At 42.4% G+C, this 123,704-nt stretch overlaps 6 protein-coding genes across 6 annotated transcripts; 5 read left to right on the top strand and 1 right to left on the bottom strand.

Annotated features, from left to right (window-relative positions):
* Nucleotides 1-8,874: 8,874 nt before the first annotated feature.
* sar1b (secretion associated, Ras related GTPase 1B) lies at nt 8,875-19,336 on the bottom strand. Its single transcript, XM_080749810.1, has 7 exons — nt 19,171-19,336; nt 15,915-15,990; nt 12,872-12,991; nt 12,525-12,590; nt 12,240-12,343; nt 10,913-11,044; nt 8,875-9,816 (listed from the first exon to the last, which is right to left on the bottom strand). Exons 2-7 carry the CDS (start codon nt 15,970-15,972, stop codon nt 9,700-9,702), a joined length of 597 nt encoding a protein of 198 aa, XP_080605936.1. The 5' UTR covers nt 15,973-15,990; nt 19,171-19,336; the 3' UTR covers nt 8,875-9,699.
* A 1,724-nt stretch (nt 19,337-21,060) lies between these two features.
* On the top strand, nt 21,061-52,138 carry sec24a (SEC24 homolog A, COPII coat complex component). The gene is made up of 23 exons (XM_080749175.1): nt 21,061-21,490; nt 24,545-25,270; nt 29,192-29,356; nt 30,340-30,402; nt 30,699-30,847; nt 31,390-31,583; nt 32,371-32,473; nt 33,454-33,580; nt 34,163-34,272; nt 35,431-35,543; nt 36,467-36,585; nt 38,469-38,524; nt 39,442-39,648; nt 41,096-41,219; nt 41,757-41,915; nt 42,002-42,175; nt 42,537-42,647; nt 45,159-45,334; nt 47,980-48,117; nt 48,857-48,961; nt 49,755-49,847; nt 50,032-50,135; nt 50,830-52,138. Exons 1-23 carry the CDS (start codon nt 21,427-21,429, stop codon nt 50,942-50,944), a joined length of 3,495 nt encoding a protein of 1,164 aa, XP_080605301.1. The 5' UTR covers nt 21,061-21,426; the 3' UTR covers nt 50,945-52,138.
* Nucleotides 52,139-53,712: 1,574 nt separating this feature from the next.
* camlg (calcium modulating ligand) lies at nt 53,713-59,489 on the top strand. The gene is made up of 4 exons (XM_080749033.1): nt 53,713-53,990; nt 55,364-55,860; nt 56,180-56,245; nt 57,088-59,489. The coding sequence occupies exons 1-4, from the start codon at nt 53,828-53,830 to the stop codon at nt 57,277-57,279; spliced, it is 918 nt and encodes a 305-aa protein (XP_080605159.1). The 5' UTR covers nt 53,713-53,827; the 3' UTR covers nt 57,280-59,489.
* Nucleotides 59,490-60,182: 693 nt separating this feature from the next.
* Nucleotides 60,183-88,318, top strand: ddx46 (DEAD (Asp-Glu-Ala-Asp) box polypeptide 46). The gene is made up of 23 exons (XM_080749649.1): nt 60,183-60,317; nt 61,892-62,080; nt 63,318-63,434; nt 65,018-65,102; nt 65,586-65,757; nt 66,367-66,662; nt 68,510-68,620; nt 69,122-69,287; nt 70,266-70,386; nt 74,657-74,832; nt 75,471-75,592; nt 76,175-76,253; nt 78,147-78,229; nt 78,666-78,830; nt 79,264-79,426; nt 80,312-80,505; nt 80,675-80,812; nt 81,052-81,201; nt 81,593-81,820; nt 83,471-83,689; nt 84,129-84,273; nt 85,226-85,299; nt 87,436-88,318. Exons 1-23 carry the CDS (start codon nt 60,301-60,303, stop codon nt 87,481-87,483), a joined length of 3,258 nt encoding a protein of 1,085 aa, XP_080605775.1. The 5' UTR covers nt 60,183-60,300; the 3' UTR covers nt 87,484-88,318.
* Nucleotides 88,319-88,770: 452 nt separating this feature from the next.
* On the top strand, nt 88,771-90,854 carry cUnh5orf24 (chromosome Un C5orf24 homolog). The gene is made up of 2 exons (XM_080748570.1): nt 88,771-88,909; nt 89,927-90,854. The coding sequence occupies exon 2, from the start codon at nt 89,930-89,932 to the stop codon at nt 90,551-90,553; it is 624 nt and encodes a 207-aa protein (XP_080604696.1). The 5' UTR covers nt 88,771-88,909; nt 89,927-89,929; the 3' UTR covers nt 90,554-90,854.
* A 5,588-nt stretch (nt 90,855-96,442) lies between these two features.
* Nucleotides 96,443-101,628, top strand: txndc15 (thioredoxin domain containing 15). The gene is made up of 6 exons (XM_080748810.1): nt 96,443-96,606; nt 97,877-98,163; nt 98,786-98,938; nt 99,557-99,720; nt 100,143-100,273; nt 100,828-101,628. Exons 1-6 carry the CDS (start codon nt 96,507-96,509, stop codon nt 101,022-101,024), a joined length of 1,032 nt encoding a protein of 343 aa, XP_080604936.1. The 5' UTR covers nt 96,443-96,506; the 3' UTR covers nt 101,025-101,628.
* Nucleotides 101,629-123,704: the final 22,076 nt, after the last annotated feature.

The following is a 123,704-nucleotide window of genomic DNA, read 5'->3' as shown; positions in this document are numbered from 1 at the left end:
TGTTTGGAAGCTTGGAGAGCAGGCCAAGGAACATAAAGCAGAGATCTGGTAAAACAATCCTTTTCTTTCTTCCTTTTTATACCCGCTTGTAGTAAGGCTGGAAATGTCTGTTTGTTTGCCTGTCTGTCTGTCTGTCTGTCTGTCTGTCTGTCTGTCTGTCTGTCTGTCTGTCTGTCTGTCTGTCTGTCTGTCTGTCTGTCTGTCTGCCTGTCTGTCTGTCTGTCTGTCTGTCTGTCTGTCTGTATGTCTGTCTGTCTGTCTGTCTTACTGACTGACTGACTGACTGACTGACTGCCTGTCTGTCCATCACTTCGATCATCCCAAAAACATACACGGTTAATGTGTTAATCCAGTGAATATACAATATACAGTTAATACAGCAAAAGTAGCAGCACAATCATTTTAACCAGTATATCCATGTATATGTTGGATATTCAAAAATAGCATATCTACAAGCTAACAGCGTGTCACTTTGTGCCACGCTGCGAGCTTGTACATCTGCTATTTTTTGAAAATATTTGAAAAAATATCAGACATTTTTTATAAATCTTTTTTTTTTAACACAAATCTTCTCTTATGAGGATCCCTGGCACTACAGTAACACTTTTCATATGGTGGTCTGCGGTCAAATATATGATAATAATTTGGGGGTCCTTGGCATGAAAAGGTTTTGGGGTTCTCCTCCTCTTCCTCTCCCCTCCATGCACGACCACCTCCTTGCTGTCCAATTCGACTAGCCTTCCTCAACCAGTTTGTTCAGTTTGTTGGCACCCCTTGTGTTTAATGTTACAACTTAACTTTGTGTCATGTCAGGGATTGAATGTTCAACCTTTAGGCTATGTGTCTGCCTGCCTTCCGCAGATGTAGCAAATGTGGCAAACACAACAGCATTTTGGAGATGCTGGGGTGTTCGATCATTTTCTCAACTACCTCCCAGGTCACATACTAGGCCTATAGTACACATCTGTTGATAGTTATTTATAGTATACTGAGTCATGAAGTATTACTACGTAATCCAAAAATAGCATGATGACATACTGTCATAAAAGAAAGGTCATGCTATAATATGTAGTATAAAAAGGCAATTGCTTCCAACAAACACAAAGGTGTCAGTCATTGCATTTCCAATCCAGGATACAGTGCCATGGTAACCACAACAAACTGAAAAGTAAACGCTCCCACGGGTATCATCTGAAACTTTTAGACGACTTCCCGACCTGCATGTTTGCGTACACAAGCATGTGTGTGTCTTTGAGGGACAAAGAAAAAGGGGCACAAAAATGTACCGTACATAACCCGATATCATTCAGTTCTCATCATTCATGACAACTTCCTCAAACTCTGTGTGTGTGTGTGTGTGTGTGTGTGTGTGTGTGTGTGTGTGTGTGTGTGTGTGTGTGTGTGTGTGTGTGTGTGTGTGTGTGTGTGTGTGTGTGTGGTTAGAGAGAGGGAAACAAAGACAGTGAAACTCCACATTAACGTGTTAAACTATCAAACCATCACAATAGGTGACACCGTGATACAGTCATTGTAAAGCACAAAGCCATATCTGGGTCCGATGCCAACTCCAATTTTGGAGAGTCCTTGCCCACGACTTTTGTCAAAAAGTGCATTGTTTTCTAATAATTTGAAATACTTAGATTCTGTTAAGGTTTCTATTTGAGAGCATTTAACTTGTATTCATGAAAAATAAATCAAAACAAACACGATGAACTTTTTATTTGCTAAGAAATAGCCATAGAAAATGCTATTTTGGAACATGTTCTCATTATAATGTCATGCTCAAAATAGGGATGTGAGGTTCATAGTGTTTGAAAATCAGGACATTGATGTCAAAAAGCTAAATAATAAGTAGGCTACATATATCGGCTAGACTGATTATATATCGGTCAGGCTTTATATCATTAATTCCATGGCTAAGCTCCTGCGACCTTCTCATGCATCTATTCTTCAACATCAGATCTCACATTTCCCAAACTCATACCACAGCTTGAAATATGAATATGAATGTCTCATTGAACACATCAATCAAATCAGGCTTAAAGGTTGTGCACATGTTGTTGGTTTAAAAACCCTGGCCTGGCAGGGAGGCTGGCGTGCACAGTGAAGTTCTCTGTGTGGGCAGGGGGGAAATGTTTCACTTCATGCCACTTGTTGATGTGTGAACGATAGGGAAGGATTTGTTTCTAAATATGGAGCGAGTGTTCAAACAAATGGCTAATAATAAATGTTCGCTCTGCATATCTCTCCACGCATCGCATTTCATTGTGTCTATGTGTCTGAGAATGCTTGGCATCTGCATGTGAAACTCTTCAGAGAGATACCGCCGCGTCCTCAAAGAAAAGGTTGTTTCAATTGTTGAGCACAAAAAGAAATCTTGTAGGAATGTACTTAGATCGAACATGGATATGTGGATGTTTTGTATTGTATTCACTGGCACATCCCATCATATCTTCTCCTTATGTACAGTACCGGTATGTTGTCACTTATCTTCCGATCGCCAAATGAAGCCTGGGTTTCCGAGGCTAGGTAAGGTGTGTCTTGCATGCTGATTGAATGCCACCGGTAATGTATTGTCACCTCCCCTGTTTGTCCTCATGTACCTGTAAAGAAACACAGTCACTTGAACAAATGGAGCTCTGAGGAACGCACCTGAGACCTGAGACAAACGGTGATGTGAGGTAAGTGGGGGAGCAATACTATGTATTATTATTACTACCACAAGTTATGTTATATCATAAAGGCTGGACAATATATCGATACTTAATATGGTTATATGAGACAAGATATCGCCTGGGATTTTGGATATGTTAATATCATGAATGATATGGCATGAGTGCTTTAATCAGTTAAAGAAGCTCTATGACACTTTTTCTATGATTAAGATGTAATTTTGTCCGATCTGTATGGTAGAGTATAGGTTAATACAATATAACTTACGTTGTAATTTGTATTTTGCCAAAGGTCATGTCTCACCCATGTGTTACCTTAAATGTGAGTTTGACATCAGTGATTCCTATCTGAAATGTATTTAACCAAGACTTTTCTTGGTTGCTTGTGTTATTTGAAAACTGATGACTTTGTACACACTAAGCAATATAATCTCATATGCATTACAGTGGGTGGCTATAAAGATGTGTGAACATGTTTTTGTCTTTTGTGATTTGTAGTGAAGTGCTGTACATACACTTGATTGGGCCTCCATCTTCTCTTCAGATCAGAATCAACTTCCCAAAGCCTAACAATCAAAAAAGCAGAGATTTGGCTGTCACGTTGCTTTGCATGATGCCCAGCCAAGCTCCAGTGATACTGGGGACAGCAGGCCTGACCCACACCCACCTTGTCTGCCCTGGAGAACTCCACGCACCAACTCCAAGACAGGGAGCTCCGTTCCTGGGTACGGGAGAGACTGCCGCGTCAGACCAACCGGTACTTCTCCATCAGACAAGCAACGGTAACTTGCAGGTGTCGAGAGCCTCTTCCCAGACCCAGAGCTGTAGTCACCACCCAAGACCACCTCCTCCTCCTCCTCCTGAACCCCATGCTGCTCAGCCCAAACCTGGACCTCCGGTACTCACAGTGAGTGCAGGGTTGGAGGACAGGGTTACAGGAAGATCCGTGGGAGAAGGCACAGAAACAGCTACGGGCAAGAAGTGGCGGTGCGGGCCGTGTGGACACCTGACCGTAGCTGTGCTCCTGGTTCTCTGCTCGCCTCTGGTCGCTGTTGGGGTGTGCGTGGCTGACATTGTCAGCGGAGAGTGTTGCAAAGTGGAAGGGACAAACACACACTCCATTGAATGACCGAATACTGTATATAAGGAGGAGTGGACTACTAAAATTGTACATGCAGGGCAGTGGCCAGAGTTAAAGCTGAACTGTGTAAGGGTACGCATTTCAATGGGAATGGAGTGGCTCTTTTTGTGCAGAAATCCGCAGCAAACCACTCTATTCCCAATTTCCCTTTGAAATGCTTTGGCAGAATCCGCCCTCATAGGTAGAATAAAAGTGCGGTGTGACCGTGCCCTAACTCTCCCGTTCTAACCTGAAGTTGAAGCCGGGACTCCTGCTTAAGTGCTGAAATTTGTACCACTGAGCTAATAGTGGTATGCCTATACTGCTTTGTCTGTGGAGAAAATTCATGTCAAACCAGAAACAGGATTGTGTCAACGGTCATGTACAACCTAGACACAGGATCTAAGACCATAATACATATTGTATTCTATATTGAAATTGGCTAATGGGAGGGTGGGCCATGCCTACCTCAAGTCTGAGTCACTCTCCAATCTGTCTAGCCATCGTCAAGGAAAAGTCGCTCTTTTCACTTTTGCAGCAATGCAGAAGTCTCTAATCGAGAGACTTCTCTGACTCAGACATGGGGTAAAGCATGATACATATATATATATATATATATATATATATATATATATATATATATATATATATATATTATATATATGCTCTGCTTATCAAATCTGTTATCTTCAAGAGGTGGTGCCATAGTTTTGTTCTTTTTCTGGTTTGCATGTGTCTATGAGGTTGACAGTACTTAATTATAACCCATGGTGTGGTTGTTATGAGCAATTATGTATTCCCTTTGTATTTTGGATTTCTTCCTGGAGGCTGACACCCTGTGGGTCAAAAGTGCAGATCCAAAAACAGTGATTAAATGACATCATATAATCATCCTCTCCCCTTTTACCATTCACCCAACACTGTGGGTGTGGCTAACTTCAGCTGGGTCACCACCCACCTGAACAACCAGGCATACTTAATGAACTGGTGGGTGTGGCCTCATAAAAACCTAATTTTAACTCTCTCTGTACACTCTTTTGGAAAGAATCCTCCTCCTAGTATAATCATAATACCTGATAATCATGTTTTAGTGGGGAAATAAATCATGGCACTGCATCTTTAACATTGCGTAATGCGTACTACTAGAAACATTGCTTTCCTATGAGTCATATGGCACTGTGGTGGAAAGTAACTGTACATTTACTCAATTCCTGTACTAGAGTACAATTTTGGGGTACTTTTACTTTACTTGAGTATTTCCATTTTGTAATACTTTACACTTCTCCACTACATCTCAGAGGCAAATGTACTTTTTGACTCCACTACAACTATTTGAAAAATTCAGTTATTTACTTTGTAGATTTACATACTGTAGGTCTACATTAACCACCTAAACCCTATTTTATACTTTGTCTCTTTGAAAATAGCTGATCTCCGAGCTCCAACGTGTGTAGAAAAATGTTAGTGCTTTAACTTTTGTACTGTATGTATATGTTGATGCCAATATTTTTGTTCTTTTACTCACGTAAAGTAAAGTAAAGTAAAGTAAAGCATTTGAGTACTTCCTGCACCACATAAAGATGGAGCAAGGTGCTGGAAAGCCTACAAGTCACTCTTCTCCATGTCAAGGCTGCCCTCTAGAGGTCTACATTGCACACTGCACAGTGCTTTCTTCTATGACCAGGTTCACATTGAACCAATATACATTAAGCTCAAAGGGTAGTAAGTACAACAGACAGATAAGGGACAACTTCAGATATTTACATACTAATCCATACCTCTGCAATAATATCACTTGTTTAAAACAAATAATACTATGGAAATTACTTAAAAAATTGAAATGTTCTTCTTGATAACTGCTGAAGAAGCTGCTGTCCGAGTATAAAGGATCATGAAAGAGTGGAGTGTGTTGCTGAATGTATTGGCATAATGGCCTATAAATATGCCTTGTAAATGTCTCGCCGTCAACACCAGCTATATTTACAGAGCTCTGGAAGCCTCTCTACAGTTAACTGTGAAATTAAATATATTTTTATGATGTTTTTGTTTACAAGGACCTTGGCAAAGTTTACCATGGACTTCTTGCACTTCTTGCATCACAAAACCTTATTTACTGGATGACTTCTGAATATTAGATTTAGCTGTTCAACATTATGTATTGTTTATGAGAATGCCAAATTACCAAATGGACCCTTATAGATTGTTAACTCTTCAGTGTAAAATGAAACCAAATGGACCCTTACAGGTTAAATTAAATTATTGTGGTGTTAAATAATTATTGAACATCAGCATTACTACAGCATATTGTTAAACATCAGAATTACTTCATTTACAAGAAGTCTACACAATTAGAGTAGGCCCATAGAATTGTTCTTTTGATCAATTATCTGTCATCTCTCCTATGGTACCAACATCAAACAGCATGGAACTGTGGACAAAATGTTATCCAATGATAACAAAATATTCTGTTTTGGGTCCGAGAGGCTAAATCTCATCAGATGGTGGTCCGTGGCTCAAATGCCAATAGATAATGAAAAAAAACAAAAGAAACACTGAATTATAGGCTTATGCAGGGGCGTCACAAGGGGTGGGAAAGTCGGACTGAGTTACTAGGGTCCAAGGTAGAGGGGCCTTAGTTATTTTATACTTTTAACTATTGAGAAATAGCAGATCTACAAGCTCACAGCGCGGCACCGAAAAGTTGTGAAAAAGTGTGCAAATCTTTGAATATAGGCTACTGTATGTATTTTTTAAGCGAACATTTGTAACTCAAATTTTTCTTCTGGGTGGGTCCCTGGAACTAAATATTTTGAGATGGGGGTCTGTGGCCAAATACATATCCTTTTGGGAGTCCTTCATATGAAAAGGTTTGAGCACCACTGACATAGAAACATAGATTTTTCAAAAAACCTTAGAAGGATTTGAAATATTCAAAGACTTGGACAAATGTTCACGATTTAAAAAGAATAGCAGATGTACAATTTTTTTTATATCTGCTATTTTTCAATAGTTAAAGCACAAAATAATGTGTAATGATGCATTCCCGGTCTAAATGGGTTAAACCCCCTCCCCCCTAAATGAAGAAGATTCATGGGGGGCCCGCAGTGAATCCTTGTACCCAGGGCCCAGACCACTGTTATCAAGAGGCATTGCTTTCGTGATCGTGTCAAATATGACAACAAATGACATGACCAAAAATAAGTATTCATCAGGGACTACTGTTAAGCCTGTTATTCATTGCAAACATTTATTACAATTTATTTTTTATGATGCGAACAACAGCAAGGCCCTCGCTTGTCGGAACAGCTCGTTGAGGGAATAATGCCTAATTTATGTTCTGCCGTATGACGGTGTCCCGTGCAGAAAATAACCGACATACAAGCTTACAGCTTGTATACAGCTTCTATTATGTATTTTCACCGTGAGACACCATCGTACAATGAAGTATAAATAAGGCTTTAAGAGACACTATGGGACAGAAACAGAAAAAGTGTATTACACGCCATTCCATTGTTGATTCTTTTCTTTTCTTAAAAAAGGAAGAAAAAAAGAAAAAGACAGTCAGCTTTCCAATTCCGTAACATTGTAAGTTTTGGCATTTGAATCCCTCAATGTACTCTTGAGTAATGGTCATTAAAAGTCAAAAAGAACAAGGCATGCATAATAGTTTTTTTCAGTAATGCACATAGATCAAAGGGAACCTCTTATAAAAAAATCCATGTACGGTGTTCATGTACATTTCACACATATATATATGGTCCCTTTCTTATAGGTTTCTTGGAACTAGCGCAGCCCCGATACATGCCGTTGTGTGTGTGGGAGAGAAGGTCACATTAAACCGCTTGGTGCCTTGCTCACAGGCAGCTTTGGACTCAGTGGAACATTGGGGCCCCTCCTGCAGTTTGGCATATATCCAACCCATCAAGCAGCACTTGGCTCAATAAAATGTCATCTTTTAAAAGCGATTCACACAAGTCACCACCTTCTGCCAGTGTCTATATGGACGAACAAGCGCAAAGGGACAACTGGTTATCACATTATATATATATATGTATATATTTTTTTTTAAGTTGTGCTGCTTAGTGGACGGAGTGTAATCCAAAATAAACAATAGACCCTAATAATTCTAAAAAGTAAAGTTTCATTCTTTGAGGTAAAAGCTGTGCTACTTTCATTGTAGCCGATAATTGTGGTGAAAATCGTCTAAATTCAATATCTGGTCTAGAACAGTACAAATCTACACCCACTGCTTTGAAAACCAGTCATGACACCATCCCAATAACGAAGGACCGACGTTATGTCTTTCCATTGGTTCTGCAGTGCTGTTATTTCTGAAATGTCCTAATTCTGTTTCCACACAATTCTATCCCTTACGTTGAATATAATATCGAAGTCACTAGACTTATCAGCAGGTGGAGAACTCAAAGCATCAGACTACGCAAAACTATTGCTGTGCTAGTGAGCAAGGAAACAAACAGTGCGAGGTTTGACGTGACTTTCTGTCACAAAGACAGCGTATTGGACAGACATGTATTGGGACTAATGGTCCGACTCGGTTCCCGTTAAGGGACTATGTCCTCCAAAATCTACACTTGGTCACTAAACTCACCCTGTAAAAGGTTTGCTTTTAGGGAACACATCTGTAAGATGGACTTCTAACATTGACAGCTACCAGATGTCACAAAACGTGCCAACCCACTTGTTTTCATTTCCTCACCGCGGTCTCTTACTGCATGTTATCAAGCTAGTTTTACATCATCTCATTCAGTTAAATATCTGATCTTTACTATTCCTCTCTGATTTCTTGAATTCCTCGTGTTTTGTGCCATCTTAACAATTTCAAACTCCAACAAGAGCTGAGAAAGTTATAGCCAATATAATTTTGCATTACATGGTCTTTTCCTCACACCACTTTACTATGTAATTAAAAAAGGAAAACAGATCAAAGACTTCTTAGACCAATTCCAATTCTACAATGCCTGCCCACAAATAGAAAACTCACCCCTCCCCCCGCCCAAAAGAAATCAGAATACCCTAAGTTCAAATTGATGTGACAAAAAGAACTAAACAATCTCAAATGGATCCATTTCCAATGCATCAAGATGAATGCACAACTCCATTTTAATGGTCCAAACAGCCACACATGATTCCTTAATAGATGGGAGCTATATTTAGGTGGCCACACATGTTCTATGTTTATTCAAACCATGTAAAAAAAGAAGAAAAAAAAGAAAAGAAGGGTAGAATGTAAGAAGGGGAAGTAAGACAAAAAGAAAATGCCTTGATTAAATACTATGTCTGCATTTCTTTCTGGTTTAAAAAACAAACAAAAAACTATTGCAACATACGACTATTATGGCTCTCTTGCTGACCCAAAACGTGTCAACGAAGTGGTGTTGGTGGAGTGGAGCTATATCAATAATATCGTGTACAGATTTACAGTTAGAATGCATTCATCACACTCAACAGATGGCAAAATGGCGAGGAGAAGGCAGGAAAAAAAAGAAGAAGAATGGAAAACAATATAGAAAGGAAATCACCACTGTGATTTTGCACACTGCACTCTGCTGGAGAAATCAATGCTATATTATTCTCTTAGGAAAGGAATGACAGAGAAATGAAAGTGTGTGTGTGTGTGTGCGCGCGCTCGTGCATGTTTATATATGTATATGTATGTATGTTGGTACATTTGTTTGTGTGTCTGACCAAATGTTCGACCAATAAAAGTCTATTGGGTTCAACGTTTAAAATCGGTTGCGCTGATGGTGAAGGCAGACTTTTTCTAAACCAAACATGGGGCTGATGTATGGTGGTACTGGTGGCGGCAGCGGGTGGTCTGGATGGTCGGTTTTAGCGCCCCCTGATGGTGGTGGCGGTGGTGGTGGTGGTGCTGGGCGGGTGTTTTTTTTAGTCGATGTACTGGGAGAGCCAGCGGAAGCCCTCTCCGTAGCCTTGCCTCTTCAACACGCTGCACATGAACACCTCTAGTGGTCTCGTGTTCAGCTCCTTCATGGGAATGTTGCCCTGATGATGATGATGATGAGGGGGGAAAAACACATCTTCAGAACTGTGGTTCTCAAACATTTACGTTTTAATGACCACCTGTTTGGTATACAGTAGGCCAGTGGTTCTCAAGCTTTTCAGGCCGCGACCCCCTAAATAATCATATTTTAACTGGGGACCCTCCACCCTGACCAGAACTAAGAGTTGAGGCATTACATTTTGTATAACACGGTTCTATTGTGAAAATAGCAGATCTACATGCTCACAACGCCTCGTGACTATTTTCACAATTTCTGCCTCTAATATTTGACAATTTGGCCAATGTTTAATTTGCCATTTTTGAGGTATTAAAAAGTCCTTAAATTGTCACTTTAGAAATGTCTATAAACCCTCTATACACTTAAACTTTATGCTGGTTCGTTTACTGTTGAGTGAGAAAACAATATTGCACATAAAGTTAATCATCTGGGGAGTGGGGACCCCCGAAAATAATTTGGGTCCCCCCCCCTGGGGGTCTCGACCCACAGGTTGAGAACCACTGCAGTAGGCCACGCAAACCCCTCCACTGACAAGTGTACAAATGGAACCAAATGGACACGTAAGGGTAACATTTGCAAACTGTCAGAGTTACAAGCTGCAAGGGTCCATTTGGTTCCCATCCCAACTAGAAATCATTTTGCTAGGGACCCCCGGAACATGTGTCCACGCATTCCCAAGGCTCTAAGTTGTGAAAATGACCTGAAGTCACTTTATGTGCTTAAGATCTACAAGTATTAACGGTTACTTTTCCGCTTGATCAACTAATTGAGAAGTTCCTTTTATCATTATTAGTTTTATAATATATAGACTAATCAAAGTAAATGTTTTCTTAGTTGACTAGGGGTAAAACAGTCTTGCACAAACATAGCCAATCTACAAGCTCACAACACGCTGTAAACGTGTAGATCAGCTATTTTAACCATTTCAAAAAGATTTCAATGCAAAAAAGTGTTATTTCAATTTCTTGCAAAATAGATCATCTTTTAATGAAACCCACTATTGATGTTTTTTTAACTGATTACTTTGATTATTTACATCCCTAATGTGCTTATTCTCTGTGTTGTCATCTCCTCCTCACCTTGCCCGTCGTCTGTCCGTACAATCCAAAGATTTCTCTCAGCTTCTCCTCGCTGATGGCTTCTGGTCTGTCGATCTTGTTGCCCAGGATCAGTATAGGCACGTTTCCAATGGTCTCATCCGTCATAAGTGCCTGGTGATGGGAGGAGGATGAACACATTGTTACTGCCTGGCCTAAGGACCAGCCTGCCTGGAAGCTACGGTATTAGAGGTAACTAAACGAATACTAGATGTATGTATGTATTATTATTTTTATTTTTTTCAGTTAAACTTAAAGTGTTAGTTCACCTATTTTTGACATAAAGCTGTGTGAAATACTTGCCATTAAAATAGTGGTTACAAATGTATTAATTCATTACCAGAGTCCCGTGGTCAGAGTTCTGGTCAGTTTTAGATGAATATAAAGTAGTTCCGGTTATTTGGCAGGGGCTCATGGCCCCATCATTAAAAACAGATGAATCCACAAAACTAGCGTCATTTGTATTGTTGACCTATTTCTACCAAATAGACAAACTTTCGTTCAACTTTGACCCCTCTGTCACATGGTACTATTTTGTGTGTCCAGTATCACTACGCCGCTGCAACGTATTTCCCCAAAACAAGGTGCTTTGCAGTCAGCTGATCAGAACGAAACCTCGCTCTATATGGTAGAAATAGGCCAACAATACAAATGACGCTAGTTTTTATGGATTAATCTATTTTCAATGATTGGGCCATGCCAAATGGCCCCCACCCCAAAACTGACCAGAACTCTGACCACGGGACTCTGGTAATCAATTAATACATTTTTAACCACTGTTTTAATGGCAAGTATTTCACACAGCTTTATGTCAAAAATAGGTGAACTAACACTAACTATCTGAAATGGTATTGTGGTTGCTCAATTAAATAAAACAAACTAAAATCATGGAGAAAATGCATTTTTTTTGTCTTTGCCAATTTATTCCATACATAAGTCTAGTATTATCTTCCTTTTAGTTGTTGCTAAATGTATATGTTTTTCATTGGACAAAACATCTTTGTGAACCTCACCCTGACCAGTAACCCATATTACAATGAGAAACTAAAATTAATAAAACAACTATTCACAAAATAACTAAAATAAATTAGCAAACCCATTTAAAAAATAATGAAAAATGCAAAACCATTAAAAACCTTGGCTGGAAGTGTCAAATAATAAATGCATTATTATTCATCAGTTCATGACCTCACCTAAATCCTTTAATAAAGAACTATCATTATCATAAAACTTCAAGTGTTTTATGTTTAGCACGGATTCTGACTCAGATGTCCTTTCAAGTCTTATTAAACTCTTGTCAGATGCTTACATCGAGTTCTGTTTTGGACTCAGCCAATCTGGGGTGGTCCGCACAATCCACAAGGAAGACGATGCCATTGATGGCAGGGAGGTAGTTTTTCCACACTCTGCGCGCTGGGTGAATACAGAAAATCAAAATTCAACAACAGAGCAGGTGTATGGTTGCGTCACAAACATTCTCATACTCTACTAAAAAGGGCACAGGTGTAAAATATGGCTTAGGTAGTTAAAACACCATTTGCACGAAGGCTAAAATGCATATGCAAATCACAAAGACACACAGACAGTCACACACCTTGTGCATGGCCTCCAAGGTCGAATGTAGTGAAGGTCATGCCAGCGATCGTCAGCTCTTCCGAGGCTGGTAGCAAAAGCAGTATGGTTAGATCAAACACAAATATTCAATAGTACAGGAGTTGATCGGTTGGTATCAAGTCTGAGGGAAGGCATGAGTGAACTGAATCCAAGGAAATTGTCTTTTCCATTTCACCTCAAGTCAATTGTTGGTGATCATTAAACCATTGCAGGAAAAAAAGGTATCTAAGATTTAATGGCACAAATCTGACATGTTGTGTTGGCATGGATGCGAGTGAGAGTGAGCAAGTTGTGTGTAGTACAGGCATAAATTAAGCGCCAACTCACTGGGATGTAAAGTTGGCACATGTTGTCCCAATCTGTCATCTTTGAGCATGTGCAGTAGCGTCGTCTTGCCAGCATTGTCCAGTCCAAGAAATACTAATTTGCCTGATTTCTTGTACAGTCCTGAAAAATAAAATAATAATAACAACCAAGAAACATGTCAGAAATATAGCAAAATATCAAGCTGAATACAACACAACTTTGTCTGTGTAAACGTATTATACTATGGAACTCATTTACTGCCTCACCCCGATAATCGCGAGAAAAAGCCTATGTTCCTCTCCACCAGGTCCAATACACCTGAGAATTTAATATGCTTTACTCGCGATAAAACATTTAAAAGTATGATCGCTGTTTATCGCTAAGCACCCGCGAAACAGTGCTTCCGGACTCATTTCCGGTCTATCCGGTCGAAGGCAGGAACAGAGCGCAGCTAACGTTAGCTATCATGTAAACACTAGTAGACGCAGACGGAGCTCAGCGATGGAAGCGTCTTTTTCAATTCAGCTTTTGTTTGAAAGCTGTGATCGGGTGTACACACGCCTGGTGCATGATCCGTCACAGATCGTGCACGCACGCGCCCACGTTAAAAGGTAAGGATAACGTGGTAGACAACCCCGAAAGTCAATGTTTTTTAATAGCGGTAAATTTAAGTAATGGCAGGTATAGCTTTTTGGTTTGTTTTGCCTCCACATCACTTTCAATTTTGTTTTATTCTTTGGTCCAAGATGTTTCTGCTGCAGGTTTCAGTGACAAAAATGTCTCACTTAGAATACTTAATAATATAATGCATTAAACATCAAGGCTACACTATATTGGAATCTAAATGAAGATACACAGATCTGTTATACTGTACATCTGTTGACTATCAGGTGGTGTGATGCCGCACCTCTGGCAACATACACACAACATGCATATTAAGCATCCGATAAGGTCTCCTCTTTGGGTTTCTGTAGGACAGGGTTATGAAAAGGACCTTTTCATGGTGGTGTTTCCCATCAGTCAGCATAACGCTACCGCTGCCATCCAGCTGTGGGTGTCGAGAAGCTTCATACTTCATAGATACTAAGTACGTCATCATGGTTGCTCATCGGAGCACAGTGACAGAGCTACCCGTCTGACAGGGTGAGCCGGATCGACTGCTCTGCAGCACCTCCACATGCTCTGACACTCAAAGTAGAGCAGTGGACTCTGGGGGTGAGGGCTTGGTTGACACTACAGAATCACCGCCCAATTTTGCTCCACCCAGTTCATGCAGTACTACAAGAGTTTTCAAATCTTTAACGACTTGGAAATATGTTTACATAAGAAACTAAAGGAAAGTCTCATCTCACGTGAACAAATTGTGGAAACAGAAGATTGTAAATAACAGAGCCGGTTAAACGTGCAGTGGTAATGGTCCTGTCTGCCGTGTTGTTGCCACAAAACACACTGACAAGCCTCAGCCGTCCAATACACCACAGACTGTTTTGACTGGTCATCATGTCAGCGGTCCTCTCATTCACGTCTGTCTCCTTGTAGTAGTCTCTCGCACGCCACTTCTGCCATCCCAATCGGACAGTAATGATGCCAACATCCAGAATAAGTATCAAACATATTTGATAAATTATCAGGGTGGCCCCCCATCATCTGTGAGCAAATCGGGAGGCTTACGATTGAGTCTTTGAACCTCTCACACGGTCTACTAAAGGATACTCTTGCCAGATAATCGCTCATGTCCAGCCGTTCCTTTAGTCTGTCAGACAAATGTAAGAAGCCGGGGTGCTGTGGAAATCACGTTTTGCTGCTGTGTTTCTCAGAGGCTTATTTATTTATTTATTACATCATGTGTTATTTGGTGGGCACTGGGCAGTCTCATCCTAAGTGTTCTATAGTGCCATGCACTACTGCTCACACTTTTTCTGTGGGTAGCCCAAAGGAAAGCCAAACCTCAACCCATGGTAGTCTTACTATGTCAATGATCTCCAAAGAACGATTTATAGCTCTATAGTTCTCATCATTGCCAGCCCTGATTGTTTAGTCGGGGGAAGGGGTAGACAACCACATCTGGCGAGGGCCAGCTGCTTCTTTTCACCCGACGGTAAAAGGTTTCAATAGGAAAGCATAACGTGTAACGCAGAAGAACACACCATCCCTCTCAGTTCTGTTCCCTGTCGAACAGGTGCAACAACCTGTACAGGACCCCCTCCTCTCCTCTACCGGCTTATGACCCGCAAACAAGGCCAATTGTGTTTTTTAGAGCAGTGGTTCTCAAAGTGGCATCTGGGGACCCCCAGGCAAGGGTACTTCAGGCGGTGTAAATATAGCATCAGAATCAATTTAGCCAGTGTAATTGGCCGACCTACAAGCTCACAACGTGTCATGAACACTAAATCGATCTGTCTAGTTAAGTCTGACTGACCAGAATACTTGTAATACTTTGTTGTACAATGGTGTTGCACAAAAATAAATAAGATAGCCGATCTACAAGCTCTCATCGAGACGTGTTGTGAGCTTGTAGATAAATTATTTCCAGTATTTTGATTATTATTTGTAATCGATTAACTGTTCCACCCCTACTAAAATGGCGGCTTTCCCCATTTTCCTCCATTAAATCTGGCAGTGGTAATCAACCGTTATGGAGGTGATATGTGTCTGTCTGTGTTTTCAGATCAGTGGGACGTACGGTAAGCCAACACCTGCACAAACTCTACTTACTGCCACAAAGGGACCGACATGGGTCATGGGTCCCAAGGAACAAGGCCTACTATTGTGCATGATAACCATACCACTGGCTCACCTTTTCGCTGTATACCTGGGGACCAACCAGCATGTAAGGGAGACCAGTGGTTCTAACCATTTAAAGTAGCTCTTGTGTGATTATGAAAAGTTGTAATCAGGAAGGCACCAAGCCCTCTAGAATTACCACTGTGTCTCTGTTGTTGCATAATAAAGTGACACTACTTTGGTTAAATATTGGTTAAATATAGGGACTAGATATTACACTTGGCATTTGAATAGAAATACAATTTTGTTGGAACATTGGGATGATTGTTTAAAGACTCACCTAAAAACTGCAGTACGCTACTGAAACCACTATAAATCCAATCAAATATGAAGGACATATCCGGAGCTGTTGAATCCTGAAAAACAAACAGGGAGAAACATAGGTAAGGAGGAAAATATGCATACTGTAGTACTGTACACATATACACAAATAATGACAATAATAATGAGACAGAGATATCACACTTTCAAAGTGATGTGGTTTAATATGCAGCTCTGGGCTCACTATCTACAGTAAGTAAATGCGTTAACTGAAAATAAGACCAACTACCTGTCCTGATGAGAGGAAAACACTGAAAACGGCTCGTTGCTACTGCCTTTATATGCGTAGAAATATACTGTAAACTTGTGTTATCTTGTCTTATGCTCAGCCAAACCTGTTCTTCTGACTGTAAACTCACTCACTGAATGATAATTCTCTCTGCTTCAAAAGGCACACATTGTTCGGTGGCAGTCGGTTACTTGCCAGCTGCATTTCTCCACAAATTCCCCCAGAGACTAGAAAACAAAACGACAAGTTTCATTTTTTGTCATCAAAATGCAGATCACATAGGGACACCATCAATCACTGCCCCAATCAGGACTGGTCATCACGGACCTCATAAACATGCTTTAGTCACCAGTTTGGTGGAGAGGAGATCTGCTCAGCCTATCTGGAATACTGTAGCAACAGGTGATAAGAGAACTGACAGTTAGTGACTGTCTTTCTATGGCACATGATAATCTTGTTCCAGTAGGGATTCATCAGACTGTGGAACAGGCAGTTCAGAGCAATGTTCACTGTTCACAAACTGTGACCTTTTCCTAATACCTGAAGTGTATGTGCACACGTGATGATCTGTCCACACTATATAGCCATGGCATTGAAAATGCATTATGTTATTCAAGTCACAACTTCTTGTTGTGTGGTAAATGGACCTAACCAGCTGTTGCCCTTCACTTGTAACAACAATTATTACTGACTTACAGCCCATTTTACAAATTCACTTACAAATTCAATAATAGACTAGTGCAGGGGTCTTCAACAGGGGGTCCGGGACCCCACAGGGGGTCCTCAGAGTTACTACAGGGGGTCCTCCAAATCTTTGTGTGATAGAAACCTTTTTCTCCCTTTTTAGTAACCACTTTCCCAAACCTCTTTGCCAAAAATAGCCGATCTACAAGCTCACGAGTGAAAGGTCAAGTTTATTAAGTATTGACGGTTCAAGTGGTTAAATATCTGAAAACCAACTGACATGAAACAAAAATACACAGATGATCGTGCTGTAAAACAATATATATGGAATGAAAAGGCTGTGTTCTTCATCTCTCTCTCAACTAAGGGGTCCTTGGCCTGACCCCTGGACTAGTGTCTGCCCAGATGCAACACTGCATTACTGTTTGGGTGTTTTCACGTCATGCTTCTTCTTCCACTGTATGATCCACATGTGATCAAATCTCAGGCAGTAGTACTGCCCTCTCTCTTACCAATGGAAATAGGGAAATAAAGTCAGGGGCCACGGGGATAAAGCTAACGAAGCAGAAGCAATGTCCTGAAAGGGGTCAGTTGTCATTTTGACAGACACTCTGACACTCTCCCTTTCACCTTCTTCACCATCTGCTTCTTCTGTGACAGCTAGGGTGGCATCGTAACATTTCAGGCTAGGGACAACCTGTGTGCCTGGTTGCATAACGTGCAAACAGTTCCAGGGCTAAAGTATACGGCAGCCAAAGGTCAAGAACTACACGTCAGCAGCGGCTACGCTCTGGCTCAACTTGTTGCCTTCCTCGCTGTCTGCCCCGCTACAGCTGACTGAGTGCCGCTACGCTGTGGGCCAGCACCAGAGGCCAGGGTTCCCACAGTCGCGTGTTAGCTGTGGATGCCGGCCGGAAAGAGTTGACAAAAAGGGAAAAGAAACTACAACATTCATAGCCTACAATCACCACACACGTCTCACACAATGTCTGACCTCATAACATGCACTTTTATGGAGAAGATTAACTTCTCCAAATATGATTGTCTGACAATCTGTTGTTGTATCTTTTATAGCAAAGAACAGACCGGGTTAAATAAAATGCCATGGTGTAAATTCCATGTTGCAAAAAACATTCACTGGTTTTGAACGAGTTTAACAAAAATGCAAATGTATTGATTACCCAGCACTAACTGAAATTGCCCCAAAAAACAGATACAAAAACAATCAGTACATTATACTATCGAACTATACCAAATCCATCTGCCAGCCAAATTAATCATAGTTTTCATAAACATTGTCAGTGTCAACTTGACACCATTCAGAGGGTAGGATTCCAAACATTCACCTTGCTACAGTTTGTTATCATTAACATAACGTTACAGTATTACATTAAATCACTGCTGGTTGCCTCAGCACCCCCACTAGCAGCTTGATAATATTCAAGAGTCATGTTCTTGCCGTTTTGAGGTCAGGGATAATGAATCATGTTTAACTATGCATACCAACAACAGTACTAGTGGTTAATCAACTTGTGTGTGAAATCACCAGCTTAGTAGAACGATGGTTGCCAAAGATTGCAAGCATATAATATCTAACAATGATTTATTTAGCGTTTAGGTTACTAATCACTGATTATGGTTTGACTGACACGGCTGTCAAACTAAGGCAAGTTAATCCTAGTCTTTTAGATCCAGGCAGCTAGGTTTGTCTTTAACTTAAAGCTACCAACAATGCTCTGTATGATTATTACAAAGGATATACAAATCAAATCTGGGGACAATGGCTGACTTGATCTAATGTTACAGCTGTATTTACGTAATACCAGGGGGAAAAAACAACATATGACAACATTATCTAAAGAAGACAGGGTGAGGCTGGCTGGCTAACCAGTTAGCCCATCGTTAGCACGAAGCTAGCAGCTACGTGTCATATGTTGTCCAAGGCAAGAGAACAGACAGGCGACGTTGCATCAACAGGCTCCAGCGGCGATGCTAAGCTAACGTTAGCCAATTCCTAAACTTTATTTACTCCTCAGTACGACGATGTCGCTTGCCAAAAAAAAGAACACACCCACAGGTAAACAGCGCCTCGCATAGATCCGTTCTGTCTGGCATGCGACAGAGTATACATTTTTAAAGGCTTTTTTCTGCCTAGCCCTGCCGCTAGCCACGTTAGCTTAGCATCGTTAGCCGCTGCGTTTCCTAGCACACAGATGCCGATGTGTCTCAAACGCACTCCTTTCCTTTCCCTTCTTCTCACTTCTTCTTTTCAGGGGGTGATGGCGTTCACTGTCACACTTACCCGTTGATTACGTCTAGATAGATGAATTCAAATGGCGAGCTTTGTTCGTGTAAACCATGAAAAACGGGGTCCCTGGATCAAAAAGAGAGTCCGCAAATTGCAGTTCTTTTCTGGCTGCCGCTGACTGTGCCTCCGCTCGGTGTTTTGTTACTGAGCCACGACACTGCAATGGCTGGCCTGTCCCACCGTCCAACAAGCCCTTCCTGTTTATGTTTCACACTCAGCTTTCCGGGCAGGGTTACAAACCTGTTACAAACACCACATGGAAGAAAACAAAATAATAATATAACAAATATTATAATATTTATGTTATATAAATATTATAATTAATATTGTGTTAGATATTGTGTGTGCGTGTGTGTGTGTGTGTGTGTATATATAATACACACACATATATATCACACACACACACACACACACACACACACACACACACACAATATAATAATGTATATAAACTAGAAATGTAGTTCATGCAGAAACTGAGTGGGCTTCGCTGAACACGCACAAAGTTTCCACTGGGATTCCTTTTTTTATCTAAAAAAGTATAAAAATGTGTTAAGAGAAAAATACAAGCAATAATAACTGCGTAAAGCTGAGTTGAAGTTTGAACATTTACTATAAAAACCTCCAAATCCTGTGCGTGCGTCCATGTGTCAGTGTGTAACACCTCATCCCAGCTCAGCAGAAGGATATATAGCTGACCTGTTCTGACATCACAATGATGTTGCAAATGAATTTCCGTCCTTGTTCCTTTTATGCTCATTGGAGATCCCTGATGTCATCAATATCCCAGCTCAGCAGACTCTGACCTGTTCTGACATTACAATGATGTTGCAAATTAATTCCGTCCTTGTCGCTTTTATGCCCATATATGGAGATCCCTGATGTCATCAATATTAAGCCCATGTGCGTCACAGTGTGTGACAACTCATCTCAGCTCACCAACCGCAACGCGAGTCACACTTGCAAATTAATTCCGTCCTTGTTCCTTTTATGCCCATATATGGAGATCCCTGATGTCATCAATATTATTCCCATATCTGGGAATGCCCGTATATGGACATATTGTGTCAGTATGATGTCAGGCGTCAGTCATTTCCATATTTGGGAAGAGATGGCCACATTTTGTCCAACTTAAACAACAAACCAGGTCTGTGCATTTTTTTGGTCAAAGTTGGTCCCATGCCAAAACACCAACGCTCGCCCAGCAGTCTGCTGTCACCCAGGCGAATGCGTGCGCCCAAGCCACCGAGTTCAAATACGGGGTAGAAAAGGAAAATTAAATAGTACTGCTTTAATGTATATATAGCAAGAGCCAGTTTAAATGTATTACAGTACTGGGGGCTCTCAAGATTGAGGGAAGCCCCTCAAGCTTGCCTGCCTAGGGGTTGGCACTTGGCAGCCCTGGAGTCTATGGTACTGACCCACTATTATGGTTATAAGCAGTATTATTTGATATCTGCAAGAGCATTTTATTGATTAATCAATAAGCAAAGAACCAGTAAATGAGGGAAAATGCCAGACAGACAGCACGCAATCATGTCTTCATCCTTTCTGACTTGTTTCCAGTACACTGACATTCCTGGGAACACGCAGAGGAAGTGCCACGTGTACATACTGCGCATGCTTGAGGAGGATAGATTTTTTTTTGCATCCCTCCAAACTTTATTTGCGACAGTCAGACGACTGTACTATATTTGCATATAATATTACATATAAAGATATTAATTTAAAAAAATTAAAAATAAAAAAAATAGACGAAATACGAGGCATTAAAACACAGAAACTTTAACGGGACACTCCTAAAAAAAACATACAAATAAATAAATATTAACGACGTTGTTCCTGGGTGATCCCAACTTCCTGTGGAAGAAGAAGATGTAAAACTAGTAGAAGAAGAAGGAGAAGGAGGAGGAGGAGAACGAAGTGTGTCACATCTTGACGAGGAGGCCTGTTGGTTCCACCCGTCACTCACACACACAACAACACCGCAACGGAACCCGAACCCAACCGGGGCGGAATAATAATGGCGTCAGCCGCCACGGTGGTGGTCCTGTGATGTCTGCGACACCGATACCCGACAAATAGGAGCCGGTTCCCAGTGATACGTCGTTTCTGGTTTCATCATCATCAAGTTAGCAAGCTAGCTAGCTCCACTAGCTAACTTAACTAACTAAAGTAGAGAGACGCAGCCGCTAGGCTAGCCGCTGGCTGTGTTCAGGCTAAACCGACCAAACCAAGGGTTGTTTCGACATGTCAGCTCCGGGCTTCAACTCCCAGAACGGGGCAGGAGGAGGAGGACAGCCGTATGCGAACGGTAAGCAATGGAGGGGGGACTGACTGAGCTGCTGGAGCTAAACCAGCGGTGCTAGGCTAGCCTATTCTACGGTCGGTGCCGCTTGTCGAAAAGATCTAACAGATGTTCACAACGCGAAGATCTGTTACTGTTAGAATTAGATTCTGTTCGTTTTCGACAAGCGGCAGCACCACCGCTGCTGTGTTGGTGCTGCTGACTGGCGACCCACCCTCACCCAACAACCTGTTAGCAACCCGGCTAAGCTTAGCCGTCGTTCTATAGCCATTTAGTGCTGAGTAAAGAGGACAGTGGGTCAAGTCAGTGGGGAAGCTAACTTTAGCCACACGATAACCCGGGGCAGCTAATGTCGGCCAGCGACAACTTTCCCTTTTTGGTGATTGGTTGTATTTTTTGAACCAGACCCAGACCAGAGTGTAGCTTCACGCCACTGCTATGCCAACAGGGTAGGCTGGCACAACAACGCCCGACGTCGCTAAATGTCACTCTGTCACCCTCAATCTTAATTTAGTATACGTATACTCTGTCTACTCTTTTCGGCGAGCGACACGACACTGTACAACGTTGTATAGACGAAGCATATTTGACTCGTATACAGTATGTGTATTCTGATCACAGCAGATATTATAGATCTCGTTTGGTTTTGGTCCCGTGACAATTGTGACTCAATCTTTTTTTTTCTTCCTTCAAGTCTGAGGAAATCCCATAGCTATGATATGAGTGTAACTTAAATGACTTTATTGTTTTGCAATACTGATTTGCAGCATACTATATTGATATGCTATTAGCCCAGTGCGTTTTTGTTTTCTGCATTCTCTTTGTACATGTGGCATGTTGGGGAAGATCCAGATTTGTTGCCAGAGAACTTTTTTTTTTCATGATCCGCTAGTCAGTGACTTGGTTTAGTTTCAGAATGCTGACATGGCTGTTTTTAGGTTTCAAGAATATCGGGATAAAGTTAAGATCAACAACACAGTTTAATCACTGATTGCGTGGGTTCTTTTTCTTATCACGTGAAGATGAGACAGTTCTAACCGGTCTTTGTTTCAAGCACTGTAAGTACTGTAGTTTGTACTAACTATTGATAACTTGCGATTGATCTCGAATAGTTCATCACATTCACCTGTAATCTGTTATCTCATTGAAGCATAGGGCCATCTGCACCACCAACAGTGTCCTTTGAACTCTACTCTATCTGAAAGCAATATGCAAGAAAATAGTAAGATAATCTAGAATTAGTTACTCAATGGTAGAGTACAGGTCTGATGCCGCATTCTGCCTCAAAGTGGCTTCTGAAACTAAAACCTAGTAGACAAGTAGCCTAGACAGTGTTGAAAGTGTGTCAATCTAGCCCATACCCCTTAATCATTTTGGTGTTTTTTTCCCCCTCATATTTTGACCAGTTTCAATTAGTCTCCAGTACACAGTACATACCTACCTTGGTTACCACAAATTGTATTTTGACAAAATTCTTGGAATTCATAGAAATGTAGGCTTCATTTGCCTTCACCCCCCTTTTCAACCTGTCATCTCTATTTTCGGCATGGCATTATAGGTTCAAAGTGTTCATAGTCATTGTAAAATGTTCAATTATTTTTTGCTGATTTACAAGCCTACAACGCGTTAAATCATGACACGTTGTGAGCTTGTAGATGGGCTATTTTTGCTATAGAGCTTAAGTGGTTAATGAGCTGAATTGTGGTTGGCCGAGATAGTTCCTCAGCCCAGTCTGACTGGCATCTCATTGGATGACAGCTGGGGCTGACAATCATCCTTGCTCTTAGGAAGGATGAAGTCTTGGGAGGGATTATGTGTCCTCATCTTCGGTCATTGAGAAGAGTTGTCTTCTAATCCCACTTCACTCCACCTAAACTGTAATGTAGTGGACAGAAGCAAATCTGGTCTCATGTTGTGTACACTCAACTGGCAAATCTTCAGTGTCAATTTTACCCGGAGTGTACAAAATGTATTCGTGTTACATCCTCTGAATTACAAATGGATACATTAACAATCTGGATTTGGTGTTTTCTTTACTAGGCTACCAGCTCCTCCAATTTAAATCATAGTTCTGAATTCTGCATCATACTAGTAGGCGAAAATGGGTTTGGTGAAAATATCTACAAGTTCACCTTATAAGCTCATATAAATCAACCGACCGGGTCGCTAAATCGACCGACCGGGTCGCTTATCCACCGACCGGGTCGCTTATCCACCGACCGGGCTGCTAACCCTAACCCAAACCCAAACCCTAACCCTAACCCTAAATCACCGACCGGGTCGCTAAAGCTAAATCTACCGACCGGGTTGCTAAATCACCGACCGGGCCGCGAAATCACCGACCGGGTCACTAAATCTACCGACCGGGTCGCTAAATCTACCGACCGGGCCACTAAATCACCGACCGGGTCGCTAAATCTACCGACCGGGCCGCTAAATCACCGACCTGGCCCGGTCTGTGATTTTGCAGCCCGGTTGGTAGACTTAGCGACCTGGTCGGTAGATCGAGCGACCTGGTCCTACTGCTCTGAAGTGGTCCACCAGTCCAGCTGTGTGACATGTTATAAGTACGGTAATTGCTGTCACTTCAAAATGATGCTGACTGAGCTAACAATGATCGATTCCTCTGTCTTTGCCTCTCCTCCTCGCTTGGAGGCAAAGGCACGAGAAAACGATGTAAGTGGATGAGGATGGAAGTTTGAATTTTTTTATCTGCCTTGGGATTCAATTATTTTTATTCACATATCACACACTGCAGTCAGTACTAAAGCTCTGACATCTGCTGCTCAAAATCACTCTTTCTGACCTGTGCTTCAAACAGCATTTGAGAAATGTAGAAGTGTTAATTCAGAGAAGGTTTCTGAAGCTTTATGCATTTAGACAACAGCATGCCATTGGCAACATTTGTTATTGAACATTTGCGGGACAAAATATATGTGTAAAGAAGCACCATTCAGTAGAGGAGCTTGTACTGCTTTTTGTGCAGGTTGAAATGTTCACCTATAACAACATACTAACACATGCAAAAAAGTGGTTAACATGCGTTGTATATTTCTCCAGGTCCCTCACAGAACTCCATGGCACTGCAGCAGCCACCTGGGCCAGGATACACCATGACCCACCAGGCACCGTACAACCCAATGCAGGCTAAGGGTCCCATGCCCCCTGCCTCTGGACTCTATAACTCTGGACCCTACCAGCACTTTCCACCAGCCAGCAACTACCAACCCATGCCCCCAGCCAGTTCCTACCACGCGGGGCCCCCCACCAGTTCCTACCAGACTGGGCCCCCCGTCAGTTCCTACCAGGCCGCTCCTGGTCAGCCACTGTTAACCAGGCCTTTAATGGGAGGTCCACCGCCCCATACCCCTCCTCACTCTGCCAGCCCCAGCCCGGGGCCGCGGATGCCCCCTCCGCAGGCCACCCCTCCACCCCCTGCTCAGGCAACCCCTCCGCCCCCTGCCCAGGCCACCCCTCCGCCCCCTGCTGTGTCCGCTAATAGCTACTACCCAAACCCTCAGCAGCAGCCTCTGGCTCCTGCCTGGTCCTACGGGCCTGCCCCTCCAGCAATGGGGGCGCCCCCACCCATGAACGCGCCAGCCCCTGTCCCCATGGGTAATCACGTGAACCCGGCGTCGAGCTCTGCGTCAGCGCCGCCATCGTCGGCAGGGTACATCTCAGCACCAGCAGCTCCTGTACCACACAGCACCACACAGCCCCCAGGGCCAGGCCTGCCCCCAGGGCCAGGCCTGCCCCCGTCCACCCTCCACGGATACACCCAGCCAGGTAGGACACAAGCCAAAGACGCAACACAGCACAGCCAATGTGTCACTGTTTTATTGATTTAATTGTAAAGCTTTATTATCCCCAAGGGGCCAATTTGGTTTACAGCAGCAGTAAAACAATGGAACACCACCATACAATAATAGACATACATTAAGACAATTAACACCTCGTCATTGATGGCATTGTCAACAGGACTATCGGAGAGCTGTAGGGAAGCAAGAAATGAAATGGGAGGGAACTGTGTTGAATCTACAAATGATAACAGCCTCAAATTATTACGCTGTTGAGATAAAATACCCTATTATCTGTTGTTGAAACCTAGAGTAGCAAAACCTCCAGCCTAAAGGGATCAGATTAAACTTGCTTGTGTAAAGGGCGATGGAGGAGTCATACTGTATGATTATCTGAGCTTGTTTGGTACTTGGTTTCTCACCAGTGACCAATACGGCAGATCTTGACAATTCTACCCAATGTGTTCTCTCCCCCCCCCCCCCCATGAGATTACCAAACCAAAAGATCAAAAACTGACTTGTGCATGAAATATAAAACACTTTCAGCAGAGACTTGTCCAATGTTTAAACTTGTGAGCTTCCTTAAGACAATCAATCACACCCGTGTGAACTGAGCGGTGGAGTCTGTGCGCCCGTGTGTGTGTGTGCGTGCGTGCGTGCGTGCGTGCGTGTGTGTGAGTGTGAGTGTGCCTTGCCTGTTCTGGCCTGGCCTGAACAACAGCGCCCCTCCCTTAACATGTGTGGTCAGAAAAGGTACTACACCACAGGCTTGAGGCTACATACAGACCCACCCACATACATACAAACAAACATACATACCTACACACACGGCCACGCTATGGAGACGGTGTGACCACCGCTCAACAATCTTTGGTTTGCCTTTTTTCTTTTCCAAAATGAAATAAATTAGTGTTGTCTGTGAGTCACCAAATGGCTTTTCCAAGGACTATCTATCTAGTAAAGAAAGACTGTACTTAGAGAATCAATCATTTAATATTTACCAAGAAATGGCACATGGGAACAGAGGTAACACCTCCGTCGGATCCTTTTATAGCAGCATATATATTTTTGTTTGTCTCCTTGGCCTGCACACTGCCAATGCTGATCATGCCATATCCTTGCTTTTGCTTCCATGATGTGTTTGTTATAATCTCAGTCTGACGTTGGAGCTGGACATTGTCCCCTGTTTCCACATATTGACCAATGACCAGGTTGGATGTCCCTCCCAGTCCCAGGCTTTCTAGTTGTAGCCAACATGGACTGCAGGAATTTCACTGCTTTTCTGCTTTATGTTCACTGTTAAATCTCAGTGGTAATTTACAGACAAATACCAGCCTTTAGCATGTGGGTCCTTTGGCAGCGGCACTATGACTTTTATAGGATTGAATTCCTCGAAACACATTTTTGTGATTGTCATTGACGCTTGATGCCTCTCAAAACAGTTCTTAAACACCTGGAAATCACAGAAAATGTACAGCGCTTTGTCTGTTCTGATGTTTGTGTTCTCACCTAGATTTCATAGTTTAGGTCTGTTGTGCCCCTATGCTTATCGCCCCTCCCAGTCCCATGCTTATATGTACACTCATAGCCACTTTAATTAGGTACACCATTAACTTTCTGTACACCATACAGAAAGTGACGTGGCTGCAACTTGATATATATAAAGTATTTTATGCAGAAAGTGCCAAGAGGTTAGTTATAGTTCCACCTACATCAGAGTGAGCATTGGGCAGGTGACATGATGATCTAAGTGACTTTGAACATGGTTTGATTGTTAGTGCTAGACGGGGTGGTTCTGAACTTCCAGCATCTCTGAAAGAGCTACCCTCCTGTACAGCACTGGTTCCTCAATGTGGGGTGTGGAGACCCCCTGGTGTCCTAGAGAGAGAGGATTCCAGGGATTCCCTAGGTAAATGATTGATAGTTATGAACCAAGCCTGTATAACTACACCAGAGTGAAATTTAACGGGTTTGCACTGTTGATTTTATAAGACGTTTTTGTCCAGCAGTAGCAGTGTTAATTTGTGTGGTTTGATAGACTATCATGGCTTAACAAATACAGTGAGATGGCACTAAATTATAGTGATTGCAGAGAAAGAGAGAGCTCTCGACAGCGACTATCTATCTAGTCAAGTCAATTATATTGATGGCATTTGTAGAACTACTATCTACGATGTCATGAGGAGATACAGGATTCCGAGGTCTCCTTGTCCCCAGCTGGAATCGAACCGGGGGACATCATGATCATGTGTTCGACACACTTATCTGGGGGCCCCGGTCGATGAAGTATAGGTTATAAGTGGTTAAGCTTAGCTTATGTTGCTGAGCTGGTCAGCTCATATCTTGTAGGCAATTTTACCCTTGGGTCCAGTCATTGTAGTTCACACTGAAATTACATTTTAACATTTTAGTCGGTATAATGAGCTATAATACCTACATTGCCAACATTGCAGATACTTGGGTTGGCTGTAAGGTGCACAATCTGCATCCTCTAAAGCTTTGAAACACACTAGAAAATGTTTAATTTAAACTAAAGCTGTTGACAGTTGTTGCCAAGTACGCTCCAGTATAGACGCAAACAAACTCACAGACTACAGGATCATTTTCAGATTTATCCAGTCATGAAAAGACATGTTTCATATGATAATCGTGACTGCACTGACAGGGTATGAGGCTTGATCGAGATCCGACCTAAACCTCCACATACTGTCCATGGACAATTTGTGCAGATCTTGAATATCAGGAGTCTTCACCAAATCGGGTTATGATGATCAAGGTTTAAAATCTTCGTGTGTGTTAGGGCATAAGCCTTCCAGTTCATTGCCTGCTGGAGGCTCATCCATCAGTCAGTCTGGCTTGGTGTTTCTGGAAAAAAATGTTTCAAATTTCTTGACTGCAGTGCTGACATACACGTAAGCACGGAGACCTGAGTAGAGAGCCATTGGTTCTTCTGTCTTCCCTTTTTAAAAGACAGGCGTTCAATCATTTGCTGCCTTACTTCTATGTTTAGGCGCTCCCCCAGCAGCGGGCTCCACCACGCCAGATGAGGACAGGATTCTTATAAAGAACAGTTCAGTTCCAACCTGTCTGCTTGGTTGCAGTAAATAGTTGCTTCAATCCAAGGCAAACACTGAACTGCTGCCAAGTCCATGGTCTCACTAGTCACTACACACTGTGCACAATGCTCACCTTGACAGTGGGAAACATGTTAGTTCAGTAAGCTTAGTTGGCATGCTATTGTGTCCATGGTAAGAAAGAAAGAGCAAAACTGCTTCTCTATTTATCATTAATAACGTACATTTGTTATTGTTTGTACTGTATATATATATATATATATATATATATATATATATATATATATATATATATATATATATATATATATATATATATATATATATATATATATTTTTTTTTTTTTTTTTTTTGTTAATTGCCCAATCCCTAGTCCATAGAAGAAGGGAATAAAACAGTGCATTCCATCCATAGCAGCATAACTTGCTGGAGGACCTAATGACACTTGTTGCCGCGGGGTATAGTGTGACACATACTGTACTGTAAGTGGGCAGAGATGAGGGGTGATGGCAGCAAGTGATCAAACAGCGAGGCATGCATGTGGAGCTGGAGTTGAGAATACAGCAGCGCACCAACGCAACATGCAATGAGCTTGTGCCAACTATGAGAAGGTTTCATGAGAAATACTCTAAACGTAGACACGGTTATGTAGCAAAAACTATATTATTGAACTTATGATGACTGTCTTTTTTTGTAACAATGACTATGCTGATGGCCTTGACACAATAATGACATACATTGCTGGTGAACCCCTTTTACAGATCAGTCCTATGCCTAGTTTTAAGCTTTGATTGCACAAAATGTCATTGTAATGTTTTGTTTGGTAATTTCCTAGGCACCATTCCCCCACCGATGAATCCCATGGCCCCTCACACATACATGCCAGGCAGGCCTTCCTACGGACCCCCACCCACTGGGCCCCCACAAACCATGAGACCCACCCCACCGCCCACTGGACCCCCAATGGGCAATGCTACACCTCCGCCCCCCAAGGCAGATGGTAAGTATCTGAAAATGTGCCTTTTTTGCATGCATTTTCTTGCCGTGACTTTGGTGTTATGATTTGGAATGATGGAGGTACAAGGTGTGTGGATTTGTGCTGATGCTGATTTGTGCAGGGAAAAGGGAATATACTAACAATTGGGATCCTACCGATATTGTGTCAGTTTGGAGTCGGGTGGACAGTATGTCTGATCGTCTGACTTGTCCCCTCCCCTCCCATCTCTCCATGCTAGCTCAGTATGGGGGTGCTGCTAACAGCATTCAGTCCCCTGCTGAGCCCGAAACCCAGGAAGGGGATATTGAATGTCCAGGTGTGATCACGTCTATTACTAGCTACGTGTTGTGGTAGATGTTAGTTTGCTGTTGTCCTCCTTGTCTTGTGCTGTTTTTCCCTTGTTATATCCAAGGATGCACCGGCACCCATCTTTAAGCTTTTTTAATTCGGCCCTTGTGAATTTCTGATTGCATTTTACTCAACTAATCAAATAAAAATTACAAACCTGTTTTACCATGGTATTGCCTTGTCAGACTCGGGTGTTGGTGGCGGTGCATCCTAATACTTCTGTCTTACATTAGTTGTGACTAATCATTATTTGTTTAGTTTCAACACGTCATGTTATGCCGTATACTTTTATAGCAGTTAACAAACTTGATAGATTAGAATGAGATGTTGCCAAGATAAGCTGTTTCGCCATACAGGCAAGTTCCATCATTTGTCATCGTTGCTTTTTGGCCTTCTCCATCTTTTCCTGTCGTTGTTGTTGTTAGTGCATTTAATTGTAGCAGGTATTATCATCCAGCTCATCTCTTTACAGCCCTGTTTGTGTGCAATAGGCTACTAGTTCTCAGAAATGTTACACACATCTATTTTCTTTGCCTTTGATCTTGTGTACAAGAAGCTGCCGGAGGCAGTGTAACAGGTTGTGTCACTGACATTATTCACACTTACTAATACTAACTCTGATGTTTGCACTCAAACAGGACATGTGGCTGGCAATGGACCACAACCCCCAAATAGCTTCAATCACATGGACAACAAATTGGGTAGGTTTCGTTTTTATTTGTATTAACCACTTTAGCCTTATATTCAAAAATGTACACAAATGGCCGATCTGCAAGATTGCAACATGCAGAGCGTTGTGAGCTTGTAGATCTGCTGTTTTTGAAAATGTTTCTCCCTAAGATGACATGCCCAAAATAGGGATGCCAGGTTGAAAGTGGTTAATTTGACTGCTTTCATGCAAAGTATTATCCTAATATGTAAGGTTCGGTTTCTACCAAAACCACAAACAAACTGTCAGCCTGAACAAATTGTGTCTCTACCTTCCTCTGTTCTCCAGCCGGCTCACCCCAGCCGGGACCCCCCGGTCGACACCTGGGCCACTACCCGTCCCTTCCCCCCGGGTACCAGAACACCTCGATGCCCCCCAAAGCTTCCCCCATGCCACCTGCAGCACAGCCTTTCACACAGCCTCAGCAATACCAACAGGTGAGACGGATAATAGTAAATGGTGCATTTATATAGCGTTTTTAATCGAAAGCGCGTCTTCGAGTCTTGCTCAAGGACACTTCGACACCAACTCTGGGGGAGCCCGGGATCGAACTGGGAACCTCGCAGTTCCCAACCGGCCACTCTAACGGCCACTCTACCCCTGAGCCACTGCCACCCACAGATGGGGAGATGATGGGAATAGTTCGCTTGAAGCACTGACTACAGTGTTCTCTTTGCACTCTACTTATGTGACTGTTTACCCTGCCGTTTGTTGACTAGAGTTCATGCCATTTACTCTGATTTGTCAAGTCGCTCTGGATAAGTCTACTGTGTACTAAAGACCTAAATTGTCACGGTAAATCTCTGTCTATGTTATGCTAACCCTGTGTGTATTAGCTATTGGGGCAGGTGAACGGTTTCTATGTTGTTGTCAACTTGTCATTCCAGCCCAGCCTTCTTGGCCGACTGGGAGCTGCAGTTGACCCAGTGTGTTGTAACGTATTAGTCGTTCTCATGTTGTGTGGTCGTCTCTCCTTTAGACACCTGGCGGCCCTGGGCCTGGGCCAGCTCAGCTGAGCCCGTCCCTGGCTGCGCTGAGCCTCCAGTCCGGCACCCCAGAGTCCCTGAGAGTGGTCAACCTGCTCCAGGAGAGGAACCTGCTGCCCCTAGGCGATGTCCCTGCCCCTACGCCCTGCCTACCCCAAGACCTGCAGAAGATCAACTGCAACCCAGAGTACGTTTAAAACCCATTAAGACCTGAGGCCAACTCTACGAATGCCTTCTAAGTCAGCAGTCCTCAAACTCTTTCGTGCATACAAGATGTTTGAGTTCTTAACACATTCAATGTCCAAAAATGGTTGTTTTTGCCCCTACTTTAGAAAAATGGCAGAATATTCTCTTGTCACTGGTGCACACCAGTATGGCCCAGGTTCACCTAGAATAGCCGAGGACCCATCTAGCACCGAAAACGTGTCAACACGTCCTGTGCACAAAAAGTATTAACAAGGATTTCATTTCAGTTTTTGTATTGACGAAGCATAAAACATTTATTTACGCTGCAAACATCATGATTTTATTTACACATGCATTGTGTAAAAAATGCCCAAATTATAAGATTTTAGATCTGTCACTTTTTCAAAAATGTGTGTTAAAGTTTTGTCTCACAGAGACTAGTTGCCAGGTGCAACCACTGTACAGGACTTTGCCTCGGTGAGATTGATAGACTTTATTAGTCAGAAATGACATTTAGGCTAAAAGGATGACACAGAAAGTTCCTGGGGACTTTTTTCCATTCCATTGTGGTCCTATGTATTGAATTCATCAACTTAGCGTATTAACACATTAACACATGTCATCAACAAATACAAATAACTATGTGGCAGGGTAGTAGAAGAATGAGAATGTTCTGAATTTGGGGGATAACAGGTCAAGGTTACTTTCTCTGGTGTCAAAGATGGAGACAGATTGACAGCAGCAAGGTTTCGTGCATCACACTGACACTCTGCTCTGTGTCTCTCCAGGGTGTTTCGCTGCACGCTGACCAGCATACCTCAGACTCAGTCTCTGCTCAACAAAGCCAAGCTGCCCCTGGGCCTGCTGCTACACCCTTTCAAAGACCTCTCGGTAGGTTACACCACCATGCACACACTGTACTCCACCACACACACACTGTACTGCTGCTACACCCTTTCAAAGACCTCTCGGTAGGTTACACCACCATGCACACACTGTACTCCACCACACACACACTGTACTGCTGCTACACCCTTTCAAAGACCTCTCGGTAGGTTACACCACCATGCACACACTGTACTCCACCACACACACACTGTACTGCTGCTACACCCTTTCAAAGACCTCTCGGTAGGTTACACCACCATGCACACACTGTACTGCTGCTACACCCTTTCAAAGACCTCTCGGTAGGTTACACCACCATGCACACACTGTACTCCACCATGCACACACTGTATTGCTGCTACACCCTTTCAAAGACCTCTCGGTAGGTTACACCACACACTGTACTGCTGCTACACCCTTTCAAAGACCTCCAAGGACCACAACCCCTGCTGTGCTGTACAGTCCAGTGCACGCTAGCATAGTGGATACAACTATAGGCCTACTTCACCAGTGGTTTTCAAACTTTTTGTGTTCAAGACACCCCATAGGGAGAGTCAAGATCTCAAGGCACGCCTGTATTCATATCCGTGCAAAATGGACACCATATCTCTCAAAGAATAGCTGATCTACAAGCTCATATGTTACAATGTGATGTGTTGTGATCTTGTAGATTTTTGAGAATTTGTAAAAACACTTTAAATTTATAAAAAAGTGTACCTCGGCACGTGGTCTGAGAACCACTCTAGTACACCCTTTAGGATAGTCTCTTTGCTAAACATATACAGTACTTGACTAAGAATGTGCCTCAAGGAAAATTCCACTGTCAGAATGATGACTTATTCATTCCCGTGTCATTCGAGGATAGAGACAATGCACAACCAGTACGCCATTTTTGATGATTTGAGAGAAATTAAGTTTGTCCTCAGATTTATGCCCAAATGTCTACAATACAATTCTATGCTTCTTTTTCTTTGTCTGGGCAGCAACTTCCTGTGGTGACGTCCAGCACAATAGTCAGGTGTCGTTCCTGCAGAACCTACATCAACCCTTTTGTCACCTTCTTAGACCAGAGGAGGTGGAAATGTAACCTTTGCTTCCGGGTCAACGATGGTAATATCAAATGAATGTTGTGTTTCTAATGCAGGGGTTCTCAAACTTTGACATTTCAAGGTCTTCCCTTAATGCTGACATTATACAAATGGAACCAAATGGACCTGTTAGGTTCCATTTGGTTCCATTTGTATAATGTCAGAGTTAGACTTGTAACTGGGTCAATTTAGACCTGGTTTAGACCTCTAAAGGAACATAGAAAGTATTGGGAATCCACTTTGAGAACCACTTTTCTAATGCATTTTTACCAAACAGGTTAATCACAGTGGCCAAGAATTCAAATGATAAATAAAAGAGCAAGCATGTCACAAATCGGAATTTACTTATTCTAAAAGAAATTGTGCCAGTGTGAGTTTTATTAATATTTGTATGCTTCTTCCACATGTGCACATGCTTCCACAAGCTGGTTGGCTAGGCTAACGATGTTCTCTCAAGAATGGCTGTTGGCTCACACAGTTTTACCATTGTACCGTGCTGTACCCATGCATGATGCAGCATTCAACCTATGTAACATTTTACGACCGGAACATATATTACATAATTAATATAATACACATAATTTTTCTGTTTGTCTGGCTGCAGTACCCGAGGAGTTCATGTACAACCCAGTTAGTAGGCAATATGGAGAACCACACAAAAGACCAGAGGTCCTGAACGCCACCATCGAGTTCATCGCTCCCTCAGAATATATGGTAGGTTTTGCTTGCCTGTTCTTGTTGCATAGACATAAGAGTTATAGGGCTGTATTTTGATTGTCTTAAGTCTCCGACCACCGAACCTTTCGTTGGAAAGGTTCAACTACAAAATGACATCACTTGCATCTTCTGAAAAGCATTACTCCGAATTGGAGTTCGGAAAACTGCACGTCGGAAAGTTGGAACTCTCCCACGAAAAGTTTGGTGGTCGGACAGTACGGACAGTTAAGGCATAAGAGCTGGTACTTAAGACTATCAAAATAGAGCCCATATACTCTAGAGGTGCTGAACTGGGCTTGAGTGTTGATGTATTCATCATTGTTGAACCAAACAGTTTTTAGCTATGATTCATAAGACTAGCCCTTACCCGTTCAAAGATATGAGCTCCGAAATGATGTGCAGTGTGTGGGTTATGGGGTGTGCACTGTGCACACAGTATATGAGGGATGGAAAGTAACTTTAACTGGTGCTTGCATGATAATATGTAGGAGCATCAATGTAAGAAATACCTGTTTCGTTTAATGGCTACAGACATACTGTGTACCGATCTGCATGACTTTTGGACAACATCTGTAACAGCCCCCCCCCCCCCCCCCCCACCACCACCACCACCACACACACACACACACACACACACACAGAGCTGGTTAAACATGTTGCCTCATGCTAGATGCAGAATAGATATGCCTCATGCTAGATGCAGAATAGATAGTAGATACCATAAAAATGCTAATATACAGCATATGATTTGTGAAAGTGACAAACAGGCTTCACAGTTATGTCAGGTGTGTTCATATGCTAATGGTGATGCGATTTCAGATCAATTGCTCCAGCCACTGAGGAGAAACGCTGTGACAGACAGACAGACATTCGGAAAATTATATGTTTGATATCACATAATATTGTTTATTATGCAATTACATTATTTGTTTTTATAACATGGTTACATGGTGAGTGTGTGGTATATGTGGCATGGTGCATGATTGTGGTTTTCTAAAACACACACACACTCACACACCACACAGAAACCTCCACTGTAAGACATAAAGCGTTTTTTTGTTGTTGGTGCATGGAATAATACTGTCAAAACCACACAGGAAGTTCTCTCTTGGGTTTGCTTGCCTTGACGTAACTCTATGAATGTCTGTTCCACAGCTGCGACCGCCACAGCCTGCTGTTTACCTGTTTGTTCTCGACGTATCCCATAATGCAGTGGAGACGGGCTACCTGAACGTGGTCTGCCAGTCATTGCTGGACAACTTAAGCTCGTATGTCCATCCTCAGTATACATCTCACTTTGTTATAAAATGTGTTTGTTGAGAGTGAGACAGCTGTCATTGCCCTTTTTATCATAATGTTAAATCATCATGCATACAGATATACCGCTGTGTATGGGTCTGCATGTATTTATTGAAACTTTTGGTCTGTGAACATGAACAAAATATCTGCTGCCCAGAAGAAAATATCAGTTATTTTAGCCATGTCATCTGTGATGCAAATAACTGACTAATATACAGCTCGGTCTCAAAAAAATAGAATATTGTTTATTAATATTGTGCTAAAAAGCTATTTCACTGCATGTACAATGTACCGTAAATAGAATATGTTAAAGATTTGTTTTACAGAATTACGGAAAATAATGAACTTTTCCACAATATTCAATTTCTTTGAGACAAAGCAGTATGGAAATGCTGGTTTTCATCATTTCAAGCTCTTCAATCGAGAACATTTTCAAACACTGGTCACTGTTAACAAGCTATTGTAGAGGAAATACCGCTCTCGTTCTATCTGTAGTAATGTTCTCGTCATTCTAGTTTAGCTTACAATATTTAGCCTTATGTCAAAACATATTTACAAGCCGTTCAAATAGGCTTTTCAGCATCAGTGCAGAAGTGATCATCTGGATGATATACTGCTGTGTGGGACAGAGAGTTCTTTGATACAACAGAAAGTGGGTCAGCCTTGTTGTCTGTCCTCGAAAGAACTAAATATCCTCACAAGAATCAATGGAACGAACAGGGAGATCCTGGATTTTGCCGTTCAATTCTCAGCAAAGCGTTCCGTGAGGGGTTAGGTCGGGGCTGAATTTGTTGTTGTCTGTCCTGACATCTTGTGGTAACACAAAACGTATTTGTGTGTGCACAGTGCACACACCTCCTTTCATGTGTCTCGCTCTTCTCGTCTGCTCTAGGCTCCCCGGAGACTCGCGGACAAAGGTAGGCTTCATCACGTTTGACAGCACCATCCACTTCTACAACATCCAGGAGGGCCTGTCTCAACCACAGATGCTCATCGTGTCTGACATTGAAGGTGAGAGGCAGGTCGATGGCGAGCACGTGTGTCCTCATCATTAGGCTTGTGAACTCTGTGCTTTTAAAGATCCACCGCCCTGAATCATTTTTAGTAGGAGCACGCATCGATGTTAAACAACCCTTTAGTTCACACCTCAACAACTTTTACAAAAGATGTCACACCAGCGGCATTAACATAGGAACGAGCCTGCATGCATATCAATGGTCTGCTAACTCCAGTTAGTTTAGGTGTTAACCCTCTAAGGCCCGCATTAAGAAATACTTGAAATAAAAAATTGAAAAAAATCAGATGGTGTTGTAGGAGTCATATTAAGAGGAAAATGTAATGTTTTTTTCAAAAAAATGTTTTTGTAAGATTTTATAGCCATAAATCAAAAATCATAAATCATGCTCTAATTTACATATGGGGGATATTTTTCACAATAATGACATATGTACATGTTCTAGACATTCTAATGATCACCAAAAAAAATAGTACAGGCATTTTACTTATGTTTTTGTGAGGTATAGCTTCCATGAAAAAGTGAGATGTTGTTCGTCAAAACTCTGGAATTTCAGCGGGTGTGGCGGGTGTGAATGTCAGCCCCTGTGGGGGGTATTTATATGCAAATATTGTGGCCAATGGCATTGTAATACTAAACAATAGAATCCAATGGTGGTGTTTAGGTGGTAGGGGGAATTAAAATAAAATGATTTAAACCTTTTTTTGGATAAAATACAAACGTTGTAATATTACAACCGTGGGCCTTAGAGGGTTAAACGACGTGCGTGTGATGTCATTAAAATATCCTCCCCAAAACTGGGTATACCGCACAAATATGTACCTAATACAGTACCTATTCACATTGGATCCATTTTGGTACCCTGAGAGCAGGTAAAAATGACAACAAGTGTGCCCCGAAAAGAATGTACAAACAGACACAGCCATCCATGTTTTTTCCAGTTGGTCCGAGCGAATTCCGACTCGGCACCACACAGCCCCGGGTGTATGACTGATTGACCAAGTTTGAGATCAATCGGTCGTACATGTTATGCATGTTACGGGACAGTCATATACGCAGACACACACTATTTGTAAATTTATAGTAGGATACCAATTACGATAACAATTATTTTCATACAGATGTGTGACAACAAAAATGTTCTAAATAATAAATGTTCTAATGTTGAAATCGGGAAATGTGGTGAATGCGAACGTTACCCGACATCAAAGCTGTTTAACTCGAGCCACATGCTGATGTGCACTTCAAACACCTGGATACATCAGACAGTCAGAAAGTGGCCTACTTTCAGGCTTTCAATTAAAAGTTTCACAAATGGGAAATCTCCCAACACTGGTCAAAGTGAATTATTAAATATTGAGTACTAGTAGTGCCAGCAGTCAGTCTCTCCCCCCCTTCCGTCTCCACACTTGGTTACCTCTGAATTACTATTATCTTTGTCTCTAGCATAGTGGTTGTCAAACGTTTAAATTTCAAGGACCCCCAGTCCAGTGTGCATTAGGACCCCCCATAACTCTGAGACAACACCAGTGGAAACCAAGAGGACCCTTCTACATTCTCTGAGTTACAGACCCGTAAGGGTCCATTTAGTTCCGAACTGTCAATAACTGAGCTGGGGACCCCCTGGAACCCCCGCCCCTCCCAATGACACCAGGGGGTCCCTAGGCCCCACTTTGAAAACCAGTGCTCTAGCACATGTGACTTAATGTCAATAGCTTCGTTTTTTTTTTATATCCCATAAAAGTGGATGTATTTGTTTTGATTAATCTCCCGTAAATATGGATATATTTGTTTTGATTAATCTTCCATCCAGAGGTTCTCTATGCTGTAGTGTGACCAGATGATGTAGCCTGAATGGTCTTTTCTCCTTGCTCCACAGAAATATTTTTACCTACACCAGACAGCCTTCTAGTCAACCTCAATGAATGCAAAGAGGTGAGGAACCCGTCCGTTTGCCAGACCACTGTCTGCGTGGTAGTTGTGCTGTGGACTCTGCCTTCCACCTGAGTTTTAAAGAATATAGCTATTGTGCTTGGTGTGGATGGCCTTTAAATCAAGCTGTACTGTATACTGTAATTTTGCACAGTCATGTGCATGAGTGTGATCATGAGCCCTTTATATTACTTTGTTATAGCCAAACTAGAAGCTCACAACGTGTCGCGATGCCTTTCTTTTCTTTGTTTTTGTACATGTTAGATTTATTATGTTTTTTCCTCTAGCCTATAATGACAAGCCCAAAACAAAAAACGCTTGAAAGAAAGGTTGAAAGTGGTTCAAATGGATGCATCTGGGATGTGGTGTATTGCTCTGTGTACAGCTTATTCAAGACTGTTATTTGATTAATTAACAATGGTCGATGGCCTTCTGGTCTTCATTACAAATTGAATTTAGTATTACCCATATTTCCAGCCCAAGCCTTATAGATGGACCATTTGAGATAACAAGGTTTATGTTGTTCATAGAAAATGTTGAACGCAGGGTGTTTGGTTTGGTGTACAGTACCCTGTATAAAATGTAGGGGCATTTATAAACACTTGTGTGAGAGTGTTTAGTTTACCAGGCAGTGCAGCTGCAAATGTAAATTAGTTCAGCGATGCAACATAAACTAGTACATGTACAATTATTTCTCTCCACTGCCTTTGATTTCAGGAGCATTTTAAGATGTTGGGGGACCATTGTTACGAAATCATTAATCAATCGTGTCCCCCTGTACATTTCTAAGATACACTGCACAGTAATGTCCCAAGTGTTCATTTATCTCTGGGAGAAATTAAACCAAAAGGAGTCCTGAGCGAGAGAAGCTGACAGGAGGATCATTGATGGACTTTCCATCCCACTCTGTGTTTCTCCAGCTCGTGCAGGACCTGCTGAAGAGCCTGCCCCAAATATTTGAGAAAACCATGGAGACCCAGTCGGCGCTGGGTCCGGCCCTGCAGGCAGCCTTCAAGCTGGTGTCGCCCACAGGAGGTCGCATGTCCATCTTTCAGACGCAGCTGCCCAACCTCGGTGTGGGGGCCCTCAAGTCCAGGGAGGATCCTAACCAGCGGGCATCTGCCAAGGTAAGGAAGTGCCCCCCGGGTAGGATTGGGTACCGTAGTTATACTTTTGTCATTGATGGCTGCCATGGATTAATCTCAATTACAAGTAAGAAGAGAGCAACAAGGCTGAGGGTTCTTTTGCTTGAGTTTTACAACACCATATGCTTGGTTTTGATATGTATTGAAAAGTGGATGTTAAAACCAAAAAATGATGCTAAGACTCATAATGGCCGTTAATCCTCATGATTGCCACATGCACACTTTGGTAAGTGACAGGGAATTCAGTCAGTGATTAGATAAATATTCCAGTCTTCATAAGAGAGATTGCTTGTCAGTGTGAAATAATTGGTAATACATGTTGCTCTCTTGTTGTAGACAATAATTGCCGCTAGTTGCTAATTTCCTCTTGTTTTCTCATTACGCTCTCATTAAGCTCATTGTTATCCACTTTACTTTTAGCTTATTAGCGATCCATCTTCATTATGCCTCGTTTGGCTTGTTCTGATTCATTTAATGTGTACGTGTGTATGGGCATGTGTGTGAGAGAGAAAGATAGTATGAGTTGTAGTCCTATTTAATTAAGGTGGTGGCTTTCAAAATGTTAGATGCTCCACTCTGCAGGCTGCTTAATTAATTGTTCATTAGAAACCTCAGATAACCCTTTGACGTCTTGGTGCATTACTAGTGGAAAGGCTTGAGTTTAAACGGTTTGACAACACATACATGGCCTGCTACTCTGAAATCCCAAATGTTGTTGCTTAACATTAATCAGATGTCTTGACTGATTCTGTATCCTGGCTTTGACTGGATTTGGAAAGTGAAATGTGTTAGAGGCTGTGTGTTATTTAGTCAGACTATAAATTGTGTAAATGAATGAAGGCTCTATGTGGTGTACTTTTAAATTCTGCTTTATCTATGTGGCATCGTTCATTAACCCATTAGGCCTAGGATTATTGATTGCTTTAACTATTGAAAAATAGCAGATCTGCTATTTTTTTTAAATAGTGGAAATGTGTGCAAATCTTTCTATATATATTTTTCAAAGCAAACTTTTGTAACTCAAATCTCTGCTTCTGGGGGGGTCCCTGGAACAACATATTTTGAAATGGGGGTCCGTGGCCAAATAAAATGTAATTTTGGGGGTCCTTGACATGAAAATGTTTGAGAACCACTGATTTAGAGGAAGGGTTTAGAAGTCAGGTCAAAGATCGGGTCAAAGATATTCGAAGACTAGCACACATTTTCACGATTTTACAAAAAATAGCAGATCTACCAGCTCGCAGCGCGGCACTCGGTGCCGCGCTGTGAGCTTGTATATCTGCTATTTTTCAATAGTTAAAGCACAAAATAATGGTTAAAGTGGTTAAAGTCTTAACGCGACTCGGCACGTTTCAGCTATTTGAGGGTTAAAGTGCATTGTGCAGTGACTTGACCTCGTTTCCCTGTCTGTTGTGCGTTTTTCTTCCAGGACATCCAGCACTTGTCCCCGGCCACAGACTTCTATAAGAAGCTGGCCCTGGACTGCTCTGGCCAGCAGGTGGCCGTGGACCTGTTCCTGCTCAGCGCTCAGTACTGTGATCTGGCATCGCTAGGTGAGTCCTCATATGGACGAGGATGCAGGACTTCCCAAATAACATCTGCTCTTAGGCTGATTAATCATTTTTATGATCAGTTATGATGAGCAGGTGTGGATTCGCTTTTTTTTTATATCATATTTTTATTTTAAGATGGCATTCAGTCAACAACAAAAAAAGGAGAAAGACATAATTTATCTAAGTCTTTATATAGCATTCATAACTGGGACTAGAAATAGGCAAATGTAAAGGTCATGGTTTCATTCGTCAGGCCCTGAGCCCTGCCAACATGTCAGTCTTATGCCAAACCATTACATAGGCTTTGTCACTTTCTGTACATATGACCTTGAATACACTTTGATAAGTTTGTATGAAAACATATTCACCCAGTCTTTTGCACCTTGCCGTCACCTAACCGTGACAATAAACTTGAGTTGAAAGAGTCAAGGGGATAGGGGAGAAGTGGGGTATAGGGTGTACATCTATTTTTATCATTTGGAGAGAAACATAAGAAGGCGTCTTAATTCCTGTGTCGTCTGTTCTCCCTGTGTGAAGGTTGCATATCCAGATACTCTGCAGGAAGCGTGTACTACTACCCCTCCTACCACCACCAGCACACCCCCGCCCAGGTGGAGCGCTTCCAGAAGGATCTGAAGAGATACCTGACCAGGAAGATCGGCTTCGAGGCCGTCATGAGGATACGATGCACCAAAGGTCAGCCCTGGCGCCAAAGGTTAACTGGGTCTTTCCTTTTGTTTTGACCAAACTGTGAATATCTGACCTGCTCTCTCTCTGTGCAGGCCTGTCCATCCACACGTTCCACGGGAACTTCTTTGTGCGCTCCACGGACCTGCTGTCTCTGCCCAACGTGAATCCAGACGCAGGCTTCGCCGTTCAGATGTCCATCGAGGAGAACCTGTTGGACATGCAGATGGTCTCCTTCCAAGCAGCGCTGCTCTACACCTCCAGCAAAGGTACACACATTTTAATTTAGAATTATTGTGTATCTGGAAGTAGTACAGTAGCTGCGCTGTTGTTCTCTGACTTTCCTGTGTAATAATGGAATACATTTGACGTTCAAATTGTTGCTTCACCTTTCATTTCAGCTTGTCGTGTGTGTCCATTCAATGTTTTAGATAGAGAACTTGTAAATTGTCTTGTACATTGAGATCATAGAAATGTAAGGAAATGAGAATAATTGATTAAACTAGATTAGCTGTTGTATATTGATTCTATTCTGCATTGAGGTCTTTTGCAAGCCAGGTGTGAAAAGCCTGTATATGTTCTCTTCATCAATTGAATGCATCCTAACTTAGCTGTTTCCACATCCCCAAGGAGAGAGAAGGATCCGCGTTCACACCATGTGTCTGCCTGTTGTCAACTCCCTGTCGGACATCTTCGCTGGAGCTGACGTGCAAGCCATCACTGGGCTGCTTTCGAGCATGGGTATGTACCACACTTTATGCACTGCAAATAAAGTTTCTTCTAAGAGATGATGCTTGATAATATATCAATATAATAACTCCAAATAACCAACCAAATAGACTCATAAGTGAAGTTTACCTTGAGCACTAACTCAAATGATTAAAATTGTTGTTATTATTATAACTCATGCTATATTCAAGCAGAAAAAAAAGATGCTCATTCTGTTTTCAAACCATCAGTAGTTCTCAGACTGAATTAACACATTCATTAGTTGTTGAATTTGAGTTTTGTTCTAATATGGGACTACTGCTGTTCAACCACCCTATTTGGTCCATGGCCTATATTAACATTAACTCTCCTACTGCCAGATTATTTATTTATTTATTGGGTCTGGTGCCATCACACCAAGCGGCTTACCTTTGCGACGTTATAGTAGATAGACAGACATTTTTTTTTTTTTTATTGTGCAATAGTGCACTTTGGTCTGCCAGGCAGCAGAGGGCGGCGTCATGCGAGAATGAATGTGAATTTGCCTGTTATGTGTTGAAGAAGAAGAAGACCAGTCACTGGCCACAGAGCCTTACAGCCAGAGGAAATCAACAAGGAAGTGAATTGTTCTCCGTTGATGTTAACGCATAATGGATTTTTTACACCATCACCGCGGAAAATGTGTTTACAGTACACGGTCGCGCGACCCCTCATCAGCTTACAGTCATCAGACGAACGAACCGAACGAGCGCCGTATTGGCATCGAGGTTCTGTAAAAAATGGGGCGAACGTTAACGTTCAAAGCGTGGGGAGAGTTAACTTTATCCTGTAAAGGGCTTGTGATGTGAATGCCAATGTTAAGTGGTATACAAACATACAAAGTCAGGCTACGGTTAAATGGCGACAACCACAACCACAAACAATCCAAGTGTACACGTTTACAAACAAAGCCTTTTGAATTGTTGGGAACCTGATCAATCAAATGGAGGCCGCCCCCAGGTTTGACTTCTTCCCCCTTATAGTTAGTACAACATGTATTGTAACTAGAGGTTCACGGCGCTACGCGCCGCTCACATCTACGCCCCCTCGCCTCGTTGTTACGGTGAAAAGCTCATATGGCTAAAAAAAAAGTTTTTGAAAAAAATATTTTTTTGAAAAAAAAAAAAGTTTTTTGAAAAAAAAAAGTAAAAAAAAAAAAACAGTAGTGCTATTGACTATGCAAACGTGAGTACATCATTTGTTTAGCTAACTGTTAGCCTGGTGTTGACTCTACGTCAGCACGTATGGCGCTGGTGTGACGTGAGGACGTCGGCACGTGTGCCACGTGATCAGTCCTAGCCAATTGGACTGCTTTGGGTCGTCTGTATGTATGTATGTCGAATGCACCGTTCTGTCAGTTTCAAATTGTATATAGAGATTTCTTTCTGGATGGACTGTGAGGATGGCATTGTCATGGCAGGCTTTATGTCATCCACTCTTTATGAACACTGACAGATGATGGAGGTTGCCAGGTAACCAGCTCTGGAAATGTCTGACATTTCAACTTGATGAAGAGTTCTTAAAATAATACAAACCCTGTAGAACACATTCTTGTGCTGTATACCATTGGGGAGATAAGTCACTGCAGTTTGGGATTTAAAAACCATTGAAAAGAAAAGGAAATGCATATCATAGATTATCCAAATCAGAGTGTGAATGCTGTCCACCACCGTTCAAAAATATAGGATTTAGAATTTAGATAATTGACTCAAGAGACCACTGATGAATTGAATTCTCCAAGTTTCTCTTGCAATGCCTTCCTTCTGTTTTACTGGGCAACTGCATTTGTTTGTGTCATATGTGCTGCTGGCTGGCAGAGTACTTTAAGGCAACTGCAGGGAAATACGGTTCCGGGTCAGGTGACCGCTTGTAATGTTGAAAAATGTTATAAAATGAGTTCAAGGCACAAGTGGAACCAACACTAACTTCCATTAGATAAGCTCTGTGTTACGCTCTCCATAAACAAGCTCTTTATCGTCACTGAAACACATATTCCTGTGCACCTGTGTATTAGGGCTGCAACTATCCATTATTCTCTTAGCGATTATTCTGTCGATTACTTTTTCAATTGATCAAATTATTCACTAACCATGTTTCTTTAAATTATTTAATTTATTTATTATTTAATTGTTTTTATTTTATATATCAACGAATCTACTTGAGCATTATTTTATACTTCATTGCACAACCGTGTTTTGCTAAAATAATTGCCAATCTACAAGCTCAACTGTTTAGACCTGTTGCCACCTATAAGTTGTTATACCTTTCAAACCGGGTGCCTCCTTAGCATTAGCATTTGCTATATAGCAACATCATATATTTAAAAAATTTTGAATAAGAATTTGAAGGTTTTCAGAAACCTAGAATCGACCAGGTTTAATTGGGTCTTCTTTTAACTTAATACTTTAAGTATTAAGTATTTTTATAAAATACGTTATCATTTCATGTTCAATTAGTGGCACCCCTAACGTGTGTTTATTCCCTTCCTCCTCCTCTTCCTCTCAGCCGTGGACCGCTCGGTGTCGGCCAGCCTCAGCGATGCCAGAGATGCGATGACCAACGCGGCCATCGACTCGCTGACCTCCTACCGCACGTCTGTGCTGACCATCCAGCAGCCAGGCCTCCTGGCCCCAGCCTGCCTCAAGCTCTTCCCGCTCTACCTCCTGGCCATGCTCAAACAGGTACACGGCATGGACATGAACCACTTTAACAATGGTGTCTCTGTTTTGGGCACATACAGCGAAAACAGACGATCTACACTCACTCAACACGCGTTTGTGAGCTTGTAGATTTTCGCTATTCGTCAAGTATATATCCATCTAAAAAATAATACTGTTGCGTCAAAAGTTTCTTTTGTTATATAATTCAAAACTTTGGAACATTAAATTAGATACATTGCGCATGCAATGAAATATTTTGTTCATTTTGAATTTTTATGGCATACAGCTCATGAATATCAAAAATGTATATCTCAAAATATTATTGCGACCGAAGGTCGCATATACTCTGAAGAACCGTGTCGCTTGAGTGACCTTCCTTCCGTATCCTCGTGACCGTCCTTCCGTATCCTCTGTGATGTCAGTGTGATGTCAGCGAGTTGTGACATCACTTCCTGTACAGGGCGGCTACACGAAATGTGGATAAAACTATATATGGAGATAGTCCAGTCCATCATGTCATATGGGACTACCGTCATAGAAAGTAGCCATTGTTAGGCCGGAGTCATTGGCTGTCTAAACATGGAGATGTGGATAACACTATATATGGAGATAGTCTAGTCCAATATGTCATATGGGACTACCGTCATAGACAGTAGCCATTGTTAATCCGGAGTCAATGGCTGGCTGACTGTACAGGAAGTGATGTCACATGACATATTTTTTATGCCCATATATGAGTCCTAACGTGGAGATGTGGATAACACTATATATGGAGATAGTCTAGTCCAATATGTCATATGGAACTACCGTCATAGACAGTAGCCATTGTTAGGTCGGAGTCAATGGCTGTCTGTCTGACTGTCTGTACAGGAAGTGATGTCACATGACATACTTTTTATGCCCATATATGAGTCCTTCTGTACCACATCTCCATGTTTAGGCAAACTCCACACAGAAAGGCCCTATCGCCAACCCAACCTAGGGTGTGAGCGATAGGGCCTTTCTGTGTGGAGTTCGCATGTTCTCCCCGTGTCTCCTAGGGTTGATACCCTCACAAAAACATGAACAAACTCCCCCCAGAATGACAACAACTAAAATCGTCAGAGAAACGCTGTGGTTGGCCAGATGGTCAAGAATTGGCGCGACTAGGTCATTTGGACCTATACATGGAGAAATGGAGCAAACCTGTTTGGCCTAAACATGGAGATGTGGTACAGAATGACTCGTATATGGGCATAAAAAGTATGTCATGTGACATCACTTCCTGTACAGACAGTCAGACAGACAGCCATTGACTCCGGCCTAACAATGGCTACTGTCTATGACGGTAGTCCCATATGACATGATGGACTGGACTATCTCCATATATAGTGTTCTCCACATCTCCATGTTTAGGCCCTATCGCTCACACCCTAGGTGGGGTTGGCGATAGGGCCTTTCTGTGTGGAGTTTGCATGTTCTCCCCGTGTCTCCTAGGGTTGATACCCTCACAAAAACATGAACAAACTCCCCCCAGAATGATAACAACTAGAATCGTCAGAGAAACGCTGTGGTTGGCCAGATAGTCAAGAATTGGCGCGACCTCGCCCTTTAGGGCGAGGTCGCATGTCACCCTGAGGTCGCATTCCACCCTCAGGTGTCTTACTAGTAATATTACTCAAGTCCACTAAAAACAAGGATTTATGATGCAGAAAGGTCAATGTTGCTTGTGTGCCGTTTCCACAGTCAGTGATGATTAGGTGTGCTTTACACAATATTATTATTATTATTTTTTTTTAAGATGGATCTGTATGTAGGGCTTATGTGGTTAATGGAAGAGATGTGCATGTTCCCTAGTCTCTGCTGGGTTAAATGCGTAGCTTCCCAGTGCAACATGTCCCCATCGTTCAATTTATGCACCCTCCGCATGGCCACAATGTCACGGGTTCAGTTCCAGCTCAAGAACTTGAGTTATTTGTCATGGTTCCCTCCTGGATGCCCTCATTTCACTGTGCAGTCACAGTAAAACAGACATTTCAAAAGAAAGCGCGTACCTTCCCACGCAAAGATGCAAATTTGTTGTATTCCAAACTGTTCCCTTTTCTAAGCTAGGCACCTCGCACAGTTTCAGTTGACAATTTAAGCATTTTAGCAGATGCTCTCTTATCCAGAATGACATACACGTGCGAGATCAGACAAGTCAAGAAAGGACATGGTAAATGTCACATGAGTGCACATAAAATAGTGCTTCAAAGAAACTAGGATATCAAACGTAGCATTGGTCTAAACCACATATACACTCAAATGACATTTTTGGATTTTCTTTTTTTTTATAATTAAAATCTAAATAACAACATACATTATGGTATGGGAGTAAGGCCCAGTAGATCTGCATAGTACAACCTGCATAGTTCAACTTGCATCTCTTGCAAAAAAGGTGACAAGAAGGGATACAAGGAAAGGTGTTCTAGGGGTCAGGTGAGTTTTCAGACTGCGGCAAAACATGGGGAGTGATTCTGCAGTCCTGACTCTGTGTGTGTGTGTGTGTGTGTGTGTGTGTGTGTGTGTGTGTGTGTGTGTGTGTGTGTGTGTGTGTGTGTGTGTGTGTGTGTGTGTGTGTGTGTGTGTGTGTGTGTGTGTGTGTGTGTGTGTGTGTGTGTGTGTGTGTGTGTGTGTGTAACCTGCAGATCGCATTTAGGACAGGCACCAGCACCAGACTGGATGACAGAGTGTTTGCCATGTGTCAGCTCAAGTACCAGCCGCTGGCCTACGTCATGCCCATGATCCACCCCAACCTGTACCGCATCGATGACCTGACGGATGAGGTGAGAGGACATGGTTTACCCATACCAGTGTGTTTTTAAATCAAGGCTCACGTTTTTGTTTTGAATTATACTCTTAATCCTTCTAAGTTGGCCCACCAGTGATCCAAAATTGCATTATGAAACGAAATGCCAGACGCCATTTTATGATTATTATTTTTTTCTTTGTTTAATGTTTCATTTACTATTGTCAGCTGTTGGCAAAAAGGGTGAGCTTTCTCATTGCCAGGCTCCTGCTGCTTGCATTCAGTTCAAATGGCGTATCTCTGAATGCTCCAAAATAAATACATAAATGCTGTGAAATTGCTGAGGTGACTAGCCGCCACCTTGTGCAAATAGAGTGCGCAATGACAGACCTATCATGCAATTAAACACAAAACTGTTTTTAACATTTTAATTGATTTCCTTTGCAACCTCTCCGTTTGCTCACAACTGCCAGTGGCGTTGAGAGCAAGTGTGAAGTTGGCTGGCTTGTTGTTTTTTCGTCACGGTGAATTTGGCGTACGTTCTGTGGATTACCCAAATTCTGGAGGATTAAATGTATGCATAATTCATAGGATATGGAATACTAAATGAGGGCAAATATGGCACAAAGAAAGGGGTACTGTAAGGCTCCGTTTCATGGACATTTTTGGGTTATAAAATGTATTTATTTACATTTATTGAATGGATATTATTACTTTGAGGATTTAGATTAAACGTGTGAATGGGGTCTTTAATGACTGCTCTCTCCTCTCCACAGGGGGCCCTGAACATCAATGAGAAGACCATCCCTCAGCCCAGAGTGCAGCAGCTGTCTGTGGAGAAGCTCAGTAGGGAGGGTGCTTTTCTTATGGACTGTGGATCGGTGAGAAGGACTCAAACTGAAACTTGAATTATTATTTGTCGGTATGTTAAAGAGGCTCATGATTGAGCATCAAGAGTAACCACATGTGCCATAAACTCTGTAGCCATATAACAGTAAAGCTACAGATGTGGTTACAGGCAGGAGAATGGCTTGCTTAACCACTGTGTACACTTCATTAACCGTGGTCCCCCTCCTTTTCCCCCTCTACTAAGGCTGGGCAATATATCGAAAAATTATCAATGTTGAGGTATCAAAATGCAAAGTATACATATCGACGAAGACAGCTTGAAATTAGCTATTGGTGTATGTGTCAAATTAATTTATAGACACACTATGCATGCACGTAGCACATACAAAAAAGCAGTCCATCTGTGTGGTTATTTCAATAAAATCATTGTTGGGAAATGTAAATAAGGCATTTAATGAATGTATTCTATGTGTACTGTGCAGTGTGCATGCATGGATATGCTATTCATTATCTGGGTTAGGCAGGGAGTGGACCTAAAGCAGAAAAAAATTAAAAGGTTTTTACTAATATCGTGAGTAATATCGATATCGAGGTATTCAACAACATTATCGAATATCGAAGGTTTTCCTAATATCGCCCAGCCTTACCCTCTACACCAAATCTCTAGCAGAATATAGTCTATCTCCAAGATCACAGCGGCTCACAATGCGTTGTGAGCTTATACTGTAGATTTAGATCCCACAATAGGGATGCTAGTTTGATGTGGGTAGGTCTAATTGGATCATCCTGACTAGAACTTCTCCGCTTCTTCTATTCTCCTATCAGGTGATGTATCTGTGGCTTGGAAGAAACTGCAACGCCAACTTCCTGACGCAAGTCCTGGAGGTTCCAAACTACGCTGCTGTGCCTCAGGACATGGTAGGGGACTTGAACACACCTGTCCTGCTCTTGATCACTTAAGCTGTATTTTATGCTTCATCATACAAATGTGTCACACAGCGATAATAGCCCATCACATTGAGCTTGTAGATGGGCAATTTTACTCATTTTGAAATTTGCTAAACACGGAATTGTCCATTTGACTTTCTTCTCCGATCAATAGTACATCCTCCCAGAGCTGGACACTGCCGAGTCACAGAGAACCAGGGCTTTCATTGGCTGGCTGAGAGATCAGAGGCCTTTCTACCCCACCCTACACATCATCAAGTAAGCATCTACTCCCTAGAGGAAGAATGGAATCATGTGTTGTTTTTGTTGATTAAAACAATGCACAGAAATACAGCACATACTGTAGATAATTTGTCTTTGAGCTTTCACCATTTCTGGTGACGGACCCAGTGAACTATTGTGTGATGTCTCCCTCCATTAATTGCCGTCGGGTTGTGTTTGTAGTCCCTCAGAGGGATTATAGAAGTTTGTACCTGCTAACCTTCTTTTTTCAAAACTGACCATGGTTTGTCGCCGGCACATTAAATAAATAAAACAACATGAATCACACCTTGGAATTTCTGACCAATCACTTAAGATGTCAGGTAGAATATCTTGGAAGCAAAAGAACTACGGAAACAAACGTAAGGCAGTGCATTTTTGTTTTGTCTGCAATGACGTAATTTTGAACTTCGCTTCCGTGAGGAGAATGTTACATCTTCGAGACTGAGAATTAAAATAAAACTAAGACTAAAATGAGTATTGGAGTATTGTTAATAAACCTTTGTTTCACCAAGGGGAGTTTTCAAAGTGCTGTTGGGTATGGTTTGCTTCATGAGTCGGTGTACGATAGCTCCCTTCATATTTATTTTCACAATGGTGGCAAATCCATGGCTAATTCACCATCAGCTGGATCAGACAGCTTGTGTACCCTGTACTGATAACATGCTTCTCGTTTTTGTTTCATCTCCAGAGACGACAGCCAGGTTAAGGCCAGCTTTATGCAGAACATGATTGAGGACCGGACTGAGTCGGCCCTGTCCTACTACGAGTTTCTCCTTCACCTTCAGGCGCAAGTTACAAAGTAACCCTCCCATTCAGTGTGACCAAGGAGTGAAGACGACGCTGATCCCCCCCTCCCCCAAGTGTGTTTGTGTGTGCACGTGTGTCAACACTTTGCATCATCGTCTTGCACCATCTCCAGTTGTCGACACACCATTTCCTGCTGTCTCTCTCTCTCAAGCCATCGCTGACAATTCCCCCGAAAAAAGAACCCTCTGCTGAACAGAGCTGAATCGATGCAAACTGAACTGCCATTCAAACTAATGAAGCCACACACAGTGGACGTTGTGAGGACAGTGACACGAGGGAATCTCCATTCCGTTGCCGATTTGGCACTTTTCCTCCCCGGCTGGAGCAACTTGTTGAGGGTGTTTGGGGGGGAGGAGGACGTTGCTCATGTATGACAGTGATTGATTGAATTAATCAGTGTTTACTCTCATAGAACAATGCTGTCTAACCGAAGTATCGATCAGATACGGGACAGGCAATGGGTGTGTGAAGTCTTTTTGTTCCAAAAAGCACAGTTGTCTTTACTAATAAATAAAAAAAACAGTAATAACGTGTGTATGTAAGTATGCTTAACCACTTTCACCCTGGCCTCCCTATTTTGGGCAGGTCATGACCGATTTTCAAAAATGGCTGAAAATGACAGCTTGTAGTTGGTTATTTTCTGGATTTTTGTAATAAGGCTTAAGTGGTTAAGGCTTGGTGGATGAGAGAAGTGTTTCTTTTCTTTTGCCCATGCTCAGACTGTTATTTGTTGTCACCCCAAGCATTTATACATGGCATACCTGAGCTATAACAAATACTCTAGTGGTGGTGAAGGACGGAATTTGTGCTTTTGACTTTTTCCGCGTTATAATTGTGAGTCGAACAAAAAGAAATACGTTGACTTTGTTGTAAAAGGAAAAACAATCTTAGGAAGTTTTTAAGGCCCATTGATCTTGCTATTATCCACTGCCTTGAATGTGTTGAGTGGGTGTGTGTTGACTGTTGAATGGAAAGTCCCTTCGCCCGGTCTGAACTCCTCTGTCCTCTCATCCTGTCTCTCTCTCTCTGAAAACATGTCCTCTGTCATTCACTGTCGCTCTGTATCTCTGGACATTCAAAACACATTGGATGATGTTGCGTCTTATTTTGTTTTTTTCTTTCTTTCTTTTCTTTCTCCGTTTGTTTAATTTATGAGACTCCCAATCTGATTAAATTCTGTAATTGCCTTGTATGGGAACTCACTTTTTATTATTATTAAGCCTCTGTTTAAATACAGACTATATGAGATATTTTAATATAATAGGATATGGGAAATTCTTTAACACAGACATAACAAAGCCATTGTGATCTTTTAATCATACTTATTGATACTTGTATATTGAAAAGACTACATTATATAAAGGTAAAGAAATGCTGATGATTTTAGTATGAACATATTAAGGTGAAATGATGCTAATGAAAATAAAATGTTTGGGACTTTTTAAACACGCTTTGTTTTTGTGGTGGAACGAAATTCATGGTGAAATTTGGTTTGAATATCTGTACAAAAACAAACAAACACAGCCTGGGGTCTGGAGGACCTGATGCCTGAGTCTGGACCATGTTCCTGATGCACGTCACCAGTGCCAGCAGACCAGAGCTTCATTCAGGCTCACACTCACAGAATGACAAGAGTGGGGGCCATGATGCCAGTCCAGGGGTGCTGCAGAATACTTTGATAATATTTGGAATTTATCTTTCTTATTTATTTAACCACTTGGAGTAGACCCTCTGGAAACAGAGTCTCTCAGGTTTTCCATGTGACACTCATACATACTACAATGTATCTTAGGGGGGAACAGTTACATATTTGACAAATGTAAGGTGCTGTAAAGTAACAACAGCTTGTCAAAGAGTTGCCGAATGAGTTGACGCAACACTGCCTAGTAGTGACTACCTTCTTTACTTTGTTTCTTCCCAACTTACTTTCCTTTCCAAGTTACCACAGAGATTGCAGTTCAAAATACTGCCCGCAGGGGGCGTCAAGGACTATGTTGACTCTGCTCATAGATAATCCAGGAGGTACGTAATAGACACTTTACGGTCAATGAGTAGACATAAATGGTTATATCCCACTTAAAATGTGTTAATGTTCTGCTGGCGAGTTGCCTTTTTCTCTTTTCTTTTTGTTTAAACATACATGAAACAGATAATTAACAGATCATTTATCAATTAAAACGACACCTGCCAAGGTTTGTTGTGATGACGACATGAAATGACCATCTGAAATGACGTTTCCACTTTCCAGCAGTGGTGGAAAAAGTACTCAATTTTTAAGTAAAAAGTATCAACACTGCAATTTAGAAATACTCGAGTCGAGTCTATTGCATCTTTTACATCAAATAGTTTGAAAATAGCAGATCTTCAAGCTCACAAGTCTGACTCATTGTGACTCACAATTTGTTAGCTTGTAGATCAGCTATTTTATGTCAAGGGTTGAAGAAGTGTTTAATGTATGTTTTTAATATCAAAAACTACAAAGTAACTACTAAACTAGTAAAGTTTTCAAATAATTGTAGTGGAGCAAAATTAAAAAATGTTTGGATCCGAGATGTTGTGAAGTAGAAGTAAAAGTATTGGAAATTGGAAACGCTCCAGTAAAGTAAAAGTACCTCAAAAGTGTATTTAAGTACAGTACTTGAGTAAATGTACTTAGTTACTTACACCACTCGACCACTGCTTTCCAGAAATGAGATCATCACTGTGCGACTGCTGCGTTTCGCACGGCGCAGGAGATCTGATCCCATTCTGTTGTTCTTCTAGCTGTAGTAGAGTGTGTCAAAATGATCTGATCATTAGTGTTGTGTTGTTGCTTCTTCATCCACTGTGGATAAAATATTATAGGTGTTTACTGTTTTATTATATTTAATTGAACAACAATGGAGTCCTCGGCTGCAGAAGCAAACGGCCCTGAGGAGCGGAGCGCCGTGCAGTCTGCTGCGCAGCGGAGAGCTGAGATCAGGAGGCGAAAATTACTCATGAATTCCGAAGACAGAATGAACAGAATCGTGGGTTACGCTAAAAACGAATCTGAAAACATTGGTACGTTTTTTATAGTCTATATTAGGCTTTATCATAGAGTCTGCTAATGAGTGGAGTCTAGACCATCATCTCATATAATATGATTCATATAATATGATTGTCTTCTAGACCACATAATATGATTGTCTCTAGACTCCACTCCAGTCCAGACAGTCATTCTAGACTAGACTCTAGAGCAGTGGTTCTCAACCAGTGGTCCTTGAGGGTGTTGCAGCCTCCAGGTGGTCCCCAGCTAAGTAAATGATGGAGAGTTGAGTTGGTAACCAAATGGACCATAGATCTTTAACTCTTGTTGAGAATGTAAAATGAAAGCATGTGGTTTCATTTTACACTACAGACTTGAGTTAAATTATTGGTAAACACCTGCATTACTTAATTTACAAGAAGTCTACACAATTAGAGAATGTAGAAGAATTGTTATTTTGATCAACATTTGCCTGTAATCTATCCTATGATACCACATCAATACAGTAACTATGGACAAAATGAGTAACTATGGACAAAATGATAACAATCTACATTTTGGGTCTGAGAGGCTAAATGCCAAATCTCATCGTGGTCCATGTCTCAAATGCTGACTAAATAAGGTTGAAAACTGCTCTATTAGTCAACCTGAAACGGTAATATCCTGAATGAATGTAACTCTGACAGGGTGTACAAATTGAACCAGATGGCATCTGGTTTTCTTTGTTACACATGGGTTAAACGAACACTCAGGATTTTAAGTTTACTGTAGCCAAAGCTTCTTGTCATGTTTGCATGATCATAATGTAGCGGCAGCCGCAATAGATAGATCTTATGCCACCACAACAACTACTGGTTATGCACAGTCACTGAAGATAATGTTAGATGCTGGATAGAACATTGTGTGTGTGTGTGTGTGTGTGTGTGTGTGTGTGTGTGTGTGTGTGTGTGTGTGTGTGTGTGTGTGTGTGTGTGTGTGTGTGTGTGTGTGTGTGTGTGTTGTAATTGAATATCACATATCACACTTCCTTCAATCGGAGGGAGCCAGCAAGGATTTGACTGTAAAACAGGATTAGATGAAATGACAACCGAAACAGAGCATCTTTTCATGTAGGGCAACAACTGATCACCAGTCTTCCACAGTTGGCCTTCCTCCCAGGGGCGTTGCTCTCTTCCTTTTGTTCCTAGAAATGTTCTCTCCAGGCTCCAGCATCAAATAATGGAATAACAATACAAAATTAAACACATTTTAAATGTCATGTGAATCAAATTAGTTTTAGTTTTTTCTGAGGTTATATCTAATGCCTGAAAAACTAAAACCAAGACAAAACCCATTACTAAATTAAACTAAAACTACTACTTATGCACTTCTAAAACTAATGTATATTTCAAACCTGTGGTGTGAGCAGCATCCGGAGTCTCCCTGCGTCCGTCAGAGCCCCGCTTCCACCTGGACCTGGACCGGACGGACGGCTGGACGTCCTCCGCGTCCTCCGCTTCCCCCAGGCCGTCCCCCTTCCTGCCGGAGAGCCGATCCCGCAGCGCCACCCCAGAGAGGAGGGGGTCCCCGCTGCCCGACCTTGGCGAGCCGCTGCACGGCGGCGGTCTGGAGGACGAGGCGGGAGGAGGGGGTCTGGGAGGAGCGGCCGGACTCAGGGCTCAGAGGGCCAGAGGGGAGCGGACGGCAGACGCCGACCCCATCAGCGGCTCCCCGCGCCAGCGCGGCCTCCAGAAGTACCTGACCCGCTTCGACGACGCCATGAAGCTGCGGGGTCAGCTGGCCAACGAGAAGCCGGCCGAGGACGAAGGCTCGGACCCGGACGACTTGGACCCTTTCAGGATCTTCAGGCTGGTTGGCAGCGTGCTCCTCGCCATCTTTGTCAGGGTCTTTGTCTGCAAGTACCTGGTGAGATGCCCATCCATGGCTTCTACAGTGTCTAACGGTTGTTGGTTTGGACCCAATGACCTCAAACCACATGTGTTTTGTGCACAAGCTCTTGTTATTCTTTAGTTTGTAAAAATAACGTAAACTCAAGAATCAAAATGCTTGTTTTACCTCTGAATCTAGCTTTCATATGTTGAAGACATGTTAACTAACCGTGGCATTGAACAATATCCAACATGAGTAAATTGGTATAAGAGAATAATTACATAGTGTATGTTTTTTTATTCACTGAGATATCGGTTTTAGCTAAGTAACTTATCTCATATTCTTCTGTTTTTAGTCGATATTTGCTCCATTTCTCACCCTTGAACTGGCCTACATGGGGTTGTTCAAATACTTTCCAAAGGTGAGTTGATATTTGACATTTAGTTTGATTCTGTTATTGATGATAATGGGGTCACTGTTCACTTGAAAATAACTGAAACATACAAACACTTTTGCATCTGTGTGCTTCAGAACTTGTTACTATTTGCATTGGATTGTCCTATATATGAAAAGTAATTGCAAGCGATCATACAGTATCTGCTCTTCAGTCCAGTGGCATGAAAAGTCGTAAGGCATGCTAAATAAATCACAGAGGCGGGCTTACTGTATGACATTTTTGCCGTTGTCAGGCAGTATATGGGGGAACTATTCGTGTTTGTGTGGCTTCTAAAGGTTTTCTGTTTGCCGACATGCTCCTAATGAAGTACCTGTTTTCCACGATTCCATAAGTAGCTTTTAATAGTAAGCTGGTACTAAGCACATAGTGAACTTAGTAGTAAGCACACATTGTTTCATGCGTCATTCCCACTTTAATATAATAATGGTGCATATGGTCACACCTCCAACTGCATGTATCTTAACATTGTTTTGGAAGACCCTGAAAAAAAGAAGTAATTTGGCTCAGTCCTAGAAAACAGAAGAGAAATGCAAATAACTCACAAATGACATAAGATAATAGACATTCAATGTCCAATTACTTACACATAAGGGCGGTTACAGACAAATGGCCCGATTTTCACGAAGATAAAACCTAAACCTCTTAAACTTCTTTCCCTTTTTTTACTATTTTGAAAAAAAGGCAAAGAAGTTTAGGATTTAGCATGGTCGAAAATATGGCCCAAAATCTCTTCCAAAACACCATTGTCAAATCAAGAGGCCGGGCCCCTAACTTTAACATGTGATGTCCTCTCCACTCCACCTCAGGTTGACAAGAAGCCTAAGACCACCGTGTTGACGGCCGCCCTGCTGCTGTCGGGAATCCCCTCCGAGGTCATCAACCGCTCCATGGACACCTACAGGAGGATGGGCGACGTCTTTGCCGATCTCTGCGTCTACTTTTTCACTTTCATCCTCTCACACGAGATCATGCTACTCGTGGGCTCAGAGACTCCCTGATTGACAGGAAGGACCTTGGCAGCCCACCGCTTTCGTCCCTTTCCCCCCATTACAGCAAGGCACACTCATTTCCTTAGGCTGGCGCCAGTATGTGACAAGGGACAGGGAGGAGCGAAATCTCACTGCCTTGCTATCATGGTCACTCGTCGGCTATAATAGTGCTCATTTAGTACACAAAGATGAGGCTAATTGTGACGACAGCGTCCCCTGCTTCCCAAGGGCCTTCAGATTGTTTGAGGCAGCAAAAGGCTGGGATGGGAGTTGAGTAATAGACAGAGAATGATTGTGCACATGTAACTTTGTATAATTATGTGCAATTCTGTCTACTAATTTCTCAAGTTCCTGGCAACGTGTGTATGCACTTCCTCAGATATTGTCATGGGCAGCCACAAATAAATCTGTGTGTAGGGGAAACACCAGAGTTCTGCTACATCTTCCTTACCTCCAGCTATAATACATATGTTTGGGCTTTGTGTCATATTGTGTACTAATATACAACACTATTAATACATTTACCAGGCATGGTCAGTTGCCTCCAGGCCTTGTCTCAGTTGGTTGAGTTGGGGTCAATTCTCTTTCCTATTTAAAAGTTGCAAGTTGGTTAACTCAAAGTGATTGTTCAGGTCACATAATGACAGAGCTGTTACTCTCAACAATGTATTTATACATGGGTAAGAAAATCCTTTTTAAAGCGGAGGCATTGCTGTTTATGAATAATTTGCAGAATTGCTTGAACTGGAAGTGCTTTGTCCCCAATCCTGCTGTAATGTCTAATTTATACTATATCACATGATGAAACTGATCCTCAAGCTAACAATGTGTCTTTTTATCTCTTATAGCCTACAGAGGAAATCTATATTTGATTGCCAATTGGATTCTGTTCATTTCAAATCAAATTGCAGAGACTTGCTTAATCTGACACACTAAATGTCATTGTGTGGTTATTTCTTAGTCGGATTTGTTTGGGGATTTTAATACACTTTAAAGAGCAGATCGATTTGAAAAGTCGATCATGACTTATTAACTACACAATGATGTTTAGCCAACATTTAATAAAGTATTCAGGTAGGTTTGTTGAAAGTGCCACACTACGTCCCCAAGGCCTCACGTTAGCAGCGAAAAGCCAGGATGGGAGTTGAGTAACAGAATAACAGTAAAAATAAAACAGAAAAATTGTCTGTCTGTGTTCGATTAATGGCTGAAGCTGTGAGGAGACAATCACACGCATTGGCGCCATTACAGTCCTTTAAGCAAAATGCAGAGACTGTAGCTTTTTTGATGGATGCTTATTTAATGCAACAAGCTTTTGAACTATCTATTCTTTTAACCACTGGAACCCTATTCGCATCCCTATTCTTGAGTCAAATATTCTGCGAAAATAGCAGATCTACAATCTCACGATACGTTGTGAGCTTGTATGGTATTTTGGCCTATTTTCTGGCAAAGACACTTAGTGTTGAGACCCCGGTCAACTATAGGGTTCAAGTTGTTAAAAGGTGGATAGTGATGGCTTCATTTGTAGTGTACTAGATGTGATCCTGGCTTTCCATTGCATCTTTCATTGCGCTCTCCGTACAGCGTTCCGACGGGTCCACCACATCATTTACTTTGTGACTGATAGATTTTCTTTCTTTGGTGCATTTTCAATCATGGTGACATGAAAGTATGCATTAATATCCATCAGGTAACAAACAGTGATTGTTGAGTATTTAATTTTTGCACCATTCTATGCTTACAGTAAACTTCATCTATTCATTTATTGAGTGGGGAAATCTGCAAATACAAAATGTTGGATGTGGCTGGTACATTTGTCTCCATAATTAGCCACTATTATATGTAACTTATTTTATTTATGAGACACTGTGGCCTGTTTACAAAATATAAAATAAAAATACTATTACAAACGCTAATAGATAAAAGGGGATGTTTTGGGGGTTATTGAAAAGTGTATATTGCCACTGCTAATATAATGTGAGGCAGTAGCATCTTGGATGTGTGTACAGTTTTGCTGGGTAATTCTTATCAAATATCAAATATTGTTTGTCCCAAACTCAGTCATACTTATTGTGCTCTTTACATTCTGTGTCCATGCTCCTCATTTCACCCAAATGTATTTATTCAGATTTTTGTGACAGTTTAGTGTAACTGTATGATTTGCTATACTTGACAATTTACTTGGTTGCTCTTGATATTGTTTACAGAGTAATCGTGCTCGGTTATTCAGTTGTAATTGTTTTTGATCTTAAATAGCAATGTATAATTCAATATTCAGTCAATATAATGCAAGACTGCATAAATGTACCAGAACGAATAATGAAGTATAAAACCAAATAAACAGACTTGTGTAACATTTGACAGTTCTTGGATACTTACTTGCAGTTGACTCTTGTTGTGTTCAATGATGTCTTGTTAAGTAGCCTATAAAGCAGTGATGGACAGTGGCAACTAAAGTATATTTAATTTAGTACTGTACAAAAGTTTAACTATATATTGTTGAGTATCTGTACTTTTAGGTCTTTTTGTATACTGCTTATGACTTACTGTCTAAAAACATTTCAATAAATAAATAAAAAAGGTAATCTGTACATTTTAATGCGGTACTTAAAAGCAAGTACCCTACTTGATTTAAACACTCAGGTACTCCAGTACATTTTTGACATTTCTCTGGTAGTTAGTTGAGTAATATGTAATGGGTTTGAGTAATTCTTTCCACCACTCTCACAGACAGTAAACATAACCTTAAGTTGGTGGTAACAGCATGTAGTTATGATAAATAGGGTAACAGTAAGCGGATTATACACATGCAAGGCAGGTTGATGTATAAGTGTGTTGACGCCACCCCGCCACTAGAGGCACACATATATCACCATCACCATTATTTCAAAGCTTTGACCTGTGTCGTGTTTGGATGACGTTGCGGGTGCGCAGCAGCAGTCTCATGAAAACAACATTCGTGAGAGTTTAGTTTTTAATGGTTCAGTGTCGTGTTGTTGTCACTAGCACTGTGGAACTGATATAAACATGGGGAGAGAGTCAAGGTATTTAATAAAACTATGTTTTTAAATAATTTGACATGTTTCAATATGCGTTCAACTCATTCAGAGAGCCGCCTAGCTGTCTATTCATTTGTTATAGTAGCTAACCACGGTAGCAGGCTAACAACACGTTTCACAAATTCACATCACTGTATGGTATTTCAGTTAAACTTTTCATTTGACTTCATTAACCGATTTATTCTTATTTTCTCCGAAATTATATCCTCTTATTACTCTTTACTATTTTAAATTGTATTCAATCAAATGTCTATTTTATTAGGCATTTCTTTTCTAGTTTTCTTTTTGCTCCTGTATACCTTATTCATTGCCTTTACTACAGTTAGATTTTGCTCTTTTATACTTTGTTCTTTGCATCTGAATCTAAATCTGAATGTAATTCAAATGATTCAGCTCCGCCTCCTTTGGGGTAGGCTTTGTACCATGGCTTTGTACTCGACATTCCCTTGTGTGATCTTTTTGCATCCTGCTGCCCTGAAGGAGCACCGGCTCAGTGGCCTTGTGGTTAGAGTGTCCGCCCTAAGTGAGACTGGGAGGTCGGGGGTTCGATTCCCGGCCGAGTCATACCGCTGACTATAAACAATGGTACTCAGTCCCTCCCTGCTTGACACTCAGCGCCAAGGGTTGGATTGGGGGTAATAGATTATTATTATATCAGTAGTTTAGTCAGACAGGGACCCCCCCATAACTCACACATAACTGGTTCTCAAACTTTTTCATGTCAAGGACCCCCACATTAACACTTATTATTAGCCTGTGGACTCCCATTTGAAAGGATATGCCAGGGACCCCCATAAGAAAAGATTTTTACGGCTCTAGCAATGATTCTTCTCAACCATTTTAAATCCAAGGACCCCCAGTTTGACATGCAGTAGGCTGCGGACACCGATTTAATGACATTTCTATCTCTGAGAATCCAATTTCTATTGTAAAATCAATCTTAATTTAACTCTGAGAGTGTACACATTGATTTGGTTCTATTCACACTTTCTGAGTTACATACCTAAAATGGTCCATTTGGTTCCTAACTGTCATATAGCTGGGGAACTCCCTCAAGGACCCCTGGGGATCCCCAGACCGCACTTTGAGAACCAATGCTGTAAGGGTCCATTTTAACGTTCGTTGAATACATAGGACCACAACGTAAACAAGCAAGCCATCTGTAAATCTGGGCTTTTTGTGTTATCCTTTTGGCATTCTTGTATAACTGTGCCTCTGTAGTTGTGTAGCACACAATTAAACCATAACCGTATTACTGGAGTTACATTAACCATAGTCTCTCAATTACAGACTTCCGCATTGCTGCAAAAGTGAAAAGAACGACCAAACTTTTCCTTGACGATGGCTAGCCAGATTGCATTAACCATGACAATATTGTATATTGTCCCCATATACACTAGCCATAAATCATAACTGTTGGAGAGAAAATGTCCCAAAACAAAAGCACTCTACGAGAGTTATGATTTATGGCTACATATACACAGTATTCTACCATAGCAAACCTGTTACACATACTGATAATAAAGTATTCAATCCATCAACAATCACTCTCTCTCCAGACATTACAGAAAGCGCTCCTCATCCAGGGGTCGTTCTGGTAGCAGGTCCAAGAGCCGATCCCCGGACGGCAAGCGGTCCAAGAAAGACGACCGGGCTGCCAACCGGGACAGGGACCGAACCAGGAAGGAGAGGTCCCGCAGCCGCGACCGCCGGAGGTCCCGCTCCAGAGACAGGAAACGTCCCACCAGGTGTGTGTGTGTGTGTGTGTGTGTGTGTGTGTGTGTGTGTGTGTGTGTGTGTGTGTGTGTGTGTGTGTGTGTGTGTGTGTGTGTGTGTGTGTGTGTGTGTGTGTGTGTGTGTGTGTGTGTGTGTGTGTGTGTGTGTGTGTGTGTGTGTGTGTGTGTGTGTGTGTGTGTGTGGTTCCTAGATGTGTCCATGTCTGTTGACAGGCTGGTGTGGTGTGTGTTTGTTGGTAGGGCTGGGCTATTAACCGAAAATATATAGTAAAAGAAACCGAAAGTGGCCAGGTCGCGCCAATTCTTGGTCATCTCTGGCCAGTGATGTATATCGGACCAGTTACCCATATATGGAGACCCCTGGTACCCATACATGCTGTTAGAACCCAAACATGCTTACTCAGTTATTCGCTATGTGAAAGTCCTATGATGTCTATGACATCATACATACAATCCCTTTTATACCCATACATGGAGATCCCTATCTGTAGAACCAGCCACACAGATATGGCGGTCTTGGCCATTTGTCTTGGCCATATATGGATTCTGTTAGTGTGGTATGTGGCCGATATGGCCTCCATATACTGTATGGGCATTCCCATATGAAGTCCTGTTAGATATGGGCTTAATATTGATGACATCAAGGCATAAAAGGGATTCCGTTAATGTGACATCACAGTGAAGCCAGAGCGTGATGTCAGACAGGCAAACCCATTCTGTTAAGGCCCTATCATAGTACAGTCTGGGGTGATAAGCCATCACCGCGGTGTAGTCTTTTAAAGTCAGAAAACAGAAAACATTGCGTCATTCGCCACGGTGAAGGGCTATCACCACGAACCCCGACATCTCTCCTCTGTTTTTACCTTCAGACATCTCCCCATCACCCCGTTCACTGATTGGTCGATCTAGACCAATCAGTGTGCCTCTGAATCAGTGTGCACCCTGGTTTCAGAGGCACAGAGGCGTGGTGATAGGACTTCACCGTGAGTCCGTGACTATGATGGCCTCACCTAAAAGTTGAGGTGATAGCTCTTCACCTCGGGACTATGATAAAGCCTTTAGAGTGGTTCCCCTGACATCACAGTGATGTCAGATTATGATGTGAGAGTGACAAACCCATAGAAGCACAGTGTTAGGCGTTATAGACAGAGATACATACAGACAAGCTGTGACCGTTCAAAATACTAATCTGCGACCTACGGTCACAGTAATAATAATAATGATGATGATGTGTGTGGTTCTCCTCCAGGCGCTCCAGGAGCAGGGAGAGGAGGAGGTCCAGGAGTCGAGAGCGGAGGCGGTCCAGAAGCAGAGGTCGTAGGTCACGGTCCGGCAGCCCCAGCAAAGGCAGGCGACCTGATGAAAAGTGAGAATTCTGTTTCTATGTCAGCAATCTGGCTAGCCATCGTCAAAGAAAAGGTCCTTTTCACTTAAATGGAGCTCAGTTAGTCTGTTCTTGAGAGCCTACTATGTCAGTGGTTCTCATGTGAAGGACCCCCAAAATGATATGTATTTGGCCACGGACCCCCATCTCAAAATATTTAGTTCCAAGGACCACCCAGAAGCAAAATTTGAGTTACCAACGTTCGCTCTAAAAATACATATATTCAAAGATTTGCACACATTTTCACGACTTTTCCAAAATAGCAGATCTACAAGCTCGCAGCGCGGCACTCAGTGCCGCGCTGTGAGCTTGTATATCTGCTATTTTTCAACAGTTAAAGCAGTCAATAATTCTATTAACTCATATGCTGCCATTTAACAATACCTTCGTACTCTTTAACTGCCATTCGTCTCCATAGACTTCCATGTAATTCATAGTGCACGGATCATGCACACCCATGCCTAGATAATGCACCACGTGTGTCCACATTGCTCACAGCTTTCAAACAAAAAAATCCGAATGGAAATCCGTTCAGGCATTCATGAGATAGCAGCCATTATGTTTTACACTGTTGTGAGCTTGGAGGTCTGCTACCTGAGTTGTATGGGGGTTGTATGGGGGTTAAACAAGCAATTTCGCGATCGCTATCATGCCTACTAACGTTTTTGGGGTCCAAAAAAATTTAAAAAAAAAAAATATATATTTTTTATTTATTTACGGGATTCACGGGCGTGGCAGGGTGGTACAACGGGATTTTTAAGGGATTCACGTTTTTGGCAGTTAATGAGTTAAGATGCCTCTGATAACAGAAGACTGACCTTTCTACATCAATACAGCTCTGTCAGAGTACAGAAGAGTGTTTCAGTGTCATTGTGTTTATATGCACGTTTTTGGTTATTTATCTGTAGCTTATGGAGGTTTCAATTAGCACCTGCCACAACGAATAGATGTAGATACCTTTATTATCCCACAAGGGAAAATCAGTCGCCCAGAGGTGGCACAGCAGTTGAGGTTACAAAGTAGCAGGTAAAATAACTTTGTTACTTACTTGTCGTGTACCAAATAATGCTATAGTAAGAACAACCTTTCATGTTCACTTTATGGACTAGACCATTTACCAGTTAATGGCTTAATTTCTTTGCCTTTGTGGTTCTTTACATTTTGTTCAAAGTTATTAACCTCTTAAACCCTATATACTGTACTTAGCCCAGGGCTCTAGCCCAGGGTATCTACACCAAATCACTTGGCAGAAAATAGCCGATCTACAAGCTCTCAATGCATCACAGGTGCAACACGTTGTGAGCTTGCAGGTCTGCCATTTTTGTTGAATTTTCACCCCAGAATAGGAATGCTAGGGTTTTTTATTGCTATAAGTTACCACACGTACCTAAATAATTGAGTCAATGTTGACAAAATCTACATTTGAATCTGTAGTTTAAAATACATTAAAGCGCAACGATAACATAACTTTGACATAAAATAACCACACAGATATATTTAGGTCATTATGATCTGGTATAAAAAAGAGCTTTGGTGATTTTACAGCTGTTTCTCACACTTAACAGGTCTAAGAGCAAGGAGAGAGAGACCGATCCCACAGCAGAGAAAAAGAAGACAAAAGAAGAGGAAGAGAAGCAGATGCTAGAAGATGTACGTTTCCTAACTAAAAACATTATTGGAGTAACGTTAACTCTCTGTGTTTTCAATCTTTGTTACATTCCTTGGAGGAATCACTTCTTGTTGTTTGGATGATGTGTTTGTTCACAAGCACACGGTGCCACTGCAACATTAGTATTTGTATGCCTGGTGAAGGTATATGACTAATAATATAGACTTGTTTTGTTTTGACTTGATTTGTTTCTCTATAATACTACCACTACTATTATTTTTTATTTAATGGCAATTGGTTGTTAGAAAAAAAGAAATTCACCTACTCTTTTATATCTTGTTTCTTGTGATGTGACAAATACAGAGTGGAGTCCTGCACACTGTCTTCATCATGTGTTAATTTTAGTTTGATGCACTTTTTCGGAACGTGCAAAATGTTTATGTATTCTACCGCAATACTTTGGTATTCCCTGTAATAGAATATGACATGCATATGTGTATGTGTGCGTGTGCATGTGCGAGCAGCAAGCAGACTTTGACCAGAACAAGCTGGAAGAGGAGATGAGGAAGAGGAAGGAGCGTGTGGAGAAGTGGAGAGAAGAGCAGAGGCAGAAGGCCATCGTTAACATTGGAGAGATCAAGAGGGAGCTGGAGGAGATGAAGCAGGGCAAGAAATGGAGTCTGGAGGACGATGATGGTGAGATGGAAAGACATTGTGAATTTCCCCAGCGGGGTGTTGTTACCTTTTTAAATCACAGAACGACTGCCCAAAGTGTGGACAGTGGTGTTCCCTCAGCTACACAAACGTGTTAGCTTGTAGGTTAGTTCTGTCTTCTGTGTAGTGTAGTTCACTGTAGTTGTTCTCAACCTGTGGGTTGGGACCCCCAGGGGGGTCCCCAAATTATTTTGGGGGGTCCCCAGATGATTGCCGTAATGTGCAACATTGTTTTCTCACTCAACAGTAAACAAACCAACATAAAGTTTAAGTGTATATAGGGGGTATCTGCACATTTCCAAAGGGACACTTTAACGACTTTTTAATACCTCTAAAATGACAAATTAAACATTGGCCAAATTGTCAAATATTGTGCTATCTTCACAATAGAACCGTGTTATAGCTACCAAATGTAATGCCTCAACTCCTAGTGCTCGTAGGAGTTGAGGTATTAAAATATAATTATTTTGAGGGTCGCGGCCTGAAAAGGTCAGTGAACTACTGAACTACACCACTGGTGTAGTTCACTGTAGTGTACCACACAGAGTAAATGCGGATTTGCCTCACCACTCCACCCTCTCCGTCTTTCAGACGACGACGAGGAAGGGCCCGCCCTCATGGAGGGAGACGACGATGAGGACGAGCCGGAGCTCAGGCCGATGGAGATCAAGAAGGAGAAGGAGTTGGAAGAGGAGGAGGAGGCGATGGAGGAGGTGGTGAAGAAGAAGAAGAAAAAGAAGCCAGGTGAGGAGGAGGAGGAGAAGGAGACCCCCATGGTGGTGCAGGTGGAGGAGGAGGACGACGATGTGGACCCCCTGGACGCCTACATGGAGGGGGTGAAGGAGGAGGTGAAGAAGTTCAACATGGGCCCCCAGAAGGGAGACAAGGTGGGTCCTGCTGCTCAACGCAACGTCTGAAGTCACACCATCTTAACTCATTGGCTGCGCCGATCAAAAATCGTCTTTTCCGCTTCAATGCCATAGTTTTCGTACCTTTTATGCAGCGCGTGCGTGTAGATCGTGCATGCTGGTCCACGGATCTTGTATCAAGCGTGTGCATGGCATTCGCCGTTACAAAAAAGAAGCAAAGAAACGGAGCGAAATCCATTGAGCCGTCTTGGAGCTACGAGCGTCTATGTTTTCTCTGTAAACAAATGTAACCCGTCTGCAGTCGTTGAGGAACGCTCAACAACTGCCCTCCCGGATATGGTAATTGATCAGTTTCCGGTCCCAGACCGGAAGTGCTTTTTATAAGGTGAAATCGGAACCGCAGAGTGGCGATCAAAGTTGGATTGTTTGTTTTAGAGTTCATCCAATGAATTAAAACTCATCATATAGTGGATTGGATAGCCTCTAAAACTCGTCAAACTCGTCATATGGCAGTGGGTGAGTTAATATAAAGGTCTTATTTAATGAAATATAGGTTTCTGCTCGACCGTGATGATACGCTGTAGCAGTTTTTTTGTTTATGTAGTAGTCCAGTTGCCTGTCTGACATCGCTTGTTGCAGAGTTGTTGTTTTTTTATGTCAAGCTTCATCACAAACAAGTCTTGGGCTAGCCATTTATTTAGTACTAGAAGCTGGGCCGCCCTTCCAGCGTCTAGTCGGCGACCTGGCCAACTCGGAACAATGTAAATAGGGAATGAATGCCCCGCCCTTTAATGCAAACCCCATTATACCTGTTTTCATAGGACCCGTTTTGACCATCTGTCTGCCTGTGTCCATTTATGCCCATATATGGAGATATCTGTATCTGTCTGTCTGTCTGTCGGCGTCCATTTTATGTCCATATATGGAGATCACTGCAGTTATAGTTCTGGGTCCATTTTATGCCCATATATGGAGATATCTGTCTATCTGCGTCCATTTTATGCCCATATATGGAGTATCTGTCTGTGCCTCCAACTGTGTTGCAGACACAGTGCCGGTACCCCCTTTAATGCAAACCTCATTATACCTGTTGTCATAGGACCCGTTTTGAACATCTGTTTGCCTGTGTCCATTTATGCCCATATATGGAGATATCTATCTGTCTGTCTGCGTCCATTTTATGCCCATATATGGAGATCTTTGACCATCTGTTTGCCTCTGTCCATTTATGTCCATATATGGAGATATCTGTATCTGTCTGTCTGCAATCCATTTTATGCCCATATATGGGGGCATTCATTTTATGCCCATATATGGAGAACGCGCGTGCCCGTGGGACGAACGGTTCTCGAGATACGCGGATTACATACATACATACACACTCACAGAGATTTTTTGTTGACTCATGTGGCGTACGTGATGTCAGAGCCTTTTATGAAGTGATGTCACAATGAGTCAGAGCTTTCGCCGATTTCCTCCGGAACAGCCTGATGTCAACAATCAACCCCGCATAAGGAGATTCCGAACGTTTCGCGCCGGTTCGGGAAAACCGCGCGTCGGGTCGGGTCGAGACCCGGCACTGCACTCCGTGCCGCGGCGGGGAACGCGCGTGCCGAATCTGAAGCCGGTGGGACGAACCGTTCTCGAGATACGCGGATTACAGACACACAGACAGACAGACAGACACGCAGAGACTTCTCGCATTTATAGATAGATTATGTAAGGGCAAAATCTCTTTGAAAGAATTTGTTTTTTACTCTGTGCCATCATGGCTTCCTCTTCCATTCTGCTGTTTTGTTTGGTTATCAGTCCTCTGTGATGACAAATGATAAGTCTACAACTGTTTATATCTCCATGTGCAACAGAAAGGAGTGGTGACCGTAGCCAAAATGGTGACAGTCGTTAAAAGTACCAAGAAGGGTATTCTTGGTAAGAAGAAAGGGGAGCTGATGGAAAATGACCAGGACGCGATGGAGGTGAGAGCCTTGCATTCATCACTGTGGCAATGGAAGAAGTGGTCCTGTAGACTTACTAAGATGTTAGAAGAAGCACCGGGGGAACTTGTTCCCTACCAGAGTTTAGGGATAGTCGCTAAGATGTAAAGAGCACCTGGGAATATGTTCCCTAACGTCGTTGTCAGTATACTTGAGAAGAACTCCATGTACTGAATGTCTTTTACTCCCAGCCCTGTGGCACCATCAATCATCCACCCTGAACAAACAATAGAGCAACTTGTGCTGCCACCATTTTATTGTGAAAACACTATAAAAGGAACCTGCAAAATATACCACATATACAGTACTCACAATTACCCTCAGTAGAATAGTAACAGTAGCCCTAAAAAGTATTAATCTTGAGTCATAGCCATAGAATTCTTACCTGCAGAAAGTACATTTATTTAATGTTTTAAATAAAAAGTCTCTACCTTGCGACATTGGGCTAAAATCTCTGTTGTGTTTGTACAACGTGTGGTTCAGTACTCCTCCGAGGAGGAAGAGGTGGACCTGGCGACGGCTCTGACAGGCTACCAGACCAAGCAGAGGAAGGTCCTGGAGCCTGTGGACCACCAGAAGATTCAGTATGAGCCCTACCGTAAGAACTTCTACGTGGAGGTGCCAGAGCTGACCAAGATGACTCCTGAGGGTACGTGAACAAAACACTGAAGATAATCGTATAGATAAATGTTCCGTCCACACCACCATGAATTATGACCCAGTGACGAGTGGTAACTTTTGCTCGAGCATCCGCGTAGCGTAGGGGAAAGGTTCTTCTTAATCTTAACCCACCACTGCAGAAACTAGGGGTTTGAATCATCCGGGACATCCGGCTTGGCCAGACGTTCCAACGAGAACTGTGTCACTGCACTAGTAACTCTTACAGGTTAGTCAGGAGCGCCTGTTCAGCTGTGTGCTGAAACTGGGAAGGATAGCCTGTTCGTCCACATGCGTTATGACCTCTCAGTGCCAACCTCACTTACTGTAACTCTTTTAATGCCAAAGCTAAGAAAAGTGTCTTGTGAAAATCAGTACAAAGCAGAGAAAAGGCAGTGAGCGGCACGTGACGAGCGCTCGTCATAGGCAGTAAAAGAGTTAAAGGTGAAACCAAGCGGCTGGCCAGTTCATGTATATCAGAGGAGACACATGCCCTTCTACACTCTCCCAAATGACCAACTGTAGGGGGTTAGGAGTGACAGAGATGTGTGTGGGGAACATTTTGAATTGACTTAAAGGAGTAGTTCACCCAAAAATTACTTATTTTCTATCAATTACACATGCCATGAAGCCTTGAATTCATGGAGAGTTTTTCCTGAGCCAATAATTTGATGAACAAGTCATCGGTCTACCAGATAGACTTCGCGGTCATCAAAAAGATCTTGAGTTCATGGCTTCATAGTGTGTGTAATTGATAGAATGAACTAAACTTGGTGAAAAAGGAAGAGAAAAACAAACTAACAAGCAGTTGGTCTATAGTATAGACTCTATACCGAGCGTTATTACTGCAACACTGCTGGTGCTGTTGCTTGATTCCAGTGCCTAGGAGGGACAGTGGGAGCAGGAACGGTGAAATGAGAATTTCCCCTTGACTCATTTCGGCCCATTTGGCTGCTTTGTGTGTTTCCAGACGTGAACACATACAGGCTGGAGCTGGAGGGTATTGTAGTCAAAGGGAAAGGCTGCCCCAAACCCATCAAGACGTGGGTGCAGTGTGGTACATCCATGAAGATACTCAGCGCTCTGAAAAGGTGAGTAAAAGCTGATGATAATCCCCTCTCTTAAAGTGGTAGACTAGGTCAGTGATACTCAAACTCCGGCCCGCGGGCCACTTCCGGCCCGCGACGCATTTTTGACTGGCCCGCCGATCAATTAATCAATAATAATAATTATTATTAAAAAAAAAAAAAAACGAAAAAAAAACCGAAAAAAATTATAATAAAAACATTAAAACATATTATTTGTATCTTTATCATCATATCTTCTCTTTATATTACTATTACATGAATAATCATCCAGGTAGGCAAAACTGTGTCCACTCATTTAACGCAGCGGAACCATTGGTGCGGAACATCAAGTCACCTCGGACTCACCTCCTGCCCCCTATACCGGCCTGAACTGAACTCATTCATATCAAAACAGCAGCAGCAAAAATGAGCCTCAGCAAACGTCGAAAGGTTGACGCAGAGAACCGGCAATTTAACCCCAAATGGACGGATACTTTTGCTTTTATTTTACCACCGCATGCGAATTCAGTACCACTGTGTTTAATTTGCCAGAAGACAGTGGCAGTTGTTAAGCTCGCCAATGTAAAGCGCCACTACGAAGGTAAACATGCCGACTTCCACGCCGAGTTCCCCCTCGGTTGCACAGCCAGACAAGAAAAGATTTCTACATTGAAAAGGTCATACATCGCCTCCACAACTATATTAACAACAGCTACAACAGCAACGCAAAAGGCCACCGCGGCCTCACTACGTGTGACTTGGGATCTGGTTAAACAATGCAAGCCATTTATGGATGCTGAACTGGTGAAAAAATGCACGTTAAGCATTGTGGAGGAATTATATGCTGGGGAGAAACAGAAGGAGGAGATCGTCAACCGTGTGAAAACAGTCCAGCTATCTGACTCAACAGCGATGCGAAGGGTGGAAGTTTTGTATGAGAACAGCTTTTCATCTTTACTGTCACATCTGAAATCAGCGGAGTTGGAGTGTATGTCCATTGCAGTGGATGAATCAACGGATCAAACGGATACAGCTCAACTATCTGTGTTTGTAAGGTACTTTGATGGACATGAGTTCAAAGAGGAGTTACTGTGCCTTCTGCCCCTGAAAACTAACACGACTGGAGAGGTGATTTATGCATCTGTGAAGATTTTTTTTATTGAAAATTCATTAGACCTCGGCAAAATCAACCTTCTCGTTACTGACGGAGGGGCATCTATGATCGGAAAGGAGAAGGGCTTTGCATCGCGTGTAAGAGCAGAATATCCCACTGTCAACTCACTACATTGCATCATCCATCAGACTGTTTTGTGTGCGAAGCTGTCTGGCAAGATGAAAGAAACCATGGAGGTGGTGATTAAAACAGTGAACCATATCCGCTCAACGTCGAGTTTGCAGCACCGCCTTTTTAAAATGTTGCTTAAAGAGCAAGACGCAGACTACAATGATCTCCTCCAGCACAACGATGTCAGATGGCTCAGCAGGGGGCGTGTGCTGGAGAGATTCTTTGCCCTGCGTAAAGAAGTCAATGAGTTTCTCTCTGGTCAGAAGTCTGCCAAATCACAGGAGTTGTTGTCATTAATGCAAGATCCAGAGTTCATATCCCATCTCGCTTTTCTGTGTGATATCACAAGCCACCTTAACAAGCTTAATCTGCAGCTGCAGGGTGGAGGTGCGAGTGTAGGAGAGCTTCTCCACAAAGTGAATGCATTCCAAGCTGATCTAGATGTGTTCCTGTCCGATCTGCAGGGGAGAAAGTTACACTTCCCTACTCTGCGTGATGTCCCTGCAAACGCAGACTCGCTGTCAGCAATGAGAGAATTGCTGAAATGTTTGAGAGATAACTTTAAAACCCGTTTTGAGCATTTCAAAATCCCCAGTGAATTGCTCCGATTTCTGCGCGACCCGTTCAACGTGGCTGCCACCGGTACATGTCCAGCCGAGGCTAAGGCTCTGCTGCCCGGCATAGACGAGGGCGCATTCCAGCTGGAAATGACGCGACTACAGACAGACGACCTCCTGAAAGCCACGTTCAAGGAAAAAGAGCTGTGCGCGTTTTGGACGCACGCTGCACAGCAGTACAAGAACTGCAACAAACTTGCCATTTACCTTTTGACAATGTTTGGATCAACCTATGTTTGTGAGTCGGGGTTTTCAACTATGAATCTGATTAAAGATAAGAAGCGCAACAGGCTGACAGACGTGCACCTCAACCAGTGCATGCATATCGCCCTCACCTCTCACAAGCCAGTGTTCAGCAGCATTGCAATGGACAGGCTGCAATGCCACCCATCTCACTAAACTCAGACTGGGGAATACATTTTCAGGTCGATTTTATTTTATACTTCATTAATTTATTTTATCTGTTTTCCTTGCTTTTATGGAGAGAACGCTGTTTAATGTGGGCCCAGTCATAAATTACAAATTGTAGCTCTACTTAGCAACTGTATCAATGTTAGCTACACAGACAGAAGGCTTGGTAATCTATTTTCAGGTAGATTGTGTTTTCATTTATTTTATTTTCCTTAACCATAACTATTTATTTTCACAATTTTATTTTTTGGAAAAAAACAACAGAAAGCTGGCTAATCTATTTTGAGGTAGATTGCTTTTATTTTATTTTATTTTCATTGGCCATATAACTATTTATTTTCACAAGGTTATGTTTTTGTGTTAAATGTGGGCCATGGCATGAATGCCATTGGGAAGCAATTGAAAGAGATTTACTCAGCTATCTTTAATGTTGATGAATGACTGACTGACAGATAGCAGACACATGTACATTAGTTTGTTTTATGGAAACAGTTGTTTGTGTTGAATGTGCTCTTAGAATTATTATTGCACTGCCACAGAATTATTCAAAAGAGAGAAAATGTTACAACTTACTTTTATTACATATTGTGTCATTAACAGAATAGAAATGGAAAAAGAATGCACATTGCGTTTAGATATTTGCTCAGCTATCTTTAATGTTAACATACTTGATGACTGACTGCCTGACTGACTGCCTGACTGACTGCCTGACTGCCTGACTGACTGCCTGACTGCCTGACTGACTGCCTGACTGACTGACTGACTGACTGACTGACTGACTGACTGACTGACTGACTGCCTGCCTGCCTGCCTGACTGACTGACTGCCTGCCTGCCTGCCTGCCTGCCTGACTGCCTGCCTGCCTGCCTGACTGCCTGCCTGCCTGACTGACTGACTGCCTGACTGACTGACTGACTGACTGACTGACTGACTGCCTGCCTGCCTGCCTGACTGACTGACTGCCTGCCTGCCTGCCTGCCTGCCTGACTGCCTGCCTGCCTGCCTGACTGCCTGACTGCCTGCCTGCCTGACTGACTGACTGCCTGCCTGACTGACTGACTGACTGACTGACTGCCTGACTGACTGACTGCCTGCCTGCCTGACTGACTGCCTGCCTGCCTGACTGACTGCCTGCCTGACTGACTGACTGACTGACTGACTGACTGACTGACTGGCTGACTGACTGACAGATAGCAGACAAATGTACATTAGTTTGTTTTATGGAAACAGTTGTTACTTGCTTGTGTTGAATGTGCTCTTACATTATTGCACTACCAAAGAATTATTGAAAAGAGAGAAAATGTTAAAAAATACTTTGATTACAAATGTGTCATTAACAGAATAGAAATGGAAAAAGAATGCACATTGCGTTTGTCTTTTCATGTTAGTATATGGAAATAAAGAAAATGGATGGAGGAAGTAGCGTTAATGTCGTCATTTTATCAACTGGCCCACGGCCCCTTGCCATTTTTGTAAAGTGGCCCACTGGCTCAGAAGTTTGAGTATCCCTGGACTAGGTAACCTCTGGTTACACAGTAAAATCCTCAGTGTTCACTTAACTGAGAGTGTACGAAAGGGAATTTGAGAGCATACACAGTTTGGTTACTTTAGTACATTCTCTTCAGGTTTTTAAAGTATAAATGTTTCACACATTGGAGGCGTGACATACAATCTAAGAATATTCTGCATCAAACTATTATAGTTGATGCCTCATTCATACATTTTGATGCCGTAATTCATGATGAAAAATCAACCACGTTGCTAATACAAATTGCATTGCTTCATATTTTGGGAAAAAGATTTTGCACGATAACAACGCCCCAGGTGTGTAAGGATCTTATAAGTGATCCCAGCGATTGGAGATGATCTGTTTTTTCAGACTGACTGTCTGCACCAATATCTGTTCTAATGTGCTTGTTATATAACACTTGACATTATGCATACGCTCGTATAATGGTTTTCCTATTCCGCGCCGACCCAGGCATAGCTATGAGAAGCCCACGCCCATCCAGACCCAAGCTATTCCCGCCATCATGTCGGGCAGAGACCTCATTGGCATCGCCAAGACGGGCAGTGGTAAGACCATAGCCTTTCTGCTGCCCATGTTCAGACACATCATGGACCAGAGGCCCCTGGAGGAGGGAGAGGGACCCATCGGTAGGTTTAATGTTTTCCTTTCATATTATCTTTGTTTCTTTTTTTGTTGTTCAATGGAATAGCTGATTTATTTTTAGAGCTGGAGTTAAGAGATCTGGGGATTTGTCTTGGATGACAATCTGTTGACATAAGGGATGAATGTGAACCTTAAAACTGCAATCGTAAAACCTTTATGTCCTACCCGGGATTCAAACCTGGGTCCGTGCCGAAATGTCTTCTGTTCAGCCGTAACGGAAAGACTTGTTTAGGCAGAGGATAAATTGCTGTTTGAGCTTCATGCTCTGCTCTTCTCTATAGAAGAGCAGAGAGACCAACTATATACTTATAGTGTATGATTTTACTCTACCATACAACTTAGTCAAAATAGGGTTTTATTCACAAAATGGATTAACCCACTAAAGTAAGTAAAGTATAGTACAGTAGAAAACCCATCCAGATTTTGCTACTGACTCTGCTTCCACAAGTAGGTCAGATATACTCAGATTATAGTCGCTTCCCAAATTATTGCACCTGGCCATTGTATTGCCTGCACCATGTATTCTTCTACACTGTAAAATCCTGAGTTTGTACAGTGTCACATTTAAATGAACACTTAATCACAGTTGCTCAAACTGACTCTATGAACTCCATTTGTACAGCGGTAATCATGACCCCAACCAGAGAGCTGGCTCTACAGATCACCAAGGAGTGCAAGAAGTTCTCCAAATCTCTAGGACTCAACGTGGTGTGTGTGTACGGAGGAACTGGTATCAGTGAACAGGTATGTACTGTACACACGTTCACAAAACATTCTTTGGCCTTCGACTGCACACTCACAGCTACAGATACACACACACACACACACACAGACACACACACACACACACACACACACACACACACACACACACACACACACACACACACACACACACACACACACACACAAACACAGCTGGACCTGTCAAACTCAAGTACCTACATCCACGCATATTTCTCAGTCTGTATGTCCTGTAACTATTATATTGGAAGTCAATGGGGCTTGGATCAGGCTAAAACAATGATCAAATTGGGAATCGCATATAGTATGATTGCTATGTTATAGATGACTGACATCACTGGCTGGCTACCGAAGTCTAAGATACACATTGGAGCCACACTGTTTTCATGTGGATCCTGAGATCCACAGGTTGAATTTTTAGATAGATAGCAATAATTACAGTAACTCGAGAGGAAGAGCTATAACGTGAGATATTGGTGTGCTGTGGTCACAGTGCAGTAGATGTGCAGTCGTGCAATGAAGTATTGGAGGGCTTAAGTGGTTAAAATGTTATAAAATAAGAGTATTTTTGGTGTGGTCCAGATCGCTGAACTGAAGAGAGGAGCTGAGATCATTGTGTGCACGCCAGGAAGAATGATTGACATGTTAGGCGCTAACAGCGGTGAGTTCCCATCCCAACACCATGTCTCCTGTCTTCACAAGTCTTAATAACAAACCCCAGGCATATTATCCTTGTGCATGTGATTATACTGTATGACTCAGAACATAATGAACCAAGTCAGTACCACTTACTAAACTGTTGACATTGTTTGACCGCCTTGGGAATCAGTCACATCCACAAGACAGTGACGTGTTGTTCCCTGAAGATAATGGCAAGAACAGGTAGGTGGACTTGGTGCTCTCTCACTGGCTCCTGGTGCACCAGGCAAGAGCCAAAGTCCAACTGCTATAGATGTGTTGCCAAGGTAGAAGTAGGTCAGCCAACTTTGTACTTTGACAATTATTTGTCTTTGTTTTGGCATGAGAGAACATGCACCAACCAGTGTTCTACAGTGTTGTGATTAAAGTAGCAGGAAACTTTACAAAGCCAAAAAAAGAGGATTATGAAGCATAAAGTTCAAAGTTAGAATGATGATTCCTAAATTCCCTTCTAATGCTCCTTATTATTCATGTTTAGGAGAAAATATACTTTATATACTCTGCAAGAGAACAAATGTTACGTAAAGGCCTACTCATCTTTGAGTATTAAATAATATTTAAAATGTCTGCCCTTGAAATGTTTAGTATTTCTGACATTTTTGTTCTTCACATGATGTAAATCTTTAGTTGAACAGTTAAGCTAAGAAATACAGTATATATATTTTTGTTCCTTCCACACATGCGCGGTAATCTCTAATATGTTTCCCTTGTAGGTGAGAAGGCGCTTGGTCAGATAGTGCTTGATGTGGCTCCATCTCTTGTATTGTATCTAGAGGCTGTTTTCTGACTTTTACAGGGCCCTCATACCTCTGAGATGGTACGCAAGAGAAGAGAGAACAGAACCACAGTCTTGAATTGCAAAATAACCTGGCCACTTAACACTTATGCTGCCATAGCTTTACCATAACTAATGTAGATTAACTTCCATGGATCTTTCCTATTGTTTTTACCTGATTTTCGGTGGCGCCGTGCACGCGCGATTCCCGTTCATGGCCGTTCAAAGTCTTTTCTTTCATGCAGAGAAGAAAAAATACAGCCAGCGATGATCGGTGTGTAAGCTTTGGTCCATAGAAAACAGGCCATTTTGAGTCTGTGAAATACTATTTCTGCTAGGAATCATGGGAAATTGAGTCTTTTTGCCGCAGCGCGGGGGCTATTGGTAAACAGTTAAGATGTCTCTGGACGTGATAACGGGGACGTGTTATGAATCCCATGTGTTAAGAATCATTCCTCTGGCTTCTGGGTGGTGTAGGGGTAAAGTACCTGGCCGCCGCGGTGCGTCCGGCTTGGCCGGCAGCTCCAACAAACACTATTAGCTGTGTTTGTGGGTGGGAAGCTGGGCAGGGAGAGCGATCTCTGTTACTGCATTAGCGAGTCCTACAGGCTGGGCATTCACCTGTTAAGCAGGGAGCGGAACTGGGACGGATAGCGTGCCGTGTTCTTCCGCACACGTTGCGCCTTCCGGTCAAACTCCTCAACTCCCCTAGCAACTCTGTGTCTCGGAGGAGACACGTGGTTGCTGTCCCCCCAACACCAAACCGGAATAGTAGCGGAATAGTGGTTGGCGGTAACAAGAATGGGCAGTAACAAGAATGGGAGAGTATTGTCAATAACTAAATTGGGGACATAAAGAGGAAAAAGGATTAAACAATTGGTTAAAAAAGGTAGTCCTCAAACCAGTACAATAATCACATCAAGTATCACCGTCAGTATTATCTTGGGTTAGGCCGTTGGGGCATTTTACCGTTGTTCAGTTTAGTTAGTTGTTGTGTTTCTGAGTCAGTTGAATGTGCATGAATCCCCATCCCTTCTTGAGGTGAACTGTGTTCCCTGTGCTCCTCCCCTCGGTGTGTAGGTCGTGTCACCAACCTGCGCAGAGCAACATACGTGGTGGTGGACGAAGCAGACAGAATGTTTGACATGGGCTTTGAGCCACAGGTGGGTCTCCCCATCGGATCATAATAAGTTAATAACCCAGTAGATGAAACAGATTGTACAACCTCTGGTTTAACACTAGCAAACCCAAATGTTACCGGATAATCATACAAACCTGAATCCCTCAGCAAAGGAGAATACAGGAACTGTTGGTTTACAAGCATAGCATAAAACCGGATGCTGAATTTTACCAGGCATTTCGTTTTTAATCTATGTTAACTGTAGCGAGTACTTTTATATTTAGAATTGAATATTTATTTACCAAACACAAGGCTATCTGCTAAAGTTGTAAATGGGGGAGATTGATAAGATAAATATACCATTTCACAGGGTTATTTGGAGGTATTTGGCATGGAAAAGATAAGTTATAAAGCAAGATTATTTTTATGAATGTCATCTTTTGAGCTAAAAGCTGTGATGGGTTCATCCCATCCTCTAGGTGATGCGTATCGTGGACAACATACGTCCTGACAGGCAGACGGTCATGTTCTCGGCGACCTTCCCCAGAGCCATGGAGGCCCTGGCGCGCAGGATTCTAGCCAAGCCCATCGAGGTGCAGGTGGGAGGTCGCAGCGTGGTCTGCTCCGACGTAGAGCAACACGTGGTAAGAAATACGTCTCTGTATCGTATCGTCACTGTCAGGTATACACATGTTCAAAACCTTACGTTTTCATTGTTAATGGAAAAAGAGAAAAACACGTTTGAATGGATCTAATGGACTGCATTTATCTATAACAAAAAAGAAAAAGAGAGAAAAAAACACCTATATCCACCCGACCTCTAGACTCAAAATGGTGTAAAATGTACATCAACTATCCCATTGTCTGGTACAGTGGGTGGGTCCGTTCCTGGCCCTGAAGATGTCTATGTAGAATTTAACCATGTTCCATTTCCTTTTATGTTTGAACAATAATATATGTTTTTTTTAGTGGTCAGTGAGTAAAGTAATAAGCTTGAATGTTTTCTAAAATGTGAATGCATCGTATCACATCTCTGCTCCTCTCGCTCTCTCCTGCTCTTGCTCTCTCTCTGCCTAGCTCTTGATTGAGGAGGACAAGAAGTTCCTGAAGCTGTTGGAGATCCTGGGACACTACCAGGAGAAAGGCTCTGTCATCATCTTTGTGGACAAACAGGAGCATGCAGATGGTCTGCTGAAAGATCTGATGAAGGCGTCCTATCCCTGCATGTCTCTGCACGGAGGTACTGGAAATACGTTGTTTTAGTGTGAAAACTGAGTTGAATCTCATGGGTGGGATATTGCAGAATAACGATTTAACCACTTGAAACCCAGCATTGTGGGGAACATTCGTGCGTCGCCACGCATTGCGTAGACTGGCTAGAGATTTGCTGTAGATCGACAACAGAGTACCAAATACAGTAGAGCTCTTCACGGGTCTCAAAATGGGCCTGTCAAATTTGTTCAGATTCCGACCTGTTCCGAAACAATTATAAAAATGACAAAACCAAACCCGGGTAGCCCTTACCAATTTCTGCCGAATTTCGTACCGTTCCGACTTTCTTTCCATTTACCTTTAGTGAAATTTATCCCGAAATCCGATTATTTCCGAGATTCCAAGAGACCCAACCATTTTATGATTAAAGCTTTGCTATCACCTTGTTGAGGACAACACTGTCAGAGGAGTCCATGATTGTACGCCAGTGTTTTCTTATCAGCCTGGCAGCTGGCTTGCCCTGCAGTATGATACGCATGCATTGCGCAGCGTAGCTCAACTTTTGTTTTGTTGCGCTGCAGTAATGTGATCCTAAACCAGGCTAAAACACTGCACAAGTTAAACAGCACTTCATTGCGTTTTTCTCTCCTCATCAGTGCAGCGCGACACACAGTCACACAGTAGAACGGGTCTTCTCGGATCCACTCGGGTATTACACATAATGAAAGACAGACCCTAGTTCCGAGGCAATGTGACCGATTCCGACCCAGCCCAGAGTGATTTTGATAAAAACACCGATCAAACCCGTACGTGTCTCGGACCCTTTTGAGTATTTTTGGAAACGGGGGGCCCGTGAAGAGCTCTAAAGTACAGTGCAAGTCAGGTCGGCACTAACCACCCCTCCTTCTGGCAGGTATCGACCAATACGACAGAGACAGCATCATCAACGACTTTAAGAACGGAGCGTGTCGTCTGATGGTGGCCACATCAGTGGCGGCCAGAGGCCTGGATGTCAAGCACCTCATCCTGGTGGTCAACTACAACTGTCCCAACCACTACGAGGACTACGTCCACAGGGCTGGACGCACAGGCCGCGCCGGCAACAAGGTTCGGGACACCTCACTTGCAAAAAATAAATAAACGTTTGTCGTTTGTGTCCAGAAAACGGTGATTAGAACATTTGGAAAGATTAAGCAAAAGGACTGAAAAAACACTTTCTATCTGGTGTTTTATTGTACATTTAACAATAGATCTCCTCCCCATGTCTTCTCCCCAGGGATTTGCCTACACCTTCATAACCCCTGACCAGGTTCGCTACTGTGGGGAGATCATAAAGGCCCTGGAGCTCTCTGCCTCTCCTGTCCCCACTGAGCTGGAACAACTCTGGGCATCCTTCAAAGACCAGCAGAAAGCGGTATGATCACGAGAGCAGGAAGGTTCTATTGAAATGGATGTTTTTAGCCTATCCAGATTGAAATCTGATTTTTATCTAGTCTGAACAGCAAGTGTGATTCAGATTTCTAAAGATTCAGTTCAGTTTTATTAAAGTGTCAAATCACAGCAAGTTATCTCAAGACACTTTACATTGTGAAGATAAACACTGCCGTTTTCATTCTTTGTGTCTTTCTTTAACTGTTGTATCCACTCCCCCAGGAGGGCAAGACCATCAAGAGCAGCAGTGGTTTCTCAGGGAAGGGCTTTAAGTTTGACGAGACGGAACACCATCTGGCCAACGAGAGGAAGAAGCTTCAGAAAGCTGCTCTGGGACTGCAGGACTCCGACGATGAGGACGGAGCCCTGGATGTGAGTGACACATTGAATAAAATAAATATAAATGGTGTAAAAAATAAATAAGTACAGGATCTAGAAAATGACTCCATAGAAGAGCAAATACAACAATTGTATACAAATTTGATAATCAACAATTTAATAAGTGATCAATAATCTCTATTAATCTTAAAATGTTGCGATTGTGAGGCGTTGTGAGCTGGTAGATCGGCTATTGTTGCTATTTTTGCACAACACACTATAATACCGCTTAATCGATTCGTGGTTGTGTATATAAATAAGAAAATGGGTTATTCGATTAATCAAAAAATGAATAATTAGAATGATCGCTAAGAAGATAAATAATAAATGGACAGTCGCAGCACCGATATAATCTCCACCCCCGCCTCTCTCTCCCGTCCTCTAGATCGACGAGCAGATCGAGAGCATGTTCAACTCCAAGAAGAGGGTGAAGGACCTGTCTGCTCCCGGCGCGGCCGCAGGCCAGGCGGGAGCCATGGCTGCGGCGGTGGCTGCTGCCGGTGGGCTGGCCAACCTGGGCAACCAGTCCGCCGGAAACATCCAGAAGCTGGAGATGGCAAAGAGGCTGGCGCTCCGCATCAACGCACAGAAGAACCTGGGTGCTGAGGCTCAGGTGGGCTGACATCACATTACACACTTTGACACAGACAATTTTATAGCTTTAGTCATATTTTAGTCATCTAAAAAGTGTTAGTCTCTCCAGCTCAGAAAGATCTATTAATTATTTCCAAACATTTTCTTTTTCATTGGATGTATTATATTTGTACTTTAGCCAAGCTGGCGGCAGAGGGCAGCCTTATGCAAGGAATGAAGGGTTAGGTCCGCTTGCCATCCATTCAGAGCACAGAAATGCATTTCTAGATCAGATCCACAGAAAACAGCCAGGAAGTGATTTGGGACTCCATTATTGTTTACGTACAGTGGATTTTTGAGAGCAGTGTTACGGGAGGTGTTTTTACTGTACACGGCGGCGCCAGTTAACCAGTTATCAGCTTACAGTCATCAAACAAGGTAAAAAGAACGAGCCGTATTGGCAGCACGCTTGGGTCAAAATTGGGGCGAACGGGAAGGTCCGAAGCAGTAAAAGAGTTAAAGAGCTACTGTACCTACTGAGAAGAGAACCTTTATCAGCTTACATTTGACAGTGTTCCACCAATTTAGTCATTTTAGTTTATTCTCTATCCTGTATGAGCTGTCTCTCTTGTTATTGGATGCAATTCACCGTTTGTCAGCCTTCTGATTGGTCCCTGAGACTCCCTGACTGGCCAACCAGAAAAAAACATTCACTTTTTGCTATCGGGGGTGGAGTTTGTGCAGTGGAGAATATTGAATGTGGCTTTCAAGAACTGTCCGCAGTCCGCACTGCGCGACACGGAGTTCGCCCGGTACGGCCGCGGGAGGTGATAGCGACGGCAAGCGATCTCGCTCATCATAACGAATAAGCTTCAACAAACTAGTTCACATGGACCTTATCAATGGTCTAAGAGTCACGATTGGGTACATATAATTTAAATGGGCAGAATTACGAAAAGCCAGCCTATTAATGTGAGGAGAACTATAATCAGCCTGTCCTCTTCCTACCCAAGATGCAATGCGCTTTCTTTTTCTATTTCTATACTCTCTCTGATCCAGAGGATTAAACTAATTAAAACATATATTTTCGGGGGGAAATTACTGTTTTGCTATGTAATTACTGTACCTTTTTCTTCCCTTTTTATTAATATCACGTAGATGTGTTTTTTTTGGTACTTTATATAGCTGTAATGAGGCTATGAAGGAAAAAAAAATCCCATCCACTTCCACTATAAAAGAATCTGCAATAGTGATTCTGTCCCACTGGGATTAAACAAATTAAAACATATATTTTCAGGGAAACCCCCTGTTTTGCAATGTAACTACTGTACCTTTGTCTTCCCTTTTTATTAATATCACCTAGATGTTTTTCCTTTGGTACTTTATATAGCTGTAATGAGGCTATGAAAACATTAAAAAATCCCATTCACTGCCACTATAAAAACAATCTGCCCAGGGTCAAATGTCCCATCATAGTAACAGGGCAGAATGGGGCGGGATTTGCAAACTAGTGAATTGGTCTCCCTACCTGGATGTTCTGTTTACTAAAGAATGGGAGAGACGGGGGTAAGCCCTGTTACAGAACAAACACTCTTTAGCAATTATTACTATATGACTGTTTCACACGTATTATAACAAAAATATACCGCTTAAAATAACTTGCTAAAGCACTGTGTATCTCCCCTGACAGGATGTGATGCAGCAGGCCACTAACGCCATCCTGCGGGGCGGAACCATCATGGCTCCGTCGGTGTCGGCGAAGACCATCGCCGAGCAGCTGGCGGAGAAGATCAACGCCAAGCTCAACTACATCCCAGTGGAGAAGCTGGAGGAGGAGAGGCAGGCGGCCGAGCAGGCCGAGACCGTCAAGAGATACGAAGAAGAGCTGGAGATCAATGACTTCCCACAGGTCAGACACTCTGGAATGCGTTGAAGGAAGACATCATGTTTGTCTTATTGTCATGATTTCTATCTTGATAGAGTGTGCAATTTCAAGTGTAGACATTTTAGCCAGTTTTTCTGCTGTATCTGAATACAGAAGATCCGTGAACATTCGATTAGATTATGTAAAAGCGAAACGGAAAGTATTCTCCTCGGAGCGAATATCCCTTCCAGGCCGGGTTACCTACCCAGGTCCCGTAAACTTTGAAAGCCAATTGTAGTCAAATGGAAGGGAATTTAACCGGCAACACATCACATTGGTTTAGTGAAGTTTCTTTGTTGGTATTTCACTTAAGTCAGAAATGTGTCATTAACCTGGTTGTCCTCAAATAAATCCCACCATCCCGTAATGCGAGAGCAAATTTGTGGAACTAAATTGCATTTGTCATTGCTGTGTTTTCTCCCAGACGGCCAGGTGGAAGGTAACATCCAAGGAAGCCCTCCAGAGGATTGGTGAATACTCTGAGGCTGCCATCACCATTAGAGGAACCTACTTCCCCCCAGGGAAGGAACCCAAGGAAGGGGAACGCAAGATCTACCTGGCTATTGAAAGTGCGTATGAAGGATGTCATACTGAACATTTCAACCTGCTGTCCCTGTTTTGGGCATGCCAAAAATACAGAGGATAGCCGATGTACAAGCTTACAACACATCGCATTGTGAACTTATAGGTCGGATTTCTATTTTGAAAATGGGGCTTGAAATGGGAAATTTGCATGAACCATATGCACCAGCAAGTAAAATTTGCTCTGTTTTTGTGGGTTCCAGGATCACTGTCAAGCTAGATGTGTAAATTGTGTCGCCTTTATTTGTTGTTGGGGTGTGCAGAGAACAAATTTGACCTCTGCATTCATCCATATTAATTATTAAGAGCAGTGGGGAAGGGCCATTTAATACAATACCTGGGGAGCAGTTAGGGCTTAAGATTGTTGCTCAGGGACACTACAACACACAGACTGGCTGGACCGGGGGCGAACCAGTGACCTTCCCATTCCCAGGAGGCCTCTACACACTCTGCTACTCCATAAAATGTTACAATATTATTTAGCTAAATACTTTGGCAAAATAACACAGCTGTTGACCTGTCCACAGAAAATGAACTAGGTATCCGTCTTCAAATGTTCACCATTCCTCAGCTCATGCCATCTATGTTGGTAAAGAGATACTGGGAGTGGCAAGCTTTTAGAGAGTCAAAATTCAGAGGAGAGGCATGACAGAGGCTGTATTTACACAAGTGCTTTGACATTTTAACAATGTTATTACAAGAATGTTGCCTTTAAGTGAAATCTTGTTTCATGACATACAGTAGGAGACAATAATTACTAGTTAATAATAATAACAGGTGCTAAATAACTCAACTACTTTTCTCTTAACGTACATTTCATTGCATTTTTTATTTTATTTTGTGTTGTGTGTAGAGTAAATGAAACTCCCCTTTGATGCAGTCCTAGAGTGTGTTGTTGTATTTTGTTGTACATGCTAAAGTTATGTGTTTGTTTGACAGGTGCAAATGAACTGGCAGTACAGAAGGCCAAAGCAGAAATTACCAGGCTCATCAAAGAAGAGCTCATCAGATTAGTAAGTGCTCTTTTTTTCCCAGCCATTTTGGTATTGATTGTTGGGCAGATAAGTAAGTACTTGGTTAAAACGTGTTTATCCAGAGAGCAAACGTATACTGGTCTATATCCTTTATGAAAGTAACAATAGATCAGTTAGATACTAGATGGAACCTCGTGTTATCCACATGTAATGTTACTTAAACTTACTTATGTTCACCACTAGCCTAATAGACTTTTGGTCTTCAGCCAGAGTTTCTGAGCCCCTCTGCTACATATGCATGTAAAACGTTGTTTGCAGCTATGGTCACACCAACATTGTTGTTGGTTAAGCCATCTTTATTAATAGGACAAGTGTTTTAAAATATGGCTGCCGCGCATTCCTGTTCCCGAGATGCCCATCCTTACACAGACGGGTAGCGAGAGTAGTCTAATGCTGTGGTGAGGCTACAAGTCAACTCCAGTTTCATCTTATGTTCACATCACAGTACAGTTTTACAAGAGTGGGGAAAATGACTTTCTATTGCCTACAGGCTCCCACGAATTGCAGTTAGGGTTCAAGGTCAAAGTGTGTGCTTTTTTGTTACATCTTGGGTAAAACATATTTTGTTCGGCTTCCTTCAGACAATGCAGCAACATAGCTAAAACGAATAACAATAAGAAGAATAAACCTGTAAAAAGAAGAAGAGAGAGTGCAAAAAAGAGCAAAAAAAAAAAAAGAAAAAAAAGAACATCAGCATATGTACAGGTGCAGATATGATCTTGGAATATTATATACACCAACAGCATTTTTGTAGTAGCTGCCACGTTACTTCATATAAATAACTTCTCAGTATCTTCTACATCAGGGGTAGGCAACCTTAGGCATGGGTGCCAACATTGGCACAGGGGAGTCTGATCATTGGCACACTGGCAGAGGTGTGAGAGAGAGGATTTTTATTTTAAAATCAAATATTGTTTTAAACAATCTCAATTTAATTAAGTCACCTAATTTGCATCAAATTACATCCTGCACATAATTCTACCGCACATTCATTAAAATGCAGAACTTTGGAGAGGGAGGGAGTCGGGGAGATAGATGGGTTTTTAGACTCATAGCACATTATAACAATGTCCTGACAATCAAAATATGTCCGAATTTTGATGGGGTGTCATTACAGTTTATGTTGACATGGCACACTGATTATCTAGAAAATAAAATCATGGCACTTCATTTCAAAAAGTTTGATGACCCTTGTTCTACATACAGCACTTTGAAAAAGAAAAAAATATCGTCATAGGAGAAAAAAGGAAAATGTCAAATAACAAAACCATATCAAATATGCATTTGGTGTGTACTCAATAAATAAAATAAAAATAACGGCAGAGTGCTTCAGTGCACATACAGTATGAAACATGTATGAAGTGGGTGGTCCTAAGGTCGCAACCTAGAATAATTAATGAACTGTGTGGTGTGTCCACAGAAAAACTGCATGTGAGCACTGTACACTTTTTGGGGGAATAAAATGTTCCTCCATATACATATAATAATAATACCTAAGGATCATTAGAAGTTAATATGAATGTGTCAATGCCTCTTCAAATCGATAGTCAGTGAGCTTGATATTGACAGTGAAAAGTGGTTGCATCCTTGCTTTCACAGAACGTTTCTATTCACTTGGTTCAAATTCTGCTGTTTACATTATGTTATGTAAATCGTGAGTCTGTGTGGGCCTCTGAGCTCTGACATAGTTGGCTATTTAAGCTTTGGAAGGCTACGGCAGATGACAATGGTAACCGGAAATGATCAGCGGTTGATCATCGTCGCAGCAGTCTCTACTACGCCAGAAGCTCCCTTTCCACGTTGCGCCTAAAACGTCTGCTGTATAGACGCGTCTCCATGGGAACCAAAGCGTTCAGTAAAAGGGGAGGGACCCCGTCGATGACGGCTGTTTGCTTAACGATTTGGACCGCAACTGCGATTGCGTCATAGCAGCTGTAGTCTTGCCTCACGTCGCGCTAGTAGAAATGGGCTCCTTAAATTCCCTAGTATTGAAAACAGAAGGCATGACTATTATCAGTGGTGGAATTGCTAAGAAATCTTGAGTGCTTCTGTCTTCCACCGCTGACTGTCATAACGGATGTCTCGATGTTTATTTGTTGTTTTTCTTCTCTGCAGCAAAATTCCTACCAGCCAACCAGCAAGGGCAGATACAAAGTGTTGTAGAGGAAGACCTGCAGACCCAGGGCGCCCTACTCCGTCTGTCACCTGTCTCACCTTTACGATATGTCTGTGGATGTTTTGTAACCAGGGGCATCACAAGGGGGGGAAAAGTGGGACTGAGTTACTAGGGCCCAAGGTGGAGGGGCCTTACTTACTTTAGCTATTGAAAAATAGCAGATATACAAGCTAGCAGCGTGGCACCGAGTGCCGCGCTGGGAGCTTGTAGATCAGCTATTTTTGAAAAGTCGTGAGAATGTGTGCAAATCTTTGCATACATGTATTTCTTAAGCTAACATTTGTAACTAAAATTTTGCTTCTGGTGGGGTCCCTGGAACTAAATAATTTGAGATGGGGGACTTGCACAAATTTTCACGATTTTTCAAAAATAGCAGATCTACAAGCTCGCAGCTGTGAGCTTGTAGATCTGCAGTGTATCCTTGTACTCAGGGCCCAGAATTTGGTGCGACACCCCTGTTTTGTAACATATTTTATCATTTTTAATTGTGTCCCATCCTTTACCATATTTTGCTTTTGTTTAAATGTTGGGCATATTTTCTTCTTGTGTTCTTCTTAGTTTCTTCCCCGGCATCAGTTTGAATTGTCAATAATTTTAGGCTCTATATTTAGACATTTTCGATTTCCAAGTTTGTGTACAACCACAATGAGCTAAGTTTTATTCGCCTTTTCAGATATCTGCAGATGTTGAATGCAAGATAATTGTCATTTGATTGTGAATTATTTTTGAGTCATTTCTCACAGACATCTCTAAAAGTAAGCCTGGACAATGTAATATGTTTTTACTTCTGTCACCAAATAAAGCCAAGTGTTGATAAGGAAATACCATGGTCTTTACTGAATCAATATTATTTATTAAATTACAATTGAAAAATAAATTCTTCAGAATGTGCTTTAAGGCTGTTTTTCTCTCAATTATTAATGGCATGTGCCGGATTGTATGCCTTGCCCTTTAAGCAAGACTGTACACTTGCATGAATAAAAATTGATCTACAAGTTACTGAACTGCAAAGGTCATTGATCTACATGGTAACTGATCAAGCTTGTATTAGTAGATCAGTTTTTGTCGGCAAGCGACACCGCATACTAAAACGAACGGATGGAAAATCCCTTAATATACATTCCCGTCTGGATGTTCTGCGCATGCCCAGACGGGCGTCCAGTCTTATTAATTTTTAATGGGAAATGGCTGCGTTTCTTCTTATCTAAACCTGCGGAGCTTGTGGAAGCAAAACCCTCGAAATCTGTGCATTTAATGCACGTTTTGGAGCGATCCAGCGTTGTGTAGTCGCCGCCGCTCGCCGCTGCTTTTCGGCTCTTCTCGAACATTTCGACCCACTCGTGTTTTGAAGGATGAAAGATGTGTCGTTTTTGCTTTTAACCCTTTGCCTTCCATGATCTGCAAACAATCGAGGTACAGTACTGCTATTCTTATAGTCGCATGCTTTTTTTTGTTGTTTGTCTGATGGCCTCTGCATTGTAATTTGTGCAGATGAAACGCAGTAGTAGATTAATTATTTATCTGCATAGGATGTACGTTTTTGCGTTCCTATTTTAAAGCGATTTAAACCCCCTTATAGGTATGTTAAAATGTTCTCATTTATGCGAAAACGATGCCTTTGTTCAAAAGCTGTTTAAAATAGTGCTGCATTATTAATTTGTGTTACACAGGAGGCATTGTGCCGCTATAAGGCTGTTAAGTTGACGGAAAGAAATCCAGATGCTCAACTTGGGTGTTTGTTATAATACAATGTGGAGTACCCTCCCCCTTTCTGACAGTTAGCTGAACGGCATTATTCTCATCAGCAGCAGCAGCAGCCGACTTGATAGTTTATCATCCCTGTTCTTTGTGACATATGCAAAGCAAATTGTTTCCAATTCCCATTTAATCTCAGAATTCATATGTTTTGAGGATTCCTCGTGATCAGAAAGTGTTTGAACTAGTCAGAAGCCAGGAGGCTCATGGCTGTTAACCACCCCAGCTCATCTATTTTGCATGTCATGTCTCATCTGAAAATGAAAAAAAAAAAAGACAATCTGTGAGATTTTAGTGCAGCTATTTCTTTCTCATTTCGTTAAAATGGTTGTTAAATGGCTCTATATTCTGATCATTGTTATAGAGCTATCCCAGTCTCCAGCTTTTTGGAAAACAGAAAATGCGTGTTCAGTTCGGGACACCGATTTGATCCAATCAGGAGAGAGAACTCACACATAGGGATGATAAAACAATGATTACTATCAGAAAATGTCTTTTTGTGTTTTAACCAAAGAATATTACTTAGGCCTACCCTTTTAAATTACAAAATGGAGCTTAAAATCATCAGTGAACTATGTCCAGAAAGAAAAAGTTACCCCCACCCCACACGCCATTTGTTGCTACAGTGGATATTAATACATTTTAATGACTTTGTCCATGTTCCCTCCCTGGCAGAAAATGATGCGCCAGGTGACAACCAATGACTTCTGCTTGAGCGGCAGGCCGTCATGCTTGGCAGAGGACGGCCACCACCCCGCCAGCCTCTTTGACCTCTGCACGTCTCAGTCCAGCAAGTTCTACCCACCTCCACCGCCGTCCCTCCAGATGACGCTGGGCCCCATTCCTCTACCGGGCCAGAACTCCCACAAATCCATGGCCTGCCAGAGACAAGAAGGGTTGGGGCCTGACCCTTGCCCACCGCAAGGAAACTTGGGAGGGATCAAAAACGGCGATCAGCCGTCTGAGGTGCCCAAGAAGAAGAAGGCTACGGGAAAGTCTGGGAGACGCGGTAGGCCAGCAGGAACCACAAAGCTAGCTGGTTACAGAACCAGTACGGGACGACCTCTTGGTACCACCAGAGCCGCTGGGTTCAAGACTAGCCCAGGGAGGCCGCTCGGTACAACCAAGGCCGCGGGGTACAAGGTTAGTCCCGGAAGGCCCCCCGGCAGTATCAAGAGCCTGTCCCGCCTTAACAAACTGGGTTACAGTACCACCTGTAGCGGAGCGAATTTCCCCTTTCCCCTGCCACACAAAGAAGGCATCTGTGAACCCTTATGTAAAGAGAAAGCAGCCACTGAGTAGATGAGCTGGTGTGTTTGCGTTTATGTCTACCCCCTCAAACCATGGAATGACAGACGCATGTTTTCAACTTGCTATCAGATACCAACCGTGTTTATTTTGAGTCCTAGTCAGCTACAAGAACTAGAGATGTGGATTTATTTAATTTTTCTCTTTTTTGTTACTTTTGTTGATGTCATCTGTGTGCCTGTTACCTGAACTTTCAGGCCTTCAGTGCTGTCACTGGGCACCTAACATATACACAGTATTGTAACTGCCTTTTGAAGGTTTGGTGGGTAATTGAAAGGATAACAATTAGCATTTATATTGTTCATATTCTGAAAAGTATTGTCCCTTGAGTGTCACTTGCATGCAGATGTCATTGAGGCACATGAGAGCACATGGTGGGACACAAAACATAACCAGGAGTGCTGGAAAATTGTGAACAATTAGGGGGGAACATATTATTTTGAATTGCATCATCAAACAACACATTTTATGTTGCTTCTGCAATATATGAAATGTCTACAAATCAAGTTGGATGTCATAGAAAATCATGTTTTATTTCAACAGAGATACTTCAAGAAAGTATTTTTAAACATCAAAAGGGAAGTTAAATAGTTAAAGCTGTCTCTCCATTTACGGCATAATGTCTAGATTGCATTCAGCATAAAAAATAATGTCATGTTGGTGATATTGTGTAGTGCTGACAAGGAAAGGATATATGTGTTGCTTATCACTGTCTCCAAGCCTCATGTGTAAAATATTAATTAGGCACTCATTTACTTGCAATTAAGTCATGATTATTGATTTGATGCTGAAGCTAAAGCTAAAGCAACATTTTAAAAGCTTTTAACACCTTACAATATGGTGTTTAGTGTTAAAGGGATATCTAAAACATTTTTGAGCGGTGGTCACAACGCTCCTATACGTGGCCGTGTGTGTGGGTATGTCTGTCTCCGTCCGTCCGTCCGTGTCTGTCTGTCTGTATGTAGCCTGTCTGTAGTACCTTTTATGACCACACATGTTAAGGGAGGGGCGCTGTTTTCAGGCCAGGCCAGGCACACACACACACACACACACACACACACACACACACACACACACACACACACACAGGGGGGAAGGGGGGAGGGGGGTGGGGGGGGGAGGGTAAGAGGGTGCTGTTGAGACTAGCCTGGGGGGGGGGGGGCAGAATTCATAGATCTAGAACACATAGAATTCATAGATATAGAACACAGAATATGTACAGTACAGTACAGTTAGGTACAGTAGAGTACAGTAAACCACCGCTCAGTTCACACGGGTGTGATTTTTCCTTCATCAGGTGTGATTTGCATTGAAGGAGGAAATGTTTTCATACCTCTATTGTGTGAACAATGATATGTCGGCATTGTTTGTGGTCTTCATTAACCACTTGAACCCCATATGGATGACTGGAGTCCCCCAGGGCTTTTCTGTTATTTTGGGGAAAGCGTTCATTGAAAATTGCAGATCGACAAGCTCACAACACTGCGCCCTGTGATTGTTGTGAGCTTGTTGATCTGCTATTTTCTGTGAAAGCCGTCCCCACAATAAGGATGCAGAGGTTTAAGTGGTTGAACCCAAGTGGAATTGCCCACTGGTTTCAGTGAAAGCCAACAAGCCAGCTGTGAGTGTGGTTGCTGAAATAGAAACATGATCTCTGCTGTGTGTCAGATTTATGAAGACTAACAGATTAGTATTCTTAATATGACATTGTCCCTGTAATCAGTGATCCAGAATGTAATGGTCTGACTGCAGTTGTATTGCTCTCATTTTTTGTTTGTTTATGTAATTTAGTTTTTTCCCCTGTTCTACAGTATTTATATGGAGGTACTGACATCAACCTAAGGCCTCAACAAATTGTATTCATCCTCACAGCTGAAGATAAACCAAAAAACATATGGCTTTTATGATTTGCATTTTACGTTTTACAGACAATCTGATATAATCCAGAGAGAATTGAATGCAAAGTCAACGAAATTCTATTAAAAATAACACTTAAGATTGGCAAATCAGTCCGTAAATTTGATCTGGCTAACAGCTCATTCCTAAAGGACAGTGGTCTGACATGATGGGATACCCTGTGAGATTTACGGAGTCATCTTTTCACCCACACATGCATAACCGTAGCATTATTCACCATTCAAACATTTGGGTGCAATCATTGGTTGTATTGTGCTATGTGCTACATTTGATACTCTCAATTTTGATATTGTATTTTGATACTTAATCTGTACACGACCCTCTAGGACTTATTTTGTCAAACCAATATATGTTGGTGTTCTTGAGTTTGGTTGTATTATTAGAAACACATTAGCCGTCATATCCATCCAATACCAAAGAATGTTATGTTTTCTACTCATGAGCTATCAACATTTATGTACTAGCGTGTATTTGATAAACCAGGACATTAAAAGAAAATATGAAATTAATCTTGAAATATAACTTAGTATGTAACATGTAATTGACAAGGCACATATTACCACTGTCGTATGATAATGCTAGTATCAATTTGTTAGTACAAAAGAGACTAGTGAACTGCTTAGGAAATGTGTATCCAACATAAAAAACTAAGAACATATCAATTATAAATTGAACACATACATTTGTATATTGTCACAATGTAAGTTGTCTTCCTGCCGTCGTCACCACTCATAACCAACTCTTTGTTTATATTCATCTCTTATTTTACTTTGTGGCACAATAATCCATTTTTCTTTTTTCTTTTTTCTTTTCATTAATTAGACTGTAGCTTATTTGGACATATCACCCAATATTAATATTTCTTACTGTAAATATGATTGCTGTTATGGCACGTTAAGCTAAATGTGTATTTTGTGAAGTTTGGTTTATATCATGTTTAGGTCTGAATGGTTATTAACAGAATAGGACATTGACATCAACCAGCAAACATGGAAGCTTTGTACACACCATCCACTTTGGCTGGTAACCAGCCACTGTTTGGAGGTCCCATTGTAGTTGGCTGGCAAACTAGTGAATGTGGCTAGTGCATTTTGGAATGTGCCAGCCTCTGTCTGGACTATGGACATAGTCGATTTTCTTACCCTCATTTTACACACATTTTTGTGATTCTATTCTGATATAATGCGAAATGTATAGGTACACACAGATGAGTTGGCCTCAACCAGAGAAAGGTGGTTCAATGCCTCTGTCCGCTTTTCACAAATTCCCATTCAACCCACATTTGTAGATAATCAGTAAACATTTGATCTGTTTTGTGTTTAATGATCTTCTGGGTGGTTTCCATTCTCAAAAGTAATAACAAATACTGCTAGTACCATATTAACATTACAAATACAATACTTTGTATCTAAACACTTGAATAAATCTCTTACTCAGAAATATCCTTTTCCTTTTAAATGTAACAATGAGTTGAAAGGACTTCAAAAGTATGCTTAATCTGAACACCGTAACATTTTCATTTAACCAGTTTTCTTACTTATTGTAGAATGTGTATGTTGCACTGAGGCTATGAATCTTAGTTCCTATGTGGACGAGGGAAAGGTGATGAAAGTCGTATGGAATGGCAGCTCATTATGCATGGGCTATAACAAGTATAAATGTGAATTATTGTTTTAATGTTTCCATTTTCACCAGTAACCCCCCTTGCAAAGGTGGTTTCCTTTACATTCCCTCTCTCTTCCAAGGTCTATAGACTAACCTCAGTCTTTCATAGAGATTACCTCTCCCATTCTGAGTGTCTTTAGGGAAATGTGATCACAGTGGTGTAATAATCACCTACGCCCCTTAACCCCTGAACCTTTGTATATTCTGCTTTATTCTTGCATGATTGTTGTGGAATGTTCAAAAGTTGTGTAATAAATTTGAAACTTTAAAGAACATTTTCAACACGTCATTTCTCAGGGCATTCAATTAGGCTACACACCATTGGATACTGTAGAATAAAGAAAAGATAGATAGATGACCCTTTATTGTGCCCTAGAAATTCAGGTGCCCTAGCAAGTGTTGCCATATCTGCTTATTATATTATACGCCACTAAAGTCGCTTGTAAATATTGGTAGGGTTGTTGTTTTTGGGGGCTTGTTTCCAAAGTGTAGTTGCTCTTGTTGTGTAATCTTGTTTAAACCAGTGGTTCTCAAACATTTTCATGTTAAGGACACCCTAATTAACATTGTATTCGTCTGTAGACCCCCATATGTTTAAAAAATATTCAATTTCTTTTTTCTTTTTCTTTTATTATTATTATTTTTTTACTACAAGCTCACAATGCAGCAGTAGCACAAGAGGAAACACCTGTGCTGTGCACTTCTGGTCTGAACAAATTATAGTAGGTCCTCCTAATGCAATGCATATTCTATTAATAGGCTAAATAAAAACATATTACATTAGCTATAAATGTACTAATACACAACATATCACCTGTATAAATATGAAAATCTTTGTTATATCTGAAAGATTTAATGATTTAACCACTAGCTCCAGTTGTGTGTGTGTGCGTGTGTGTGTGTGCGTGTGTGTGTGTGTGTGTGTGTGTGTGTGTGTGTGTGTGTGTGTGTGCTGACGTGTGTGTGTGTGTGTGTGTGTGTGTGTGGGGGGGGGGGGGGGGGGGGCATAGGATTTTTAGTGTGTAGAATTTAATAGAGGCTAGGCATAAACCCGCTTGTTAGGTTTTAATCATAGAATTATAATAACTACCGGTAAGTAGGTTTTAATAGAAATGAATGACAGCCTCTATACTGCTGTACTGAGACCCAGGGGCGTCAATTGGGTATGGCAGGGGCCATAGGCGATTCTAGCCTCTTTTATCAGGGGGTGCAAGACAGACCAAGTACTTCTATTACCTCAAAAAAAATTCCGCACGCCCAAATGTAACACAATATAAACAAAAAAAAGTGCAAAACAGGACAGGTGCTTCTTTTTCTAGACACCATGAGCAAATTCATTTACTTACATTTTGCAGGCAGAGGCAGCACAGGACATATACATCCAAACATCAAGTTAATCATCAAGCAATCAAGCAATCATCCTTATTACACAATGAACTTCAGCCTCTGGTTTTTGGCACTTGCATACTGATCAATTATTTGCTGCAGTTTAATTTCGTGTTCTTTCTCAATCTGTAAAATGCCTATATGGTGTTAATCTCACAGACCACCCATAGTGCCTGCCAAGTCTGCCAAGTTAACAACAGAAATACTTGCCCCTCCTCTCTTTTTGGCACATTTTACAAACCACGATCACTGTTTTATTTAATAATTATAAAATAAAGTTACATTACAAAAAAAGTAAAAATAAAATAAAAATGGCCGCCTGGTGGCCAGGGGGTGCAAGTGCACCCAAGGACACCCCTTAAAATCGCCTGTGGCAGGGGCATGCAGCCCCAGGGGGGGAAATAAAAGTTACTTTTAAATCCATGATGTCTCTTTGTCTATCTGTGCTGGTTATTATGTTGTTAAATTACAGTAAAATAACTCCAAATGCAAAAGTTTACAACATAGTCACTTTAACAAGGTATTATAATTATACTCTCCACAAAATGGTATATTCCCAGGTTCCGCAGGTCAGCTGCACAGGTGCTGCAATGCATTATTGTTAATTGTGGCACGTTTACTAACATGCCAAGTTTAGCTGCACTTGAACAATAAAATCCAGGGTGCCATATCCAGCCCAAGAAACCGTAGAAATCATAAGAAGGGGGGGAGAGATAACTTTTTAAAATAAATGTATCATGCCTGTTGCTAAGGTATGGCAACAGACTGGTGTCTTGACACCAGTCATGTTGCCATACCTTAGCTTTTTCTGAATTGACGCCACGCCACTGAGACCATGACCCGGAAGTAAAATAATAACAGTAGTGGTCCGTGCTGTTTTCGTTCCGACAACTTGGTTACTTACGAAACATTTGTTCCTGTCTTGGAAAAGGAACATGATTTCCTAGTGTCGGATAGAAATAGACCGTATTGCTGAATAATGGCGAACGTTTTACGTAAATGCAGTTTTATTTATATTTTATTGTTCATGTTTTATCTTTCTGATTGGCTACAAATGTCGCCTGTGACTGCACAAGAAGGTAAGATATGCCGACCCGTCACATACTGTAGCTGCTTGCTAGCAAAACATAGCGAATTGAGATAACTAGAAAAACAGTTAACTCCTCCTTCAACCAGTGTTAATTATGTTGACTAAAGTATTTTAGTCTTAGCCTTAAAGGAGTAGTTCACCCCCAAAATGAAAATGTTTCTATTGATTAGTCATGCCATGGAGAGTAGAGTTCAATAATATTTTTTGTTTTTTGTCACATTCCTAAGACAAAAATTTGATTCGAGTAAATTTACCTCCATTGATTCCGGATGGTGACCCGTTTCGAAGCGGGTCACCATCCGGAATGAATGGGGGTAAATTTATTGTTATCACATTTTTGTCTTAGGAATGTGACAAAAAACTAAAATCTTTTATTGAACTCTAGTCTCCATGGCATGACTAATCAATAGAAAAAAAGTCATTTTGGGGGTGAACTACTCCTTTAAGGTAAAAAATATGTTGATCTTTAGTCGACAGACTACTGTGTTCTATCCGTCTGTCATTCAATGTTATATGAGATACTTCAATGGTTTCCTATGGAAATAAGCTTAGTCTTTTCTAGGATCTCCTTTTAGTAGACCGTGTACCAGTGAACTGTACCGTCATGAAACTACTTTTTCCTATGCAAACTTCTAATAAAGTCTTCAATCAATCAATCAATCAAGGAGACAGGACTAAAACTAAATGGTGTGTTATTCAAAAGACAAAAGCTGACTTTGCTGTCAAAATGAACACTGCTTTCAACTTACTAAACCATCATGTCACTGTTATAATTTATTGTGTTTGAACATAGATGAAAAGGATATTCAGTTTGAGCAACACAAAACATTTCAGTTATCGCGTAAGTGTATAACTACATGGTATTGGCTGGGTTTATTACACAACTTTCTAATGCACAACTGTGCTCTCTCTCACACACATACACACACTCACACACAAAATGCTCATTGCTCATTGTCAATTCCGAGGTGTCTTATGCTCGGTTTCCACTTCCCCGCACCACACACCACACCAAACAACACCAAACCACACTGAACCCCCTCGTTGTGCTGTCATTTCGAGACTGGGGGCTTTTGAATGTGTGCATGTTTTCATTCATTCACCTGGTGTAGTTCTGGAGTAGAACATCTGCTATACTTTTGGTCCATTATGGAACTTCTTACTAAACAAAAACATAACTGTCAATCAGCAGTCAAGATGTCTACAGATTACAGAATAACTTCAGTTACTTCTTTATTGTTTCGCCCCTTCCTTAACAGAAAACGACGAGCTACCGGAATTCAAGTTGTCGGAGGACTTGGAGAACAGCCCCAAGTTCGTGGAGGCGGAAGAGATTCAGTCTCAGCCTAAGAGACAGTTTAAGACCGCCGAGATCGCAGACGCCTTGATGGGGACTGAAACTCCCATCAATCCATCCCATATCGAATCTCTGTTCCCCCAAAAAGATTTCCAGTCAGGGTTCTCCCCGCCGTGCGACGACAATGACGCGCAGTGTGCTGCCCCCGCACTGTCCCTAGAGGAAACAAGCACGGACACAACGGAGCAGGTTACCGTCCATTCTGAAGCATTGCTTTTCAATCCAGTCCAATCCAATAACCAGTCCGACTCCTCACTCAGTATCCTTAGTTACAATGAATTGGTGTCCTTGTCATTCTGGAGATCTGATCAGCCCAGGGACTAATTAGACCTGTGATAGACAGTAAGGCGAATGCAAATGAATTGCCACTAACTATTCAAATAGATTTACAGATTTCAATTTTCAATTTAGGCATTTAGCAGACGCTCTTAATCCAGAGGAAAGTACAATAAGCAGCCTGCAGATAATAAATTCATCAATACAAAAAGCAGGTAATACATCAATACATCAACAACAATACATCAAATGCATAGAAATATCAATCTAGAAAAATAACGTAGGTCTAGGTAGACCACGAGCCTATTAAATCAGTAAATCAGTTTTATAAAACCTAAAAATGCTATCCAGCTTTCATGTATGGACATGTATTTCGACTCAATACATTGTATACCTTTTGTGTGTAGTAGTTGGTACTGGGCTTCTCAGACTGCCATTAAGTCAGACATCAAAATCTGTTCCCCTGGCAACAAAAGATACCGATTGGATTGCATAATAACAACGGTTGACCCCTCCTTGCTTTCGGTGCTTTTAGGTGATCCTGCAGATGGTGGGGCACACAGACGATATGTCGTCCGCTGAGGAGCAGAACTCCACAGAAACCACCAAGACCTACAAGGTCACCTGTGACAAGAGGAACATCACAGGAATGGACAACTTCACCGTGCTGGTCCTGGACGCTTCACAGGTAGTTCTGTTGTCATGTGATAAGACAGCCTGCTGCTCAGTGCTGGCACTATGCTGTTTAGATCAGGGGTCTTCAACAGGGGGTCCGGGACACCTAGGGGTCCTCAGAGTTACTACAGGTGCCTTTTTTATTTTAACCACCTTGAACCCTAGTGTCCAAATTCGGTGAACTTTAGCCAAAAATAGCAGATCTACAAGCTCAGGCGTTGTGAGCTTGTAGATCGGCTATTTTCGGCAAAGAGTTTTGGTGTAGAGGGGAAAAAGAGCAGACAGAGTGGAAAGGTCAAGTTTATAAAGTATTGACGGTTCAAGTGGTTAAATATCTGAAAACACCAATTTACATGAATCCAAAATATGATGATTGTGCTGTCAAACAATGAACTGATATGGAATCTATGAAAAGGTTGTGGGCGTCCCTGCTTCATCTCTCTCTCAACTAATTAAAAACAAAACGTATAAAAATGGCTCCCGACCCATGCAGTGCTTGGGAACCGGTGGTTTAGATGAATGCTTCTCAACGTTGTGTCCAGTCACTAACAACATAGTCGTTTGGGCATCCGGACCTTGACATTAAAATGTTTCACTAAATGATGCATGTCTTGTTCTCCGTTTCCTCCAGGACTTGATGGAGTTCCTCAATGCTAACAGCACAGAGTGCTCTGTGGTGTTGTTCTTCACCACCTGGTGCCAGTTCTCTGCCGGTTTGGCTCCTCACTTTAACGCCCTGCCCCGGGTCTTTCCCAGCATGCACTTCCTGGCCCTGGACGCCTCGCAACACAGCAGGTAAATGGACTTAACAGTGTTTTCACCTTCCTCCTCTCTGCCCACCCCAGGGCAGCATGTGACATGTCATAATGGGTAAAAGGAAAAAACTACAATTTAGTAGTAATAATCATTATTATAATAATGGTTGGAATATTTAAAGTAAAATGTAAATGGAAAAGGTTATAAAAGGGAAGAAGAGGGTGTTTATTATCATCAGCTGTCTTCATTATCTGGTGTAACAGGACATACTGTCCATGTTGTAGGTAAGTGCCATCATGACTTGATTTCTTTTTAGCCCTTCCCTTACAACTTATAATACACCAAAACCAAAGTTGTTGCTTAAATATTATCCTGGATAAATAACCTGTACATTTTATTGTTTTGGCACAACACTAAAAAGCAGTGATCCTCATATTGTGTGTGGCTGTGTGTCCTGGCAGTCTGTCCACTCGGTTTGGCACCGTGGCAGTGCCCAACATACTGCTTTTCCAGGGAGTCAAACCCATGGCCCGCTTCAACCACACAGACAGAACCCTGGAAACACTCTCCTCCTTCATATGCAATCAGACAGGTACACAATGAATTTAATTGATTTAATTGAAAGGAATGTAAACTCAAAGTTGTCTCAAGTTATGTTATATATAGTAGAGCAGAGACCCAACATTTTCCGCCTGAGCAACTGAGCAAAAAACTTTGAGCAGAACCAGGTGGATGGTCAGCTGTCTCGACTGTGTTAGAGGGATAAGAGAAACGTGGTAATGACAACAATAATAGTAGAGAGAATGACCATTGTCAGCCTGAGGCTGGACTCACACATATGCGTGAAACATCTTCTCCGTATCGTCTGAGAATGGCCACTGGGGGTGCCGTACTAATGCATTGTCAATGGAAGGTTGTTTGGTTTTTTGGTCGTTGCCGTGTCTCTAGCTCAACCACAGCCTGTCTTTTGGCCAAGAGACACGGCAACGACAAAACACCAAACAACCTTCCATTGACAATGCATTAGTACGGCGCTCCCAGTGGCCATTCTCAGACGATACGCGGAAGATGTTTCACGCAAATGTCTGTACGGCGCCTCAGAGGTTTGGTCCTTTATGGTAAATAGACAGTGTTTTCCTCCTCCAGGGTTCGAGGCAAGCACCGACAAGAACGTGACAGAGGCGGACCTATTGGGGCCCCTCGCCAGCGTTCCTGTGAAGAGCATTGATTGGCTGCTGGTGTTCTCTATACTTTTCATCACTGGTTTTACAGTGTACGCCATCCTACGCACGGACAGTATACGCTGGCTGATTCCAGGGCAGGAACACGAGCATCAGGACTGAATGGACTTGAAACTTGATTGGGATGTAAATAATGATTTCCTACACTGTAAAGTCCAGAGTGTTAATTTACCTCTGTGAGTTACATGAACACAAATGGGCCATTTGGCTTTGGGTTTCATTTGTTCTCTCTGAGTTACAGACTCGTAAGGGTCCAAGAAGAATCAAGAGGGGTTATTTGACACTAAACAAAGGCAAAAAGATGAGTTTGTAGTGCACACTGTAGCTCCCTGGTATCCATAAGACAAATCAGCATTTCAAGCAACATTGCTCTTCTTCAGACCAGTGTTACTCGAAACGCCATATTTTCTGGTGGATGCCACAATAAAGTTATAGAACTTTATTATAGAGCTAAAGTGTTCTTTTGAGTTCAGCAATCAGCACCTGCCTTTAAATGGTCTGTGGATGTGCTCGATGCTCCTGGTTATTTGACACTACCATGGATTAAAGTTCTACGTCAGCACAACTGATTTTGGTCATTTTTACAAGATTAAATAGTATTCGAATGGGTCAACTAGCAGTAGAATAGGTGTCAGGCATATTCGCCTATAACCTTTACACATTTGGTCCTTTCGCCTGGCACTTTCTCCGCGGAGGAGAGTGTTTTCACCCACCCTGTCTGGCCAATTTGCCACCGTTGAAGAGCCATTTCGCCTATGCTATCAGGCGAGATGGCTCTTCAACGGCCGCGAAACGGCCAGACAGGTTAGGTGAAAACACTCTCCTCCACGGCGAAAGTGCCACGCGAAAAGACCATATCCATGTAGGCGAAAAAAACATAGGCGAAAACGCTGGTGACCGTATAATACACGTTAAGAAGCATCTTCCATAACATTCTAATTGTCTTGGATATTTCACAAAAGTAAAGGTAAAAACTTGGATCTGCAACATGTATTCAACTGGCTGACTGTACTGTATGTAGAACAGCAAGAACATAGTTTTAGAATGATAATACCTAAACATGATAATTCTACATGTTGTTGATAATTGGTTAGGAGTCAGGACACAGTGCTAGTATCTGCGTGCGTGTGTGTGTGTCTGTGTGGGGGGGTCTTTTACACTGTTTCACAAATCACAGATTGGGACTAACTAACAAACGTCAGCTGTGAGATTTACACTACTCAAAGGAACAAGTAAGTATGGTAAGGTCCACAATACTGTGCTAAAAAAAAGCAAAATAACAACGATAAGGATAGGATATAATGGCCAAATTGGTTCCATTTGTACACTCATAAGTAAATGAACACTGAGGACTTGAATGTGTAAATGCATTTGTTTTGTTTATTAAACGATTGCTGCTTATTTTCTTGTAAAAATAAATTATGTGTGGATGACCTCTGACCTGTGTGTACCAGTTTGTGTGATGTGTAGTTTTGCTTGTAGGCTACACCAATATGCAGCATAGTATTTTGGATGTAGCCCGGCCAGCACACCCAGCATACTTGCCTAATAACATAATGCTTGATCATGACCAGCACTACTTTAGAGCATGATTATTGATTAGACCTGGGCATAATTATGAATATTACATCTCATTACGCTCTAAAATGCCTCATTGTGAGCGAGGTGTCCTACCGGACATCACAAGGGTCTAAATCTCTCCAAGGAACAGTATGGAGACCACAGTGCAAGTTATATTGTATTAACATACCACATGGTTTGGATCAAATAAGGTGTTATTCATTCAAATAAGCTCCCAGATTGCAGCTTTAACACTGAGGAATCTGCTGTGTAGGTTCAAAATGTGGGGTCTGGGGACCCCCAGGGGTCCTTGGGGGGAAGGGGGGCTTTTCAAAAAATAGCAGATCTATATGGCAGAAAAATCAATAGCCGAAAAATAGCAGATCTATCTAAAAGCTCACAACATTGTGAGCTTAAGTTGTAGATCTGCAATTGTTTTATGTTGCCAATTAAAATCTTGACAAATCTGGGTTACAAAATCCTTTTCAAGTGGAGTGGAGGCCTAATATAGTGATGGAGTTGGCCCCACAGTCAGCTTCCATTCATTTGGGGGTCTTCCTTCACATGAAAATGTTTGAGAACACTGGCATTTTTCATCAGGCAATATTTTTGAACCACTATGAGGTTTGTTATTAAACACGGGCAGAGAGCAAGCAGTGCAGTTTGCACTGTGTGCATGGACAAGAAGCTTAAGCTGTTTAGTCACAGTTGACCGCAGAAGCAGTGGTATGTTGGGGTTAATGTTTAGGAACAGCTGCATATTAGGTTCATCATGTCATGTTTGGAGGCTGGCCAGTTCGCTTTTTATACCTGCGGGCTGTAGATCTGCATCTAAAATGGTGAGTGATATTAGATCAGTTCTTTGAGTAACTGTAGCATAATAGCCGATGCTGAACAACACATTGCCTGGAATATTATAGCCTAACAATTAGGTGTACTATAGTAACTTAAGAAGGTTCGCATTGTGTCCCGCACTGTTATGTAAGGATGCACTTTCTACGAGAGATGGAAGACCATGCGACAGCTGTAGGCTACACGTTAAGTGGTGGTGACTCACTATTGCATGCATTAAGGTGTGCGTTTCTTCGATTGCGTCTTATTTTTGTTGCACTATACTAAACATTCGTGTGATAAAGAATCACGTGTAACGATTTTGCCTTTTTTCGTTACACTGTTACCAATTTTATGCAACCCACTTTTGTCCCATCGTGAGATCTGGATCTGATTGTAATGTGAGGCCGCCACCGAGTGGACATTTAGGTACATTACACAAGCCTTGGCTTTGTGTGAGAGAGTAGATGCCATAGGTTATTTCTTTCGTTTATTATTACGCTTATAGAGCTCTGTCATGATTTCAACATATATAATTTAACTATCCCTTCTTCATATGCCAAATAGCAAAACTACCACAATGCCACGTTGAGAGAAAAAATGTGCATCAGGTTCTATGAAAACAAATGTATTCTTGTCTTTTTGTCTTCTTTTGTGTGTGTGTGTGTGTGTGTGTGTGTGTGTGTGTGTGTGTGTGTGTGTGTGTGTGTGTGTGTGTGTGTGTGTGTGTGTGTGTGTGTGTGTGTGTGTGTGCTCCCTCCCTCCCTCCCCAGGCGTCAGACCACTGGCTGTCCCCGGCCGACAGAGAGCAGCTGCTGATGGAGCTCAGAGCCAGCGGCTGGGTGGAGGTGGAGGAGCGCGACGCCATCTACAAAGAATTACACTTCAAAACCTTCAACCAGGTGCGTGTGTGTGAGTTGCATCAGTAACACAGCATGCATTGAGCTTTCCAGGAACAATGACAACTGGAAACTGTAGTGTCCACTTGACATCACACACCTGTCAGACACACCTGTGTGTGTCTGTGTCTGTGTGTGTGTGTGCTTCTATTACTATGCAAATATCGCCATAAGTATAGTAGAATTTGACAAATCGTCGTTTGAGGACCGTTTTCCTCTTGGTCCTCACAAGAGACATCCTTTGTTAGTCAAGAGGTAAAATGTGCGCTCAGGTGGCGCAGTGGTAAAGTCCCTGCCCACCACTATGTATGGAGGTTGTGGGTTCAAATTCACCGTGGTGCATCCGGCTTTCTGCGAACACAATTGGCCCGTGTTCTTGGGAGGGTAGCCGGGCGGGGAGGGTCATATTGGTCATTTGGATACACTTACGGGCTGGGGGCGGCAGGGAGTGTTGGGCAGGAGGGGTAGAAAAAACAGTGTGAAGTGAGTGGTGCCATTTATGAGTTAATATCTTTAAGTGTCCCGTGAAGCTTGGCCAATGTAACCCTGGGCGCACAAAAAGACACCAATTGACCAGTTAATATAGCAAAAATGGCATTAATACATTTGTGGCCTAAAATGTTGTCCTCAAAAGTATGGTTATACAAAGTGTGTGTGTGTGTGTGTGTGTGCGTGCGTGCGTGTGCGTGCATGTGTTCTTAGGTCTCCTTGTGTCTGCTAAGATTGATTACACACATTTGACCTAAACTGGCACCAGCAGCACCACATAAAAACTACATTTGTCTTAACCTTTCTACAGTTATTGCAGTTATTGCCAACAAAGACAGTAATAACGGCGGCAGGAATGTTCTCTCCGTTGAGCTGTGTGTAATTCAAGTGCACCCGGTCCTCCCAGTTAAACATGAATAAATAAAAAAGAAAGACAGAAACAGAAACATAAAAGTAATAATAATGAAATGATGATATACGAACACGTAGAGCTAGGCAATTAAAGGTAAGGTAATGATTTATTTTGGTAACAAAGTGTTAAATAGTACGCATTGCTATAGATCAGTGGTCTTCAACGTTTTCAGGCCAAGGACCCCTTAGTTGAGAGAAGGATGAAGCAGGGACCCCCACAACCTGTTCATAGATTCGACATAGTTTAATTGTTTGACAGCACAATCATCAGTGTATTTTGGATTCATGTCAATTTGTGTTTTCAGATATTTAACCACTTGAACTGTCAATACTTAACTCTTTTACCGCTTTGGACGTTCCCGTTCGCCCCATTTTTCCCGGCGGCGCGTTGCCAATAGTACGTTCTTTGGCTTGTTCTTTTGTACCTTGTTTTGATGTCTGTAAACTGATGAGGGGTCGCGCGGGTGTGTACAGTATAAGCATCTCCTGTAATCCTGCTTTGAAATCTCCACCTCACGTAAACATCAATAATGTCCAAATTCACTTCTTGGCTGCTAGCTGTCGTTCTATTGCTCTGTAGCGACTGAGCTGTCTTGACGGACGGTAGCCTACCGCGGCCATTTCACATTCATTCTTGCATGAGGCTGCCCTCTACTGCTAGTATAGCCAAAGTACACCTATTTAAGGAGAAAAGAAAATAATAATGATGAAAAAAAAAATGAATACATCTTTGTCTATAACATCGCAAAGGTAAGGTGCTTTTGCTGGCACAAAACCCAATAAATAAATAACAACATCTGGCAGTAATACAGTTAATAAACTTGACCTTTCACTCTGTACTTAGTCTGCTCTTTTCCCCCTCTACACCAAAGCTCTTTGCCAAAAATATTTTTGGCTAAAGTTCTCAGAATATGGACGCTAGGGTTCAAGTGGTTAATATAAAAAAGGAGACAAAAAAGTTTCTATCACTCAAAGATTTGGAGGACCCCCTGTAGTAACTCTGGGGACCCCCTAGGGGTCCCGAACGCCCTGTTGAAGACCCCTGCTATAGACGGTTTGTTCAGTAGCAGGAGTCTGTTAAACAGAAAATGCCTTTTCAGATCGGGACTTAAAGCAGCAAATGACATGACATTTTACAGTATACTTCATTGAACAACAGTGGTCTACAAGCAGTGATCTACAAGCTCACAACGTGTTGTGAGCTTGTAGATCGGCTATTTTTTGGCAAAGACATTTGATAGAGTGAAAAAAGACTGTATCGAGTACTTTATTATATTATTATAAGTACCTTTTTATCAATTATAGGGTTTAAAACGGTAGCGCATATGCAGCTCGGCAAATAAAAGGTGAATTGATCCCAGTGCATGATGGAAGACGATATCCCGATACATTAAATCTCCACGATACGATTATTGTGAGTGTTATAATATATATAATATATAATATCGCTTATTGTCCCATCCCTAATACATACCAGTATGTGGGATGTCTGTCATGTAAATGGAGTGAGGTGTCAGTGTCTCCACATTGGAGAGCTTCTCGAGTCTTTCAGGGGATACACATTACTATGGCGAGTTTTCTTTACATGGGAATCATGACGGACAGACCACCAGACGCACAGCTGGCTCTGCTCATGAATTTGAGCGGAAGCGCACAAATTCATGTGTGTTTATAGGCTGATTGATTGCAGGTGTAGCAAGGGACAGGTTGCTCTTGTTTCTGTGGGGTTCTTTCATATTTTGGTTCCTTGGTCTTTGGTTCCTATCTCCCTGGGGGTAGGCCTATTTTGTGTTGAAGGTTGTCAGGTGTAGTCTGATTAGCTTAGGCATTAAGGAACATTTTTGAACCCTTTTTTACAAAATTAAATTATCATCTGACTGCTATCGATGCACGTGTTTCGTATTATGTTAGATGAGTATCCCTTTAGTATTTGTCTTGAAGACTTTATTGTCTTTATTGTCACGTACAGTTAGTAATACAGCTGTAGGCAGTGAAATGATGGTACTTCCCCAACAGTGTGTGGATTTCACAAAAATACATATAGATTAAGTAAATACTAGCAATGTGGAAATAATGATGGCAAAATAGCAATACAAATAGCCAAATATCAATAAATGAATTAGTACAAAACCAATTGGTGCAAGAAATTGTGGATCTCCCATTGCCCTGTGGGGGGAAACGCTAGATGCAGCACTTAAGAAGTTTAGTGGTTTTGAAGCAATATTCATTTGGAGGTCCTTGACATGAAATTTTTTTTATTTTAAGAATCTCATGGAAATGGTAAAGCATTTCTGATTTGACCATGACAGTCAGGGGTCATCAACATGTCCGCACAAAGACAAATGTGTCCATGTCCGTGGCAACGACGAATCTATGACACAGATTTACTACGACACTATAGCACTAGTACTAGAGGTTCTAAAATGTTTTATTTGCAAGCACCACCCGGGTCCATTTGGTTCCATTTTGTACACTCGCAGAGTCACAGACCTGTTATGGTCATTCAGGGCTAGCTCTTTTTGTTTCTGGTAATATTATTGCCGGCTCATTTTGTATGTCCGTGACAAATGTCTGTGACAAATGCAAATGTCCACCACAAGCCAACATAGCGATGAGCCCTGGACTATGAATGGGACAGTATAAGAGGTCAGGGGCAGAGGACAGATGGCCTGACCCAGAATGGACCCGGGGACTTTGCAGTTATATAGTTCAGTGGTTCTCAACCTGTGGCTCGGGAACCCCAGGGGGGTCCCCAAATTATTTTGGGGGGTCCCCAGATGATTAACTTAATGTGAAACATTGGTTTCTTTCTCAACAGTAAACAAACCAACATAAAGTTTAAGAGTATAGAGGGTATCTGCAAATTTCTAAAGTGACAATTTAAGGACTTTTAATACCGCTAATACCTCTAAATTAAACATTGTCAAACATTAGAGGCAGAAATTGTGAAAATGACTGATCTACATGCTCACAACGCCTCGCAACTTCTATTTTCACAATAGAACCATATTATATCAAATGTAATGTTAAAATATGATTATTTTGGGGGTCGCTGCCTGAAAAGGTTGAGAACCACTGATATAGTTGACATTGTAGCCATTTACACGGCGGGAGTGCCTTCCCCGGGAGAGTGGAGTTCTGACTGGGCTGCATTGCTCCATAGTGTCTGCCAGCCAGGTACCTGACGGATGTAGGTCAAAAAGAAATTGCAAATAATTCAGTGAGTTTAAATGGAATGGTGGTGGGGGTACTGGGAGGGAGGGGTGGGGGTACACATCAAAACCTTCATAGTGTTATTAGTATGAAATGCCTTGTTGGTTAAGAAAAAAGTTGTGGTAATTTATTCTCGAGTGCTTTCTTATGCTTGTCTTTTATATTGTCTTATGTGGGGAAAACTCCGCCTGTATAGTGCTTTGAACAGGCGTTAAATCAGAACTACAATAAGAATGATTTTTATTGTCAGGTGTTTGCACATTTGATAAATTTTTTCCTGACTTTTTTTTGTATTACACTGAAGAAAAACAGAAATAGCAAGAAACAATGTACAATATGCAATATACAATCAACATACAATCTATAGTTTATTGTAGACTGTAGAGGCTGCAGTTTATGGGAGATAAATTAATACATATTTATTATTGTTGTATATAGAAAATGTACATATAGAGGCTAGTAGCATATGCATTACACAATTTGTATGAATACATAATTCAAGCTATCTCAAATAATTACAAATCGTGTCAACGTCGTTAACGCTAAAAAGAGATTGCTGTTGGACGCGGGTCTGTCTGGTAGCCGGCCTACCAGGCCATATTCCCCCTGCCTTGTATTTGCTGAAGTAAACTGCAGCATCTCAAGGCCACTTAGCGGACTTCCTCTAATCCCGTAGTTAGTTGTTTTAGCCCCTAACATACTCTGTTTTTACACTTCACCCGCGTTTGAAGTCGCAGGGCGCGCTCTGACCTCCCCCATCTCCTCCGCTTGGCTCTAAACCCTCTCCTCTTACCCCGGCACGTCAGGCAGCATTACCCTGAAGCACAACAGGCTCCCAGTTGGCAGCAATTGGGGTCTTGATCAGAATGATTTCTTTCACAAACAATCAAATTGGTTAAAATGTTTCATCTGGTACAGAAACCGCTAACAATCCCATCATTCCTCCTGGTTACATGTGCTTTTCCTTTTCTTTTTTTCTCCTTTTTTTCTCCTTTTTTTTCCTATCCACCCTCCAATGCCTCCGCCTCTCTTGTCTTTTTTTCCACTATCTGTTTGTGTCTATCTCGCTCGCCCCCTTCCTTCTCGCTATAGTCTCTGCTGCTGATACCAAGTGGTAAGGATGATGAGTTCACGTCGTTCCAATTTGAACTGTCTGTCTCTTTCTCCACGTTTTTTCCTCTCACTCTCCATCTCTCCACCCTCCCTCCGTCCTCCTATGCATCTTCACAAAATCTCAAAAGCTGGAGTTTCACGATGGCAATTTTACCGGAGGGGAACGGAGATGAGGCACGACATGCTGTCTGATTTCCATTCACCACTTTATCTCCCAGTGATGGGCTCTGGAGTAATCAGATCCTCCTCCAGTTTATAATGAGAGGCGCAAATCCCCCTCTCTGCAAAGAGGACAGTGTTTCTTTATTTTTTTTCCCCCCACTTCCTCGTCCTCTAGGGGGTGCTAGAGCCATGCTCATGCCTCTCCGCTACACCACAGTGCAAAACTGCAGTGGAGGCTGACGCCACTCACAGCTGCCAATTAAGTCAAAGGGAACATGACAGTTGGACTGGCTTTGTGCAGTTTATTTTTCTTTGATTACAGCAAGTGGAAAGCGGTGCAATGTTGTTACAACCCAACGTGGTCATTTATCCTCTGCCATGCGGGTGGACAATGGGTCCTCGCTGGCAGCGGCCTGAGGAGCAAACGCCAATTATTTTCCTCGTCAAGTCTGGGAGTATTTAATTGGGTTTGAGAGGTGAAATCCTTTCCCTGGACCCGCTTTAGTCGATGAGAATCCCCCAGCAATCAACATGTGCGGAAACATCCCCATGCCTTCGTTTTGCAGGCCCCGGCGCTGCTTCTCACAGGGTACATTTGGGGTTGATTCGCACATATTTGAAGTTGCAGTCATTGATTATTCCGGATTCCAAAAAGCAACTGATGTTGTTTACATGCATAGCTCCATGTTGTGCATGTTTAGAGACGGCCATCTGCTTTACATTTCTAGTAGATGGGAGTTGGAAATGCTCGTGCGACACAGATTAACAGCACGGCCTACTACACAGGAGGTCAGCTGATGTGTGCAGCCGGACAAAGAGCTGATCTGCAAGCTCACAACGCATCGCAATCACAACTCGTCGGAGGTTGTAGATTTGGCCTTTTTTTCTCCCAAATAGGGCCTTTATAGTATTAGCTAGATTTGACAATGATTGACCCCCCCCCCCCCCCCCCCCCCCCACACCATCCTTCGTTAAATGATCCAGCAAGTGGATTAAAAACTAATCTGGATTTAATCTGTCACCCTGAGATAATGCAGCAGCACAGCTGTTGGTGAAACTTTGTTTTTATTTTAATTTGTTTAGTTTCATTGTGTAGACATTCGCCCTGTAATAGGTAGGGATGGGACGATACGCGATATTATCGTTTATCGTGATAAAAAACACTCGCGATAATCGTATCGTGGAGTTTTAATCTATCGTGATATCGTCTTCCGTCATGCACTGGGATCAATTCACCTTTTATTTGCTGAGCTGCATATCTGGTACCATTTAAACCCTCTGTTGGTCTGTTGGCGTACTTGATACAGTCTCTTTTTCACTCTCTATCAAATGTCTTTGCCAAAAGATTGCCGATCTACAAGCTCACAACACGTTGCGACGCGTTGTGAGCTTGTAGATCTGCTATTTTTTTGGCAAATGTTCCACCCCAGGATAATGGATCTTGATTATCACGATGACATCTTAAATCGCAATTTATTTTGTCACAATAATCGTGATATGAAAATGTCATATGGTCCCATCCCTAGTAATAGGTTGGAGGTTACCTAGCTATTCTAGTTTAAAGGGCCTGTGTTCATATCTCGGAATGTGCACTTCATGGTGCATCATTCATGATTATGAAATAGTTGTTGGATTAGCACCACACATCGAAATTAACCTTGTTCCAAATTGAAACATGTACACCTCCTGCTAGAATATCGTCGTTGTCGGGTGAAAACCTTGTATGTCCAAAACCGTTCGTTTTGCATTTTTCATTTAAAAAATGATTTAAACTAGTGAAAACAGCCGATCTACAAGCACACAACGCCTCGCGGTGCGAGGCGTTTTGTGCGACGGCCTTGTACAATGAAGGGCTTTACTTTGCGAAAGAACATACAAATTTGAAACTTGGAGATACGAGGTTTCCACCCGACAACGACGATATATAGAATATCAGATTTCTTAGTTTAATTGGTCAAACCGGTGATCATTTCCATCATATTATAGTTTTGTGCCAATCATCTAAAATGCCAAATTACTCCTCAACAGTATTATTTTGAATGCCAATACTCTTTCAAAGAAGCTGGAAAATGCTCTTAATGACTTAATTGGTGTGGATAATGATTCTAATCACTGTGACATGCTCTCACAGAACAGAACAGCTGAAGAGAGAGCCATTAGAGAGGTGTGGCTTTGGAATTACTGAAACTGCGCAATTCTGTCGTAACGTTTGCCTCTCCCCTCGGAAGTGTTCAAAGAGTGCATTAATTCGACTTTTGAAAGCCTGTACCAACCGTGCATACGTAAACAGCGAGCCGTTTACAACATTCACAACTTGATATGATGATAAAACTGTCAAGAAAATCTAACGTGACAACACCAAAATTGCAGCTTCACCGCAGAGCCACATCACAAAGATGGTAAAATTCGTCTCGTTGGTGTTTTTCTTTTTTCTTTTTTTTACTGAGACTTTACTTCCGTTGCTCCAAAGCAGTGACATCCTGGACCCCCGGCCCCAGGGGGTCTTTGGTGTAGTTACAGGGGGTCCCACTCCCAAGCCAAATTATTGATAGTTAGGAGGACACTTCTGGTCTGTAAATCAGTTATAGGAGTCCATGGCCTAATGCACCGTTTACAGAATCCCAAACCCTACATTTGTTTTTTAATTATTTAAAAAATATATGTTTTAAACACATTCAAACATTTTTCAAAATAATTTCGAAGGAATCGAAGGAATTCACCCAAAAATAACTTTTAAGAAGTCGTGAAAATATACAGTATCTTCACTAGTTTTGGCTACCTGAGCTAAAAAAGTTTGGGAACCACTGGCCTAAAAATGCATACAAAAACTGTAGGGTCCGTGAAATTCAAACGTTTGAGAAACGTTTGCTCCAGAGAAACCAGGCTACGTAACCGCTCTGCTCCCAGACAGTTGGCTCTCTGGTCCCTCAGGTCCATTCTACAAAGCTGATCCCTCCTTTTTATACTGTGTGTCAGGGGGCTCCCCTCTCCGCCAAATCTCCTCTCAAGCCTCTCCCTCTCGTTATGGGCCTTGCTCTGCTTGTGTTGAATAGGTTGTCCTACAACTAAAACTGAGCCCCCTGGATAAGCCTCCACTCTCAAGGCCATCTCCATTCTCCACCCTGTACGGCGTATACGCAAGGGGATACACACTCGCGTACACGGCCACACGTGCATATCGTCACTGTCGGGCAGCAATCTCGTATCTCCAAGTTGTTGTTTTTTTAATTAAATTAAAGCCCTACTTCATTATACAAGAGTTGCACAAAACTAGTGAAAATAGCTGATCTACAAGCACACAACGCCTCGCGGTGCGAGGCATTGTGTGATTGTAGTTCGGCTATTTTCACTATTTTAATTCATTTTTAAAATGATGAATACAACACGAACGGTTTTGGACATACAAGGTTTCCACCCGACAACAACGATATTCATACACAGTTACACACCACATGTGCATGTGCAGCTGTGCGCGTCTGTGTGTCCGGCCGCACACACACACACTGTCACGTGTGTGCACGGTGCTCCGCACATGCGCCCATGCGAGCACACACATGGCCTACACACACACACACACTTCTACACAGAGATATAGAGAGAGAGAGAGTGAGCGGGGGGTAATCGGCTCAGCGGTGTTCAGTTCCCACCTCTGCCTCCAAAATGGCACTTTCCCTGGGAACCGGAGGCACCGCATTGATCTCACCTCGCGAGGACGGCCGGAGGGGAGCCGCGAGGTGTGGCGCCCAAACTGTGGAGGTGAAATAATCTGTCTCCCAGCTCCTTGTGGTAAACCAAGATGGCTGTGACGTCGGCTGCCTTTTGACGGGCCCAGTGTCTCTCCAAAGCCCCCCCCCCCCCCTGTGTAGCAACCCCGTAGTTAAACAGGAGTTTGCATAAGAGGGCCTTAGCGCCATACCAGAGAATTACGGTACATGACACTCCACACATAAATAGGAGCTGACGCTGATAAGGATTTGTCACGCGTGGTACCAAGTTAACTTATTTTACACACACCACCTCATAACCACGGTGGAGCACGCGTGTCACCTCTGATGAGGCGTATCAAATCGACACCCCCCCTCGCTGCGCTTTTCAGCGCTACGAGTGCCGTTATGATTCGAGGAGATTAAAGCCGATGACGTGACACATCCCCACGCGCTAAAACCTTCCCGCCACTGAAAAGACATGAGAGAACCACATGGTAACTTTTTAAGTTTGCTTTAAGCTACCCGTTGTCTTGACGGGGAGCACTTTCGCGGGGCCAATTTGGAAATCAGCTGAATTTGCCATGATGGGGAGGGAAAGTGGAGAAATGTGAAGTGCAAGAGGTGTGGTTGTCATCATCATCATCACCACCACCACCGCCGCCGCCACCGCTGCCGGTGTGCAATTCACAGCCTTCTTGCCTTTCACTGTGGAGGAGTAGATGTTTTCCAGGGGGCTGACGCTGGTGCTAGTGATGATGGGGCTCGCATGATAATCACTGGGTTGTTGAGCTGGTGCGTAATATAGGAGAGAGAGAGAGAGAGAGAGAGAGAGTGTGTGTGTGTGTGTGTGTGTGTGTGTGTGTTTGCATGCATAGTCGAGTGTTTGTTGAGACGGGCGTGCACACATACAGTACATTTGCTTGTGCGCATACTGTACTGTATCTGTATGTGTGTGTGTGTGTGTGTGTGTGTGTGTGTGCGTGCACGAGAGGCTACCAAGAGTAGGCACAATCTGCATGCACTTACTCCTGGCAGGCAGAGCAGGCGTCCCTAAGCCCCTGGACTGCGCGGCGGTGGAAAACCGATCTGTAAATAACACACATGTGTTTGAAACTGAGGCCTGCTCTCCAGCAGCCCCGCGGCCGCAACCCAGAGAGAGAGAGAGAGAGAGAGAGAGAGAGAGAGAGAGAGAACACCACTCCGCTCCCGACGTCAAATTGTCTCATCCAGTGTTTTATGACAATCACGCAGTAATAGCAGGCGAAATGGCCCCTCAAAAAAAGGCAGTGTGCGGAGGAATGGCATATCGGAGAGCTGGTGTGGGGGGGGCGGGGGTAGAGAGCTTTTTTGTGTGTGTGTGGGGGGTGGGGTGGGGGGGGGGCGGGTGTGCCCCGCCATCGGGTGTTTCTGATTATTTGAGACGGGGGTCTGCGAAGCGTCATGTCAAATTAGCCCGCCGTGACAGCTACAGCTTGTTGGGCCGGTCTGACGGACGGATGGACGGACGGACAGGCGGGCGGGCGGGCGGACGAAGGGACGGCAGGCTGGATGTGCTGGCTGACCTGTTGGCTCCAGAAGTGTGGCCCCTGTACAATAGGGACAAGCTAAACAAAGAGGGCCCGAGAGCGAAAGCCCTTGACCTCCGTTGACATCAGGGCCTCAGCCCGGGAGTTTGAGAGTGGTGGCGGTGTTGTTTTCTTGTCTGACCCCAAGTGGATTGTGTTGTGATGACCTGCGCGCTGACAGACAGACAGGGGGCTTCACCCCACCGTCCCCCCACCACCCCCACCACCCCCACCCAACCACTGTTTCTGAGTATTGTGTCTCCCTAGTCCTCCTCAGCCACGGGCCCCCCTGAGGGGTCGGCTCTCACTGAGAGGAGGAACATGTACTCTAGGCAGGGGCGTCACAAGGGGAGGGAAAGTGGGACTGAGTTACTAGGGGCCAAGGTGGAGGGGCCCTAGTAACTTCGGTGCCGCGCTGTGAGCTTGTATATCTGCTATTTTTGAAAAGTCGTGAAAATGTGTGCAAATCTTTGAATATGTATTTTTTTAAGCTAACATTTGTGACTCAAATTTTGCTTCTGGGGGGGACCCTGGAACTAAATATTTTGAGATGGGGGGGGGGGGGGGTCCGTGGCCAAATACATATAATTTTGGGGGTCCTTCACATGAAAACGTTTGAGCATCACTGACATGGAAACATAGGTTTCTTGCACACATTTTCACAATTTTTTCAAAAATAGCAGATCTACAAGCTCGCAGCACGGCACTCGGTGCCGCGCTGTGAGCTTGTATATCTGCTATTTTTCAATAGTTAACATTCATGGGGGGGCCCACAGTGAATCCTTGTACCCAGGGGGCCCAGAATTTGGTGTGACACCCCTGCGTGTAGGATGTGTTTTTCAGGCCTGATTCTATATGTCGAACGCCCGTTTTATGTTTCACATTCCACTCGCTTCCAATTTACGTTCGGCCGTTGATGTACACATCTGTTGGGCCTAAACGGTGTCATGAAATTAGGAGGTTTTTATATATGAGATGGTGTATGTTAAACTGTGCTTAAAGGAAGAAAAAAATATCCCAGCAGTTTCTATGTTGTACCATTTTCGGTTTGGTTGAGGGGGGGGGGGGAAAGCGTCGGCCACGGCTTGAATCAATTCACTCAAAAGAAACTTCAATATGTGAAATGGGCAATTCATCTGCTAATGATAGAGCGTTCATTCTCAATTATTTCTTAATGGATTGGAAATGACACAACCCTCATGCCAAAAAGGGTTTTCTGTGTCTGAATTTGGAAGAAAATCCACTGGTTGAATTGATTGAATTGACAGCGAGTTGGATCGTATACAGGCCGAGAGTAAGTAATTTCTTTACAGAGCTCAGATGGAGGTCTGGAAAGTATGGGAAAAGTATGGAAAATGAATTTGATAATCCCTAGATTTTGAAAAGTATGGTAACACATACAAAAAGAAACGTGGAACACTATAGCACTTCATTTTTCATTTGTTTAGAGCTGCAATCATTAGCAATTAGTAATGGATAACCTCTTTGATTAATCAAATAATCAGCGTTATGTTTCTTTTTAAAATCTTTTATTTATCAAAGAATGTAAAAGATGGAATAGCTTTTTTTTTTTTTCATAATTGACTTACTGTGATTAATCCCTTAAGCTCTATTTGTCGTACAACGGTGTCGCATAAAAATAGCAGAAGTATAGAAGTTGAACTTTTTTTTAAGAGGAAACGTGTAGGAAGCCTGTCTTGACTGTTGTTCACAGAGGATCCATCTACCTGTCACTCTGTTTCTCCCCGGCAACAGATTAGCCCCGGTCCGGCCCCCCGAGAGAGGGGACGTGTTTGGACAACACCTGACATGACGGCCCTTTCCTAACCGTCTCCATTAGACCCAATGAGGGCTGAGAAAAAGCAGACCGCCTCGTTCCTCAAATTGGTGCCGCCGGGGTCAAGTTGCAGGAATATGCCAATTACTTAAATTGATCGGGAGAGATGGGCTTCCTTGATAACCAATTTGATCAAGCGGCCGATCGTGTTACACGCGCCACGCCGCGCCGGGCACAGGAGGTCTCCCCCCCCCCCCCCCCCCCCCCTCACCCCACACACACAACCCCTCCCCCCCTCCACCTGAAAAAAGGGACTAAACTCAATTTCCTCCTCCTGGAGTAATTGTGTTTCGTCATGTCAGACGGGCTGGACGGGGCGGCGGGTTTTGGACGCTGCGCTGCTCCGTTGTAAACAAAGGACGTTCAGTTGATTTAATTAGCCAGGGAGGAAGTGTTTAGGGGGTTTAATTGAGATTGCAGTGGGAAATTGCTCTCAAATAGCTCTACCTGATTTCCCCCCCCCCCCCCCCACTCTCTCTCTCTCTCTCTCTCCTCTCTCTTTTCACGGTGAGCATGATGAGGGATTTCACTCTCCTCTTTGTAGATAATTACAATAACCATAATCACTCCCTGGATGGCCTGTGATTGGAGAAAACCACATGTCCCCTCAACCAAAAATATGATGTGTGTGCGTGTGCACGCGTCCGTGTTTATGCGTGTGCGCAAGCTCGTGTGTGTGTGTGTGTGTGTGCGTGCGTGCGTGCGTGCGTGCGTGCGTGCGTGTGTGTGTGTGTCAGATGGCAGCGATGCCGTTTATGGTGTGGGCTTCGACCGCTAAATGTCTGAAACATCAGGCTTATTGTATATCATACATTTATCCCCTCCTCTCTAGTCTCCATTTTGCTATTATTAGCATCGGTTAGCCCACCATGTTTGCTTCTTGTCACATTGCGGAGTTTGTCATCATAAGTGATTAATTTTACTTCAATTCGAGCGGGTATCTACCATCGAGGGCTGGGATACATTTGCTTTCAACCCCACTACTTTCAAAATGTCAGCAATCATTCATGGCTAATGATGTTCTTTTTTTTCTCTTTTTTTTTAGATTGACCGTAAACGCCTTTTTTCAGTGTTTTAATTTTGAAGAAAAGTCCTGACTTGACAGAAATGACTTCAGTTGTGGTTTCTGATATTCCGTCTCTCTGTCTGTCTGTCTGTCTTTCTTTCTCAACCAGGCGTTTGGCTTCATGTCTCGGGTGGCGCTGCAAGCAGAGAAGATGAACCATCATCCGGAATGGTTCAACGTTTATAATAAGGTGATCATTTGAGTCCTCTAATGTGATGGATACATCTCTAAGGAGAAAAGTGAAGAATTCCAATCGAAACGTTGAAAATCTTCTTGTTTTTCACGTGTCTTACTGTCTTTCAACAATGAAAGGGTAAACGATTCACCAAGATGATCTCTGTATCATCTCTCTATATTTAATTCTTTGTAAATCAATTTGTTTTCAGTAAGGACAAGCATAATATGGAAGCGTGCTATTGTATAATGATGAAGGTGGAAAGAAGGAAAATGTGACTGTTGAATGTCAACGGTGGTTCCATAAAATATATAGTGATATCAGCCAGCACTAAGCTATAGCTAACCATGTTAAAAGATAATAACGGCGGGGAAAAAAACAGTGTTATGACTGGTTTGACATCCAGTATACTCTCTCCATCTCTCTTCTGTCATCAACACACATTGAAATCACGCTCATGTTGAAATCACAGTTCATAAGATCATACGACGGTAACGTCAACGAGAGTCTACACATTTCCTGCCGTATTTGCACTAATATGGTTCATTTGAGGTTTTTCGAGGTCTCTCTCTCTCACACACACACACACACACACACACACACACACAGATCAATCAGCCCGGGATAAAGTGAGATTTTTCATGTCAAACAACGCCAGCAGACTGGGGAGTTCTCTCCTCTGCGCCCCTCAAAAGCCCCAAAACACGCCGAGCGACTCAGAGCTACACAGGGAGTTGAGGGGGGAAAAAGGGCAGTAGTAGCTTCGAACCGTAATCCCATCGTTTTTCTTATGAAAAGCTCTGCACATAACTGCACTCCCTTCCCCATCCCCCAAGTGTGCGCACACACACACACACACACACACACACACACACACACACACACACACACACACACACACACACACACACACACACACTTCCTCACTTCAGGGGGAAAAGTAGTGGCTGATATGACAAAGAGAGTCCCTGAAAATCTCTCAGCATTAAGGCCGAGTTATGCTGCGTCGTACGCCCGGTTTCGCCGGCCAAAAATAGCGACCCACAAGCTCACAGCGCGTCGCGGACGTGACGCGCTGTGAGCTTGTAGGTCTGCTATATTTGGCACACGACACCGTGGTACGGCAAAAGCATAAATCAGGCTTGAGGCTCTATAGCCACTGAGTTACTGTGTGGCGGAACTCTGGCTCTGTGAGAGGAACTCCAGTCCTAATCCAGTCGTTATTAAAGTGGCTGCACATCGCAGGTCTCTGGGCCTTCACAGCGCTTGAGCTAAACAAAAAAAAACTAAACAAAAACACTGAGGTTCGTGAAAAGCGCGTGGAAAAATGTACTCTTCTGCACTGAATTCTGTACCGTTTGTATTCTTCACGTTTCCAGTTTTGAACACTGTTCTTTTCTGTTCTCTTGGATTCAATGAATCCCACTGTACTTTTCTTATTTTCTGTTGTCTATCTACTTATAACACAAATATTTATGTTTTGCTTCCTTTATAAATGTTTGCCAGCAAACCATGACTTCTCATATTGTCCACAGGTCCAGATTACGCTGACTACACATGACTGTGGGGGGCTGTCGAAACGGGACATTAAAATGGCCAAGTTTATTGACAAAATTGTGATTAGTATGTAACCTTTTGTGCTCAATTTGTTACTCGATGAGTACTGCCCTTTTTTTGTACTATTCCATAGGCATTCTTTTCAGTAGGCCTATATGTTTCTTCTGAAGAAAGGGTATTGCTGTATGCATATTTTATTTACAGCATGTTTTGTACAAGCTTTACATTTTGAGAATAAATCGGCAAATCAGAAGTGCATACATGTTGCTTTATAGCCTGTCCTTGACTCTGTCTTGAATAACACAGAATCACTGGAACTGCATCGCGAAAGGTCCCCTATGCTTTGGACCTAGAATTCCATTCCTAACTTGAATCCAGCAGATTCCATTTCAGTGCTGTGTGTTCTGCCTTTCAGCCATGATTGCTTTTTAACACTGGAAGTGAATGGACGTTAATGGTTTCATGGTTCACCACTATGAACTCCCTGGTGTCGGCCTGCCAAGGATACAGACACAACGGTCCGCCTTGCCTTGGCCAGACCCTGTCTCCTCCCTTTGGCACTGAAGAAATGTGAGCAAAACAAAGAACGGGTCAAAGACAGTAGGAGTGGATTTATTCGATTTACGATCTAGTACAGCCTGAGCCAGATCGCACTACTGTGATTTCCTGACTGGGAAGCCATTGGGCGAGCATCAGCAAAGAGTAAAAAAGCCTGAGATATGCTCAGTTGCGCTTGGGTATCGCGCAGCAATGATAGCTGATCTACAAGCTCACAGCACGTTGCAGCGCCATGCGTTGTGAGCTTGTACATCAGCTTTTTTTGTGCACAACACAGGCATCAACTAAGCATAAATATGGCTTAACTTGAGTGTGAGAGACCAAATCAGTATGACCATTGTCATGTTGGCAACATGTGCAGCATGTCTGCACGTATCAGGAAGTTTAAGACTTTAAGACCTTTTTGAATGTCGCCTAGAATAAAATGGCTAAACTTGCACCAAAATAAAAATACTGCGGGTTTCGGAGACATTACCAGGCACAGGTTTTAACCACGTTGAGTATTTGCTATTCTCAAGCCATTCATCATTAAATTGTATTTACCCATGAAACCGCTAGTTCGCTAGCTTGGCTGTCTTTCAGAGAATACAGATTGTAACCTCGCTTGATTGATTCCAACTGAAGCAGAAAGGAACTAACTCATCTTGTCAGAATTTTCTAAAAGAGAAATCCCACTGACAGTACTACTGTAGAACCGTTTAGCAACATTGCCTGGTAACGTAGAGGCCATGTGACGTATAACCTAAACGGGATATCTCTATCGTATATGGTTTGCTTTCAGTCCCATCACATGGCAAAACTCAATCGCAACGTATAGTCATATTGGGAATACATTGCTGCAAACTCATTTAATACACAAATATTGTCATATTAAAGACTTTAAGGACTTAAGTGATTAACCCTTTAGCTACTGTAGCCTATTAGAGCGTCTCATTGGTCAACTGTAGAAGACTACAGCTATACAGGCAGCATGCAGTTATGACTTATGAATGTGTTGTATGTCAATGTTGTCAAATCAGTCTTTTTTTGGTGTTTCCTCCTATTGAAATGACTTGGTAGACCCTAGAATGGACCAAAACAACAGAGGGACATTTTCTGTGGTTGCCTTTGCTGTATTCTAATAATTTATGGTACTGTATATGGTGTAAAATACTTTGAATACCTTTTCTCCTTGGTCATTTAAATCACTGGTTCTCAAGGGGGACTTCCGGGGTCCTTGAGGTGGTTAAAGGGGGTCCCAGTAAAAAGAGGAACTGTTTAACCAGCCCTATTTACGAGTGCGATTTCTCAGAGCAGCAGCCATAACTGCGGTGTCAAGCGGTACCTGTGTGTGCGGCTGTGCGCCAGCACCGCAGCTACACAGCAGCGCTCTGGAAAAAGGTCTATATGGCTATTCTCAAAACAATATCGACAGATGTTGGCAATGTTGACAAATCTCTCTCGGGGGTCACTGGCACAAAATCTATCTTTTCCACCTACCACGTAAGTCTGGAGCAATGCACGTTTGAAATACATGCCCATTGCCCACTCATTTGTGCAATACTCATTTATCTGATGTAGTCATTGTACAGTACATTCTGTCTAATATGTTGGAGTCTCAAACGTAACACACATATCTCACCGCCACGTCACCACTTATATTGGCGTGGCGGTACAAACGTGACGCGAAGCTCAGCCAAACATTTAAGCCGACTGGTCGCGTTAACCAATCAGGGGAGTGGGTCCCAAACACCCAGAGATTCGGTGTGTGCGTCCTCAGCAGAGCTGTGCGACAGGCACATGCAGATATTTGTGGTTTTTCACGTAGCTTAGACGGTCCATCCCGCTAGACCAGTTTTGGCGTTGGTTTGCCATAGCACCATATTCGAGCTTGTTGCCATATTTGAGCTTGTGCCAAAAACGACAGCTACTGTACATGGCAGAGATGGTGGCAGGCTGTACTCCCATGCAGAGTGCAGATGCCATGAGTTTGACATGGAGACAAGCAGACGGACTCCTGTTCACATGCACCATGCCAGTGTTGGTGGGATTTGAAAGGCAACTGTAGTCTCAGAATTGTTCTGAATTAGAGGATGGCACTTTAACCACTTGAACCCTATAGTGTCAATATTCTGGGGTGAACATTCAGCTATTTTTGGCAACATTTGGTGTAGAGGAAGAAAGGAGGGGTCATAGATTCCCTTGATTCCTTGATTCCCCCTCGTTTATTCGGATATTAAAATATCAAATATGTAAGTTGTTTGGCCACTTCATGTACACTATGTACGTGTAGCGTGCAACATGTAGTGTGCATGAAAACAATGTTCTTCAGGACCAGCATCAACCTGTCAAAATGGCCTACAACTGTAGTCCAAAGTGGTCTCAACATGACAAGCGACATGACATTTTGGCAGGCTATTTGCACAGGATGTGTTTGTTAGTACAGCGGGTCTTGTGACGCCTCTCCATTCTAAACAATGGAATCTACAGTACATTCTGTAGAACCTGGACTGTGATCTTATGGGCTCAGAATTCTGCTGTAACAACCAAAAGCCCAGCTAGGCTATATTATTGACATGAGCTAAAGACCAAAGTTAACCACTCACAACCTGACGTACCTGTCTTGGCATGTAGGAGAAATGTTCAAATTATTATCCGAATTTTCGGGTATGTCACAAAATAAAAAAGGATTTTTTTTATTGATATATTCCCCTCCTTCCAAAAATAGAGACAATTACAAACTACAAGCTCGTCATGTGCTTTGTAGATGGGCTGTTTTTGCTATTCTACTGTACCGCGTAGGGCTTAAGTGGTTAAATCTATATCAGATTACTTGGATGATTTGTGAGTACTTGACCCCTGATTCATACACCCATATAGTCATGTTATGGCCCAAAACGGGCAGTTACTTATTACATCTGTTCTGTGTTAGATTATACAACATCAAAAGTTCCCCATCTCCACATCCTCTCTCAGATGGACAACCTCAAGGTCAAGCGTAGTACAAGTCAATACATGGCCTACTGGTATTACGAGGACAAATGATCCTGTCTGTCTCAGTGCATGACTTGCTTTCTACCTGTGTCAGTGTGTCTCTTAACACGGTGACCTTAAAGGACCATACCAGTCTAATTTTGACTTCTATCAATCTTCAAAGGTTGCCCCTGTCTTCAAAAGGTTTTGTGTACATAGTACATACTCTTAAGTGTATGCAATATATACAGTACTTTATTAGCCTCGGCCTCGGCCTACATTTCTAAACATCTTTCACATGCCATTCAAGTTGAAACCGTGTGGAAAAACACTGTACAAGAATTTCAAGTGATTAGGTAATAGGTAATTCAATTCACCCTTTTTTTGGGGGGGCCAATCCTTCCCTGCTTTCTCCCATTTTAGTCATACCAATTCCAGAATCCCTCACACACTTGTATAGTCTTGTCACTGACCACTACGTGATGGTCTTCGGACTAGTTGGGCCTAAGGATGGTATTGGAACCACAGGCCTCCTCCCATAATATGACATATCATATATGTCAAACAGTGGGCAAACAGCTGCTGGGGGTCTGACACCGTTTTGCACATGGACCGCCATTCTAATAAATAAGTATCGCAAACAGACGCCGGGCACCAAATACCCGCTGGAGAATCAAATCGATTTTG

Source organism: Nannobrachium achirus (assembly GCF_963921795.1).
Source record: "Nannobrachium achirus genome assembly, chromosome: 19".
NCBI lineage: Eukaryota > Metazoa > Chordata > Actinopteri > Myctophiformes > Myctophidae > Nannobrachium > Nannobrachium achirus.
This window is presented reverse-complemented; position numbering and strand designations above follow the sequence as displayed.

Excerpts from the sequence above, each read along its gene's own strand:
- sar1b (XM_080749810.1), bottom strand. The coding sequence starts at position 15,972 with ATGTCCTTCATATTTGATTGGATTTATAGTGGTTTCAGTAGCGTACTG. Across the intron at positions 12,591-12,871 it reads TGTGCCAACTTTACATCCCA|CCTCGGAAGAGCTGACGATC; the intron begins GTGAGTTGGCGC and ends TTTTGCTACCAG. Across the intron at positions 9,817-10,912 it reads ACGGACAGACGACGGGCAAG|GGCAACATTCCCATGAAGGA; the intron begins GTGAGGAGGAGA and ends CATCATCATCAG.
- sec24a (XM_080749175.1), top strand. The coding sequence starts at position 21,427 with ATGTCAGCTCCGGGCTTCAACTCCCAGAACGGGGCAGGAGGAGGAGGA. Across the intron at positions 30,848-31,389 it reads AGCCTCAGCAATACCAACAG|ACACCTGGCGGCCCTGGGCC; the intron begins GTGAGACGGATA and ends TCTCTCCTTTAG. Across the intron at positions 31,584-32,370 it reads AAGATCAACTGCAACCCAGA|GGTGTTTCGCTGCACGCTGA; the intron begins GTACGTTTAAAA and ends GTGTCTCTCCAG.
- camlg (XM_080749033.1), top strand. The coding sequence starts at position 53,828 with ATGGAGTCCTCGGCTGCAGAAGCAAACGGCCCTGAGGAGCGGAGCGCC. Across the intron at positions 53,991-55,363 it reads AAACGAATCTGAAAACATTG|CATCCGGAGTCTCCCTGCGT; the intron begins GTACGTTTTTTA and ends TGGTGTGAGCAG. Across the intron at positions 56,246-57,087 it reads TGTTCAAATACTTTCCAAAG|GTTGACAAGAAGCCTAAGAC; the intron begins GTGAGTTGATAT and ends ACTCCACCTCAG.
- ddx46 (XM_080749649.1), top strand. Across the intron at positions 78,230-78,665 it reads ACATGGGCTTTGAGCCACAG|GTGATGCGTATCGTGGACAA; the intron begins GTGGGTCTCCCC and ends CCCATCCTCTAG. Across the intron at positions 85,300-87,435 it reads AAGAAGAGCTCATCAGATTA|CAAAATTCCTACCAGCCAAC; the intron begins GTAAGTGCTCTT and ends TCTTCTCTGCAG.
- cUnh5orf24 (XM_080748570.1), top strand. The coding sequence starts at position 89,930 with ATGATGCGCCAGGTGACAACCAATGACTTCTGCTTGAGCGGCAGGCCG.
- txndc15 (XM_080748810.1), top strand. The coding sequence starts at position 96,507 with ATGGCGAACGTTTTACGTAAATGCAGTTTTATTTATATTTTATTGTTC. Across the intron at positions 98,939-99,556 it reads TGGTCCTGGACGCTTCACAG|GACTTGATGGAGTTCCTCAA; the intron begins GTAGTTCTGTTG and ends CGTTTCCTCCAG. Across the intron at positions 99,721-100,142 it reads GACGCCTCGCAACACAGCAG|TCTGTCCACTCGGTTTGGCA; the intron begins GTAAATGGACTT and ends GTGTCCTGGCAG.